Raw genomic sequence first — 144,179 nt, 5'->3', positions numbered from 1 at the left:
GGTGAAGGGTATCATATAGTCGGCCCCGTCCGACTTTACTACTTTCCTTACTGGTTTAATTAATATTTTCATAATTATACCCTACACAACTATGTTGTCAGGGTATTATAGCTGCCGATCGATACAGGCCACAGTTGTTCACCAACCTTCACGATTGGGTTCTGTGCAATGAAGACTCTTATTGTTTTTTGGAAAGATCGGTTAATATTTATGGGATGAAATGGACCAAATACTTAATTTTTTTCGGGTTTTCTGGCCACTCCAGAGGTCGCAATTATGGCTAGAAGATCGATAAATTTTACATGGAGAAGGGGATGGAAGAAGAATAAGCATGACTGTTTTGATAAAAATCGGTTAACATTTAGCGGCTTTAATAGACCCTGACTTTTGTTTGAAAAATGACAAAATTTTTATTCTATGGCGTGTATATTTGCTCTTAAAGGACATAGACCCGACCTTTGGTTGACATTTAAATTGATACCAATTATATTGTCGTATATGTTCGGATGTGGTAGTTACACTTAAATATTTACAGGTGCTTACGGATTCAGATATTATTCTGTGATCCATTACCACACTAAAGGGCGGAAATATAGCGCTGATCGCTGTGAAATTTTCCGACTATACTGATCCGCTCAATGGTTTTATAATGACATCCTGAACTTTTTATTTCAATATTGTAGACTTAAATCGCTTAGAATATAAAGAACAAATTCTTATAATCATGAGAAAGCCACTATTTTGTAAAAAAAATGTAAATTTTTCATTAACATCAATATTATTTTCCTGCTTTGATATACTTTAGATATAGAGAAATAGAAATGTATTTCTCCCAAGAAAAAAAAACACAACCACTCATTGTTCGGCAGTGTTTTGTTTTGGTATCGTCCTCAGACTCTGCCCTCACTTGGTGGCTGTTAGTTTTGCTACGGTTTGACTACTGTTTCATTTGCCATATACCCACTCACTTGATTGTGTGGTTAGTTATGCATTCCATTGTTTCTTAGTTTTATACATTATTACTGGACTCTTTATATTATTATACGAGTAAAATTCGCATATGTATTTTCAAATTATTTTGATATAAATGTCAAATACAATAAGTGAAACAAATGTTGATACGAGCGAGCCTAACCTAATGTTTAACATTGTATATTATTGTTCAATGATGCAAGACAAGGACATGTAAAGAAACGAGACGAGAATTACCGAAGAAGAAATCATAAAACCAAAATAGAAAAAAATTCAAACGACAAAGCGTTTTTCTGTGTAATAGAAAACAGGCCACCACTACCAAACATACTCCAAAATTGTTTTTCACCCTCTCTCTGACAAGAAATCAGTTTTTTAAGTTTTATGAATTGCATTCATAAAATGCAGAAATGCGTACATTGGCAACACTTTGTGAACACTATTCATATAATATGTGAATTACTTTTTATGTCTTTGTGCATATGTTTGCAAAAGGCAACAGGAAACGAGATAGACACATCGTTCCTTTTGCGAATATGCATAGAATCACTTTCTAAGTCGATTTATGAATGTCCGTCTGTCTGTCCATGTTAAATTGTAAACAAAGTACAGGTCGCATTTATTATTCGAATTGGATGAAATTTGGCACAGCTCATTCATTTAGCCTAAGGCGAACCCTATTGAAATTGGGAAAAATCGGTTCAGATTTAGATATAGCTCCCATATATATTTTCGTCCGATTTAAGGTAAATGGTGCATCAAAGTCCCTAAATAGCTTTCGATTTTAACGAAATTTGGCACGGCGTACTGAATTAAGCATAGAATGATGTGTGCTAAGTTTCGTGAAAATCGGTTCAGATTTAGATATAGCTCCCATATATATTTTCGTCCGATTTAAGGTAAATCGTCCACCAAAGTCCGAAATTCGGCATAATGTACTGAATTAAGTCTAGAACGTTGTGTGTAAAATTTCTTGAAAATCGGTTCAGATTTAGATATAGCTCCCATATGTATATATTTTCGACCGATTTTATGCAAATGGTGCACCAAAGTCCCTATATATCATTCGATTTGCACGAAATTTGGCATATCGTACTGCTTTAGGTCTACAATGATGTGTGTTAAGTTTCCTGAAAATCGATTCAGATTTAGATATAGCTCCCATATATATTTTCGTCCGATTTAAAGAAAATGGTGTACCAAAGTCCCTATATATCTTTCGATTTTCACGAAATTTGGCAATGCGTACTGAATTAGGTCTAAAATGATTTGTGTTAAGTTTCCAAAAAACCGGTTCAGATTTAGATATAGCTCCCATATAAAGTTTCGTCCGATTAAATGCAAATCCTTCGATTTGCAAGAATTTTGCATAGCGTATTGAATTGAGTTTAGAATGGTGTGTCTTAAGTTTCGGGAAAATCGGTTCAGATTTAAATATAGCTCTCATATATGTTTTCCTTTGATTTAAACAAATTAAATCTAGAATAACCTATATTGGATTAATGTGTGCATATGTTGATATATATGCTTTAATATTATCGAGTGAGTTCGTGCAAATGTTGCACCAAATAGTAGCCGTTTTTCCGATTATACCCTACACAACTATGTTGTCAGGGTATTATAGCGTTGTGCAGCCCCAAATGTTTGTAACGCCGCGAAATATTGGTCCTAGACCCACCTTTAAGTATACCGATCGTCATATCTCGACTAGCTGAGTCGATCTAGACATGTGTGTCCGTCCGTCTGTCCATTATAAATTGTAAACACGATACAGGTCACAGTTATGGACCAATCTTCACGAAATTTTGCATGTAGGATGGGTTCTGGCCAATGAAGACCCCTATTGTTTTTGGTAAAAATCAGTTAATATTTAGGGGATGAAATGGACCAAATACTAAATTTTTATCGGTTTTTCTGGTCGCTCCAGAGGCCACAATTATGGCGCGAACATCGCGAAATTTTACATGGAGAAGGGGATCGGGCCAAAAAATAAGCATGCCTGTTTTGATAAGGTTCAGTCAATATTTAGCGGGTCAAATGGACCCCGACTTTTGTGTGAAAAATTACAAATTTTGTATTCTATTGCCTATATATTTGCCCCTGAAGGACATAGACCCGAGAAGTTAACTGTATATCCAAGAGGAGTGGTTGACCTTTAAATTGATACCAATTATATGGTCGTACGTACTCAGATGTGGGAGTTACACTTAAATATTTACATGTGCTTACGTAATGAGATATTATTTAGTAACCCATTACCACACTAGAGGACGGAAATATGGCGCTGGTCGCTCTGAAATTTTCCAGTTGTGGTAAAGGACAACGCCTAGTACTTTCGGCGATGATCAGATAATAATTTTGGGATGTAGTGGACCGAAGACTTAATTTTTTTGTGTTTTTTTCGAGTCGATCTATAGGTCACAATTATAAGCCGAACAGCACAACACAACCCACGGTGAAGGGAATCTGGACAAGTAATTAGAAGGGATGTACTGAATATTATTAATATTCGAAACATATGTCAGTGTAAGGTAGAGGTGCTGTTGACCTCTAATCGGGCAAAAGGGTGCAAATATCACGAAATATTGCCCAGGCTCAAAATAAACATCCGAAGAAAGTTAGAGTTCCGTGGAAGTTGTGTAGGGTATCGTATGGTCGGCCCCGTCCGACTATACTGCTCCGCTCACTGGTTAGTTTCCTTTCCTTTGCAGCTCTTCAGGCTCCTGTCTACATATAATTTCTATTCCATATATTTCATGCCAATATCAATCGACTCGAGAGTATGTACAAATTACAAATCACCTTGAAAATTTAACAACATTATGAACAAGTGATTACGAAATTGACTTTCCAGCTAATTGTTATTCATCAATTGTACGGAATTACTTGGTCTATGCACTGTCTGTGCAATTATCATATTTGTTTCTTTATTTTCATTCTTAGGCTTCTGCCTCTGGTGGTGTAATCACAAGTCTTCGATATTACTGCGGTACTAAATTTTTGAAATGATAATTCATTACAATTACCATGTCGGATTTTATTGGTTTTGAAAGCGCATCAAAAACCTACCTCAACATGTCATCACTTAACATGAACCACAATAATAATAACAACAAGAAGCAGAGGAAAATATCCAACAATTGTTGCTCATCTATGACAGGTTGTTTGACTGACTGTCTGTCTGTCTGTAGGTTTGCCGATACATCTGTTGGGTGTGTAATTATGTACTTATGCCAACTACAATTGCAAAACCGATTGCAATAACAAAAGCTCTGTAGTTACTGGTTAGTGGTGCGGTATATTGAATTGTAGTCTCCATTCTACACTTCAAAGGTATTAAAAATTTGGCGGTTGGCAATGTTAATCATTTAATTTGTTCCAAGTAGATTTGTTTACATCAATTTTTGAATATGATATCTCTCAAATGGCCGCCTCTGGCGTTGATGACGTATTGTGCCCTTTTTGCTGCATTTTCCATCGTTTTTGCCAACATTTCGGCCGGAATAGCGGCTATTTCTTCACGAATGTTGTCCTTGAGCTCTTCTACGGTCCTTGGCTTGTTAACGTAAACCTTTGACTTCAAATATCCCCACAAGAAGAAGTCAGGCGGCGTCAAATCGGGCGAACGCGGTGGCCAGTCCAAATCACCACTTTTCGACATCAAACGGCCCGGAAACAAATTCTTCAGAAAATCGATTGTTATGCGACTTGTGTGCGGTGGAGCGCCGTCTTGTTGAAACCAGAACTGCCTCATACGCTTTCGACGAATAATTGGCATCACAAAATTGGTCATCATGTCGCGATAACGCTCCTGATTGATGGTAACAGCATGGCCATTTTCATTTTGGAAGAAAAACGGCCCAATGACCGTTTTCGCACTAACGCCGCACCAAACTGTGACTTTTTCGTCATGAAGAGGCACTTCTTGAATCTCCTGAGGATTTTCAGTGGCGTAAAAACGGCAATTTTGCTTATTTACGGTCCCATTCAATGTGAAATGGGCTTCATCGGACATGATAATTTTGTTCCAAAATTGCTCGTCATCTTCGGCCATTTCGATGACTCTTTGGGCCCATTCCAATCGACGAGGCTTGTCCGCAGGCAACATTCTTTGCGTCAATTGAATTTTGTACGGGAACAAATGCAAATCAATGCGAATAATCCGTTGTAAAGTGGACCGAGCCATGCCCAACTGCTGAGAACGGCGTTTTTGGGATGTTCTTGGGGACCTCTCAACACTGGCTCGTACGGCAGCGATATTCTCGGCCGATCGCCTTGGTCGACTTTTATATGGCCTCTTCGGATTAGAAAGAGCCTTACCAGTCGAAAATTTTTCGTATAAACGCTTAATGGTGTTCTTAGAAGGCGCACTTCTCACATTTTTTAATGTTTTAAAAGCACGTTGAGTTTTCACAATTGACTTCTTCTGTTGAATGTAAATTTCAACTATTTCAGAGCGCTCGCGTGGCGTGTATTGGTTCATGGTAAAAATCTGCTTGGACTGACGCTTCAAACGCGGTATGTCATTAAGCGATGTGACATCTCTGTCAAAAGTTATGCATAAACGTTATTTTACTCACTATATAAAAACCATAAGGTCCGCCCAAGATGCCTATACAGCTAAAGATCATAGGTCCTTTATAGATCTTCCATTTGAAAAATTCTTGTGGATTTTCTTCTATTTCCTGAAGATCTTTATCTAGAGAAGAAGTCCAATCGATGGTATTTATTTCTAGAAAACCTACAGAAGATCTTCAAACAACACCGGACGTCCGAAGGTTTTCTATCTGTAAAAGTTAAATCGAGTTATTCTATCTTAAATATCTTTATGGGGACCTTCCCCATTCTCGATTTAAAATTTTCAAGATTTTCATTGGGCTGTTAAATGAATACCAATGCATGTTAAGGTCTGGAGTTAAATGAAGTTTAAACTTGAATGAACGTTGTTATGTTCGGCCAGGCTAACCTTCTTATAGCCTCAACCACGAGTTGCACATTAAAAATACCAACAAGTAAAATATTCGTAAAATTAGACCGACCCGATCTTTTTATGCTCTCCAACACTTGGTGTGCATTAAAAACGGTTAAAATTGGTCGGGGACTTTTGTGTGGACTATAAACGCCGGGAATCCGCTATGCCAAATTATAGCAATTTCGATGAAAATTTTGGTTAAAAACTTTAAAATATCGAAAGTGGTGTGGAAATATGTTTTTTTCACTCTTCAAGAACCTGGATTACCAAATTACTGCAACTTTAGTGGAAATTTCGGTTAAAGACTTCAAAAAAACCGAGATATTTCTATGGAGGTTATGTCATCACTGGAAACTATTTCGAAAATTCTATGGGAATTTTTGTGCTGAAAACCTACAAAAAATTAAAAATGGGGCAGGGCATTTATGTGGAGGACTATATCAAAACTTGGAAAAATATCAAGAAATTTTCGCTAAAGTGTGTGTTTATCCTCCAATATTCCGGAATGCCAAATTACAACCAATACAATGGGGAAATGTGGCAAACACACTGAAAATGGGGTGCTATGCTAACACAAGAGCCTATTTTGTTCATTTTATGTATATATGCCTAGTATTTAGACTTTATACCAAATTACGGCCTCATCGATGCGAAAATGCGTCTAAACCCTTCAAAATACCGAAAATGGTTCGGTACCAATGGGAAAATTATGCGAAACCCTTCAAACTACTGACAATGAGGCCTATGGGGCCAATGTCAAACCTTGACCTAATTTTCTAAACTCGTATATGTCTGTCAGCCTTCAAGAATTGTTTATATCAAATTACAGACATATAGGTGCGAAAAGCCCTCAAATTACCGAAAATGCTTCGGTACCAAAACATAAATCAGACTGATAATTTTTGGCAGGAACATTTTCACCCCAATGAGAATCTGAAAAATTAAAATCATTTCGTTTGAAAATCGTGTTCAAGCTCCCCAATATACCGAATTATTCGAAGGTACTATTATATGGGAGCTATCCGGAAAATTGAGCCAATTTTGAAAAATTTTTGGTAGGACGATTTTCTACTCAATGAGTATCAAAAATATAAAATATATAAATATAAAATAGCAGCCAAAATACCGACATTTGGGAAATTTCGTTATACCTAATTACCTCTGATTTCCCAATATCCTCAAAATACCGAAATTTGGGAGGTACTGTTGTATGGGGGCAACCCTAAAAAGTGGATAATTTTTTATAATTTTTAGAAGGAAGGTTTTGTACTCAAAAAGCATCCAAAATACCAAATTACAATCATAGGAGTAATACCAATATCTGTGCAAAATTTCAGAGCACTATCTTAAATATTGCGATCTCTATAGAGATTTCAACAGACTGGAATGCAAAATCGACATAGAATTTTATTCTGATCTATAATATACATTCCTTATGAAGTCTCTGTCGAATCATTCAAAGTACTTCAAACGAATTGACAAATTTAATATACACTCCAACTTGTGGTGTAGGCTATAAAAAACTACTGGCGGGATATTTATGAAGGGACTATGATAAAAGCTCTGAGTAATATGCATAACCCTCCAAAAACCCGCAATTACAAATTACAACTCTTGCTTACGAAAAATTAAGAATATTTGCCCATTTTTATTTCTATATAAAGTACCGGTATATAACCCCATTTATATACCTCATGATGGAGGGTATAAAAACCTCGCACAGAAAAAAATTTATGAATGCTTTCATAATTTCATTCATAGCTACACAGAAAAAATTTTTAATGAATATTTTCATAATTTAATTCATAGTTTATTTTTTCCATATTGGAATACAAGTAAACATTTTTATAACTATGAGAAAGCCAATATTTTTCCTACTCCGCTCTACTTTACCACTATTGCGTTTGTTACTGTTTGTGTTACTGTTTCTGTTGATAACAACCGATAACTTTTTTGATAAAAACGAATGTATTCTTAAAAAAAAAAAAACACCACAACCATTCATTGTTCGGCTGTGTTTTGTTTTGGTATTGTCCTCCCTCCACCACACTTGAAAGAGTTTCTCTCTCTGTGTCATATAAAAAACCCACCACCACCACCAAACACAAAATTTTTTTTTCTTTCTCAATTTCTTTGATAAGATACCAGTATTTAATGTTTTATGAATTGCGTTCATAAAATGCAAAAATCTCGACATTGACAACACTTTCTGAACACTATTGATAAAATATACGAAATATTTTTTTCTGTGTAATGTTTTTCATAGTTTACATGCACCTCGCTTTGAATAAATATTCTTATAATCATGAGAAAGCCATTATTTTTTTTCAAAAAATGTAAACATTTCATTAATATCACAACTATTTTCCTACTTCGCTCTACTTTACCACGATTTCCGTTCATATTTTCCTCTCTCTCTCTCTTTTTTGTTTAGAAAAAAAAAAAACAGATGTATTCCTCCCAAGTTCTGATATCGCCCTCCACCTCTCCCTTACTTGGTTTTTATTATTTTTCCAACTGTTTATTTGATTACTATTTCTGTTGCTAAAATCCCCCGACTTTCCACTCACTCGATTGTGACTAGTTTATCAATCCATTGTTTATTTATTTCAGACACTCTTACCGACCTCTTCACTGGTGTTACAAAATTCGCATATGGATTTTCCAAATTATTTCGATATAAATGCTAAATACAATATATCAAACAAGTGTTGATACGAACCACAAGTCCAACCGAATGTCTAACATTGTATATAGTTGTTCAAATGACGCAGAACATGAGCATGTTAGTAAATAAGAAAAAACAGGTAAGAAAAGTAGTAAAGTCGGACTGGGCCGACTACTTTGGGTATATTCTACATAAGTCTCCTAACAAACTCCGCCTTTTCGAAAGAACATTGACATGATATAATATATCCAAATCTGAACCGATACCCAGTAGAAAATACTCTCTTGCGTGACAATTTCGTTAACGAATCGTTGACGAAATATATGGAATTGTCATTCATGACTAAACACATGATATGTCGTCGAAAATGTCGTTCTTCTCGAAAAATGAAAACATAACAAAAATAGTCTGAATCGAGTGTACTATGAAATATTTACAGAAACGAAGAGAAAAATGTTTCTGAATATATATATATATATAAGAAGTTTGAGATAAAGAAGACTGAAAAATATATATAAAAGAATATATAACTATTTGTATCATTATTTAAATGCATTGTTTTACTCTTAAAGGCAATTGGTGAAATATTGTAAGTAATATCTGAAAGATGTTTCATATTCCAATGCATATTAATTTTGTTGTTTCTTTACAGATGTTGTTAAAAAGGAGATAATCATTACGCCAAGTAATATAAGTACTCAAAAATTCATACTTCTAGCTTCAGCCGTTTCGTCTGGACGATGATCCTTTATATATTAAGGTTATATACGGCATTCTCGAATTAATTTATTACCGAGCAATGACCCTTAAACCGGGGTCAATGACCTTTAATCCGGATTAAGCCTTAATCCCCTCAGTGACCCTTAATCCGGGTTAAGCCTTAATCCGGATTAAGCCTTAATCCCCCTCAATGACCCTTAATCCGGATTAAGCCTTAATCACCTCAGTGACCCTTAATCCGGGGCCAATGACCTTTAATCCGGGTTCAATGACCCTTAATCCCCTCCGTGACCCTTAATACGGGGTCAATTACCCTTAATCGGGATTAAGCCTTAATCCCCTCAATGACTTTTAATCCGGAGTCAATGACCCTTAATCCCCTCAGTGACCCTTAATCCGGATTAAGTCATAATCCCCTCAATGACCTTAATCCGGGTTCAATGACCCTTAATCCGGATTAAGCCATAATCCCCTCAATGACCTTAATCCGGGGTCAATTACCCTTAATCCGGATTAAACCTTAATCCCCTCAATGACCCTTAATCCTGAGTCAATAACCTTTAATCCGGGGTTAATAACCCTTAATCCCCTCAGTGACCCTTAATCCGGGTTAAGCCTTAATCCGGATTAAGCCTTAATCCCCCTCAATGACCTTTAACCCGTGTCAATGACACTTAATCCGGATTAAGCCTTAATCACCTCAGTGACCCTTAATCCCTTAATCCGGCTTAAGCTTTAATCTCCTCAGGGGTCATTGACCCCGGATTAAGGTCATTGAGGGGATTATGGCTTAATCCGGATTAAGTGTCATTGACCCCGGATTAAGGTCATTGAGGGGATTATGACTTAATCCGGATTAAGGGTCACTAAGGGGATTAAGGTCATTGACCCCGGATTAAGGGTCACTGAGGGGATTAAGGATTAAAAGTCATTGACCCCGGATTAAGGGTCACTGACCCCGGATTAAGGGTCACTGACGGGATTAAGGTCAATGACCCTTAATCCCATTAGTAACCCTTAATCCGGGACAATAACCCCTAATCCGGATTAAGGGTGACTAATGGGATTAAGGGTCATTGACCCCGGATTAAAGGTCACTGACCCCGGACTATGGGTCACTGAGTGGATTAAGGCTTAATCCGGATTAAGGGTCATTGACCCCGGATTAAGGGTCACTGAGGAGATTAAAGCTTAATCCGGATTAAGGGTCATTGACCCCGGATTAAAGTCATTGAGGGGATTATGGCTTAATCCGGATTAAGGGTCATTGACCCCGGATTAAGGTCATTGAGGGGATTATGACTTAATCCGGATTAAGGGTCACTAAGGGGATTAAGGTCATTGACCCCGGATTAAGGGACACTGAGGGGATTAAGGTCATTGACCTCGGATTAAAAGTCATTGAACCCGGATTAAGGGTCACTGAGGGGATTAAGGGTCACTCATCCCGGATTAAGGGTCACTGAGAGGATTAAGGGTCACTGAGGGGATTAAGGGTCACTGAGGGGATTAAGGGTCACTGAGGGGATTAAGGTCATTGATCCCGGATTAAGGTCATTAAGGGGATTATGGCTTAATTCGGATTAAGGGTCACTAAGGGGATTAAGGTCATTGACCCCGGATTAAAGGACACTGAGGGGATTAAGGTCATTGACCTCGGATTAAAAGTCATTGAACCCGGATTAAGGGTCACTGAGGGGATTAAGGGTCACTCATCCCGGATTAAGGGTAACTGAGAGGATTAAGGGTCACTGAGGGGATTAAGGGTCACTGAGGGGATTAAGGTCATTGATCCCGGATTAAGGTCATTAAGGGGATTATGGCTTAATTCGGATTAAGGGTCACTAAGGGGATTAAGGGCCATTGACCCCGGATTAAGGGTCACTGAGGGGATTAAGGTTTAATCCGGATTAAAGGTCATTGACCCCGGATTAAGGTCATTGAGGGGATTAAGGCTTAAGCGGGATTAAGGGTCACTGAGGGGATTAAGGGTTATTAACCCTGGATTAAAGGTCATTGACTCAGGATTAAGGGTCATTGAGGGGATTAAGGCTTAATCCGGATTAAACGTCATAGACCCCGGATTAAGGGTCATCTACTGGAAGGGTATGATTGATGACAATGGGTATTCAGTCGTCAACGACTGTGTAAACGACATAGTCGATGATAGTCGTCAACGAAAAGTAGGGAGTTTTGTCGCCAAAGTTGTCGTCAACGACAACTTCGCTTACCTTGTCGCCCAAGTTGTCTTGCATGAATACTGCGACACTTGTGTGAAAATTTCTTCAAGGATCTCACATTGTTGTCTGCAAAGCGTCTTCACGGAATTGCCATTGTCTTGCACGATTCGTTAATGTTGTCTGCAAGACACTTTCTACTGGGTATTCACGAAGCATAGCAAGTATCATTCTAGACTCAATTCAGTACGCTATGCCAAATTTCATGCAAATCGATAGATATGTAGGAACTTTATGCTCCATTTACATAAAATCGGACAAAACTATATATGGCAGTTATATCTAAATCTGAAACGATTTTCACGAAACTAAACACACATCATTCTAGGCTCAATTCAGAACGCTATGCCATATTTCGGGACTTTGGTGCAACATTTACAACATTTACAATAAATCGGCCAAAACTATATATATCTAAATCTGAGCCGATTTTCACGAAACTCAGCACACATCATTCTAGACCTAATTAAGTACGCTAAGTCAAATTTCGTACAAATCGGAAGATATATAGGGACTTTGGTACACCTTTTACATAAAATCGGACGAAACTATATATGAGAGCTATATCTAAATCGGAACCGATTTTCACGAAACTAAACACACATAATTCTAGGCAAAATTAAGTGCGCTATGCCAAATTTCGTGTAAATCGCTAGATATATAGGGACTTTGGTGCAGGCATGCTATTCTTTGGACCGATCCCCTTGTCTTCGTAAAAATACGCGATGTTTGGACCATAATTGCGGCCTCTGAAGCTACCAGGAAAACCGACAAAGTATTTGGTCCATTTCATCCCTTAAAAATTAACCGATCTTTACTGAAAACTATAGGGGTCTTCATTGGGCAGCACCCATCCCCCATGGCAAATTACGTGAAGATTGGTCCAAAATTGTGGCCTGTATCGTGTTTACAAATTATAATGTACACACCGACGGACGGACACACGTGTCTAGGACCCACGGACCAATATTTCCCGGTGTTAAAAACTCTTGGGGCTGCACAAAGCTTTAATATCCTGACAACATAGTTGTGTAGGATATAATAAAACGACGAAAAGTTTCTGGGCCATAGAAAACACTCTTCAAAGTAGTTGTTCACTCACTCTCTCTCTCTCTCTCTCTCTCTGAGAGAAGTTTTATGAATTACATTCCTAAAATGCAGAAATCTCGAAATTGGCAACATTTTCAGAACACTATCCATATTATATACGAATTATTGTTTTGTGTGTCGGAATAAAAATATAAGTAATATTTTATATCTACCGAAATTCACTTATCCGTGAAAACGATATTTTCATATTGACTTATAAAACCCATCGAATATTGTTGAGAAATATCCCTCTCAGAAAACATCATATAATTTTACAATGACCACTGGTTAGCAAACTGATGAATTCATTTTACAATAATGACAGACAATGGTGCTGGCGATGATCGTTTCGATTTGATTCGAATCAATCTTGAATTACAATTTACAGAGAAAAAAAGAGAAATTTGCTACCTGAAGAAATTACCGAGATGGGTTTGATGGGATGGGATTTTTTACTGCTGATGGAATATCCAACCAACATGAACTGATTCGCTGGTTGGCTGGCAATTGCAAACATATTATTATTTATTTGTTGTTTCTTATGACCATTGTGTGCACTTGTTGCCAGAACAGAAACCTTTTGTAAATAATGGGCGATTGAGTTAATGCTTCACTGCCATTAAATTATCCAACTGATTATAGAGCATCCGAAGAAACTAAAAGAAACATTCCAGTTCAATTCAAATTCAATGATTGCCAACAATTCAATTGATATTGTAAAGCAATGCAATGTCGATGAGCAAGCAAATGCACGTTTCAAAGTTGAATATAGGATTTTAAGGGTTCCGCGGCAATACAAAGCTCCAAAACAAATGGGATGAAGATATTAAACGAATATCGAACGGAATGGAAATTTATGAATACAAAATGAAAATGTAAAACTGCTATTTGCAGAACTACAAAAAAATATCATAGAGGGTAGTTGTTATGATTTTTATGCACGAATATCGCTGCTACGTGAAACTTGACTTGATCAAGATCGTGAACATGAATTGAGACATAAAATTATAAAAATGAACAATTTACAATTAGGTGAGTGGAGAGAAAAACATTGGAGTTGAAGAGGAGTGGAAGTTTCGGGAAAGTTGTAAAGTTGAAAAAGACAAGTTAATTTCAATAAAGTTACAATTGTTTTCGTATGAGGTCGGATAAAAAAAATCCATTAAGACCTAGTCAAAATGAAACGTTTATTTTTTAGTCAATTATTTCAGCGTTTTATCCAATCCCCGAAACACTAATAGCTCCTATTTCGACCCTTCTTTTATCTTCTCAATTAGTCATGGGCAATCTCGTACAGTGATCGAACGAACTAGGTCATTTTTAAATTTGAACTAGGTCGTTCACCTCGTTCAGTTGCCTTATATCGTTCAAATGGTCCCTCAGTTCAATTGGTATTGCACTTAAGCTGCCAGTTCCATCACCCGCAAATAATGGTGAACTTTCCCAATCATTCGAAGAACTTGACTATCTATGTTCTGCACTCCGTTATATTCGGCTGCACATTTGTTTGCACGACAGTTGTAGCTCCAGACACCTGTGCCACTTCTTCCGGGGTTTCCAGCTCCCCTTCTACCGGCTGTCTTTGGGAGTCAATTAAAGCAAATGGGTGCTATACTTTAAAATGTAGCTTCAGCTATGCTTAAAACACTACTGTAGTATTTGCATTTGATCTTTTGAACACCGCAATTGACTAGCAATGGACTAATTTTCCGAGTGTCTTTTCTCAATTTATCAGATTTTACATGAATTTTATCTTGTTTGACGGCATTCAGTTGGTCAAAGCCAGAGCACCCCTGAACGACACTGAATGTGTATAATAAAATTCTGCGTCGTTCAGTGACCGACGACGTTTGGTAAACAAAATCGTTCAATGAACGACCATAATAAATATTAAACTATATCGTTCACTCGTTCAGGGGACTGACTCGTTCAATTGAACTAGGTCGTTCTCGAACGACACAAGACTATTCTCAATCGTAGCAAAACGCTTTATTTTTTATCGGTGTATTCAGTTTGGGGAGAAGCCAAGTCCGGTGAATGCGGTGGTTGAGAATGATAACGGTTTTATTTTTGCAAAAAACTGTCAACAAATTGGTTATACCGAAATTGAACTTGTCAACATTTTAAATTTCATCGCGCATTTTATTTCCTACATGTGTGGATATTTTAGCATCCTTAGTCGAGGATATCGCTACAAGCATACATCTAACGTTTAAAAATGGATCTGAGTATAAGAAACACAGGGGATGAACATTCTCGATCCCACCTTCCGAGACAGGCGGGGACTCAAACTGAAATTTCGAGTCTAAACACGAGGGTAAGACTAACATAATCGTCCTAGAACGCCGAAGAAGCGAAGAGGCTGATAAGACGGTATAGGAAGGGAGTAAGGATATCGATAAGCTCACAACAAGAAGGAAGTAGTTATCTGGGGGCGAAAAGAGTCCGCACTTCGGTCAAAATCAAAGTAGAAACAAGTGCGACTAGCAAACTGATGCTCGGCGAATTGTATTAAATGGATAAAAAAAAAGAAAAGATACAAAGAGAAAGCTTAACCAACCCAAAATATAAAGGAGACTGTCACAAAAATCCATCGAATGAAGACGCCGGTGTAAGCTTTAATATCAAGAACATGAGAGCTACTTTGGATTCTTGGTCTTTACGCAAGAGCCGCCATCTTATGCGTATGTTGCCAGGAGGCGCCATAGAGACGAGCTCTACTGTGCAGTGATCGACGAGAATAGTGCCCCCGGAAAACTAAAAAAGGATACCCATAAGGAGGTGATGCAAAGGGACCCCATCGACCTGGACAGCTGTGGATTGTCTAATGTTAGAATTTGTATCATCAAATAGCAAGTAAGCATTGTCTCCACAAGCAAGACACTCAAACTCAATCTGGTGAAGATAATAGACATTCCTCAACTCCAAAAGGCAATGGTTTTTGTCAGAGGTAAAGCCAGCGAGTTCATGACAAAATGTATGCTTTGCCTGCAGACCAAGACAATGCTGGTGAAGAAGTGGGACAATGCTGGTGAAGAAGAAATTATTCTTGTGGTAGGTTTGGACAGACAATTCTGGCCAAGACTCTACTCCAAAGATATTTTAACATAAACGACCTAAACCTCAATGTATGAAAAAGCAAGTGGTTCGTATATTATATGAACAGTGTTCAGAAAGTGTTGCCAATGTCGGGATTTCTGCATTTTATGAATGCAATACATAACACCTTAAATACTGGTTTCTTATCAGAAAATTTTATGTTTTCTTCTTCGTTAAATCTTTTTTCTCGTTTCTCCTTATTTACATGTATGTTCATGTTGTGCCTCATTAGAACAGCCATAAAAATTCGGTTCCTATCAACATTTGTTTGATATATTGTATTTGACATTTATATCGAAATAATTTGGAAAATACATATGGGAATTTTTAGCACCAATGCAGAGGTCGGTAAGAGTGTCTGAAATAATGAAACAATGGAATGCAAAACTAGTTGCAACAGAATCAGTTGTCAAACAAACAGTGGCAAAAATAACAAACACCAAGTAAGGGTAGATGCGGATAACGATACCAAAACAAAACCCAGCCGAGCAATGAATAGTAGTTGCGGTGTCGTTTAATTCCACCCCTCATCCGAACTAAATTCGGTCGGACTTTTAGGAACGAAATACCAGAATAACCAAATCGATACCCAGACCAACCAACAATAGCATTGTAGCCAGTTTGGTTAAAATCCTGCCCAAAATATCGGAATTTGGGAGGTACTGTTGTGGGGTTCCATACCTAAACGTTGTATAAATATGTCGATTTAGTAATATCTGTCTGTTGGAATGACGATAATATAGCAATATTTTCCATATTTTTGTGTTATTTTGATTATTATTTTATTCGGTTTTTGTGCAGAATATTCAGGTCTGACAGGGCTTGTTTATTAAGGAATATTTTTCATAGAGCTTGGGATATATTTTTTGACAGGGCTTGAGATTTTAGGGAATATTTTTGGGTTTTATGGACAAAGCGGCGTAACAAAACCTTGATTTTTTAATTGAGCCTAGATTTATGATTAATGTTTCGTAAAAATATTTTTCAGACTTAGCAGAATATTCTTTAGTCATGATTTAAACTAATGTTTTGCAGAGGTCTGACATGGCTTGGTTTTTAAGGAAACATTTTCAGGTAATATTTCGTAAAAATATTTTTAATAGAATTTTTCACAGTTCTGACCTAGTATTATATTCTATAGAAGTATGATTATGACCTAACGGAATATTTTTCTGGTCTGACACATCATAGATTATTTTTTAAATCATTTTTCCCCATTGTTCTGCAGGACCTTATATTTTTTAACAAATGTTTTTAGGAGGTCTGACAAGGCTGAATATTCTTCTCTATGAGACCTCGTTTTTGATGTGAGTTTGTTTCAGGGAAATGGCAGAGCTTGATTTTGTAATGACTAGTTTTCAGGGGTCTTGCAGAACGTGTATTTTTTATAATGGCCATAGAAGAACCGTATTGTTTTTGGTAATGATCGGTGAATATTTTCAAGGGAAGAAATAGATCAAGAACTTTATTTTTTTGTGTGTTTTCTGGTCGCTCTAGAGGCTAAAATTATGGCTCGAACACCACGAAATTATACATAAGGAGGGGAAATTGCCAAAGCATGACTGATTAGATGAAGATCGATCAATATTTATTGGGTCAAAAGTGTGAAAAGTTATGGAATGTATATTCTATGGCGTATATATTTACTCTTGAAGAACATAGACACTAGAAGTTGATGGTATATCTATGACGAGTGGTTGAACTTTATTATGTATTAGTGTCCGGTTTTCTAGTCGCTCTAGACGCCACAATTATAAGCCAAAGATCAGACATTCTCTATGGGAAATGGAATCTGGAAAACAAAACAAAAAAGTATGGTTTCATAAAGACCGATCAATATTCAGGGGTCAAATGTACCACTTTTCTGTGTAAAATTCAAACAAGTGAAAAAGTTCGGCCGGGCCGAACTTTGGATACCCTCCAGCATAGATATACTGACAGATACTTGAAATGAAAATATAGGGAACGGTCAACTCCTTCTGGTACTTCCAACACAGGTCTTAGACCTAAATCCGGGCTATAGTTCATATATAATTCATTACCGAACCTTACGTTCTAGTTTTTTATATCGATATCCTCCGCAGGTGAAATGATTAAAGCAGAGTCTTAGAACCAATCCCAAAACGCGGAACAAATCAGATAACTATTTTAATATAAACCAGTAAGGAAAGTAGTAAAGTCGGACTGGGCCGACTATATGATACCCTTCACCACTTTGGGGATATACTACATATGTATCTTTACAGATATCGTCTTTTCGAAGGAACATTCACATGAAATTGAACGTACTTAAAAATGCGATCTTTATCTATAAGTAAACCGACTAACATCAATCCTTACACATTCTGCAATTTATTCCATACATTTTAAATTGACTTTAAGCTAACTTTACGCACGCTATTTGGTATGTTTCACTGTTTAAAATGTAATATCAATCAAGCACCAATCGATTTTTTTGTTTTACAATCAACATGAATAGGTCCAAAATATATATGGAAGCTATGCTATATCTAAATCTGAACCGATTTCAAGGAAAATTGCAGAGATTAATTTATACCAATTTCAGTACGTTTTGCCAATCGACCTAGCTATGGGTCTTTAGTACGCCATCCACTTAAAATCGGACGAAAGTATATAAGAGGTGTATGTAAATCTGAACCAATTTCAAGAAAACTTGACACACACAAGGTTATAGTAACTTCAGTACATTGTACAAAATTGTATGCGGGTCGGCCAATCTTTTGTTCTTTAGTACGCAATTTACATTAAATCGGACGAAAATATATATTGGAGCTATATCTAAATCTGAACCGATTTTCACGAAACTTAGCACACATCATTCTGGACCCAATTCAGTGCCCTATGCCAAATTTCGTGCAAATCGAAAGATATATAGGGACTTTGGAGACCCATTTACCTTAAATCGGACGAAAATATTATACGGGAGCTATATCTAAATCTGGACCGATTTTCGCGAAACTCAGCACACATTATTCTAGACTTAATTCAGTACTCTGTGCCAAATTTCATGCAAATCGAAAGATATATAGGGACTTTCGTGCACCATTTACTTTAAATCGGACGGAACTATATATGGGAGCTATATCTAAATCTTAACCGATTTTCTCGAAACTTGGCACACATCATTCTGCTCTTAATTCAGTGCTCTATGCCAAATTTCATGCAAATCGAACGATATATAGGGACTTTGGTGCACCATTTACCTTAAATCGGACGAAACTATATATGGGAGCTATATCTAAATCTGAACCGGTTTTCCTGAAACTTGGCACAGATCATTTTGGACCTAATTCAGTACTCTGTGCCAAATTTCATGCAAATCGAAAGATATATAGGGAGTTTGGTGCCCCATTTACCTTAAATCGGACGAAAATATATATGGGAGCTATATCTAAATCTGAACCGATTTTTCCAAATTTCATAGGGTTCGTCCTTAGGCCAAATAAGTGACTTGTGCCAAATTTCATCAAAATCGGTTGATAAATGCCACCTGTACTTTGTTTACAATTTAACATCTACAGACGGACAGGCGGACGGACATGCATAAATCGACTCTATGCATATTCTCAAAAGGAGGCATGTGCCTATCTCGTTTACTTTTGCCTATTACAAACATATGTACAAAGACATAATACTCTGTACCACTGTGTGGTGAAGGGTATAAAAGGAGTTATATGAGGACTACGCCAAAAAAGGGGGCGAATATTATTAATTTTTGGTAGGTAGATTTGTTACCACATACGACTATAAAATACCAAATTGCAGCGAATTCGATTGGGGGTACCCTTATATGGGGGCTACTCAAAAAAATGGACCTATATTCATAATTTTTTGTGGAGAGATTTGGAACCTATTAAGAACTCAAAATACTAAATTACAGCCAATTCGGTGGAAAAATGCGATGAAAACTCCCAAAATATATGGGGGATATATGGGGGCTACCAGAAAAAGTGGACCTATATTTATAATTTTTTTGTGGAGACATTTAGTATAAGAACGCAATGTACCACATTTCGAATTCGGTTGAAAAATGCGCTCAAGAACCTCAAAACACTGAAAATTGAGGGCTAACTTGATATGGGAGCTATGCTTAAAAGGGGACCGATATATCCCATCTTGACCTGCCTGCAGAAAAAGACAACCCTTTACAAAATTTCAGCACCCTATCTCAATTCCTTCAGAAGATAGCGTGATTACAACAGACGGACGGACATGGCTAGATCGTCTTAGAAATTTACCCTGATCAAGCATATATATAGTTTATAGGGTCGGAAATGAATATTTCGATGAGTTGCAAACGGAATGGTAAAATTAATATACCCTCCATACTATGGTGGATGGTATAAAAAAATTTCATGTTATGTAAATATTATTCACCGGGAATACGAAGTTTCGAATATAAGAAATTGTAGCTGTTGATTCTAATCGGCCAAGAGCTTGCAAATATCGCGGAATATTTTCCAGGCTCTGAATATATATCCGCAGAGAGTTCCGTGATATGGCATCATATGGACAGCCCCGTTCGACTATACAGCTCCGCTCACTGGTTTATATTATATTATTCTTCATTATACCCTACACAACTATGTTGTCAGGGTATTATAGCTTTGTGCAGCCCCAAAAGTTAATTAATTAATTAATTATACCGATCGTCATATCTCGACTAGCTGAGTCGATCTAGACATGTGTGTCCGTCCGTCCGTCCGTCCGTCTGTCCATTATAATTTGTAAACACGATACAGGCCACAGTTATGGACCAATCTTCACGAAATTTTGCATGTAGGATGGGTTCTGGCAAATGAAGACCCCTATTGTTTTTTGAAAAGATCGGTTAATATTTAGGGGATGAAATGGACCAAAAACTTTATTTTTGTCGGTTTTTCTGGTCGTTCCAGAGGCCGCAATTATGGCCCAAACACCGCGAATTTTTGCATGGAGAAGAGGGTCGGGTCAAAGAATAAGCATGCCTGTTTTGATAAAGATCGGTCAATATTCAGCGGGTCAAATGGTCTCTTACTTTTGTGTGAAAAATTACAAAATTTGTATTCTATAGCGTTTATATTTACCACTGAAGGACATAGATCCGAGAAGTTGATAGTATATCCAAGAGGAGTGGTTGACCTTTAAATTGATACCAATTATATTGTCGTAGGTACTCGGATGCGGGAGTTACACTTAAATATTTACAGGTGCTTTCGTATTCATATATTAATTAGTAACCTATCATCACTCTGGAGGACGGAAATATAGCTGATCGCTTTGAAATTTTCCATGAGGTTCCAGTTATGGTGAAGGACAACGCCTAAAATTTTAGGTGATGATCAGATAATAATTTTTCGGATGAAGTAGACCGAAAACTTAATTATTTGTACTTTTCGAGTCGAAAGCCGAACATCACAACACAACCCACGGTGAAGAGAATCTGGACAAGTAATTAGAGAGGCTGTACTAATTATTAGTAACATTTGCTGACCTCTAGCCAGTCAAAAGTATGCAAATATCGCGAAATATTGCCTAATCTCAGAATATAGAACCACAGAAAGTTAGATTTTCATGGAAGTTGTGTAGGGTATCGTATGGTCGGCCCCGTCCGACTATACTGCTCCGCTCACTGGTTTAAAATGTGAATATTTATTTAGAACAAATCTTTATTTTTATTTTTCTGTTGCCCTTTGTAATTTGTTTTCTTTGTCATTATTAATATAACATTTAACCTTACTGAAAAAAATACCAAAAGGCTTGGTTATTGTTGATTGAATCAATTCCCTATACCAGCGCATAAACAATTATAAATACCACAATAAAAACTGCAAAAATTATCTACTACTGCAACGAGTCTACTTCATGCTTAACTCCTTCAAGCTTATCAGGTAATGCATACTCTTCTCCACCATAATAAAAACAAAATCCCATTTTAGGAACAGCAATCAGCTACGTAGCTGGACCATGATGGTATTTGGAGGATATGTTCGTTAATAAAGTTCTCTTGCTGTGGTCTTAGCATGGCTAAGACAGCCGTAAACAACAAACATGGCTTAAAATCAACAATAACAACAACAAAGAGTAGAATAACAATATAAACTGCAGCCAAGTCATGTCTATGACACACAGGTATACAAACATAAGTATACATCCGACTATGATGATGGTGAGGATGTTGTTTTATTTTTGTTTTTGCTGTTATCCTCCCAATATGGTTAGATTGGCAGCGGCAGCCGCATATGCGCATTTTATTATTTGTTGTTGTTGTTGTTATCATCAGCATGCAGTGCACAAACAAAAGCCCTGAAGGACTTTTAAACGTAGAGAGAAATAAAATGGCAGTTCCATCAGAAAACCACAACAATGAAGAAACAGAATGGAAAAATGCATTTCTGCCAACAGTCTGTAAAGATGTCGTCGTCATCTTCATCATCATTCGCGCAGTTCATCTTCATTGCCATGGTCTTCTGCTGTGGCATCTTTTTTCCCTCAATTTTGATGCACTTCAAGCTCATCATTATTGGAGTCCATGTTTGCAAAGTTTGTTGTTGTGGTTTCATATTTTTTTATTTTGTCGTGTGTGTGTTTTTTTATTCTTTTGTCAAACTTGATATTTGTTTTTGTTGTCTGTCGTTTTGTTGTTAAATTTGCGCGAAAGTATTAGAGTTAAATGCCAGAAAAAACATTGTATGGTGGAGGGTACTGTAGATTTTGGGGTTATTTTTTTGGAGATTTACAATATAATCAGTAGGGTTATTTGGTATACCATTTGTATTTTGTTTTTGCAAAAATAGTCAGGCTTAATCCTAAAAAAAACCAAAATTATGTCTTCACAGGGAATGTCTTCTTGACACAAAAGGCAAGTGGATCTCCTTTTTATTAAAGAACATAACGTATTCTTATTATGAAAAATTGGAAAACCATTCAGAGAAAATAAAAACTTTAGAAAACCATTCAGAGAAAATAAGAAAGTCTTCTATTAAAGATCTCCTACGCATTTATGCAGAAGACAATTAGAACTTGTTTAAATAAAATACCAGCTTATTTTCATCTGCCAGGTATGTGTAGCCTTTTATAGAATACAAAATGTTGAATATCCGCGGAAAGCTTGTTTCAATCGAAGAACCGAAGTATTCCTGGCTCGACAGGCCCCTCTAAATATATTGTTTACATTTTATAATAATAAAAATTTAAAAATCCAGGCTTGTAGTTCTAACGGGATTTGAAAAATTCCACGCTTGTAGTTCTGAAGGTTTGTAAAAAACATATTAACAATATTGAAGGTTCTTGAAAAACTATTTCTGAAGGATGTTAAAAAAATCAAGTGAAAAGCGTTAAGTTCGGCCGGCTGAACTAACAGATACATGCAATGAAAATATAGGGGACATACCAAAACGTGGGCACATACCGATAATTCTACAAGTGGGCATGTACCGATATGTAAACCATTATGTGTTATGTATTTAATGGGGATTTTTCCTAAAATCTGTAAGATCCAAAAAGTGGACTGATACATAGTGTAGGAAATACTGAATATTTGGGGATATCATTATATGAGGGCTATGCATAATTAATGACCGGTATATGCCAATGTTGAACCCAATATTTTAATTGTGTATCTCAATTCTTTCCGTCATGAGGTATAACTATATTGAGGAGATGCCTAAATGTCTGCCGATATATTTCATTATCGTCATGTTTGATTTTTTTATCACAATATCTTTAGAAGGCGGAATGCTTACTAAATAGTCTTTGTAGGGTAAAAATTGACTATTCCTCGCAACGACAACGACCAACCGCAACACACAGAACAAATCAAATAACTATTTTAAAATAATATACGACTACTAAATACCGAATTCGGTTGAAAAACGCGCTCAAGAACCTCAAAATATCGAAAATTGGAGGTACCCTCATATGGTACAGATCTATCTCAATTCGTTTGGACGCTAGAGTGATTACAACAGACAGACAGACGGATATGGCTATATCGTCATAGAATTTTACGTTGATCAAGAATATATATACTTTATAGAAACGGAAATGATTATTTCAATGAGTTACAAACGGAAAAACAAAATTAATATACCCTCCATACTATGGTGGAGGTATAAAAATGTAAAGGGTTTTGAAAACAAAAATAAGCCCTTTCCTAAAAAAAACACGGTTATAGTTCTTGAAAAATTAATGCCTGTCTATGAAAAAATCAAGATACCGGTGTTGAAAAAATGGACGCCTATAATATCCAGGTTCATGAGAAAATCTATGAAAATAGTTCTGCAGATCCTTGAAAAAGCCGATCCTATAGTTCTGAAGGTCATTCAAAAATCTACGGTTATAGTTCTGCTTGCCCTTGACAAATTAAAAACCCGCCCAAGTATTTTTGAAAGAATATTTTTCAAAAATCCCCTGGTTCTGAAAGAATCAACGTCGGCTCTGGAAAAAATTACTTATATAGTTCTAAGGATTGTTGAAAAATAATGTTTAAACCAGTAAGGAAAGTTCAAAAGTCGGACGGGGCCGACTATATGATACCCTTCACCACTATGGGTACATGCAAGGCATGTTAATGTCTACAATAGCCTGTAGTTGTAGAAATTTCGCATATATCAGTCGGGACCTAATTCAGCACTCTGTGCAAAATTTTGTCTCAATCGTACGCAGGGGGGCGGCCACAGTGGGCCCCCCCGAAATGATTTTTTCACAGTAAATTTATGTTTGCAACGGCGAATTTTTTCATTTTGTACTACCGGGCCTCCCCCGAATGAAATCCTGTGTACGTTGCTGCAGCTATAACTAAATCTGAACCGATCTGAACCGACGGACATGCATAAATCGACTCAGAAAGATTCTATGCATATTCTCAAAAGGAACCATGGGTCTATTTCGATTTTTTCCTGTTACAAACATATGCACAAAGACACAATACCCTGTACCACAGTGTGGTGAAGGGTATAAAAAATGGGGGTTATATGTGGACTACCCTTAAAAGGGGACGAATATTAATAATTTTTGGGAGGGAGGCTTGTTACCATATACGACTACAAAAAACCTAATTACAAAGAATTTGGTTGAAAAACGCGCTTAAGAACCCCAAAATACCGAAAATTTGGGGTGTTCTTATATGGGGACTATCCGAAAAAATGGACCTATATTTATAATTTTTAGTAGGAAGATTTGCTACCCAATAAGAGCTTAAAGTACCAAATTTCAGCGAATTCAGTTAAAAAAACGCGCTAAATAACCTCAAAATACCGAAAATTGGGGGTACCCTTATATGAGAGCTATGCCTAAACGTAGATCGATTTTCTCCAATTTCAATAGGGTTCGTCCTTGGGCCAATTAAGTGACCTGTGCCAAATTTCATTCAAATCGGATCATAAATGCGACCTGTACTTTGTTAACAAAAATATATGGACGGACGAACAGACGGACATGCATAAATGGACTCAGAAAGTGATTCTATGCATATTCTCAAAAGGAACCATGGGTCTACCTCGATTATTTTTGCCTGTTACAAACATATGCACAAAGATATAATACCATGTACCACAGTGTGGTGAAGGGTATAAAAATCCACGCCTTGCGGTTTGGTCCTTGAAAAATACTGTTTAAAAATCCAAGCCTTGTTGGTTGGTTCTTGAAAGAAATCTGTGCCTTGTTGGTTAAGCCTTTATCCTTGGTCCTGGAAAAAAAATATTATTTAACAAGTAAAAACGATGTTAAGTCCGGCCGGTCGCACTTTTTATACTTTCCACCACGAGGATGACAATCAAAATATCTAAAATTAATGCTTGCTCCTAGGAGAAAACTTATGTTATGATAGGACCTTGAATTTAGCAAAAAATCTTGAGAAAAATATTATTGAAATTCTAAAAATATCTAATAGTGCGGCTACCGTTATATTTGGCTATAACAAAACGGTGATAATGAGATTTGACGGCCAATGAGAATACAAAATATCAAATTACAGCCAAATTCGATTAATAGTCGTGTCAAAAATTCTCCAAATACCGACGGGTGAATATAAATGCGGAGATGTGGTGATACCTTTATGAGAACCCAAAATACCAAAATACTGTCATTGATTCAAAAACGTGTCAAAAATTCCCATATTGGAGGAACCATATTATGGAGGCTAACCTTAAACGTGAGTCAAAATTTGCTATATAATCAGAACCAAAAATACAAAATTATAGCCATGTTGGTTGGAAAACGTATCCAAAATACCGAAAATACCGAAATCTGTGGGGGCTACCCTGAAACTTGTGCCAATATTAATAATTTTTGGTACGGATATGTGTTAACCCAAAATACCAAATTACACCAATTCGATGGAAAAACGTGTCCATAATTTACAAAATACTGTATATTGGGGGTTGGGGTTATATTGGGTTGGGGTTATATTGGTCAATATTATTATTCTATTTGCAATAGCAAATACCATAGGAGTCCTAGCAATGTCTGTGCAAAATTTCAGAGCTCTATCTTAAATATTGCGATCTCTGTCGTGATTTCAACAGACTATATACAGTCAAGTACGCTAATAACGAACTTTTAGAATTTGATAAGTTTAGTGTCTTTTTTGATAATTGTTCAGAAGCATCTTAAGAATTATCAAAAAATACACAAAACTTACCAATTTCTAACTGAATATATATTTTTATACCCTCCACCATAGTATGGAGGGTATATTAATTTTGTCATTCGGTTTGTAACTCGTCAAAATAGTCATTTCCGACCCTATAAAGTATATATATTCTTGATCAGGGTAAAATTCTAAAACGATGTAGCCATGTCCGTCCGTCCGTCTGTTGTAATCACGCTATCTTCTTAAGGAATTGAGATAGGGTGCTGAAATTGTGCATAAGGTTGTCTTTTGTCTGCAGGCAGGTCATGTTCGAAGATGGGATATATCGGTCCACGTTAACGCATAACTCCCATATAACAATATGGGAGTTATGCGTATTTTTTCACCGAATTGGCTGTAATTTAGTATTTCGGGTTCTTAATAGGTACCAAATCTCTTCACATAAAATTATAAATATAGGTAAATTTTTTCGGATATCCCCCATATAAGGGTACCCTTCCCCCCAATTTCCGGTATTTTGGGATTCTTGAGCGCGTTTTTCAACCGAATACGCTGAAATTTAATACATTAGGTTCTTAATAGGTACCAAATCTCTCAACAAAAATTATAAATATAGGTCAATTTTTTCGGATATCCCCCAAATAAGGGTACCCCCAATTTTCGGTATTTTGGGGTTCTTGAGCGCGTTTTCCGACCGAATTTGCTGCAATTTGGTATTTTGAAGTCAGATAACTATTTTATATTAAAATAGTTATCTGATTTGTTCCGCGTTTTGAGTTTGGTTCTAAGACACTTTTGTTATCATTTCACCTGCGGAGGATAGAGAGATAAAAAGTTAGAACGTAAGGTTCGATAAAGAACTATATATAGAACCAGCCCCTGATTGGAGGTTCCAGAAGGAGTTTAACGATATTCCCCATCTTCGAATTTGAACTAAGCTTGGAAGAAATAATAAGATGGGCAATGTTCGAATGAAATCTAAATTTTCTGAAACGGATTTGGTCCAAAGAAACATGGGGTCTAGAACCAATATTTCGATGAGGCACATTTTCACCGTGTTAAAGTGTATACACCCTCTTTAGCTATAAGGTTGAGAATATAATTATCCTTTAAAAATTTTTACATAATCCGTTTTTAGAAATGTCGGTATATGTCACCTTTTTGGTATGTTCCCTATATTTTCATTTCTAGTACCTGTCAATATATTTATGTTTTTTCTCTTGTTTCTACTAAGCCTTTATTTTGCTTGGTCCCTACGAGTTCGCTATAACCGTACTCGACAGTATATATACTTTGTGAGGTCTCCGGTGAATATTTCAAGGTGTTGCAAACGGAATGACAAATTTCATATACGGTGGAGGATATAAAAAAGCCTCTCCTTTTTCGATGATCATTGAATAATATTATTTATCAATGTTGAATTTAGCGGGTATTTTTGGCATTTTAAACCCCCCTAAAGAAATACACATTTTATAAAATCGGTAAAAATATATACTTTAAAAATTTCACGCCCTATTAATCACTGTCTCAACTATAGTTGGTCAATTGAGATGGATACTGTCGGATGTTGGTGTACATGTAATACATGTACACACGTACGTACATGTTTATAAATGTGTTCAGCATCGAAGGCAACAGCCTTTTTTTTTAACAATTTCATTTTCGGACTGAGGATCATCAGAACGTTACAAGACACACACACACATACATATATACAAGTAGAATTATGTATACAACACACAAATGAAATACACTGACTATTAAGCGCATGTGTAAACGTTAAAAACAGCAACAATGTCATGAAACCAACAACAACATACTCGTAACCTCTCTGTATATAGTAAAGTTGTTAAGTTTAAAGCTCGTTGAAAATCACATCAAGTAACGACGACGAACATGAACACCATGGACAACGTCAACTAACAACTCGACAACAACAACAACAACGTCACTGGACGCTTTAAAGCATCATCGAAAATAAATGCAATTTTTTGGTTGAATTAACATTGAATTGCAATTCGGAATTGATTATTCTGACCATGAGTATTCAATGCAGGCATGAGTGAAATTTCAATATCCCTTGAATATACAATTTGTAAATATACAAATATAACCGTTCTCAAAATATGGAGATTTTCAAAATCCCTTAAACAAACAAACAATTTCAAAAACCATCCGTACAAAATGAATTTTTCAGGCCTGGACTGTTTTTTATGGGTACATCCAGTAAAAAATCTTTGAGTTCATCGTATCGTGTCGCCGTGAGGTGTATATTCAAAATATCTATAATCGGTCTGCAAACATATATAAGGGGCAATGGCTAGAGAAATACCCAATATCGGTAAATAACGATTGAATACACATTTGTTGGTATTTAATATATTGAATCGCACAATAACCCAGAACATACACAAATATTGGGTATAAACTGTTTATCTGCCGAACCACATGACATAGGCTACCAAAATTTGGTTCAAATTGACTTTTATATCAAAACTAATACTAGTATGAAAAATTGCGTCTCTGGGTCCATGCTTTGATATAGACCCCATATAACATTTCCTTCCGTTTTAAGGTTTTTTTATCCTGTAGCCGCATTTTTCAATAAAATGTTTGACATAGCTTACGTCAGAAATGGACATACCTTGAAAATTGTGTACTTAGAGGACTTCTTCTCCACACACACACACACATATGTTTAAAATTATATCCACTTAAGATGTACACAATTTGCCTACATTGAAAATTTCTGTGATGATGTCTTTTAAACACTATTTGGGATTACGTTCAGAGAAATCTGAATACCTAAAGTTGAACAGAACCTGTATACTATAAATTTTCGGCAAATATATTTTTTCACAGATACCAGAAACGCAGCCTCATGACCGATTTTAGGTCAGCAGCTCCACTTTCTAACACTGGCTCATTTTCCAAATCTTGTTTTCCAGAGGCAAATATTTTCGCCATAAAATAAAAATTTGGTTACTTTAGGTTTTGGTTGATTTGACCCCTGGATTTTTGACGGACCATCACTTAAACATCCGTTCTAAGTATTTGGTCAGGTACTCTTCTTTTTAGTGGATCTTTTCCAGGATCTGGCGCAGGGTAAAAATGTGGTCAATGGTGGATTTGCCAGCCCTGAAGCCGCTTTTGTATGGTCCAATAATGCCATTAGCTTCAGTCGTTCACACAACACGCTGGATAGCAATTTATATGCGTTGGGAATGAGACTAATTCCTCTATAGTTGCTATATATCGCCTTTTTTGTGCACGGGACACAGGATGCTGAGGTTTTTGACGGATCATCATTTAAACATCCGTTCTAAGTATTTGGTAAAATACCCTTCTATTTCGTGGATCTTATCCAGGATCTGGCGCCGGGTCAAAATGTGGTCAATGGTGGATTCGCCAGCCCTGAAGCCGCATTTGTATGGTCCAATAATGTCATTAGCTTCAGTCGTTCACACAACACACTGGATAGCAATTTATATGCTATGGAAAGGAGACTTATTCCTCTATAGTTGGCACATATCGTCTTTTTTTGTGCACGGGACACAGGATGCTGAGGTTCCAGTCATTGGGCATGCACTCCTCTAGCCAAGTTGTATTAATCAGATGCTGGTCAGGATCGCTTGGTCGACTGATCACCAATCTTGCATCTGCTGGTCTATTATTCTTCAGCCGATTGATTGCTATTCTGACCTCATGTTGATTAGGTGGTATACACTCGTTATCGTCATCTCTTATTGGTTCTGGGATATCTTCTTCATCGCTACTATTTGATACCAGAAGCTTTTCAATGCTCCTTCCACGCTGTCTGTATCTGTCACCAGGTTTCTTTTTCCATCGGTTTGTGTGTTTTACTCTCTTCAGGGTTGCATTATACGCTGCGTTATTCATATTAGTAGCATTAGGCCCCTCCTGATCGTACCATTGTTTTTGTTTTTGCTGCAGTTTGTAGAAAGTGGGCAATTCTTTGTCATTGTACTTCAATATTATTATTTAGATCGCAGCTTTACTGCTACATTTAGACGGGTGCGAACCTTGGCTGCCACAAGGTAATGGTCCGAATCGATATTCGCTCCTCGTATCGATCGAACGTCTAAAACACCGGATGAATGCCTTCCGTCACATGATCGATTTTGATTTCTCGTTGCTTGATCAGGAGAAATCCGGGGGCCTTGTGTATATCGAGATGCTTGAATCTGGTGCTGCTAAGTACCATGTTTTTTGCCGCCGCGAAGTCAATCAACCTTATGCCGAATTTTAATGTCATGTCCAGGTCTGTTCATTTTTGTCTTTCGTCGGACCATGGGCGCAAATAATACTGATGTAAAAGAACTTCGCTTTTATACTGGAGTGAACCTGCACACGAGGTATTTTACTCTGTGCAAGCGCAGATTCGCAGATTGTGCTCCTTTATACGATTGAGGGGGTCGTCAACATTTGTTTTCTTTTTCGTTGCCTTTTCATAGTATTAGTTTTTTTCCGTCACCCACAGATCCCCTTCATCCTGTGATGTTATGCATATATATAAAAATGACCTCTAGAGCGACTAGAAAATCTAATTAAAATATATTTTTCGGTTCACCTCTATATCATCTCATAATAACCTATATATCATGATCACAACCGGAACTTCATGTAAAAGTTCAAACGATCAGCGCGTCATTTCCGCCCTAGACATTTCCGCCTAGATATCAAAACACATAGACACCTTTAACAACTCCCACATTCCAAATACAACAATATGGTATCAATTCAAAGGTCAACTACTCCTCTTGGAGATACTTTCAACTTCTCGGTTCCTTTATGAGTAAATATATAGATCACAGAATAAAAATTTTGGAATTTTTCACACGAAAGTCTGGGTCCAAATAAATATTGACCGATCATCATCACAATAGTCATGCCTATTTTTTGGTCAAATAGATCGAATCAGCTAGTCGAGATATGATCGGTTTATTAAATATGGGTCTAGCACTAATATGTCGCGGGGTTACAAACTCTTGGGGCTATACAAAGCTATAATACCCTGACAACATTGTTGTGTAGGATATAATTACCAAAAGAAAATGTTCACGAGGTTATTACATTTTTTGTTTGGTATATTGAATGCCAAGGCCAGAATTATAATTACTAGCCCTCGTATTATAAACAAACATCAAAATAAACGAAGAAGTCCTCCTCCTTGTAATGCTTCCACATCCCCTGCTTTCTGCCCTTCCAAAACTGAACAAATCAACCAATTTTCTCTTGGCCAAACTACGATCATGTCAAAGAAGACATTTTGCTCAACACTTTTAAAGCGTGCAATAGTTAAGTATCAGCCCGTGTAGCCCTCAACATGCCTGCCATTTGTTCAACAAAAAAAAAGGTGTTTCCTTCAACAACTTCGAAATTTTAGCCAACCCTTTTCTGTGGAATTCATTTTCGTTTTTTGAAATTCTACATTCACTGACATCATCGTACCATTGTTGTTCGAACTGAAACCGAATGTCTGACCACCATCAGTGCCATAGGCAATAGTCTTGCTCCAATTTAAGTGCCATAGCATCTTAGAGTGAGGCGCATGATGACTATGTTCCACATGAAATGGACTTGAGATGCCAAACAAATGAAAAAATAAGCAACAAGTGTCAGACACCAAATGAAGGAATGAATGACTGACTGCCTGTCTGACTGATGGTTATGTCTTGTATTATTTTGTAATTTTTAGCCTTTTTCAACTTTGTTGCGAAAATAGAGGCGTATTTTTTAATGTCTTATTGCAATGTGAAAGGATGATAGGTGGTTAAGTTCTCGGGTTCGTGTTGTTTGAAAAGAAGAAATAATTACAAAATACATTGTAATAAAAATGAAGATTTGGAGATTTGCGATTTATAATTGGTTAGCCTTTGGTTTAATTGCAAAAAAGATAATTAAGTTATTTATCCTATCCATAGAGGACAAATAAATATTTTTAGTTTTTTTTGATATGAGAGATATGGTTGCGATTATAACGGTTGTATTTTTTATCCAAAAGTCTCACACAATCATTGATGTGTGAGCTGATGCGTTATCATGGTGATGATTGGTTTTTCCGCAGGTCTGTGCGTTGCTGACAATTGAAGGCTTGGGGTTTATTGCAGACGATGTAGGTGCAGGTTTTGAAATTGCCATCAACATCTAATTGTATTTGGACCGCCGCGAGATCAGCAATGAAGAAGCCGGTGGATGTAGTTGATCTCCCCACAACCCGTCATAATGTGCAAAAATCACCTACATATGTAGAGGAAGGTACCGCTAGGAACAGAAAAAAAATGTATTGAGTTCTTTAATCATATAGGAAGATCAACTGTGGCTAAATCTTCACAGAGAGGTGAGAATCCATAATTCAAATGAGATAGAAAATTCCAAGGCATACTTAAGACTAAAAATAATCAGCTTTCTGAGAATTCAAGTTATCAAGCATGAACAAGAAAATCGCAAACGCACAACCTGCGGATGTCCGTAAGGATGCTAAGCCTGCCTTGCATAACTGGGAGACATTTGTTCATCCTGGACATTTCATCATACCTGAAAAAATAGAAAAAAAAAACGGAAAAGGAATTGTATAAGTTTAAAGAGTGTATAGTTGTTGGTTATTTTAGCCATGTCAAGATTTTAACAAGTCTAAAGATATACTTCGGAAAAAACGAGTGTCAATTTTATATTTTACAAACAGTCGATATCTTCTGCTACATAACAATGGATATCTACAGAGTATATATAGTCCATTTCGTTAATGTCTCATTTGGATGGGAGCGATATAATCCTGCAGTACTCTGCAAAATTTGGCCGCTTCCTTTACTCCTTCGATTGACCCACTAAAGCAGACCCACGACTTACGCTTAGCCTTCTTGATTTCATTTAATTGTTCTCTATAAATGACCCAATCTGTACTATGTTTCGTCTTACTAGCTTTTTTATACGATATTCAAGCAGCAATGAATCAGGGAATTTGGCTGCGGATTTATGGTTAACAGGAGAATAAAAGACCTCGTCTCCAGATTCTCTCCAGTAGATGAGCGAATTGGTATAATCCGTATAAAAGCGAAGTTTTTCTACATCAGTCTCATTTGCGCCCATGCTCCGACCGAATATAAAGATGAGCTGACCAAAGACATATTTTACGAGCGCCTAGAAACAGCATATGACCGTTGCCCTGGCCATAACATTAAAATTCTGCTAGGAGATTTTAATGCAAAAATCGGAAAATTCAGCCTTCATGAAGAAACATCCGACAACGGCACGAGGTTGTTTGACTTCGCCGCAGCAAAAAACATGGTGGTTAGCAGCACCAGATTCCAGCATCTCGATATACACAAGGTCACCTGGATCTCTCCTGATCAAGCAACGAGAAATCAAATTGATCATGTTGTGATAGACGGAAGGCATTCATCCAGTGTCTTAGACGTTCGATGGATTCGGGGAGTGAATATCGATTCGGACCATTACCTTGTGGCAGCTAAGGTACGAACCCGTATTAATGTAGGATCAAAGGTGCGATCTAACACAACACGGAAACTCGACGTCGAAAAGCTGCAAACACAACAGGTAACCGAGACCTACTCCGCTCAACTTACCCATCTGCTTGTCCCGATAATAGTATAGAAGCACAATGGCAAAGAATTGTCCACTCCCTACGAACTGCAGCAAAAGCAACACTTGGGTACCAAAAAAGCACCACCAAGAAACCCATGGTACGATCAGGAGTGTCGTAATGCCACTGATGTGAAAAACGCAGCGTATAGGGCAACCCTATAGACAGTAGCAACACGTAACGTGATGGAGAATTATCGCGAGAAAAGGAGAGAGGAGAAACGTGTTTTCAGAAAAAAGAAGAAAGAACAAGAAAAACGTGAGTGTGGGCAAATCGAGATGTACAGGAGACAGAATAAAGTCCAGAAATTTTACCAACGAGTAAAACACCAAACCGAAGGCTTTGATGCCGGCACATCCTCCTGTAGAGATGAAAAAGGAAACCTGGTGACAGATACAGACAGCGTGTTGAGGATCTGGAAGGAGCATTTTGACAAGCTTCTGGTATCAAATAGTGCCGTTGAAGAAAATACCCCAGAACCAATAAGAGATGATGGTATAGAGTGTATACCACCTAGCCAAGATGAGGTCATAAAAGCAATTAATCGGCTCAAGAACAATAAAGCAGCAGGAGCCGACGGGTTACCAGCCGAACTATTCAAGACTGTTGGCCAGATGCTGGTCAGGAGCAGGCACCAGCTGATTAGTGCAATTTGGTTAGAGGAATGCATGCCCAATTATTGGAACCTCAGCATCCTGTGTTCCGTGCACAAAAAAAGGAGACAAGACGATATGTGCCAACTATAGAGGAATTAGCCTCCTTCCCATCGCATATAAAGTGCTATCCAGTGTACTGTGTGAACGACTGAAGCCAATGGTCAATGACATTATTGGACCATACCAATGCGGCTTTAGACCTGGCAAATCCACCATTGACCAGATTTTCACTCTGCGCCAAATCCTGGAAAAGACCCACGAAAAACACATCGAAACATATCACCTATTTGTCGACTATAAAGCCGCATTCGACAGCCCTATCTGCTCAGAGGTGTTTATAGTCATGTCTGCGTTCGGCATTCCTGCGAAATTAATACGGTTATGCAGGATAACTTTAAGTGGCACAAGGTCGGCAGTTAATCTAGGAAAGGACCTATCGGAGCCCTTCAATACCGAACGAGGATTCAGACAAGGTGACAGTTTGTCGTGTGATCTTCTTAAAATCCTGTTGGATAAGGTCATACGAGACGCAAAGGTGAACAGAAATGGCATTCTGTACACCAAACAACACATGTTACTCGCCTACGCGATGACATCGGCATAATGGGTCGAACATTGCGAAGGGTTACATCCACCTTTGAACAAATTGAAAAGGAGTCTGCCAAAGTGGGTCTGGCAGTAAACGGCGAGAAGACCAACCTGATGGTATCAACGCGCAAGACGTCTAGTAGACTCGGACCAACTGTGGAACTTGAGAACTACAGCTGATACTACCCGTGCTATTATATGGATCTGAAGCATGGGTACTTGCGCAAGCAGATGAGGCAGCTCTTGGGGTGTTTGAAAGAAAAATTCTCCGAAAGATCTACGGACCGATCTGCGTCGATGGTGAATATCGGCGTCGAATGAACCAAGAGGTTTACAATTTATACGCGGACATCGACATAGTCGTATTGAGCTGCAGCGACTACGGTGGTTAGGCCATGTTGTGCCAACGAATGAGAATGCCCCAGCTCAAAAGGCATATAAAAGCGAGCCTACTGATGGTTTCCGTAGTAGGAGGAGGCCACGAATTAGATGGACAGACCAAGTAGAAAACAACATCTTGGAACGTGGTCTTCCAATTTGGTGGATTTGCGCACAAGACCGACGCGCTAGGAAATCTTTTTTAAGCTCGGCCGTTCTGTAAGAAGCCAGCTAAGTAAGTAAGTAATGAATCAGGGATACATTTGTATCAACATTAGTTTGAGAAAATTTGTATTCGGTTGTAAAATGTGCGCACTATAACCAGGGAACTGATTTGGTCCACAAGGCAACCGATTTGGAAAACAATTGCATATTACAATTCCATATTCTTTCAAACTTGTGGAGACTGCCGGTACCCTCCATCTGGTTTACTATTACATTTTACCAAACCTTTATCAGGTGCGAATTAAAGTTTAGTTGGAAAAATCTTCTTTATGACCGCGGTGTGAGTATTGCTTACAATGTATGTACAACTCCTTGATTCTCCCTTCCGAATCATACCCCATACATCTTCGTCGATAATCCAATTATAATGCGTTAATCTAACAACGCAACACAATTGCATTGTGTGCGAACATTTAAGCGTGCTTACAGCTTTTTAGCCCGTATTTAATTACCACAAATTATAAATTACACACGATGTATTTCTTAATAAGCGGCCATTCTTCATTTCAAATTACCAACGAACATAAATTCATTTGTGCGAGGCGGCGGTTAAACAACAAACTCAAACGCGCCGAACAAACGAGAGCAGCGAAGACGGTTTGCAATAGGCCCGGAAAAGTCTTGGCGTTGAAAATTGCAATGAAAAGCCGTCATTGTCGTGACGTAGTGGTGGTGGTAATAACAAAGAAAGAAATATTTACACTTTTTAGCACAACTTAAACTCTGTTAATTACAGAGGTACGAACGAATTGTTGGCTGGTTGGTTCAACCCGAACACACATCCCCATGTGAGCTCTCTCAGTAATTATGTGAGCTGTCGGAATGCATCAAGTTGTGAATTATTTGTAGAAAATGAAATTATATACATGATGAGAAATAGGCTTAAAACGTTGGTAGGTGCATGCGTGAGGAGGTTGATGTGTTCAAGTTATTTCTTTAATTGTTTTGGAAAAGAGTGTAATGTTAGGGCGTACATACAAGCAGACGTATAAAAGTGGATTTTTAAAAGAATATATTTAAAGAAGCAGTCGTGGAGTTTTTAAGATCAGTCAGATCATTTTTGAAGGACCAGGACTTAAAGTCCTTAAATTTCCTTAAAAAGGCAGTAAGTTCTATAGACATGGATTTATTTAAAGGACTCAGTTATAGGCGTGGATTTAGTTAAAGGTCTGTCAGAGTTATAGGCGTGGATTTATTTAAAGGACTCACAGAGCTATAGGTCTGGATTTATATAAATTCTCGGATTTATTTAAAGGACTCACATAGCTATAGGCGTGGATTTATTACAATTCTCGGTTTTATTTAAAGTCTGTCAGAGCTATAGGCCTGGATTTATTTAAAGGACTACTCTCAGACATGTAGGCATGGATTTATTTAAAGGACTACTCTCAGACCTATATGCGTGGATTTATTTAAAGGACTACTCTCAGACCTATAGGCGTGGATTTATTTAAAGGACTACTCTCAGACCTATAGGCCTGGATTTATTTAAAGGACTACTCTCAGATCTATATACCTGGATTTATTTAAAGGACTACTCTCAGATCTATAGGCCTGGATTTATTTAAAGGACTACTCTCAGATCTATATACCTGGATTTATTTAAAGGACTACTCTCAGATCTATAGGCCTGGATTTATTTAAAGGACTACTCTCAGATCTATAGGACTGGATTTATTTAAAGGACTACTCTCAGATCTATAGACCTGGATTTATTTAAAGGACTACTCTCAGATCTATAGGCCTGGATTTATTTAAAGGACTACTCTCAGATCTATAGGCCTGGATTTATTTAAAGGACTACTCTCAGATCTATAGGCATGGATTTATTTAAAGAACTACTCTCAGATCTATAGGCGTGGATTTATTTAAAGGACTATCTTTCTATTGGCTTGGATTTATTTAAAGGACTACTCTCAGATCTTCCTGGATTTATTTAAAGGACTTCTCATTATAGGCCTATTTAAAGGACTACTCTCAATCTATAGGCCTTTTATTTAAAGGACTACTCTCAGATATATAGGCCGGGATTTATTTAAAGAACTACTCTCAGATCTATAGGCCTGGATTTATTTAAAGGATATCTTAAATATCTGAAAAGAGTCTGGCATTTCAAATTCATTATACCCTACACAACTATGTTGTCAGGGTATTATAGCTTTGTGCAGTCCCAAGAGTTTGTAACGCCGCGAAATATTGGTCCTAGACCCACCTTTAAGTATACCGATCGTCATATCTCGACAAGATGAGTCAATCCGTCCGTCCGTCTATTATAATTTGTAAACACGATATAGGCCACAGTTATGGATCAATCTTCACGAAATTTTGCATGTAGGATGTGTTCAGCCCAATGAAGACCCCTGTTGTTTTTGGTAAAGATCGGTAAATATTAAGGGGATGAAATGGACCAAATACTAAATTTTTGTCTGTTTTTCTGGTCGCTCCAGAGGCCGCAATTATGGCCCAAACATCATTTTACATGGAGAAGGGAATCGGGCCAAAGAAAAAGCATGCTTGTTTTGATAAAGATCGGTCAATATTTAGCGGGTCAAATGGACCCTGACTTTTGAAAAATTCTATAGCGTAAATATTTACTATAGCGTATATATTTACTCCTGAAGGACATAGAGCCGAGAAGTTGATAGTATATCGAAAATGAATTGTTGACCTTTAAATTGATGCCAATTATATTGTCGTATGTACTCGGATGTGGGAGTTACACTTAAATATTTGCGGGTGCTTACACATTTAGATATTATTTAGTAACCCATTACCCCACTAGAGGGCGGAAATATAGCGCTGATCGCTTTGAAATGTTCCATGAGGTTCTAGTTATGGTCAAGGACTATGCCTATAATTTTCGGTGATGATCAGATAATAATATTGGAATGAAGATAACCTAAAATTTAATATTATTTGTGTTTTTTTTCCAAGTCTATCTACAGGCCACAATTTAAAGCTCAACATCACAACATAACCCACGGTAAAGAGAATCTGGACAAGTACAGCCCTCGTCTACTGAATATTAGAAATATTTGTTGACATCTAGTCGGTCTAGAGGGGGCAAATATCTCGAAATATTGCCCAAGCTCTGATTATAGAACCATAGAAAGTTAGATTTTCGTCCAAGCTGTGTAGGGTATCATATGGTCGGCCCCGTCCGACTATACTGCTCCGCTCACTGGTTTTAGTATAATTATTTGAATATTTTGTCTAATTTCTTCTCAAGTGGTTTCTGAAATTCAATTATGAATACCACAAAACATTCAAACACTCAAACCATTTGCAATAATATCCCACGTTATCACATCATTTTCCTCGGAAAATAACAGATCCATCCATCCATCGTTATGTTTGCTTCATTTACCAAATTGACGCATAAAAATGTGTCTATTGCATTCACAGAAATCCTTCCCATCACTCTATGACAATCTCTGGTAATATCTTTGTACTCTGTGATTGTATCGTGCAAGCAAGGCAAAAAAAAAAAGACCCCGACGATAATTATACCTTTTAGAGTAGCACACCTTAATGTTGCAATCAGTGGGGCAAGTTAAAATGGATAAAGTTGTTGCTAATTACTGAAGTCTTTAAATGAGTTTTTCTGCTCGTTTGAAAGGAGTCGCGTCTTGGTTTGGCCAATCAAGCAGACAGTCAGCCAATCAGCCATTGAGGACTGCCTGTTTGGAGAGATTTCAAAGTAAAACTTTTTGTTTTAAGTTTCCACTCGCGCTCACTTCGAAACAATTAAAAATCATTCAACAGAAACTAAATTATTTCGTTTGTGTATGTGTGTGTGTTTTGTGGCCAACAACAACATGTTGAATTGATTCTTTTCCATGGGCCTCCTTTGGCTCATAAAAAAGTTGTTCGTTACTTCTCGGTTCTCCGCTGTGTTGTTAAAATGGCCAATAAACGCACAATTATAAATCATTTGGGCCAGCAGCCATGATGGTGATTATTATTTTGCCATCAATGTGGTTGTTATTGTTGTTGCTGCTGCGTTGCTGTCAGTTATTACAGCTACAATTGTTCGATTACAGAAAGACATGTCTATATAAAAATACCAATGTAAGTAGAGCTGTCCATATGCCAGCAAATAATATTTTAGACATGGGAACAAAATATGTTCGAAAGTGTATATGTAATGGTGTTTCATATATAAATGCACTGACAATTACAAGATGTGCCTAAGCTGTAGCCAGTGGCGTAGTGGTAATGGGTAGTTATTGTCAAATATCTGAAGATATTGTTCCCAGTCGAACCTATGTTCACAATTGTAAAAATCTCTGTGCAATTTTTGGAAAGTGTCCCATGGAGGATTCTCATGAGCCCTTCCTACGTCCATGCCTTTAAAATAACTTCAACAACAATTCGTCTATCTTGATGAACATTGATTGTAATGAAGATAGTTAGTGGCGTTGTTACTCACATATCGTGTCAATAACTTGGGACTTGGGGACAAACATGCAGTTGTCTCAGCATGTCTGATTGCCTGCCTGCACTCAACCTATAAAGGAGCGAACACGCACAATTGAATGTTTTTCATAGGAAATGTACACATAGTATGTGAGAAATATAAGATGGTGTAACATCCATCTCTGGTATTTGCTATGGTGACCAAGGAATGCTGCTAACGTGTTGGAATTATTAAAAATAGTATTTTTACCCTATAGATGACTTCTAAGAGCCTTGGGTGGTTTTATTTAAAGGACTGTCAGGGTTATAGACATGGATTTCTGTAAAGGACTATCAAAGGACCATACAGACCTAGATTTCGGCGTGATTTTCATTAAGGACTGTCAGGTCATTTATTTGGCCCAAGGTCGAACCCTATTTAAATTGGAAAAAATCGGCTCACATATATAGTTTCGTCCGATTTTACGTAAATGGTGCACCAAACTCCCAATATTTATCCGATTGAGATAAAATTTTGCACAGCGTACTGAATTAGGTCCAGATTGACGTACGCGAATTCTTCTTGAAATCGATCCAGATTTAGATATAGCTCACATATATGGATTCGTCCGATTTTATGTATTTATCCGATTGAGACAAAATTATGCACAGCGTACTGAATTAGGTCCAGATTTATGAATCTGAAGTATTGTTGAAATCTATTCAGATGTAGGTGTAGCTCCCATATATAGTTTCGTCCGATTTTATGTAAATGGAGCATCATACTGTCAATGTTTATCCGATTGAGACAAAATTATGCACAGCGCACTGATTTATATCCAGATTGATGCATGAAATTTTTTGAAATCGATTCAGATTTAGGTATAACTCCCATATATCTATATTGTACATATACATACATACATATGTACATATAACCAGTGAGCGGAGCAGTATAGTCGGACGGGGCCGACCATACGATACCCTACACAACTACCACGGAACCTCTTGCCCGATTAGAGGTAAACAGCACCTCTTCCTCACACTGACATATTTTCCGAATATTACGAGTATTCAGTACATTAATTCTCCAGATTCCCTTCACCGTGGGTTGTGTTGTGATGTTCGGCTTTCATTTGTGGTCTATAGGTCAACATGAAAATAACACAAAAATTAAGTCTTCGGTCCACTTCGTCCCAGAATTATTATCTGATCATCACCGAAAATTATAGGCGTTGTCCTTGACCATAACTGGAACCTCATGGAACATTTCAAAGCGATCAGCGCTATAGTTCCGCTCTCCAGAGTGATAATGGGTTAATAAATAATATACGAATACGGAGATACCTGTAAATATTTAGGTGTAACTCCCACATACGAGCACATACAACAAATATAATTGGTCTTAATTTAAAGGTCAACCACTCCTCTTGGATATAATATCAACTTCTCGGGTCTATGTCCTTCAGGGGTAAATATATACGCTATCGAATACAAATTTTGTCATTTTTCACACAAAAGTCAGTGTCCATTTGACCCGCTAAATATTGACCGATCTTTATGAAAACAGGCATGCTTATTCCTTGGCCCAATCCCCTTCTCCATGGAAAATTTCACGATGTTCGGGCCATTATTGCGGCCTCTGGAGCGACCAGAAAACCCGACAAAAATTTAGTATTTGGTCCATTTCATCCCCTAAATATTAACCGATCTTTCCCAAAAACAATAGGGGTCTTCATTGGTCAGAACCCACCCTACATGCAAAATTTCGTGAAGATTGGTCCATAACTGTGGCCTGTATCGTGTTTACAAATCATAATGGACAGACGGACACACAGGTCTAGATCGACTCAGCTAGTCGAGATATGACGATTGGTATACTTAAAGGTGGGTCTAGGACCAATATTTCGCGGCGTTACAAACATTTGGGGCTGCACAAAGCTATAATACCCTGACAACATAGTTGTGTAGGGCATAAAAATGAATTGCTGTTCGTTAGTCTCGCTAAAACTCGGGAACGGCTGAACGGATTTATATAATCTTAGTCTTGAAATGTTCGTGGTGGTCTAGGGAAGGTTTAAAAGGTGAGAAATAATCGAAAACCGCCAAAATTTTGCAAAAAATATTTTGCAGCCTATTTGCATTTCCACGAATTTAGTATCGAGCTATTTTGATAGCACCACGTCGTAGTTGTTATTTTGAGATATTTTGGGCCAAAATTCATTCCCTTAAGCCTACATTTGTCAATTATTGAAAATTTTTAAAATATTAATTTATTTTTTTCAATTGACATTTATTGCAGCATTTTTGGGAGAATACAAAAAATAATAATAATAATTTGAAAATAATAATAATAGAAAAATGTTTTTCCTTAAAGTACCTGAAATGTTGATATGCCACGGGAAATATCAAACCAGGTGGTTATATGCCTAATCGTTTTTCAATATCTTCAAACATATAAACAGAACACCTCGCATATAACTAATATAAGAGATATTTTCTTTGCAAAAATCTATCATTAACCTCAGCTGAAAAGAGAACAAATAACCAAAAACCAGCAATATTAGACAAAATAACCAGCACTTAATATCTAATTGAATGGTTATGTCAAAACCTCCGTCCGATGTTACCTATTCTTATTGAACATGCCAACTACCGATAACACTCAGGTTGAAAAACGGGGGCCAGAACTTCAACAAACCGAAGGGCATAATTTCTGGGATGATGTTTTTATTCACAGGAATCCGTTATGCCAAATTATAGCCTACTCTATGAGAAAATTCGGTCAATGTCTTTATAATATCGAAAATTCCGCGAGACCTGTATATATTGCTAAATCAAAACTGGGATCTAAATAGATAATTTTTCGCAAAAATTTGTCTCACCCGCTATATCCCGGAATGACATATTTTAGCTACTACAATAGGAATGGAGATGGAGAGAATTATATGTAGGAAGATTTTACACCACATGACAAATTATGGGAAATACCATTATATGGGTTGTACCTGGAAACTTAGACCAATATTGATAATTCTTTGTAAGGAAATTTTGTACTCACTGATCATCTAAAATATAAAATTAATGCCAATTTGGTTGAAACACGTGACCAAACCCCCAAAATACAGAAAAACGTGCCCAAATCCCCAAAGGATCGTATAATGTGAAGTGTCATTATATGGAGGCTTTTCAGGGCAGATTAGGAACATTTTCTACTCAATGATCCCAAATATAAAATTACAGCCAAATACCGAATATTAGGGGGTTACCCGGATACTTGGGTCGATATTGATAATTTTGAGTAGAGAGAATAAATAGTGAACTAATTTTGAACGTGTTCAATACCCAATATCCTAGGAGTAGTAGCAATGTATGTGCAAGATTTAAAGAGCACTATCTTTAATCGTGGAGGTTAGAAAAAACTAATTTAATATTGGGTTATCGTTTTATGAATTATACATCAACAATATTGTCTTGCATAGCAATATTGTTTGCCGGGGCCGCTAGTAGTTTATATATAAATAGTGGATGCCACGGTTGCTCAAACTTCACAATGGTATATGTATGTGTTGTTTTAATTTAGTTCAAATATCGATCCACTTCGTACAGTTAATTTCGTCCGATTCCATTTCAATGGTCCATAACTTCCAAAGATGCTATGTCTATTCTATCTACAGGATATTGTACATATGAGTATCTCTTGTATGTAACCAAAGTGGGTAACATATAGTCAACCCCGTCCGATTTTTGAACTTTCTTTACTTTTTTTGTTTTGTTTTATGGATATCTAAAATACATTTTTGAAAGTTTGCACATACATTTCTACTTCTTCTGGACTATTGGGTGTTGAAAATCAGATGTATACATACACGGCTTGGAATAACCCCATGGAACGGTATTTTCAAAAACAGAGATTGTAATTTAGCGTGCCGGTCTCCCAGTTGTTGATGTCATGATATTTGATAGTATTACCTTAATTTTCAAATCGAGGAATTTTCAGTTCACAAATGACTCCTCGCCGTGATGATGGGATGGGGGTGATCAACTAATTAACTCAAGGAAGAAGGGGGATATGTACGACAACAAGAGCTCCCAAGCAGTTAATGGTGTTACACGCGCGTAGGTGTAAATAGAATGAAAAGAGAAGGAATTATAAGAAAATAAAAAGCAAGTCATTAATATAATATTTAAAGTTTCTTGGCTTTATTGGTGATTCTTCTTTCTTTTCTTATAACAACAAATAAATTATCTTTTGTAATTTTGTGTGTTGGCGTCAGAGGCCTGTTAGTACTAAAACGTAGATGTTAGCTCGACAGGTTCACGGTGATCGCAGAGGACCTTAGTGATCGCAGAGGATCGTTGGGATCTTAATGATCTTCGTATTGGTGCAGCTACAACTACATACACATATTCCAGTGAGAGAGTGTCAAGCAAGGGGATCAAACCAACAACAACCGTTGCCCTTTGGCATATACGTTCTGCGGTGTCCGAAGAGGGAACGTGCAGAGGCAATACCCGAGATGTCAATCAGCATCCGTGATCGACTGAGCTCAGGAAGTTGTAGGCCAATGTATCAAACTTAAACAACCTCTATGAAGCTTATCATTTTATAGAAGAATCAAGATTATTATAACGGTGTTAATTTTAATATAAAAGATTGCCAAAAAATTTTATATTCTAGGTTAGCGAGAATCATTATGAGGACTCATAGATTTTATATTTGTTTCACAAATGATTCTATACAAAATCCCTATGGTATTTTTTCTTGTATGGAAGGTTTATTTATTAAGCATGATGGACCAACTCGTATAAATTCAATTATAAAAGACATAAACCGCATAAATTAATGGCAGGTTTTGGTTCATTTTTTTTAAATACCCACTTTGTTTTCCATAGTAAACAAGACATTAATCATGATCAGATATATACTCCTACGTATTCTCCTACTTCTACGTTTAAAGATCACTAACGATGTCTTTGTTCGAAATTTATTAGCAAAATATATTTTTTAGGCTTACGAAGACATTCCGTTTATCGAAATTTTGAATTACATTAAAATGCTGGCTAGTTTGTCGATCGATGGGTGAATTGGCGGATTGTTGAATATTTATAAGTCTCTTCAGACACTGGTTGATTGTCGCCTCGTTTTTTGTTTTTATTTTTCAGAGAAGAAATCAAAATGTCTGTCAATGATGGCGACAACGATTCGCAGTATCGATACAAAAAAAACGCCATCCAAATTCATAGACTGATTGAGGTGCCTTTTCATGTCTTAACATTTAATAATGACATTTAGTATGTTTTCGTTGTCTTTGTGTGTGTTAATTTTTTTTTATAGCAAATTAACAAGACATTAGTAACAAAGTTTTTTTTTGTTGTTCTAATAATTTAAACAAAAACTCAACAAAAATTGTTTTTTTTCAAGAAATAAAAAAACAAAGTTGAAAATATCAACACCAATTCAGTGACAATTAAATAAATCATCGAACAAACAAGATTTTATTTGAAATATTTTATTTTTTTTAAATATCTTTGTTTGTTTGTATATTTGTCTATTTGATACTGAATGTTTTGCTGGTTTTTATTGCCAGTGTGGACACCGATACCTTTTGCCAATCAATTAATTTTGTGTATTAATGACAAAATCTGTTTTCGTTTCATTTTTTGCTTTGTTATTTTCTTTCACTCTTAAATAAATTGGTATTTATACAATTAATTGATATTTAATTCAAATTTAATTTGCATTTCAAAACCAGGTGTTAATTAACACCCCAAACAAAAATTAAGATACAACGTAAGCAACAAAAAATCAAAAATAAATTAAATAACAATAATTGGAATATTATGACGTTGTTATTTGCAAATTGACCTTAACATTGAAATAAAATATCCAAAATACAGGGCTTGTCCAGGGAAGCAGCAGGACGTGGTAAAAGCGCCTGATTTCTCATTCAAAAACCACTTTGGGTATATACTAGAGATGCTCATATGTACAGTATCCTTTAGATAGAATATTGAAATGGAATCGGGTGAAATTACTCGGCGTGAAGTACATAGATATTTGAACTAAATTAAAGCAACCCATACACGTACCAATCTGAATTTTATCAAAATTAAATGTTAATCATTTGTATGAAATCGAGCAACCGTGGCATCCCCCATTTGGTATGGAGCAACACAGTGCGCTCTCCAATTGCAACATCATTCCGATTTCAGCATCAAAATATCGTGCAAATAGAACAGAATCTATGGCGCACCATTTACATAAAATCGGCCTAAAGTATATATGTATGTGATCTATATTTTAAATCTGAACCGATTAAATACTTACCACAAACATTCTAGATTAAATTCCAGACCCGCTGCTAAATTTGGTGAATATAGAAAAATCATAGACTCCTTCTCCTATTTCAACAAAACTTCACGGATGTCAACCTGTGGTTACTACAATACGCTATGTAAAATTTTGTCTCAATCGGAAAATATTGACAGTATTGTGCTTCATTTACATAAAATCGGACGAAACTATATATGCGAGTTGTATTTAAATCTGAAGCGATTCCAACAAAACTTCGCATACTTAAATCAAGAACTAATTTAGTAAGCTGTGCAAAATGTTGTCTCAATCGGAACATAAAATCGAACGAAAATGTATATGAGAGCTATATCTAAATCTGAACTGATTTGCACAAAACTTGACATATGTCAATCTAGACCTAATTCAGTACCCTGTGTAAAATTTTGTATCAATAGGACCAATATTAGGAGTTAGGTGCACCATTTAGATAAAATCGGAGGAAACTATATATGGGAGCTATATCTAAATCTGAACCGATTTCAACAAAACTTCGCATACATATATATGGACCCGATTCGGTGCGCTGTGCAAAATTTTGTCCCAATCGGACCAATATTGGGAGTTTGGTGCACCATTTACATAAAATCGGACGAAACTATATATGGGAGCTATATCTAAATCTGAACCGATTTCAACCAAACTTCGCATACACAAATTTGGACCTAATTCAGTACTCTGTGTAAAATTTTGTATCAATCGGATCAATATTGGGAGTTTGGTGCACCATTTAGATTAAATCGGAGGAAACTATATATGGGAGCTATATCTAAATCTGAACCGATTTCAACCAAACATCGCATACACAAATTTGGACCTAATTCAGTACTCTGTGTAAAATATTGTATCAATCGGACCAATATTGGGAGTTTGGTGCTCCATTTACATAAAATCGGAGGAAACTGTTTATCGGAGCTATATCTAAATCTGAACCGATTCCAAAAAAACTTCGCATACATCAATTTAGAACTAATTTAGTACCCTGTGTAAAATTTTGTATCAATCGGACCAATATTGGGAGTTTGGTGTACCATTTGGGTAAAATCGGAGGAAACTATATATGGGAGCTATATCTAAATCTGAACCGATTTCAACCAAACTTCGCATACACAAATTTGGACCTAATTCAGTACTCTGTGTAAAATTTTGTATCAATCGGATCAATATTGGGAGTTTGGTGCACCATTTAGATTAAATCGGAGGAAACTATATATGGGAGCTATATCTAAATCTGAACCGATTTCAACCAAACATCGCATACACAAATTTGGACCTAATTCAGTACCCTGTGTAAAATTTTGTATCAATCGGACCAATATTGGGAGTTTGGTGCTCCATTTACATAAAATCGGAGGAAACTGTTTATCGGAGCTATATCTAAATCTGAACCGATCCAAAAAAAACTTCGCATACACAAATTTGGACCTAATTCAGTACTCTGTGTAAAATTTTGTATCAATCGGACCAATATTGGGAGTTTGATGCACCATTTAGATAAAATCAGAGGAAACTATATATGGGAGCTATATCTAAATCTGAACCGATTTCAACCAAACTTCGCATACACAAATTTGGACCTAATTCAGTACTCTGTGTAAAATTTTGTATCAATCGGATCAATATTGGGAGTTTGGTGCACCATTTACATAAAATCGAAGGAAATTAAATATGGGAGCTATATCTCAATCTAAACCGATTTCAACAAAACTTCATAAAATACCAAACAGGGCCTATTTTAGTGGGATGTGCTAAATTTTGTCTCAATCGGACGAGTATTGTCAGTATGTGCTCCATTTACATAAAATCGACGGAAACTAAATATGGGAGCTATATCTAAATCGGAATCGATTTTCTACAATTGCAACAGGGTTCATCCTTGGGCCCAACAAGTGACCTGTGTCAAATTTCATCCAAATCCTAAATGCGACCTCTACTTTGCTCACAAAAATACATGGACGGACATACGGACATGCATAATTCGACTCAGAAAGTGATTCTATCCCTTTGCTTGTTACAAACATATGCACAACTACATAATACCCTGTACCACAGTGTGGTGAATGATATAGTAATAGACCAGTGAGCGGAGCAGTATAGTCGGAAAGGGCCGACCATACGATACCCTACACAATTACCACGGAACTCTAACTTTCTGCGGAGTTTATTCCGAGTGGGCAATCGTGATATTTGCCCCGACTTGCCCGATTAGAGGTCAACAGCACATCTTCCTTACATGTTCCGAATATTACAAATATTCAGTACAGCCCTTCTACTTGCTTGTTCAGATTCCCTTCACGGTGGGTTGAGTTATGATGTTCGGCTTATATTCGACTAGAAAACACACAAAGAAATTAAGTTTTCGGTCCACTTCATCCAAAAAAATTATTCTGATTATCACCGAAAATTATAGGCATTGTCCTTGACCATAATTGGAACTTCATGGAAAATTTCAAAGCGATCAGCGCTATATTTCCGCCCTCTAATTTGGTAATGGGTTACTAAATAATATCTGAATACGTAAGCACCTGTAAATATTTAATATATTTTGTATCAATTTAAAAGTCAATCACTCCTCTTGGATATACTGTCAACTTCTCGGGTCTATATCCTTCAGATTAAATATATAAGCCATAGAATTCAAATTTTGTAATTTTTCACACAAAAGTCAGAGTCCATTTGACCCGCTAAATAATGACCTATCTTTATCAAAGCGGACATGCTTATTCTTTGGCCCGATCCCATTCTCCATGTAAAATTTCGCGATGTTCGGACTGTAATTGTGGCCTCTGGAGCGACCACAAAAACCGACAAAAACTAAGTATTTGGTCCATTTCATCGCCTAAATATTAACCGATCTTAACAAAAAACAATAGGGGTCTTTATTGGCCAGAACCCATCCTACGTGCGATTTCGTGAAGATTGGTCCATAACTGTGGCCTGTATCGTGTTTACAAATTATAATGGACGGACGGACACACATGTCTAGATCGGCTCAGCTAGTCGAGATATGACGATCGGTATACTTAAAGGTGGGTCTAGGACCAATATTTTGCGGCGTTACAAACTCTTGGGGCTGCACAAAGCTATAATACCCAGACAACATAGTTGTGTAGGGTATAACAACTTTCATATAATCTGTAGAATCTATGAATTTCTGTCGGGATATAATATAAAATAGGAGACGTCTTTGTGATCTTATATATTTTAAATTTCTTTAAATCCAGAAATTGTACCTCCAACACGATAAATCCATCAATTCAATATCATCACCATATGTTCACGACACATCATTTTACCCATCGTTATTTGTATGTAAGTGTGTATTTTCTTAACACATTGACAGTTGACTAATAAATGAATTAGAAATTCATATTTATGGCTTCATATTCAATTTGCTGACTAGAAGTTTTGTATTTCGATGTGTTCGGTGTTGTGTTAGTCTGTTATTGTTTTTCTTGGCAACTCGTTTGAGGTTTTCTTTTTCTTGTGCGGAATTAAAGACATTTTGTTCAATTGTCTTTTATACCTAGCTGCTGCTATCGATCCCTTTCTCCTGCAATGGCCATGTGCATGTCTGAGGCCCCTTCACACGTTAAAGGTATGTTATGATATCTATCAATACAGAATATTGTTGTAGCATTATGGTAGGTTTTTTTTTTCCAAAAAAATACAAGAAAACGTGTATATGTACGAGTATAAAGACAATTGTTTGTTTATTTCATGTTCACAAGTTGGTAAAAGACAGAAACTGCAATAAAGTTATGGTAACATTAATAATAAATACGAGGTATAGATTTCAAATGTGGTTTGGGCAATATTTTTAAGGGAAACGTTAGAAATAAAACATGTAAAAGCGTCGTCAAGTTCGGTCAGATCGAATTTTGTAAACCGTCCACCACGAACTGGACATTTAATATACCAGTAATCGTTCGGGACCATCATAAATGGCGGAATGTGTCATGGTAAATTTTTGGTAGAACGATTTGAGACCCAATGATGATACCGAATAATGTTAGGAAAATATGCCCAGACACCCTAAAATAGAATAATTAAAAGTGTCGTTTTATGGACCTATCTTAAAAATTGGTTATCGATAATATCGATAATATCTGAAAAGAAGATTTGCTACCCAACGGGAACTAAAATCTCCCAAAATATCGAATAATGGGGGAACAGTTATATGGGGGCTAAAAATCTCTTTTAATATGGCGGCTATCTTCAAACGTGAACATATATAAATCATATTTGGTAAATAAGTTTACTATCAGACACCACAAAATACCGAATAATGAAAAGTGACGTTTTACGGACCTATCTTAAAAAGTGGTCCGATATCGATAATATCTGAAAAGAAGATTTGCTACCCAATGGGAACTCGAAGTACCAAATTACAGTCAATTTGGTTGAAACACATACCAAAATCTCCCAAAATATCGAATAATGGGGGGAACTCTTATATGGGGGCAAAAAATCTCCCAAATATCGAATAATGGTGGAACTTTAATATGGGGTCTATCCTCAAACGTGGACATATATCAATCATATTTGGTAAATAGGTTTACTATCAACTTAAAATTCAAAATACCAAATTATAGCCTATTTGGTTAAATAACTTGTCCAAAATCCTCAAAATATCGAATAATGGAAAGTAAAGATATATGGGAGCTATCATAAAAAGTAGACCGATATAGATTACATTTGGTAGGGAGATTTTTTTACCCAATGAGAAAAACATGAAATAATGTGAATGGTGTGCCTGGTTGGCCTGAGAAAAACTAAATTTGCCTGAGAAAAACTAAATTTGGCATAAATGTATGTGAGTTTAATAACCACCGGGGAAGAGCAATCCCGACCAAACATTTCGTGACAGGCGAGGACTCAAACTCAAATTCCGAGTAAGACGGAACTTAACAAAAGAGGGAGCCGTCTTCTAATGCAAAGTATTGTCCAACATGATTTATACTTTTTTTGGAGACACCTTCAATACATGGCGTTTGAAGGCTTCAATAGAATCTTCTGGCAAAGAATAGTGTTGACCCTCTTTTATTGCCATTATGACGGCAAGTCAGGGTTTTCGGGGATATGGTCAATCAAAATAGCTATGGTATGCTAGTATATATTTTATTCCTCTTAGTCCAATTTTGGCATTTATTTCGACCAGTGCTCTCCATTACGTTATGATTCGCAGCATCTTTGAAGAAGTACGGTCTAATGATGTCACCAGTCCATAAACCGCACCAAACTGGATGCAGTGCTTCTTGCTGACCTTCTCCGACTAACTTTTTAAGACAACTTTAAATTATAGAGTTCAGGTCGGAACTTAGCACTTTGCCATTGTTATACATAAGCCACATCCGGAATATAAGTGGCTTATGCTTAGGATCATTACCCTGATAAAATTTAAAATTTGGCATGATGTCCCTGATGAACCCATAGTACAAAGCATTGGTTACCCAATTTTTTTCTAAAAAGTCTAAATATTGCTGTGCGTCATATGCTTGCCATGCCCCCTCAAATCAATATTGACTTTTTCGCAAATTTGACTGTTGGGATGATTTTCTGTTTTTATAGTGCCTTTAAAGACTTGCGCTAGTGCCGTTAAAGGTTTTCATGGTCCATCGTTATAGTATAACATCATTTTGGTTTCATCGCAAAATTTAAAGTGGTCCCAATATTCTGTTGGATGTGACGTGATCATATTGGTGAATAAAAACTTCTCGACTACAATTGTTACAGATAATAAGATTTTCATGCGAGCTGATCTTGATGAGTACATGTTTTATACCCTCCACCATAGTATGGAGGGTATATTAATTTTGTCTTTCCGTTTGTAACTCATCGAAATAATTATATACGACCCTAAAAAGCATATATATTCTTGATCAGCGTAAAATTCTATGACGATTTAGCCATGTCCGTCTGTCTCTTGTAATCACTCTAGAGTCTTAACGAATTGAGATAGATCGCCAAAATTTTGCATAGAGTCGACTTTTGTCTGCAGGCAGGTTCGAAGATGGACCTTATCGGTCCACATTTAGGCATAGCTCCCAACTGAATTCGCTGAAATTTGGTACATTGAGTTCTTATTGGGTAGCAAATCTCTCCACTAGAAATTATAAATATGGGTACATATTTTCGGATAGCCCCCATATAAGGGTACCCCTAATTTTGCGGTATTTTTGGGGGTTTGATCGCATTTTTCGACCGAATTCGCTGAAATTCGGTACTTTGAGTTCTTATTGGGTAGCAAATCTCTATACTAAAAATTATAAATATAGGTTATTTTCGAGTAGCCCCCATATAGGGGTACCCCCAATTTTCGGTATTTTAGGGTTCTTGAGCGCGGTTTTCAACCGAATTCGCTGAAATGGTGTTCTTATTGGGTACTAAATTTCCCCACTAAAAATTATAAATATAGGTCCATTTTTTCTGGCAGCCCCCATACAAAGTTATCACCCAATTTCCAGTTTTTGGGGGGTTTTGACCGGATTTTTTCACCGAATTGGCTGTAATTTAGTAATTTGAGTTTTTATTGAGTAGCAAATCTTTCCACAAAAAATATAAATATAGGTCAATTTTTTCGGGTAGCCCCCATATAAGGGTACCCCCAATTTTCGATATTTTGAGGTTCTTGAGCGCGTTTTTCAACCGAATTCCCTGAAATTTGGTATTTTGTAGTCGTATATGGTAACAAATCTCCCCACCAGAAATGATTAATATTCCCCCCTTTTTAGGGGTAGTCCCAATATAACCCCCTTTTTATATTAAAATAGTTATCTGATTTATTCCGTGTGTTGCGGTTGGGTAGTCGTTACGGGGAATAGTCAATTTTCACCCTACAAAGATTATTTAGCTGTTGTAAGCATTCCGCCTTCTAAAGATAGTGTGATAAAAAAAACTCAAACATGACTAAAATTAAATATATCGGCAGACATTTAGGCATCTCCTCAATATAGTGTTACCTCCTGAAGGCAAGAATTGAGATAAACAATTAAAATATTGGGTTGGCATATACCGGTCATAATCCCCAAATATTTACTATTTCCTACACTGTGTAAACAATATTGTTCCCCCTTTAGCCATACCCTCGTATAACGTTGTTATTACAGTAGTTTGAGGATTTTATTTACTGTGGTAAACATTTTTTGATCAGCCCTCGATTCGTTTGAAGTATTTTTGAAAATTTTTTAATTCAGAACACTTCGATATACTGCACTTAAGAGATTTAGTGTGGAAATGGAAAATTATTTCATGCAATTTTTCCATAAATAACGGTTTTTATGAAAATACATCGACTTTGAAGTGGCCATATAATTAAAACATTGTGTAATTTTTTACTTTACTGCATTTTTTTTTTAATATTTTTTAAAAAAGCTCTTTAATTTAGTTAAATTATGTAAACTAAGCACCGATAAAATCATTTACTGATAAAAATTTTTGAAAAAAATCTGTAAAATCTATCAAAATTGCCAACAATTTGTACAGTACACCTAACATTCAGAAAATAACCCTTATTATAGAAAATAAAGGTCCGAATGCACCAGAAATTGCTAGAATTAGTAAAAAACAATAAATAATTCTCAAAATAAATAAATATTTGAAATAAAAACTTAAAAAATGGGAATTAACCTAAAGGAACGATTCAATTTCAATAGCCTTTATTGAAGAAGGCCGGAATATTTTTGCAGTATGTGAGGAAATATCGATTGATATTGGCATTTATTACATCAAATCGATTGTTCGAGTAGTACAGAATATATTTTATCAAAAAATATACCAGTCACAACAGAAAGAACAGAGATCAATGCCTATGTTGACGAGTAAAAGATTCCGCCACACAGCAGCATTTTTGATGCTCAACACAAGACTTTAAATATTTGTCAAATTGTAAAATTTTTCTTTCTTTTAGGCTAAAATAGATTAAATGGGCATTATTCTCTCCAAAAAATATTATTTTGGAAAAATATTGTCATGTTCAATAGATTTGAAGGGTCAAGAGTTAACCATCAAACATGCTGCTGTGTACCAGAAACGTTTTCTCGTCAACATAGGTGTTGATCTCTGTTCGTTCTGTTGTGACTGATAAATTTTTTGATTAAATATATTCTGTACTACTCGAACAATCGATTTGATATAATAAATACCAATATCAATCGATATTTTCTCACATACTGCAAAAATATTCCGGCCTTCTTCAGTAAAGGCTATTGAAATTGAATCGTTCCTTTAGGTTAATTCCCATTTTTTGAGTTTTTATTTCAAATATTTATTTATTTTGAGAATTATTTATTGTTTTTTACTAATTCTAGCAATTTCTGGTGCATTCGGACCTTTATTTTCTATAATAAAGGTGATTTTCTGAATGTTAGGTGTACTGTACAAATTGTTGGCAATTTTGATAGATTTTACAGATTTTTTTCAAAAATTTTTATCAGTAAATGATTTTATCGGTGCTTAGTTTACATAATTTAACTAAATTAAAGAGCTTTTTTAAAAAATATTAAAAAAAAAAATGCAGTAAAGTAAAAAATTACACAATGTTTTAATTATATGGCCACTTCAAAGTCGATGTATTTTCATAAAAACCGTTATTTATGGAAAAATTGCATGAAATAATTTTCCATTTCCACACTAAATCTCTTAAGTGCAGTATATCGAAGTGTTCTGAATTAAAAAATTTTCAAAAATACTTCAAACGAATCGAGGGCTGATCAAAAAATGTTTACCACAGTAAATGTTTTAATTCTGTGGCCACCACTGTAGCTTTTATATATATTTAATGTAAATGGTGCACCAAAGTCCCTATATATCCTCCGATTTGCACGAAATTTGGCACGGCGTGCTGAATTGAATCTAGAATGATGTGTGCTAAGATTCGTGGAAATTAGGAGCTGCAGATATTCTGTTTCCTGTAGGAGAGCTGGAAGTACTCTTCCTCCTATAGCAGAACAGCTTCTTGTGGAGAATTTTTTTCACAGTTTCCTATAGGAAATTTGGAAGTCGTATAGGAGAATTGTATGTATTCCTCTTCCTCTGGAAGAGTTGCAGGTATTCTTCTTCCTGTGGAAGAGCTGCAGATATTCTTCTTCCTGTGGAAGAGCTGCAGATATTCTTCTTCCTGTGAAAGAGCTGCAACTATTATTCTTCCTGGGGAAGACCTGGAGGTATTCTTCTTCCTATAGGGTTGCTGCATGTATTTTTTTGCATATGAGAGTTAGAGGTATTTTTCTTCCTATAGGAGTGTTGTATGTGTTACTCTTTCTGTGGAAGAGTTGCAGGCTCAGGGACGTACGCCCCCGGGGAAAAATGAATTTTTGGAAGAGTTGCAGGTTTCACAGTAAATTTATGTTTGCAACAGCGAATTTTTTAATTTTGTACTAATCTTTCATAGACACAATACAGGAACTTTTAGATATTTAATACAATGGTTCCATCGCCCTTCCATAAATTGGGATAAATATGTTTTACCTTTTCTATAAATAGATATCGGATTTTTTTTACCTTTTCTTAAAACTCCTACCTCATACATTATGAAAAATTCATATGTTTGCTTTCGACATCCTATAGCCCTAGCCTACCATTTGTCCTATGTTTTCCTCCTTGTTGCTGTTGTTGTTGGTATAAAAAATTCATACTTCGCTGCCATACATAAATATATGTCATTTATTAGTTGTTGGTATGGCTCCATTGTATTTTGGGGCTAAATGTATCTTTGTTAATATTGATCGATGTTGTTGTAGTTGTAGTTGCTGTTATTGTTATAACATGTAAGCATAAATGTTGCCAATTAAATACCATTATTAGGTAAACAGTTTTATGTTCGGTGTTTTTATACATTGGTCGAAGTCATTTGGGTTCATATATGACGGAAAATTGGTTACCCTCTCCATAACCATAATTTGGCATTTGGGGGAGGTTATGTTTTTTTGTGGCATCGCGTTTTGTTTTTTTTGCTTTGAACTTATAAATCAAAAATACAAAAAAAAAGATTAATCGAATATTGCCAAAATTGCTTGTCCAAAAATGGTAATAAACAATAAAACCATAAATGAGTAGCATAGTCAAAAGGGAGGAAGGTGAACTGGATTAGGATGGGCATACGGGGGACTAACATAGAATAAGGAATAGGGAACATACAAAATTAGTTTTTGTTTTTCTGCTACCCACGCCGATTGTAGGGCTAGTTTGTCTACTTCCTATCAATAAATTGTTATTACAGGAAAGAAATAAATGTTTTTCGTTGTGTTAATTTTATAACACAACTGCTGTTTTTTGTTTTTGTTTTTTTTTTGTTGGCTGATATGTTTGCCTTTTGTTAAGCTTCCAAATGACATTTCCTCCCGCCAAAAAAGAAAATGTTTGTATTGTTTATTTTGTATTTGCGACCGAATCGATGTTTGTTAAAAGGTTTTGTGTCTTTTAGCTGATTTGCTATTTCATGTTGTTGGAGTTTCCTTTTTTGGGCAAACTTTTGATTGTCTTTTTGGTATTGAAAAAATGCAGTGTTAAATAATGATTTACGACGACATTATATTTTTGACATACATGTGATATTGTGCAAAATGCCATAGGAAATTGTTAGGATTGTTTTTCTTTCATTTTTGTTTTTCGCATTAAAAGATTACATAAAAAATGGACGGAAATAGTTTTAATATAAAATTTGCGGAATTTGTGTAGCTGTCTGTTATGAAGCCAATCAATTTTTTGAAAACTGGGAAATTGTCATAAAAATGTAAACACTGAGACATTTTTTCCAGAATGATTATTTTGGTTTTAATAAACATTGACTAATGACATAATTATACATGGTAGTCTCACAAAATTCAGCTTTCAAAATATAAATGAGAATTTCGTTCTTTGAAATGGTCCTGTGATATCTATACACCAGATATTTACATGTCATATGTGGTAAAAATTGCCAAATCATTAATATTATTTAATATTATGAAGTTCCCTGGCTCTATAATCTATAAATATAAGTTGTAAACCCCATATGTACACAATGTGCATGGCTTATATTTTGACTTATAAGCGTATAAAAATCACTTGTTTTTAGGAACGAATTAAAAAGCACGTCCGATCAGTATGACAGTTGCAGCCTATATAAAACCCAGATTAAAATATATGTATGTATGTATATGCCATTTTATAAAAAGTTTTCCATCAAAATATAAACAAAACTTTAGAAACAAATATGCTCTTCGACATACATAAAATGTTGCGGATTTTTGTTCATATTATAATTAAAATAATATGCCCGCTACTTCGTTTGCTAATGTGAAAATTATGTAAAAATCAATACCGACCGTAATTAAAATTGTAGTATGTTCTCTTATATTATGTATTTTCAAAATTAACGCCTCTATCTGAACTATACACACCAATTATCACCACAACAGAATTCTAGCTCTCTATTAAATAGGTGTCATACATTACCCTTTGTACTTTTGTAATACTTACTTCGAAAAAAATTCCAAATTTCAAATGCTGGTTCACTCAAATCAAATTTAGTACCAGTTAGTACATTTAGTACCAGTTCCATAACTACCTACCTTAAAAATTAGAAGTACGAATATCTAAGACACAATAATCTTAATACCAATGTTCATGATTACAGCTCTATTGATTCACACAAATCCAAATTATATCAACATAGCGGACCCGGCGAACTTCGTGTCGCCCCAATAAAATTCATAGATATAAACCCCAAAATATAATTAAATAATTAATTGTTAAATGTTAAATTTCAATGCAAAATACTTAAATGTAATCCAAATCAATAAAGATCAATATTATAATCGATATTTTTTTATTTGTTTTCCGGTGCAAAAATAAATAACTATACAGCTAACTGTGCGAAAAACAGGGAATTTCGAGATTAATGTAATCCATGAGTACTCTGATCTTTTGTTTGAATATTTGTGCAGTAATGTCATGCCGATCACTGGGAGTTGGCCTGTCTGCAAAAGATTTAAAATTTCGGATTGCAAGTGAAAGTGATAAATAAATCCGGGCGCCCGTAATTCCGTACGTATGTCATCGCGTCTTCAGCATAGTCATGCATTTGACGTGGGCTTCGAATATAAGTAATTGGGAGGATTGCTAAACAGCCGATGATGGATGCATTTCCTTCTGTAGCGATAGTGGGAGCATTATACTGTCTTGCATGCCCCCCAGAGGGTTTTTTCTTCTCCAATAATGAGTTTGTGGTCGCTCATGCAGACATTTTTGAAATTGTTAGATTATTTCACGTTTAGTAGCAGTGAAAATGGCACAACGTTGATCCAATTCAATTATAGACTCACTAACGAAATATATTTGAAAAAAATTATCTTGGTTTAGTGGGGGTAACATAGAGCGGGTGCTATGGAGAATTTGCCCTTGAATCAAAATGTTTTGGGGATTGAAGTAATTGGTAATTTTGAAAATAAAGAGGCGCCATTACCTAATAACTCAGATTGTAGCCGGGTTGATCGACAAATTCGGCTCCAAATGACGTCATTTGAAAACATTCATTCTTCTTCTGTAAATATTCGGTCGGATTTGATCTGGTGATTGCGCAGCATGAACCCTTGCAATATTGGCACGTCTCCAATGATTTCTTTCTGCAAGTTCCTTACGATTGAGAGTTACGGATATTTTGACTGACTATTGTATGACGTGAACGTAGTCCAAGATTTGACCGGCTAATAGGAGGCATTATCCCAACAAATAACTCTCCTAAAACCTACAAATGCAGCATAATTTATGATATCCAAACGAAAATATTCAAGAAATACATTCTACGGTATTAATGAGCGGAACCGAAGTGAATAATTTAAATTTGTACTTGTTTTAATTTTTTCCTCAATATAAAATGACAATAAAGAAGGAACATGACATGACAAATTTATCACAGGCAAAGACAACGTACAACTTAAAGCAATATATTAAGTTATGGCATCCATTCAGCATAGAACCATCAGCTAACTTCTACTATCACGATTTTCATAATTCTTCGGAATATTCCGCGATGTTCAGTTACATTTTAAATTTTTCCAGTTCGCGACTTTTTCAGTTTCGCGACTTTTCCGCGGATTTTTTTCTATCATAAAAACCTTCCCATTTCAATTACTGATAACCTAAAGAAAGTTTGTGTCAAATCGGCCCAGCCGTTCTCAATTGATGCGTTACTACAGATTTTCAAACTAAATCGTGATTTTATTGAATACTTGAGCAAATAATGGTAGCGATTAATAATTTTTGCAAGATTTTCGCAGATTTTTCCAAAAATTTTCTTTCATAAAAACCTTCCCACTGTATTTACCGACAACTGAAAGAAATTTTGAGTCAAATCGGTCCAGCCATTCTCAATTGATGAGTTAGTATACATTTTGTTGGCTCCATTTTTATATATATATATATATATATAGATAGATTTATTACCATTTAGTACACATAGGTACAAATTTTCATTACTACCTACATCATTCAATCCAATGGAAATCTTATTACCCAATGTCGGGATTCCAGCTCTATTTAGTATACATTAGTAGACATTCATAAAAACTTCCTACATACCCCAATCCAACACCCCTACAGCGATCCTTACTCCAAATGTCAAGATTCCAGCTCTATCGGTTCACCCACTTAGTACAATTTAGAACCAATAAGTATACATTTCCCAAACTACATCAATATCCCAATCCTACTCTTCAACAGTAACCCTATTTCCAAATTTCAGCGTTACAGCTCTATCGGTTCACCCAAATCCACATTCGGTACCATTTTGAACAACTTTTAAAAACTTTCTACATATACCAACCCTACACCTCAACAGTGTCCCTAACACCAAATTTCAGTATTCCAGCTCTATTGGTTTACCCAAAATTTTTAATGTACCAAATCTAGTACACGTTAGTACGAATTTCCAGAACTCTATACAAAGCCCTATCCTACACCCCAACAGCGATCCCAATGTCAAATTTCGAGATTTCAATTCTATTGGTTCACCCAAATCCAAAATGTACGAATTATAGTACGATTTATTACTTTTCGTACACTCCGACGGTAATGTTAATTTCAAATTTCAGGATTCCAGCTGCATTCGTTTCTCTAAATACAAATTGTACCAAATTTAGTACAGTTTAGTACTTTTCGTATACATGAGAACATGCTTTCAAACCTACCTCCTTATATCGATCCTACTTCTCAACCTTATCTCGCATTCCATTCACATGCTCAAATTTAGTACATTTTGGATACTTATAGTTCGAATTTCCAAAAACCCTATGGTACATCTATCCTATACTCCATCTATAACCTCCAATCAAATGGTACCGTATTTAGAACTTTTCGTGCCGTTCTAGTACGAATTTCCAAAAATCAGCCTTACCTGACACCTTTGGATCAAGAGTGACCCTCACCCCAAATTTCAAGATTATAGTTTCAGCCGTTCCGTCTGGGCGTTGATGAATCGTTAACTCAGTCAGTTAGTGAATCAGCCAGTCAGTAAGTCAGTCAATCACTTTACTCTTCCGTAGATAGACAAATTTCCCGAAGACTTTTATAATTAATTTTATTTAAATAATTCGGGATGATGAATGAAGCAGGCCTTTATGTGGGACATGGAGTTTTTATAATCGAATTAGTCTGCAGAGAAACTATAATATAGGTCTGTATAAAGACCAATTAGTTAGTATAGAGTAAGCAGGGTTTCATAAATACCAATTGGTCTTTATAAAGATCTGTGGTCTCTATACTGACCAATTGGTCCTTATAATCCTCTCTGTTCTCAAATCAAACCAATTGGTTTTTATAAACACCTATTTTCTCTATAGAGACTAATTGGTCTATGGTCTCTTAGTAGACCTTTGATATCTATACACTTCCAATCGCTCTGTTAATATACCAATTGATCTTTATAAAGGCCTATGGTCTCTATGCAGACCAATTTGACTATATAAATCCCTGTTTCTCTGCAGACCTCTATACACTTTCAATCGGCATCTATACAGACCAATTGGCCTTTATATAGACCAATGGGTCTTTATATGTCTCACTGCAGACATATTGGTTTGTAAGAAATATTAGAAGTGCTATTCTTGTTCTGAGATTGTTTTCATTTCTCTATTCAGCCTTTTCTAATATATTTTGCTATTTTTCGGACAAGCAAAAACAGATATTGCAATTCCACTTTCCTTTCCGACAAATCTATAACTTTGTTTGCCTTTTCCTACATTTACGTTCAATAATAAAGTAACAAAATTTCATTACTTCATAAACCTCATTAACAACAACTGCAACAACAAAACATTATGACTGCAACGTGATAATTTTTAGGTATTACTTGCAACACCACACCTGAGTTGAGACTGGATCGACTCCATCAATTTTAGTTAACCAACAAAATGGCAACATGCATTCAAGCACTATCAACTACACAACATCAACAACAAATGAAAAAGAAAAAATACTAAAAGATACCCTAAACTGCAACATAATTTTTGCAGGCCAATAGCGAAAAGCACTTTGTTGCGTCCAGACAACGTCTTGGACACTGTGCATCCATAAATTGGAAAGAAAACAAAACACGCCATTTAACAATTTTTCATGTCGAGCCATCACATCGTTTTAATTTTGCTCACTTTGCGAAAGGCTTAATTACGCTTGGTATTCTCTATTAATAGCTGGACACATGGAAACAGGATCCGGTTAAGGGAAGAATTACCATTGAAGATGGAGGATAATTTAATAGTTTGTTGCAAACAGAAGCGACAAAAGAATTATAAGGTGCTACAATGAAGAACAATATATATAAAAAAGTTTCCCTTTCACATCCGGTTATAAAGAACATATTTGAAGACGACACAAATGGCGAAGAGGAATGAAAACAATTATATATTTTTATAAGTATATAAGGAACAAGTAAAAACTTCGTTCAGTTCTGTCGGGTGCTATGTAATGGTAAATTGATGCCAAGAGAAAATTAGATATCAAACTAAGGACTCGTAGGTTAAAAGTTTGGTTAGGAGCTTAAACATACAGAAATCCTCAAAATACAAATAAAAATTTAGGACAGTAATAAAAACGAGGACAGTTATTGCCCATTTTCGGCAATATATAGGAAGACCTCCAGCTCTTCTACATGAGAAGACCTCCAGCTCTTCTAAATGAGAAGACCTCCAGCTCTTCTATATAAGAAGACCTCCAGTTCTTCTATGAGAATACCTCCAGTTCTTCTATGAGAATACCAGCTCTTCTATGAGAAGACCTCCAGCTCTTCTATGAGAAGACCCACAGCTCTTCTATGAGAAGACCCACAGCTCTTCTATGAGAAGACCCACAGCTCTTCTATGAGAAGACCTACAGGTCTTCTTCTCATAGAAGACCTCCAGCTCTTCTATGAGAAGAAGACCTCCAGCTCTTCTATGAGAAGAAGACCTCCAGCTCTTCTATGAGAAGAAGACCTCCAACTCTTCTATGAGAAGAAGACCTACAGCTCTTCTATGAGAAGAAGACCTACAGCTCTTCTATTAGAAGACCTCCAGCTCTTCTATGAGAAGAAGACCTCCTGCTCTTCTATGAGAAGAAGACCTCCAGCTCTTCTATTAGAAGACCTCCAGCTCTTCTATTAGAAGACCTCCAGCTCTTCTATGAGAAGAAGACCTCCTGCTCTTCTATGAGAAGAAGACCTCCAGCTCTTCTATGAGAAGAAGACCTCCAGCTCTTCTATGAGAAGAAGACCTCCAGCTCTTCTATATGAGAAGACCTCCAGCTCTTCTATATGAGAAGACCTCCAGCTCTTATATAAGAAGATTGTCTTATGCGCATTTTCCAATCGAAGTGCCTATATTTTAGAATTAAGAAGTTGGCGTAATTTTAGATTCCGGATCTTCGTGGGAAAAAACCTCTTCCATGGTTCTACATGACCCCCTACAAAGGTCACGTTTAGTATTGGTATGTTTGAGGTGCATGACATAGCGTTCATGTAAAAGACCAGATTAATTTTAGGTATTTTGAACATATCGATATTTTTACTTGTTCTAAAATGTCGACCCCAATTTATTTTAGCTTTTACAAATATTCTTGTCGGTGGCCTCACAACTCACCATACTACCGATTATTCTGCTACTTGAATTACTCATTCAGAACTCTATATAAGAGTTTATACCTATTTCTATAGGTTAATGCGGTCAAGACGCTTAACAAACTTATGCAAAACCCTGACTGAAAATGGCTCTTCCATAAGAAAAAATGCGACGAAGACCTTCGAAATCCATTCCACCTGAGTAAAACCATAGAAATACCGAAAATGGAACAATATGTGGGAGATATTCCAAAATATGGACCAATTTGTCCCCTCTCCCACATTTTCTAATCCCTGTTGGTATTATTTTTCATTTTGGGTAGGCAATTTCTTTCAAAATTAAAAAATTCTCACATTGGTGGTCTTAATACCCACCATTCTTTAATTTTTATTCTGTGTGGCCGGGAAGTTAATAAAATCCCCATAACATAAAGACCTGAGGTTTGTGTGATGATAATGATGTGAAAGGATTTAACGAAACCTTTTAACAGTTTATTATCTCTATTATCCTGGTGTAGCGTATGCTGCCCCCCTCTCCCACACACTTCTCCCTAACATTTCAACAAATGATGAGAATTTATTTAGGTTGCATTGTCTCTTTTCAGAATTAAATTCACTCCCTTTTGCGACAATAAACTAATAAACCCATAAATGAGAGAATCGCAAATCTGACTTCCTCACACGCCACCAAAGATGTACGTGGTTAAATTCAAAATTCAAATCCTTCCTCTTGTTTTGTTTTTATTTTGTGGTTTGATTTTGGTCTTTAATAAAATGTTTTACAATCTTCGCAAACGAAATGCGGGTGGTCTTAAATTCGTTTTTCCGCACAAAAGTCACGCTCTTGTTTTTTATAGTAGACATACGTTTGAAATGCCAACTATGTTCGGCTGAAGCAGCTCTGTTCAGTACTTGGGGCTCGGCCAAATATTCTCACGCTAACATTTTCGTTTTTTGACAAGTCATTATGGTATCATAAAAATCAGGGAAATGCCAAAGCAAAGCAAGATAACGATGCTGCTGCTGTGTCGGATGATACCGATGATGATGGCTAATGGTTACAACGATAGATCACGAAGTCGTCTACGTCGGCATTCGTTTGTTTATGTCCGCTTTGAAGATCAACGAATTCGAATACTCTACCACCTGAATGGCCTACTTAATCCTTGGCTCGCACACACAATGGAAGTGTCATCCACTGCTCGCTCATAAATAAGGATTGAAATGATATTTATGACAAAACATTGTGTCACCAAAACAAAACAAAGAGCTAGCAATAAAATCTTTTAAGAAAATCCTTTCTTTCCTACCTTGGGCAGGAGAGAGAAAAGTCAAACACACACGCTTAGGCAGGGATTTCCATCTCATCCCTTCCCATCAAATTTTGTCAAAGTCATCTTTAAGATCATTCCCGATGACTGCACATTATGACATTGACAAATGTTTATCTCTACTGCTATTGTGTTCACCCAAAAGAAGATCATTACAATTGTCCTGCTGATCCTTATAAATCCTTATTGGCCCATTTTGATCTTGTTGTGTGTTCCCTTCCACTTCTTCTGTTGTGTCTTTGTGGGTTGTCTCTTGGCTATTGAGTGCCAAAAGGCAATTTGTGAGTTGACAAAATATTGTGTGTTTTCCTTTCGTGTTGTCCTTTGATGCAACCGCTCTACACCGAGTCCTGTGGCCTCCTGTGGCTTTTTATTACCATTTATTGTCTAATAGACTTTTTTAAAATATTATAATGGTAACTGATCCATTTAGAGTTTTAGCTATTAAAAGGATTTGGGAAAAATGTGGAAGAATGGTTTATTGAAGTGAATTGTAAGAAATCATAAATTTTAAATATCATCATTCGATCATTAATATTTTTTTATTGGCTGAGAAAAGTATAAAAATTTTTAGGTATATATCATGAAATATTGTTTAGGTATTACCGAGAGGGGTTTTTTAAGGTCCAAAGAAGTTTTTGTTAATTAAGAACAGACCAAATGACATACTAAGTGGTTGGGGAAATTTTTATTTCAAAAATTCATATATGATACAAATACCAAAATAGACCACTTAAATTTATGTAATGCAACAAAAACCTGAGTTAAAAGTTCTAATATTAATTGTTCATTGTTGTTTCTCTTTTTGCAATTTTTCTTATAAACTCATTTTCATGTTCAGATTTTACACTATGTCAACTCCCCAGTCATACAAATTATATACAGAATTTCTAATAAATTTATTTCGGACTTTATTGCCATTTAATTCAATTGAAAAATCTGTTTATACCGCACGCATACCATCGAGGTTACAACCGAAATATTGACCTACATATAACCGAAATGTTGACCTGCATTTATTTGAGTCATTTATGGACCTACATGCACCTATATGTATTTGAGTTATTTAGAATAAAAATACAGAATTATAACATTTTGTAAAAAATGTCGATATATGCCCAAAGTATAGGAAACACTCGTGTCAATATATTCAATTTTTGATGCATGTGTCAGGAGGCTGCTTTGCCTTAAAATTAAGCTTTACCTTAAAGTTAAAATTCAAACTTGTTGTTGTGAAACAGCGTATTTATGAAATTTGAGAAAACAGGTTCAGATTTAGATATAGCTCCCATATATAGTTTCGCCCGGTTTAATGTAAATGGTGCACCAAACTCCCAATGTTGTCCGATTGAGACAACATTTTGCGCAGCGTGCTAAGTTAGGTCCAGATAGACGTACGCGAAGTTTTGTTGAAATCGGTTCAGCGTATTGAATTAAGTCCAGTTTGAAGTCTGTGAAGTTTTGTGGAAATGGCTTCAGATTTAGATGTGGCTCACATATATAGTTTCGTCCTAATTCAAGTAAATGATGCACCAAACTTCATTTTTTTTGTCCGATTGAGACACAATTTTGCGCAGCGTTGAACAAGGTTCAGATTTAGATATAGTTATACCCTACACAACTATGTTGTCAGGGTATTATAGCTTTGTGCAGCCCCAAGAGTTTGTAACGCCGCGAAATATTGGTCCTTTTAAGTATACCGATCGTCATATCTCGACTAGCTGAGTCATCTACCATGTGTGTTCCGTCCGTCCGTCTGTCCATTATAATTTGTAAAAATACAGGCCACAGTTATAACAATCTTCACGAAATTTTGCATGTATGATGGGTTGTGGCCAATGAAGACCCCTATTGTTTTTGGGAAAGATCGGTTAATATTTAGGGGATGAAATGGACCAAATACTAATTTTTTATCGGTTTTTCTGGTCGATCCAGAGGCCGCAGTTATGCTCCGAATATCGTGAAATTTTGCATGGAGAAGGGGATCGGGCCAAAGAATAAGCATGCCTGTTTTGATAAAGATCGGTCAATATTTAGCGGGTCAAATGGACCCTGACTTTTGTGTGAAAAATGACAAAATTTGTATTCTATAGCGTATATATTTACCCCTGAAGGACATAGACTCGAGAAGTTGATATTATATCCAAAAGGTTGATCTTTAAATTAATACCTATTATATTGTTGTATGTGCTCTGGGGTTGGAGTTACACCTAAATATTTACAGTTATCTCCGTATTCGTATATTATTTAGTAACCCATTATCACTCTGGAGAGCGGAACTATAGCGCTGATCGATTTGAAATGTTTTTAATTTTTGGTGATGATCATATACTACTTTTGGGATGAATTGGACCGAAAACTTAATTTTTTGTGTTATTTTCGAGTCGACCTATAGACCACAAATGAAAGCCGAACATCACAATACAACCCACGGTGAAGGGAATCTGTACAATAGCTATACTGAATACTCTTAATATTCGGAAGGTATGTCAGTGTGAGGAAGAGATGCTGTTTACCTCTAGCGAGGGTTGAACAAGAAAATTTGAGTCAGATTTGTAGGGTATCGTATGGTCGGCCCCGTCCGACTATACTGCTCCGCTCACTGGTTCCATATATAGGTTCGTCCAAATTTATTTAAATGGTGCACCAAACTCCATTGAAATACATTTTTGCACAGCCTAGTTTCATGTCTGAAATGAATTTTTGTTTAAATCGGTTTTTGTTTAAATCGGTTCTAAAAAAGATTTCCAAGCGCGTCGCTCTTGTGCGCAAATCCACCAATTTGGAAGACCACGTTCCAATATGTTATTTTCTACTTGGTCTTTCCACCTAATTCGTGGCCTTCCCCTTTTACGGGAACCATCAGTAGGCTCGTTTTTATATGCCTTTGGAGCTGGGGCATTCTCATTCATCCGCACAACATGGCCTAGCCACCGTAGTCGCTACAGCTCAATACGACTGACTATGTCGATGTTCGCGTATAAATTGTAGAGCTCGTGGTTCATTCGACGCCGATATTCACCGTCGACGCAGATCGGCCCGTAGATCTGTCGGAGAATTTTTCTTTCAAACACCCCAAGAGCTGCCTCATCTGCTTGCGCAAGTACCCATGCTTCTGATCCATATAATAGCACGGGTAATATCAGCGTCTTGTAAAGTGGCGGGAGAAGGCCTTTCTTTTGAGTTATTTGCTCAGACCATAGTAGCATCGGTTGGCCATCACAATCCTTTCCGAATTTCAAAACTGATGTCATTTGTTTTATTTATGGCGGTACCAAAGTATATAAAGTCTTTAACTACTTCGAAGCTGTAGTTCTCAAGTTTCACAGTTGGTCTGGACGTCTTGCGCGTTGATACCATCAGTTTGGTCTTCTCGCCAGACCCACTTTGGCAGACTCCTTTTCAATTTGTTCAAAGGTGGCTCTTACCGCTCCCAATGTTCGATGTCATTGGCATAGACGAGTAACATGTGTTGTTTGGTGTACAGAGTGCCATTTCTGTTCATCTTTGCGTCTCGTATGACCTTTTCCAGTAGGATGTTAAAAAGATTACACGACAAACTGTCACCTTGTCTGAATCCTCGTTCGGTATTGAAGAGCTCCGATAGGTCCTTTCATACTTTAACTGCTGATCTTGTTCCACTTAAAGTTATCCTGCATAGCCGTATTAATTTTGCAGAAATGCCGAACGTAGACATGGCTTTAAACATCTCTGAACGGATAGGGCAGTCGAATGCGGCTTTATAGTCGACAAATAGGTGGTATGTGTCGATGTGTTTTCCGTGGGTCTTTTCCAGGATTTGGCGCAGAGTGAAAATCTGGTCAATTGGGGATTTGCTAGGCCTGAAACCGCACACTGGATAGCACAGCACACTGGATAGCACTTTATATGTGATGGGAGGGAGACTTATTTCTCTATAGTTGGCACATATCGTATTGTCTCCTTTTTTGTACACGGGACACAGGATGCTGAGGTTCCAATCACTGGGCATGCATTCATCTAGCCAAATTGTACTAATCAGCTTGTGCATGCTCCTGACCAGCATCTGGCCACCAGTCTTGAACAGTTCGGCTGGTAACCTATCGGCTCCTGCTGCTTTGTTGTTCTTGAGCCGATTAATTGTTTTTATGACCTCAACTTGGCTAGGTGGTATACACTCTATACCATCATCTCTTATTGGTTCTGGGGTATCCTCTTCATCGCCATTATTTGATACTAGAAGCTTTTCGAAATGCTCCTTCCAGATCCTCAGCACGCTGCCTGTATCTGTCACCAGATTTCCTTCTTCATCTCTACAACAGGATGTGCCTGAACCAAAGCCTTCGGTTTGGTGTTTTACTCCTTGGTAAAATTTCCGGACTTCATTCTGACTCCTGTACATCTCGATTTGCTGAAGCTCATGTTTTTCTTGTTCTTTCTTCTTTTTTCTGAAAACACGTTTCTCCTCTCTCCATTTCTCATGATCGTACCATGGGTTTCTTGGTGGTGGTTTTGGTACCCAAGTGTTGCTTTTACTGCAGTTTGTAGGGCAATTCTTTGCCATTGTGCTTCTATACTATTATCGGGACAAGAAGTGTTCTCTTCAAGCAGATGGGCAAGTTTAGCGGAGTAGGCCTCGGCTACCTGTTGTGTTTGCAGCTTTTCGACGTCGAGTTTCCGTGTTGTGTTAGATCGCACCTTTGCTGCTACATTAGGACGGGTGCGTACCTTGGCTGCCACAAGGTAATGGTCCGAATCGATAATCGCTCCTCGGATCGATCGGACGTCTAAAACACTGGATGAATGCCTTCCGTCTATCATAACATGATCAATATGATTTCTCGTTGCTTGATCAGGAGAAATCCAGGTGGCCTTGTGTATATCGAGATGATTGAATCTGGTGCTGCTAGCAGAATTTTAATGTCATGGCCAGTTCAACGGTCTTATGCTGTTTCTAGGCGCTCGTAAAATATGTCTTTGGTCTGTTCATCTTTATCTTCGGTCGGAGCATGGGCGCAAATTAGACTGATGTAAAAGAACTTCGCTTTTATACGGATTATAGCAATTCGCTCATCTACTGGAGTGAATCTGGAGATGAGGTCTTTTATTCTCCTCTTAACCATAAATCCGCAGCCAAATTTATGTCTCGTTTCATGGCAGCTATAATACGGGCGTCATCATCTGATTTACTTACGCATGTCCTTTCCATCGCATTTCCTGTAAGGCAATAATATCGGTTTTGTACTTCTTGAGTACATCCGCCAAAGCGAACCCTGCGCCTGTTCTGTACAACGTGCGCACATTCCTAGTGCAGATTCGCAGATCGTGGTCCTTTATACGTTTGCGGGGGTCGTCAACATTAGGGGGTTTGGTTTTATTTTTCTTAGCTTTTTCATAGTAGGTTGGGTTTTCCGAGAATGGGCAACTAACCCGACGCCTCACCACTTTTTTATAGTTCTTATGGGTGAACTCGCGTCACATAGTAGCTCACTATTTCATCGTGGGTGATGAGAATAGCTCCCCAGGTGGCACCGCGGGGAGGTCAGTGTCCACAAATGAGATGAAAGAGTGACCAAGATAAGCCTGGACTTCGCCATGTTAAAGCCAATCAGAGCCGTTGCTTGATATCTATCATGCCACCCGTGCAATCGATTCTGAAGGGTACAATTTGTTTGCCAGAATTCTTCATAGAAAAGTAAGAATAGAAAGCGGATATCTTCTACCATCACAATGCTAACACTCACACTTCGACTAAAATCACCGTGCAATCGATTCTGAAGGGTACAATTTGTTTGCCAGAATTCTTCATAGAAAAGTAAGAATAGAAAGCGGATATCTTCTACCATCACAATGCTAACACTCACACTTCGACTAAAATCATCGTATTTGTTGACCAACGAAACGTGGCGTTGATGGATCATGCATCCGTCGAACATCTCTGACTTTGGATTGCAAATAGTTTATTTTAGTCCCGCATATTATTTTAGTCCCGCAAGGTGTGTATAAAATACATTATGCTCGAGAATATAATATTCGTCTTCATTCAATCTTCGTCTTCATTATTAGAGCAGAAATATCGTTGTATCCCTCGTATATAGGTTAAATAGATTCATTCTTAAATTGTCACTAATGTTTAAAGGTTCGACAAAACATATTGGCTTCCTCCCACTATAATCCAATATCACCCACACTCCTTAAATATGGACATCATCAGTATCTAATAACCTTTTTACATACAAACATATGCCAAGAGTTTATTACATACAATACATACACTCATACCCCCCTCTCCAAGTGATTACCCAAGTCGATCCATAAAATTGCAACGCTTAATTGAAATTTTACAAACTGAAATCTGATAATTCTTGACTGTGGCTTATGTGACCATCGAATTATTATTGCCCGAACATCATCAACCATATCGAATAGTTTATCTTGGCTGTCGCTGCTGTTCTTTTATTATTTGTTGTTCTTGTTGTTGTTGTTGTCTCGCCCGTAAAATGCGTACTGTTGTCCACAACTGCCTACCATGTCGACATGTCTTGCATGTTGCACATGTTGGAACAAGTTGTTATGTCTCCGTCTAACTGGCCATATATGGCCAGTTGAGTAAAAAAAACAGAGATATATCATAGACAATAATTGGGTTTGTTGGCAAAAAAAAGACTCACACATACATATATAATACGTATAACTCCAAGGAGTAAGCGTCTCAAGAAGTGGAGGAAGTTAAAAAGTAAGTACATGGCGGTAAATATGCGCTTTATTTTTTATTAGCCTTGTTTGTATTATTATGGTCAACCGATATGGCTAGCAACTACTTTGTGAAGTTATCTAACATGGCTAACAGCATTGAGACAGGATCGCCGAGGGTAATAATATCGTATAACCGGCATTAGAATATAAAGAAATTTTTGGAGTGGACATTTATTATGAAGAGTGGAGGGAAAAAATGAACAACAACAACAAAAAGGAAATGCAAAAATTGGAAGCGAGTATATTGGGGAAGGTGCACCAATGCAAATGTACAAAGGGTGAGGGATTTTTGATCAGGAGAGTTCTGTAGAGAGGCAAATATAGCAATATGGCATAGGGATGGTATTATGTTTCCAGAGTACTTTAGAAGCTTACACAATTCTCTATATAGAGGTTCTGAGGATGACGTTTTTATCCATACATGGTCAGATTATAGAGGATCTATGGTAGGCCTTCTTGCTATAGAAGATCTGCAGACGGCATTCTGTATGTAAAATACTTGAGATCTTTTGTCTATAGAAGATCTGAAAAGGCCATCTATGTAGTCCTGGGGAGGGTTGTTTGACTAAAGAATGTTTGTATGCCGTAGAAGAACCGAATAAGATTCCCTTTATTTGACATATTTTTGAAGATGATCTCAGGTAGGACTTTAGTCTATAGAAGGTCTGACAAGTGATTTCATATAACTAAGAAACTCATCTAAGATGTTCTGTCTATAGGAAATCTGAGTAAGGTATTTTATCTCTAGAATTTCGAAGAACGGTTATAAAAATCCTCAGAAAGATTTTCTGTTTATAGAGACGAAGGACTAATGTTTGTTAAAAATCTTATTAAGGTATCTATATCGAAGACGAGGTACCTATATCGAAGACGAGGTATCTATATCAAAGACCTTAATACGATTTTTAACAAACATTAGTCATTCGTCTCTGTAAACAGAAAATATTTCTGAGGATTTTTATAACCATTATTCGGAATTCTAGAGATAAAATACCTTATTCAGATTTCATATAGACAGAACATATGTCATTATCTGAAAGGGTATTTTGGGTAGACCTGGGGAAGTGTTTTTTTCTGCCTACAGAAATCAGTTTGTCCTCTCCTATGTTTGGCTACAGATGATCCCAAGAAATGCGTTAGTCTATAGAAGTCCTGAGAATTGACTTCATGAGGTCGAAGTTCTGTCTACAAAATATCTGAATAAGTCCTGCTTATAGAAGGTCGGCTTTCTTTCTATATAAGCTCTGATAAAGCTTTTATGTCTATAGAAGTTTTGAGGTAGGATATTTTTCTAAAGATACTGAAAGGACTTCAGTCTATGAAGAAGCCCAGAAGAAGGTCTATAGGATGCCTAGAAAATCCGAGTAAGGTATTTTATCTATAGATGTCTGAAGTAAGGTATTTTGATATATAAGCCATGACGAATATTTTCGCCCTATAGAAGGCTGAGGATGTACTTCATCCTGTGAATGGACTTCAGCCTATAGAAGTTGAGGGAAAGATCGATGGAATTCCTGAGGAAGATTTTTTTTCTATGGGCAAAATCTTATTTCTATAGAAGGCCAGAGGAAGTTATTTTATCTACAGATGATTTCAGGGAGAAATTTTGTGTAGAAGGCTCTGAGAAAATGGTTCTTAGGAGACCTGAGGAATGTATTCTGCCTGTGGATTATGGGTATTGGTATTTTATTTATGGTTGACTTGTGGGAAATTGTCTGGCTTTAGAAATGTTGAGGGAGATTTTCTGTTTAAAACAATATTTGAAGAAAGATGGCCTGAGGAAGGTCTTGTATTTATAGAAGAACTGATACATCTATTATTTATATTAAAGACCTGAAAAAGGACTTCTCTCTGGAAAGTCCTTAGTCTGTAGAAGGTCTGAGGAAGGTCTTCTGGTTGTAGACAACTTGTAAAATTTTGTATAAATATTTTTTTCATATAAGGTCTGAAGTAGGACTTTAGGCTATAGAGGTCTATAGATAGCCTTTGAATGGACTTCAAACTATAGAAGTCCGGAGGAAGACCTATAGAATGCCTGATGAAGGTCTTCTTTCTAAAGATGGCCTGCATTTTAATCTATAGAGGATCGCAGAGAGAAAGGCATCTGAGAAAGGCCTTCTTTATATAGGGGTCTATGAGTATTGGTGTTTTATTTATGGGTGACTTGAGGGGAGTAGCCTGTCTTTAGAATTCTAAAATCAGATCTTATATTTATAAACGATGTGAAGAAAATTTTTTCTACAGAAGATCAGAGAAAGTCTATATATTGCCTGAGGAGGGTCTTGTGCGTATATAGTATCTGTACTGTATATAAAAGACCTAAAGAAGGGCAGCTGTCTATAGAAGAACCATAGAAATTCCTTAATCTGTAGAAGTTTTGAGAAAAAACCTCTGGTTATACACAACCTGAGAAAATTTTTAAAAGACATGAAAAATATTTTGGCCCCTATAGCCCTGAGGTATGACTGCAATTTATAAGGGACTTCAACATATAAAGAGGAAGGTCTATAAAATGTCTGAGAATTGTTTTCATTCTGTAGATGACCTAGGGAAAAGCTGCTGTCTATAAAAGGCCAGATGAAATTTATTTATCTGTAGAGGATCTGAGTAAGAAGTTTAACATAGAAGGCTCTGAGAAAAGGCTTATATCTGCAAGAGAGCTGAGGAAGGTTTTCTGCCTATGGTTTATATGTATTTGAGTTTTCCGGAAAAAGTATTCTATCTATAGAAGATCTGACACAGTCTATAGATGGTCTGAGATAGGTCTTCTGCCTATAGAAGACCTGATAAATAGATCCTGTGTATAAAAGCTCCGAAGAAAGTCTTCTGTCTATAGAAAAGCATTGGAAAGTGCTTAGTCTGTAAAAGTCCTGAGGAAAGACTTTTGGTTATGGACAAATTGTGAATGTTTCCTGTCCTAAGGACGAAGCTGATGAAGTCTTTGTCTATGGAAGATATGATGATTTTTTATCTAGAGAGTACCAGAGGAAGGTCCTTTGTCTGTCAGTAAATAACCTGAAGAAGATTTTTATCATGATATGAAGAAATTTTATGTCTATAGAAAATATGAATATGAATAAGTCCTTTATTTATAGAATTTCTGAAGAAGAATGGATTTCTTAAAAAACTTACTTCTGTTTATATGATACCTATAACAGAAGGCCTGAAAATTATGGTCTGAAGAAGGTTCATCTGTTTGTGGAAGTTCAGAAAAACAAATGTATATTCTTCCTGTGAAAGCCCTTCTATCAAAGAAATATAAATCATATGGAATTTCATCTATTTTCTTTGTAGAAGACCTAAAGGCGGTCTATGGTAGCCCTTGGTATTATTTTTTATAGCAGATATGTATGTATGGAATCGGATCACGGTTTGAAAATATCTTAAATCTTAATATCTTAAAAAAATATGGAAGTTCCAATGAATGTGTTCCAAAAAAGAGATCATTTTCTTTCCATGCGAGAAATCACTAAGGGTAAACGTTTTATGGCAGCCGTTTTCTGTCGGTAAAATGCCTGAAGAAAGTCTTCTATTCATATAATACCTAAGTAAAATGTTCGCCCCATAAAATAACTGTAAAATGTTCTATATGTCAGACAAGCCTTAAATATTGTATTTTGTAAGGTTTTTTTGAATACAATCTCTCTATTAAATACCCGCATTGGTCTCCTTTCTATAAAAGATCTGAAAGACCCCAATATTTTGAAAAATATCCAAGCACCTCCCCATTTAGGCATACATTCCCCACCACCTAAACCTCCCATAAATATAGATATTGTATGTAAAATTTGAACATCATCATGGTGGGGATATACGCGCATGCGTATATTGCTTTTAACAAAGCTATTTGAAAACGACCGCCGAACACAGCAACAACCACAATTTTATTAACATGCAGATCAAACAGTAACAACAAAATTATCAACAAAAAAAACCGTTGTCCATGCAATCCATATAACCAGAATAGGATACAAAGCACATCTATTTTTTTTTTGGTTGGTGCTAGTCTTACGGGTTTGGTTCGGTTCGAAGTTGTCTGGCTGACTCCGGAGGCAAATTGCAATGGACCTTTGTAGCTCTAGCATATCGTATAAGGTAATATTTTCCATTTAGAAAATCACTTGATAATGGTCAACACCAGCACACCACACCATCATACATGCTGCGAGGAGGACAACAACGACGACGACGTAGTGGAAGATACTGTTGCAAGGCGTTTAGTTTGTTGGATGTACTCACAGAAATGCATAAATAATATCCAGTTATAGTGGAATGAAGTTAATTGCAAGGCTATTGGTCTGGTCTTGTTGGTTGGCTGGCTGTTAAGATATTACCATCAGAAGATAAATCTATTTCATATTTTTTGAGGGGATTGGAGATTCTTTTTTTTAAAGAGGGATGACTCAAGCAATTCATCTTCTTTTTGGTAAGATGATAAACCTCCAGGTGCAAATTTTTTTAGAGATTTTCTTTTTGTAGTGAAGGAACATTCATTAATATGGTATTTCGAAAGAATTTTTTGCAATCGTATATGTGGAAGGTTTTAGGCAATTTTTATTCGAAAAAAATGTTTCCAGATGTATTTAAAATTGCTCAATAAATGTACAACTTTTTTGGGGATTAATGGAGTAATGTTGCCATTAACGAGGGATTTATAGAAGAATTGAAATGATAAAAGTCTAAAGACCTGGTGAAGGTCTTGTTGCATTGAAGACCTGTTAAATGTATTTGTCCATATAGGACAAGAAAAAAATTCTGTGCATACAAATCCTGAAGAAGATTATCTGTCTAAAGAAGATAGTTTTTTCTGGCTCTTGATGCTCTGATGAAGGACATTGTATACAGAAGACTTCCGTCTAGAGTCTTCTGTCTGTAAATAGCCTGAAGACGGGATTTTTTTCCATGAAATATCTGAAGAAATTGTATGTCTATAGAGAACCTGAGGTAATCTATGGAAGTCCATTATTATATTCTGCTAATAAAAATATGCGGGATTTTTAGAAAATACCTAATGCAAGAGCTTCTATGGCTTTGAAGTTTATTTTCTGCTTATAGAAGGTATGTGGAAGTTAATTTTCTCATATACAATATGCAATCGGTACACGGTCAAAAAATACCTTCTTCGGGCGCCTTGTCTTAAAAAAAATATGAAGGTTCCAAAGAAGGTATCCCATAGAGAGTCTGAAGACAATATTCTTCCCATGCGAGACCTAGGAAGGGATTGCCATGTAAGTATTGAAGTACTGTTCTGTCTGTAGAAGGCCTGAAGAAAGTATTCTGTTCTAAGAAGACCTAAATAAAATATTCTACCCCCCATTAGAGAACTGAGGAAGGTTCTATGTATCATAGAAACCTTGAAGAATGTGTTCTGTTTGTGAAATGCCCATTTAAGGTCTTTTGTAATACAATGTTTCTAAAAAATACTTGCATTGGCCTCTTGTCTATAAAATATCTGCAAACCCCCAATAATGCGAAAAATATCCAAGAAGACTTCCGTCTATACAAAACCTGAAGAAATTCGTCGTTAGATCGGAGAGATCTCTGCCTACAGAAAACCTGAGGATGAAATATGTTCTTTCTATAAAAGACACGACGAATATCTTTTGGGCTATAGAAGACTTGTCTGGAGAATACTTTCGGCCTTCTCCCTATAGGATTTAGATTTACTGCTAATAGCAGACCCATGAATGATTGTATTTCTATAGCAGATCTTAGGAGTAGCATCTGCCTGTACGTGATCTGAGGAAAGTTTTCTACCTATAGAACACCTGAAAAATACTTAAACCAAAAACGAAGTCATGACGAAAGATTTCCATCTATAGAAGGTGTTGGTGTTTTTTTATGTATGACTTGAGATAAATATTCTTTATATAAAGACTTGAGGAAGGTTTTCCGTTTATATCGAATCCGAAATCCAGAGGAAGTACTTTTTGTTATAGATAACCTGTGAATGTTTCCTATCCTAAGAACGAAGCTGATGGAGGAGTATCTGTATATGGAAGATGTAATGATTTTTTTTATATAGAGAGTACCATATGAAAGTCCTTTGTCTAGATACGTCTGTCTGTAAATAACCTGAATACGGTCTTTATGATGAAATAAGAAAAGTTTTCTACCTATAGAAGACCTGAAAAATTACTTTAACCAATAAATGTCCTGAGGAAAGTTTTCCGTCTATAGGAGGTCTAAGGAAGGTCTTTAACTAGAATTCAAGATGAAGGACTTCTGCTATATATCTATGGAAGTTATACAGATGAGGAGAAGGTTTTCTGTCTACAGAAGGATAATAGAGGGTCTCATATCAATAGAATTCCGAGGTAACGTGTTGTGCGTCTTCTAATATTACTAATATTTTCATCAAGCCTGTATATTGTTGGAAGCTGGGACTTATCGGCCAATTCCTTCTACTTGAAAAACATTTTTTATTAAATTAATCCACACCTACTTCAAAAAATATTTTTTATTAAATCCACGCTATCACGGTACTTGGAAAAATATTTGTTTAATAAATCCACCCCTTCAGGGTACTTTAAAAGATATTTTTTAATAAATCCACACCTTCTGGGTACATGAAAAAAATATTTGTTATTAAATCCACGCCATCAAGGTACTTGAAAAAATATTTTTAATAAATCCACGCCTTGTGGGTACTTGAAAAAATATTTTTTTTAATAAATCAAATAAATTTTTAATGAATATTTTCAACTTCTATAAGTCGCGTATTTCAGATAATTTAGGCCTGATTTTTGTATTTCACTTTTTTTCAAATGCTCTCAATGTGTGTTTATACCCTTCACCACACTGTGGTACAGGGTATTATGTCTTTGTGTATATGTTTGTAACAGACAAAAGGAAACGATATAGACACATGGTTCCTTTTGAGAATATTCATAGAATCACTTTCTGAGTCGATTTATGCATGTCCGTCCGTCTGTCGATGTTTAATTGTAAGCAAAGTACAGATCGCATTTAAATCCGAATTGGATGAAATTTGGCATAGGTCACTTATTTGGCACAAGGACGACCCCTATTAAAATTGGGAAAAATCGGTTCAGATTTAGCTCCCATATATATTTTCGTCCGATTTAATGTAAACGGTCCCTATATATCTTTCGATTTGCACGAAATTTGGTACAGCGTAATGAATTAGGCCTAGAATGATGTGTATCAAGTTCCCTGAAAATGGTTCGGATTGGGATATAGCTCCCATATATATATTTTTGTCCGATTTAAGGTTAATGGTGTACCAAAGTCTTTTGATTTGCACGAAATTTGGCACCGCGCAATGAATTAGGCCTAGAATGATGTGTGTTAATTTCGTGAAAATCGATTTAGATTTGGATATAGCTCCCATATATATTTTCGTCCGATTTAAGGTAAATGTTTTACCAAAGTCTTAATATATCTTTCGATTTGGCACAGCGTAATGAATTAGGTCTAGAATGATGTGTGTCAAGTTTCCTGAAAATCGGTTCAGATTTGCATATAGCTCCCATATATATATATATATATATATACATATATATATTTTTATCCGTTTTAAGATAAATGGTGTACCAAAGAAAATAGATGGGTGGTGAGGTTCGAAAAAATCGGTTTAGATTTCGACATATCTCTCATATATATTTTCGTCCGATTTTATGTAAATGGTGCACCAAGGTCCCTATATATATCCTTCGATTTGCACAAAATTTGGCATAGCGTACTGAATTAAGTCTAGAAAGATGTTTGTTAATTTTCGTGAAAATCGGTTCAGATTTAGATATAGCTCCCACATATAAATTATATTTTTAACAACGCGGCACACCGAATATCGTGTATCAACTTTGCTAAAAACCATTCGCGGCATGGATGGGTGGATGGATGGAGTCAAGTCTTTGCAGTTCGACAAGCCAACCATTGTACCGGCTAGCCGCTTTTGCAGCAGATAGAATCGTTTACTTTGCTGTTATTGGCAACGTTTTTTTTTCTTTTATAAAAATATAATGAACCTCAGTGCACCTCAACATCAGAAGGAGGGACGGCTTCACTAAACTTAGTCTACAACAGACAGGCGGACGGACGGCCGTACAAAACGACTAAAAGGCATCAAAACCGATAAGTTTGATTTACAACACGCCAGTTATTATTTATAACTTACTTAGTTTGCGGTCGTGAAACCTGCACATTTAACAGAATAACAGCAACAACAACAGCACTGTGGGCGAAATGGACGATCTAGCGTCGTTTAATTCAATTTTCAAAGTGTTTAATTGGGCCAAAATTGTGTCTCTATCGATTACTACTATCCCACTGATCTGATATATCGATTCTATTCTGATTGATATGATCTAGTTGAATAGCTGTGAGCTGTCAAACACAACATATGTTTCAGCCTATGTATAACTAAGCTTCAACACGTGTTTTCTTTGCATTGCCAAATTTTCTCTAAAGTAGCATTTGTCTCAATTAAGTGAATGAAAAGTTGATTTATTTATTATTAGAGGTATGTATTAACTAAAAAAAATTTTGTTTGTGACCTGTGCTTAAGTGTTGTAGAAAAAATATAGTTCAAGTGTACTATACCACTCATCTGCTTGAAAAAAATCCAAAGTAAGACTTCCATAGACCGGAACTTCTGATATTCGTGTGTATTCGCGCTAGAATGTGTTTTTTTAAATTACTACGTCATCTTGTGATTATAAAATGCCCAAATGATCTGCAGCCACCTGCAACTTTACAAGATATTGCATTTTTTTAGGAAAAATGTCGATGCTCAGACGAGAAGTTTATTTACTATGGCGCAACGAGCCTGTGTGTACTAAAAAAATTTCTGTCATTGAAACTCATATATTTAATAATATTATTAATATCAACATGTGCAATGCTAATAAATATCTTCTAATAAACAAAAAAAAAAAAAAAATAGAAAATTTGTAGCAAAATTGGCTGAGAAATGGAAATTCGACCATAGAAGCCGCCACAAATTTGAAGAAAACAACAAGGAGTGGTTAGACGGATAACATTTATAAGTTAATCCACTGACTAATCGTGGAACACCCAATAAGAAGTTTGACGAATGCTCCAACAAAACGAAACTAAAATGTTATCCAAATGGAGTCCAATTTACGAACTATTCAGCTCAAGTGCCTTTACAAGATATGGTAGATCATATTGTTACGCACCTCGAAGAAGCTCATTTTTCTATCAGAATTTAATGTTGCTGAACGGAGTGTGCAGAATCTCATTTCTTGCGGGCTCAAAATCGATATTGAATCTTAGAACTTTTTATCATACTGTATCCTTGGTTTTATATGCCGTGTTCCATACATAAAATCTTAATACGGCTCCATGTATTAAAGTATCAACAATATCAGTATCCATATAATTAAAGTATCAACACTTCAATTAGGAAAAATGTCGGAAATGGAATAAAATGATATTTTACAACTTTTGTCAGAACATTGTGTATCCAAATCGGAATAACAAACTATTATTACAATAGTAATAATAGTTTCTTATTTCGATTTGTATTTTTTCCTGTTTTTATTTATAATTAAATTTTTGTTATGAAAACAACTGAAATATGTGAAGTCTTAATAAGGCCAAAAATATTATTAAAAAAATAATAAATAAATGTTTAAAAAAATGTTTTTATTATTAAAGTTTAATATATTCTTGGCCCCAAAGAATGAGAAACATTAAATATACTAACCTTATCATGTTTTCCTGAATGAAATAAACAAAGTCTAAAAAATGAAAAAAATTGCAACTTTCAAAAAAAAAAAAAAAAAAAAAAAAAAAAAATATTAAAATATAAAAATACATTATTTTTTTTTGTTTTACTCTGTAGCTTAATCTATTTTCATCTAAAAAAAATATTACAAAAAATAAAATACAAAATCCCTAAGCGCTATTAATTAAACGCCGCTAGATGAGCCTTTTCGCCCACTGTGTACAGGTCGCATTTATGATTCGAATTCGATGAAATTTGGCACAGCTTATTTATTTGGCCCAAGGACGAACCCTATTGAATTCGGGAAAAATCCGTTTATATTTAGATATAGCTCCCATATATATTTTCGTCCGATTTAGGGTAAATGGTGCACCAAAGTCCCTATATAACTTACGATTTGCCCGACATTTGGTACAACGTACTGAATAAGGGCCATAATGATGTGTGCTAATTTTCGTGAAAATCGGTTCAGATTTAGATATAGCTTCCATAATATTTTCGTCCGATTTTATGTTTGCCCGATTTAAGATAAGTGGCGTACCAAAGTCCCTCTTTATCTTTGGATTTGCACGAAATAAGTCTAGACTGGATTAAGTCTAGGAAGGTGAGTGTTAAGATTCGTGAAAATCGGTTCAAATTTAGATATAGCTCAAATATATATTTTCGTCCGATTTTATGTAAAGGGCGTACCAAAGTCCCTATATATCTTTCGATTTGCACGAAATTTGGCAAAGCGTTTTGAACAAAGTCTAGGAATATGTGTGTTAAATTTCGTGAAAATCGGTTCAGATTTAGATATAGCTCCCATACATATTTTCGTCCGATTTTAGGTAAATAGTGCACCATAGTGCCCATATATCCTTCGATTTGCACGAAATTTGGCGCAGCGTACTGAACTAAGTCTAGGAATATGTGTGTTAAATTTCGTGAAAATCGGTTCAGATTTAGATATAGCTCCCATATATATTTACGTCCGATTTTATGCAAATGGTCCACCAAAGTCCCTATATATCTTTCGATTTGCACGAAATTTGGTACAGCCTAATCATTTAGGTCTAGAATGATATCTGCCAAGTTTCGTGAAAATCGGCCCAGATTTCGATTGAGACTTGGATGACATTATTTCGTTTTTTTGAAATTGGTGCAGATGTAGCCATAGCTTCCATATGTATTTCGAACGTGTGTCTAATTGAGATTAAATTTTTAACAGTGCGACGTACCGAATAGCGCGTATCAATTTTGCTATAAATTGTTTTCCATAAATTTACCCCATGGTACGCAGACGACTCTAAATCTGCCCGAATGAAATTAAATTTAGCCTAGGTTGCAGAAAGGCATGAGTATGCTCCTTCGGGGGAACATTGACATGCAATTGTAAGGATACATATGTACAATATACCCAAAGTGGTGAAGGCTATCATATATTCGACCCAGTCCTTACTGGGTGATCATGATTTTAGACCTCGAACAAAGGCTTCCCAACCGTAGACTTTTCAATTTTTAAGGCTTCCTAAAGCCTGGATTTTTTAAAAGGCTTGCGAAAATAAAAAAAGTGGACCTATATCGACATTTCTACAAACCGATTTTCAGAAACTTTTAATGGTTAATATACCATCAGCTTTATGGCTAAGGAGGGTGTATACACTTTGACACAGTTAAATGGTTCTAGACCCAATGTTTCTTTGGACCAAATTTGTTTCAGAAAATATTATTTCTTCCAAACTTAGTTCAAGTTCGAAGATGGGAATATCGGTTCACTTCTTCTGGTACCTCCCACACAGGAGCTAGGCCTAAATGCGGGTTATAGTTCATATATAGTTCATTATCGAACCTTACGTTCTATTTTTTGATGTCGATATACTCCGCAGGAGAAATGATTATTATTAGAACCAAACCCAAAACGCGGAACAAATCAGATACCTATTTTAATATAAAAAAGGGGACTACCCCAAAAAGGGGGCGAATATTAATAATTTTTGGTGGGGAGATTTCTTACCACATACGACTACAAAATACCAAATTGCAGCGAATTTGATAGAAAAACGCGCTCAAGAACCCCAAAATTGGGGGTACCCTTATATGGGGGCTATCCGAAAAAATGGACCTACATTTATAATTTTTAGTGGAGTAATTTGCTACCCAATAAGAACTCAAAGTACTAAATCACAGCCAATTCGATGAAAAAATGCGACCAAAACCCTCAAAATACGGAAATTTGGGCGTACTGTTATATGGGGGCTACCAGAAAAAGTGGACCGATATTTATAATTTTTAGTTTAGATATTTGGGACCAAATAAGAACCCAATGTTCCAAATTTCAGAGAATTCGGTTGAAAAACGCGCTCAAGAACCTCAAAATACCGAAAATTGGGGGTACCCTTATATGGGGACTATCCGAAAAAATGGACCTATAATTATAATTTTTTGTGGAGAGATTTGGTACCTATTAGGAACTCAAAATACTAAATTACAGCCAATTCGGTGGAAAAATACGATGAAAACCCCCAAAATACTGAAAATTAGGAGGTACCGTTATATGGGGGCTACCAGAAAAAGTGAACCTATATTTATAATTTTTTTTAAATAAGAACTCAATGTAACAAATTTCAGCGTATTCGGTTGAAATACCGAAAATTGGGAGGTACTGTTATATGGGAGCTATGCCTAAACGTGGACCGATAATGCCCATCTTCGAACTTGACCTGCCTGCAGACAAAAGACGACTCTATGCAAAATTTCAGCACTCTATCTCAATTCCTTCAGAAGATAGCGTGATTACCACAGACGGACGGACAGACAGACGGACATAGCTAGATCGTCTTAGAATTTTACCCTGATCAAGAATATATATACTTAATAGGGTCGGAAATGAATATTTCGATGAGTTACAAACGGAATGACAAAATTAATATACCCTCTATACTATGGGGGAGGGTATAAAATATTTTATATATGGGGCCAACACAAGGCGTCGATTTTTTAAAAATATTTTTTCTAGGCTTCCCAAGTCGTGGTTTTTTAATGAATATTTCTTCAAGGCTTTCCAAGACGCGGATTTTTTAATGAATATTTTTTCAAGGCTTTCCAAGGCGCGGATTTTTTAAAGAATATTTTTCAGGGACCACCAAAAGCCGTGGATTTTTTAAAGAATATTTTTTCAAGGACCAACACGAGTTGTGGATTTTTTTAAATATTTATTAATTATACTTACAAAATTCTATATTTTCTATCCATTTTAATTTGCGTGTTTTGTTACTGTTTTCGAATATTTCCTCCATAAAAATTACTTACATATTGGGTGCTAATATTTCCGTTTATCATATCTCATTCGAAATAGACCTCACAAGTCAAAAAACACATTTGGCGACGGCAAAATGAAACGACAGTAGAAAAACAAACTTCTAAAAGTAGAAGATAATAAATATGGTTGGGTAGATAGAGAGGAAGAAGGAGGAATACAACAACAATAACTACTACTACAAATTTATATACAACAAATATACTTCCGCCATTAAGGTTTAAGACGCAAAAATATCCTTACGAGAACTAAAAGAATGTCGAAGTAAAGAAAGGAAGGAAGTATGTAAGAAAGGAATATTACACGAAGTAACCGATGTTTATGAGAACGCATAAAACAGCCGTTAAACACCATTAAACACATGGTCGGCCAATATAAAAAAATACATATATCTAACTAAGGGATGAACATGAATGAAGGACAATAAAGTCCTTTGGCCAACAACAACAATGGAGGACATTATTATCCATGGCACATCCACAACAACAATGGCAACAGCTACAATGCTTCGATGTCAGAAGTGGCTATGGTTGTGTCATTGTGGCTGGCTGATGGTATAGCAATTTATCAGTCACACACAGGCACACTAAAACACACAAGGATACACAAGGGAGTGGCCAATTTGTAAGGGAACAGAAAAATTGTAATAAAACGAAACAAGCTGTCTGTACACATAAAACGAAACTGGGCAAACAAGCAACACGAGAGATGATAATGATGACGATGATGGCTGTGGTGATTATTCTTCAACGCATGCACACAAGCGAAGTCCTACAACCCTGCCGATTACGAGAAGGACATTTGGTTGCTTTTTTCCACCCCATCTTAATGGTCATGTTTGAGTGTTTGTGTGCCCACCAAAAATGGGGTGCTTTTTGGGAAGATAGTATGAGTAATAAATAAACAAAGACTGCGTGTTTATAGACCGTATCCAAATGTAAAAAGAAAAAAAAAAACGAAAAAGGAAAGGCATCCAAGAAAACTGAAAACAGTCATATAAACATACGCTTTCTTCGAAGAAAGTAAATTGGGGTGGAGATTTGTTTGTGTACGTTTAATGAATTACCATCCCATCGGGTAGAGACAGATGCCGGAGATCAAGTTTAAACACGCAGACTGCCATTGTATTGTTGAAAATTGAATTGAATCGTGAATTGAATTAAGTTAACGCAATTTTATGGCAGTAAACGGAAATCGTTTTATTACCAAATGCCATCAGGGACTAACAACATCCTTGTAAATGTGGAAATGGCTATTTAAAATACATGACAGTGGTACTGGGGAATTCAAATAATTAAAAACAAATACTTTAAGTTTTTGCTTTAAAAAATTAAATACCAAATTTTTTAATTAAAAAATATATTTTTTCAATGATTCCCAAGGCATGGATTTTAAAATAAAATATTTTTTTATGACTTCCCAAGGCATGTTTTTTGCAAGAATATTTGTACAAGGCTTCCCAAGTTGTGGATTTTGTAAAAAAAATATTTTTCAGGATTTTTTTCCAGAATTCACAAATGTAGATTTTTAAAAAAATATTATTTCTATAGCATATTTTCAACGCTTCCCAAAGCCTAGATTTTTTAAACAATATTTTTTTCAACGCTTTCCAAGGGGTGAATTTGTTATACCCTACACAACTATGTTGTCAGGGTATTATAGCTTTGTGCAGCCCCAGAAGTTTGTAACGCCGCGAAATATTGGTCACCCACCTTCAAGTATACCGATCGTCATATCTCGACTAGCTGAGTCGATCTAGACATGTGTCTCCGTCCGTCCGTCTGTCCATTATAATTTGTAAATACGATAGAGGACACAGTCATGGACCAATCTTCACGAAATTTTGCATGTAGGATGGGTTCTGGCCAATGAAGACCTATTGTTTTTGATAAAGATCCGTTAATATTTAGGGTATGAAATGTCAAATGGACCTTGCTTTGAAATTTTCCATGAGGTTCCAGTTATGGTCAAGGACAACGCCTATAACTTTCGGTGATGATTATTAGATTATAATTATGGGATGAAATGGACCGAATACTATTTTTTGTGTTTTTCGAGTCGATGCCAATAATAGGCCGAAAATCACAACACAACCCACGGTGAGGGGAATCTGTACTGAATATGAATAGTAATATTCGGAAAATATGTCAGATGCTGTTGACCTCTAATCTGGTTAGAGGGAGCAAATATCACGAAATATTGCCCATATTGCCCATCCACAGAATGATAGAGTTCCGTAGTAGTAGTACTGCTCCGCTCACTGGTTTAATAATATTTTTTCAAGGCACTTCATGGCGTGGATTAAAAAAAAAACTATTTTTTTCAAAGCTTCCCAAAGCGTGGATTTTCTAAAAAATATTTTTTCATTGCTTCCCAAGGTGTGATTGATTATTAACTTTTTTCAAGGCTTCCCAAGGCGTGGATTTTTTAAAACAATATTTTTTTCAAGGACCAACACAATGCGTGGATTTTTTAAAACAATATTTTTTCAAGGCTTCCCAAGGCCTGGATTTTTAAAAGAATATTTTTCCCAAGACGATGATTTTTTAAAAGAATATTTTTGGAACTTCATGGAAAATTTCAAAGCGATCAGCGCTATTTTTCCGCCCGCTAACCGCTAAATTATTACCGATCATTATCAAAACTGGTATGTTTATTCTTTGGCCCGATCCCCTTCTCTATGTAAAATTTCTCGATGTTCGGGTCATAATTGCGGTCTCTGGAGCGACCCGAAAAACCGACAAAAATTAAGTATTTGGTCCACTTCATCCCCCAAATATTAGCCGATTCCAAGGCGTGGACTTAAAAAAAATATATTTTTTCACCACGGTGCAATCATCCCTCCCCCACCCAAATCCCGTCAATTCATAACAATTACCCTAAACACTTAAGCTTACACTTGTTTGCCAACAGATACGGCGAGTCATAGAATATGTTCTCTCTAATAAGCTTGTGAAGAAGCCACGGCAAGGATGCGTGTGTACGTACGAGTGGGTGGAAATGACAATTGGTGGAGAATTTATTATCCTGAGGTTATAGCAATGGGGAAGATTCGATTTATAATCATACAAGATTGTGTGCGTGTCTTTACATGTGTTAATGCGTAAAAGTGTGTGGGTGGATTCAATTTGTTATTGCTTTGTCAGTGGTGTGGGGAGATGGAATGGGATTCTAAATTGTTGGGGTGTATTGCGATGCAATTGAAATGCTTTCATGTTGTTATTGTTATTCTAAGGATAACAAACAACACAATTTTGAAAGGAAAGTGTGTGTGGGTGGATGGGTGTGTGAGTGTTTCTTTGTTTGTGTACTTAAGTGATTATACTAAATAAACTTTTCGAAGAAAATTGTTTAACGTCAAAAGGGAGATGGGAAGGACTCAAACCAAAAATTCCGATTTACAAATATACAGCCACCCAACACTCCCAGCAATCACAGTTTCACAAGATCAACAACACCACAAACATTTTGCCTGAAATCACAATGATGGTGGCAGCACTGACACTGATAATAAACAATGAAAGCGGTAGCTATTAAACTTTTCCATGTAGAAACGGGATGTTAACACCAAGTTATGATACTGGCAAAATAAACACAAATTACAATTGGTGGCGATGGACGAGGAGGAGGAGGAGGAGGTGGATGTTCGGGGGAGTTGGGAACACAACAATGGCACAAAAAGTAAAACATACACACACTGCCATGGGTGAACAACATTCTGTAACGATGTTGAAATTATGCCGGGGATTGTAAGTACTTACCTCAGTGTTTACTTTCCCAAAAAATAATTGCTTCCCTTCTCCACAAATAGGCCAAAGTATGACGACGACGACGATGATGACGAGTCATGGCAAAAGTGGGTGTGGGGAGTTAGTCCATTGTATTCCTGGTACATGAACAAGCGTACAAAATAACAACAACAACAACCAAAACAGAACAAATTAGTTATAAAAACTTGTTAAAAGAGATTTACACGATAAGGTGTATTGTTTGGACTAATCAAATTATGCGCTATTTTATTGCGCCCATGGCGAATGGCGGCTAACTTTGTCATGAATCACAGTATCAGAGGGTTGTGGTGGTTGGCTGTGGCTTTTTAATAGAGGCCGACGTTGTTTACCTCTCACTCTCGCCCGCGAGGTGGAAATTGTGGGTGCGTCCAAAGTTTTTAAGTTAATTAAAAACAATCTCCTCGGTGATATCAAATTAAAAACCAGAATCTTCTCTGTGAGCCATAAAAACGTGCCATAAAATAAATTAATCATTGTGATTGAATAATTAATTTAGTTGAGGCAGGCAGGCAGGGTGTTGTTGTTCTAATTAATTCCACTTGAAATCCAGTTGACACAATGAAATCTGATATCATTTAATTAACTAATCTACTTTCACGTACATGATTCACCCGATGATGTATCAGTGGCAGATGGAATGTAATAAAAATTAATATCTGCACCTTAGAAAGGTTTGAAAAAAATACTCCTTACAAAATCCACGCCTTGGAAAGGCTTCTTTTAAAAAATCGCAGTCTTGGAAAGCTTTGGAAAAATATTCTTTTAAAAAATCGGCGTCTTGGAAAGCCTTAAAAAATATTCTTTTAAAAAATCGCCGTATTGGAAAGCCTTGAGAAAAAATTTCTTAAAAAATCCGCGACTTGAAAAATCCACGCATTGGAAAGAATAAAAAACTATTCTTTAAAAAATAAAGGCCTTGAACAAATATTCTTTAAAAAATCCATGAATAAGGAAGTCTTGAAAAAATATTGTTTAAAAAATTCACGCCTTGGGAAACCTTAAAAAAAATTCTTTAAAAAATCCGCGACTTTGAAAGCCTTGGAATGAATGAAAAAATTTTTTTTTTAAAAATAAAGGCTTTGGATAGCCTGAAAAAATATTTTTTAAAAAAAGGCTTTGATAGCCTTGAACAAATATTCTTTAAAAAATCCATGAATAAGGAAGTCTTGAAAAAATATTCTCTTCCATGAATAAGGTCCTAAAAAATATTCTTTAAAAATCCACGCCTGGTGTTGGTCCAAAAAAAATATTCTTTAAAAATCCACGCCTGGTGTTGGTCCAAAAAAAATATTCTTTAAAAAATCCACGCCTTGTGTTGGTCCTAAAAAAATATTTTTAAAAAATCCACGCCTTGTGTTGGTCCTAAAAAAATATTCTTTAAAAAATCCACGCCTTGTGTTGGTCTTTAAAAAATATTTTTAAAAAATCCACGCCTTGTGTTGGTCCTAAAAAAATATTCTTTAAAAAATCCACGTCTTGTGTTGGTCCTAAAAAAATATTCTTTAAAAAATCCACGCCTTGTGTTGGTCCTAAAAAAATATTGGAAAAAAATATTGGAAAAATCCACGTCTTGTGTTGGTCCTAAAAAAATATTCTTTAAAAAATCCACGCCTTGTGTTGGTCCTAAAAAAATATTCTTTAAAAAATCCACGCCTTGTGTTGGTCCTAAAAAAACATTCTTTAAAAAATCCACGCCTTGTGTTGGTCCTAAAAAAATATTCTTTAAAAAATCCACGCCTTGTGTTGGTCCTAAAAAATATTCTTTAAAAAATCCACGCCTTGTGTTGGTCCTAAAAAAATATTCTTTAAAAAATATACGCTTTGTGTTTGTCTTAAAAAATATTTTTTTAAAAAATCCACGCCTTGGGAAGCCTTGAAAAAGTATTCTTTAAAAAATCCAGGCCTTGTGGCGGCCCTAAATTTTTTTCTAAAAAAGTCCACGCTATATTTTTTTTTTTGGAATTGCCAATATAATATTATTTTTTTATAAGGTCATTAAACACATTCCCAACTATGAATAGAGTTGTTTAAATGAGAGTCATAAAATAATAAATTTATAGCATTTTTATGTATTTTTAAATACATACATGTATTTATTTTTAATTTCTATAGACATAGAAACAAAAATCGATATTATTGTTTTTTTTTTCTAATATTTTAATTATTAACATATTAATTTTACACGCGATTTCGAACTTTTGGAATATAGTAAATTAAATAATTTCCATGATAATTTATGGCAACAACAAAATTTATATCATTTTAATGAAGTTAATTTGCAAATGAGTTCATAAAAAAATGTTGTTCAATAATAAAACATCATTATAATCTCAAAATTGAAATTTGCATAACTAGATATTTGGTCACGCAAACAAATTAGCGCCTTATTGTGTATTATTAGATCGGTGATTATCCTAAAAATGGCTAACAACATTATTTCGATCATATTATAAATTATTGATAAACAATTTTGAAAATAACAAAAAGAGATACAATGAAATATGCATATATTTTGTGAAGTTAACATAATAACACGTTTTTTGGAAACCGATTAAAATTCTTCTGTTTTTGTATAGAGACGGTTGTGGAGATGTTCGGTTTTTGTTTTTAACTTTTATTGGTGTAGAAAATAAAAATAAATAACTACAGGACTTAATTTTTCAATAAGTCTTGTTAGCGGGTCCAGTTCTGAGATTTGAAAAATGGCCTTGGGAAGCCTCGAAAAAATTTTTTTTTTTTAAAATCTATCTCTTGAGAAGCCTAAAAAAAACAATTTTTTTTTAAATCTACGCCTTGGGAAATTCGATTTTTTTATCTAAGCCTAATTAAGCGGTGAATTATTTTTTTAAATCTATGCCGTGGGAAATCTCGAAATATATATTTTTTAAATCCTTGCCGTGAAAGGTTTCTTAAAGTATTAAAAAAATCCTGGCCGTGGAAGGCATGATAAAAATGTTTTTTTTTTTTATAAAACCCAGGCCGTGGAAGTCTTGAAATCATATTTTTAAAAAGACCAGGCTTTGGAAGGCTTGCAAAAATATTTTTTAAAAAATCCTTGGAAAGCCTTTAAAAAATATTTTTTAAAAAATCCACACCTTGAAAAAATATTGTTTTAAAAAACCCACGCCTTGGGAAGCCTTGAAAATATATTGTTTTAAAAAATCTACTCCTTGGGAAGCCTTGAAAAAATATTGTTTTAAAAAGACCACGCCTTGGTAAGCCTTAAAAATATTGGAAGCCTCGAAATATTTTTTACAAACTCCACCCCTTGGTAAGCCTTGGACAATATTCTTTAAATAACCATGCCTGGGGAAGCCTTGAACAATATTCTTTAAATATCCACGCCTTGTGAAGCCTTGGGATGGTTATTTTTTTTTTTTTAATCTACTCCTTAGGAAGCCTCATGTTTTTTTTAATCTACGCCTTGGGAAGCCTCGAAAAATATTAAAAAAACTACGCTTTCGAAGCCTCGTATTTTTTTTTTCAATAATCTAGGCTTTGGGAAGCCTCGAAAAAATATTATTTTTAAAAAAAATACGCCTTGGGAAGTCTGGAAAGGTTCAAAAATTTTTTATTCTACGATGGAAGTCTCCATTTTTTAAATCTACGCCTTAGGAAGCCTCGATTTTTTAAATCTACGACTTGAGAAGCCTCAAAAAATATTAAAAAAAACTACGCTTTGGGTGACTCTATTTTTTTCAAAAATTTACGCATCCGGAAGCAATAAATTATATATATATTATAAATCTAAGCCTTTAGAAGGCTTGAAAAAATACTTTTTAAAATTTTTAAAAATCCTTGGAAACAAATTAAAAAAAAAAACATTGACAAAATATTCTTAAAAAATACATGCCTTGGTGCGCCTTGAAAATATGTTTTTTTTTAAATCCACGCTTTCGGAAGACTATAAAAATATTTTGTAAAAAGTCCACGCTTTGAGAAGACATCAAAAAATATTCTTTAAACGTCCACGTTTTGAGATCATCAAAAAATATTCTATAAACCAGTAAGGAAAGTAGTAAAGTCGGACGGGGCCGACTATATGATACCCTTCATCACTTTGTGTATATTCAACAGATGGAATCCTAACAGACGTCGCATTTTTGAAGGACCATTAACATGAAATTAAACATGTCATTCTACAACCTATACTAATCTTTGATCAGATGATCATCATAGAGTTGCTTCTTACAATGGGACAAAATTATGTAAATAAATTTAAAGCAAAATATCGAAATCTAAACCGATTTCATCGAAACTTGTCACATGTTAGGTTACACTTATTTCAGTATGTTTTTTTTGCATTCGGCCACATTTTGAGTTCTTCATTTACTTATAAATCCAAATTTCGTGCAAATGGAAGAATATATAAGGACGTTGGTGCACTATTTACATAAAATCGGACGAAAATATATATGGGAGCTATATTTAAATCTGAACCGATTTTAAAGAAATTTAAAACACATCTTTCTAGACTCAGTTCAGTACGCTGTGCCAAATTTGGTGCACCATTTACATAAAATCGGCCGAAAATATAAATGGGAGCTATGTCAAAATCTGAACCAATTTTCACGAAATTTAACACACATCATTCTAGACTTCATTTAGTACGCTATACCAAATTTCGTGCAAATCGAACGATATATAAGGACTTTGGTGCACAATTTACATAAAATCGGACGGAAATATATATGAAAGCTTTATCTACATCTGAACCGATTTTCACGAAATTTAACACACCTCTTTCTAGACTTAATTCAGTACGCTGTGCCAAATTTCGTGCAAATCGAAGGATATATAGGGACTTTGGTGCACCATTTACATGAAATCGGACGAAACTATATATGGGAGCTATATCTAAATCTGGACCAATTTTCACGAAACTTGGCAGGCATCATTCTAGGCCCAATTCAGTACGTTATGCAAAATTTCGTGCAAATCGAAATATATATAGGGACTTTGGGGCACCATTTACATGAAATCGGACGAAACTATATATAGGAGCTATATCTAAATCTGGACCGATTTTCACGAAACTTGACAGACATCATTCTAGGCTCAATTCAGTACGTTATGCCAAATTTCGGGCAAATCGAAAGATATATTGGGGCTTTGGGGCACCATTTACATGAAATCGGACGAAACTATATATGGGAGCTATATCTAAATCTGGACCGATTTTCTCGAAACTTGACAGACATCACTCTAGGCCTTATTCAATACGTTGTGCCAAATTTCGTGCTAATCGAAAAATATATAGGGACTTTGGGGCACCATTTACATGAAATCGGACGAAACTATATATGGGAGCTATATCTAAATCTGGACCGATTTTCACGAAACTTGGCAGACAGACATCATTCTAGACCTAAATGATTAGGCTGTACCAAATTTCGTGCAAATCGAAAGATATATAGGGACAGTTTACATTAAATCGGTTAAATATATATATGTGAGCTATATCTAAATCTGAACCGATTTTTCCCAATTTCAATAGGGTTCGTCCTTGGGCCGAATAAGTGACCTGTGCCAAATTTCATGCAATTCGGATCATAAATGCGACCTGTACTTTGTTTACAATTTAACATGCACAGACAGACAGACGGACGGACGGACATGCATAAATCGACTTAAAAAGTGATTCTATGCATATTCTCAAAAGGAACCATGTGTCTATCTCGTTTCCTTTTGCCTGTTACAAACATATGCACAAAGACATAATACCCTGCACCGCAGTGTGGTGAAGGGTATAAAAATACAAGCCTTAGAAGGCCTTAAAAAATACGTAAAAAATCACCGATTTAATAGGTATTGAAAAATATTACTTTAAAAATCCACGGCTTGGTGAGCCTTGCTTTAAAAATCCACGCCTTGAAAACCCTTTGAAAAAATCGGCTCCGAATGGGCTCCAATTTGGTTTTTTTTATGTTCTCTTCCTACCAAAAATGATCAACATCGGTGCCGCCTGTAATTTGACATTCCGGGATTTTGGAGGGTAAAACACATTTATGCGGAAAATAGTCTATATAGGACCAAGATTTCATATAACCCACACATAAATGTTTGGCTTCATTTTCGGTGTTATTAAAGTGTTAAACGAATTATTTTATCGAAGTGGCAATGATTTGGCATATCGGATTACTGGTGAATAAAAAACATCGCTTCAGAATATTTTAAATTTTTTAAATATAATTCGTGTCCTTACCCCATTTTTACAACCTGAGTGTCAAGCCAGTAATTTTTGTAATTTTCACAGCATGAATAACCTACTATCTAATGAATTCTGAATGCACACCAAGTGGTGGAGGGTATAAAAGTTCGGTCCAGTCGAGCTTAACGACGAGTTTATTAATCACAAAATCCTTTATTTTTGGTCGAAATTCTGGAATTATGTTCTCCATTTATAAGTATTTCATACACGTGCTTCGCCCCTAGAATGTCACTTTAACACTGCCTCGGTACAAATCAGAGTATACCTAATTAAATACAACGCTCATCTGCAATTATAGGTAATTATGTGTAATTGAAATGACCACCCAGCAAGACCTTACAATTGACATAGATTTTGAAGGAACCCACTCCCGCATAAACCCACACCACTTCTACTAACCACCCCAATAAACAAATTAATAGTACTTCAATTAATTACAGCAATAAGACTAATATGGAAAAAATTCTCATTCAAATTCAAATTAATGACAATTTAACGGAAACGATATGAACTTGGGCCAATTGTCCTTCGAAAGGATATCATCAATGGCATACAGCTATGGCGTCTAGTGTTGTTTTTTCTCCACAATCAAATAAATATTTCAGTTCATTCACATGAAAGGTGTTCAGCAGTAAAATACGTATGTACACATGTATTCAACGCCATATGTACAGTGTATATGGTATGTAACTACCAAAAAAATACTAATTTAATTTTCTTGTCATTATGGAAAAGAACAACAAAAACAACAGCAAATATAAAAGAAATTGTGTTATGTATATTTGAAACACGCACATCCAACGAACGCACTGAGGAAATTACAGCCTATTTAAGGTAATAACTGAATTAATTAGTATACAATAACAACAACATGAAAAAACTATAACACATTTACAAAAGCAACAACAAAAACTATAATAATAATCTAAGTTAAAAACCTCGAAATCTAATTAAGTGAAATGAATGAAATGAATTATTTTCAGTAGGGAGTGGATAGGAAACGGAAATGTAGAACAACAGCAACAACACCATAGCCATTTTGAACTTATGAAAAAATGGTGCAGAAGAAGTTATATTAATATGTGTACGTTTGTGAGTGTGTGTGAGTTTGATTAATTAATAGAACCCTTGTATTAAGCCTAATACTACCACAATCAACCAACCAACCAAGATATTAACATTAATATGAAGCCATTGTTGTTCTCTTCAGCCATATTGTATGTAAGTGGGTGTGTAGTACTCTCTGAGGAGGAAATAATTAGAAAATATGTTTCAATATCATGTCAAAGACTAATTTAGTTCAAATAACCAAAAAAAAAAAAAAACACATAATTTGAAAAGAAAGTGTAATACTAGTCATTAGTTTTATAGAAGAAAATTTGGACATCATTGAAACTAATTAGTTCATTAATTAGTAATTAAGAAAGTTTGGAGAGAATTAGAACTCGGAAATATCTTCCGGTAATATTATGTGGGTAGGGATTTTTATATCCTACACCATACAGTAGTGCAAAGTAATACATAATACTTTGCATCACTGCATACTTTGCATTACATAGGTTTTTAGCATGAAACAAAATGGACCCATATTTTCTTTATATCAATCTATTGGCCCAAGTACGAATCACAATTCCTTTTAAAAATCCAAAAAGGCTTTCTTTTTGTTTCATACAATCCAGACTTTAAAAATTATTACTTTAAACAAGTTGAAACCATAATAAGTTCGGCCCGATCAAAGTTTTTATACCCTCCACCATGAGGATGAGGAAAAATATGAAAAACCAGCGAGCGGAGCAGTATAGTCGGACGGGCCGACCATATGATACCCTACACAACTACCACTGAACTCTAACATTCTGCGGTTCTATATTCTGAAACTGGACAATATTTCGTGATATTTGCACCCTCGACAGCTCAACTTTCTAACCCTGGCATATTTTCCATTCTTTTTCTTGAAGTGAATTTTTACGCCATAAAATAAAAAAATGGTCACTAGGTTTTGGTGATTTGACCCTCGGAATATTGACGGAACATCATCTAAACAGCCGCTCTAAGTATTTGGTCAGATCCTATTCACCTTGTAAACTATGTGATGTTCTGCATATAATAATTGCCTCTAGAGCGACTAGAAAATCTGACAAAATTCATTGCACCCCCTGAATTGCACCCCTAAATGAAATCTCAACTTCACCGAAAACTATAGGCGTCGTCCTTGACCATAGTCGGAACATCCTTTACAATTTCAAAGCGATCAGCGCGACATTTCCTTCCTCTAATGGAGTAATAGTAATACTATGCACATAGTCTCAATTACCTTATTATGTATAACTCCCATATCTGAGCACATCCGACAATAGAATTGGTATCATTTAAAGGTCAACCACTCCTCTAGGATATACTATCAACTTCTCGGGTCTATGTCCTTCAGGAGTAAATATATACGCTATAGAATACAAATTTTGTCATTTCTCACACAAAAGTCAAGGCCCATTTGACACGCTAAATATTGACCGATCTTTATCAAAACAGGCATGCTTATTCTTTGGCCCGATCCCCTTCTCCATGCAATAATTCGCGATGTTTGGGCCATAATTGCGACCTCTGGAGCGACCAGAAAAACCGACAAACATAAAGTATTTGGTCCATTACATCCCCTAAATATTAACCGATCTTTACCAAAAACAATAGGGGTCGTCATTGGCAGGAACCCATCCTACATGCAAAAGATTGGTCCATAACTGTGGCCTGTATCGTGTTTACAAATTATAATGGACAGACGGACGGACGGACACATATGTCTAGATCGATTCAGCTAGTCGATGTATGAAGATCGGTATACTTAAAGGTGGGTCTAGGATCAATATTTCGCAGCGTTACAATCTCTTGGGGCTGCACAAAGCTATAATACCCTGACAACATAGTTGTGTAGGGTATAATAAATGGGTTATCCTAAAAGAAAACTCATATTATTATGGGATCATGTATATACCGAAAAAGAGGCGAGAAAAAGATGATAACCTAATAGGGGGATAGGGTTTTATGAAGCTATACCAAAGCGGTGATCAATATTGATCATTTTGGGTGGTGCAATTTGAAAGCCAATGAGAAAACAAATTACAGCCAATTCAATTGGAAAACTTTTCAAACATTTCTAAAATGTCGATTTGGGTCAATAGCAATAAGTTTTTGTACAAGGATGTGCTATACAATGAAAATCCAAAATACAGAATAACAGCCAATTTTATTCAAAATCCTGTTTAAAATCCCAAAAATTGCCGAGTATGGGGGCTATCCTAAAACTTGGGTCATATTAATAAGTTTTGGTACGCGACATTTGCACCATCTTGACCGATTAGAGTTCAACAGCTACTCTCTCTCTTACCCTGGCATATTTTCCAAAATTTTGTCTTCCCGGAGTGAACATTTACGCCATAATATGCATTTTTTATTTTGCACAAAAGTCATGGTTGATTTGACCGGCTGAATATTGGCCGATACGTATCTAATGGTCAAAATCCCATGGAAAATTTGTTATGATCAGGTTATAATTGTGGTGTAGAGGAACTAGAAAACCAGACCATATAATCCCCGATTATATTCCATATAATACAATTTGTTTAATTTTTCACACTGTCTGGGTCATATGACCCGTCAACTATTTACCGATAATTATCGTGGTCATATCCCTTCGCCATGTAAAATTTCGTGCTGTTCGGGTCATACTTGGTCCATTTTATCCCCCAAAATATTTAAGGATCATTTCCAAAAACAATAGGTGCCTATGGCCAGTATAGTGTTTACAAATAATCGTAATGGACTGACGGACACACTATTGACAATCAGTATACGTGGGACTGGCACCAATATTTCGCGGCGTTGCAAACTCTTGATGCCACACAAAGCTATAACACCCTGACAATATAGGGTATAAAAAAACATGATTCTAGAAATTCTGCAATAAATGTCGGGAATAATACTATGTTTCTGTCGTACAACAACTTCCGTTTAAACATGTGACTAAAATCTTCGAAGATAACATGCATGCGATTGAACCGATTTATGGGGGTTATGCCAAAGCTTGGAGAATTGAGCTGCATTTGTATAATGAGGGCAATGTAAAAACATGAAAACATAATTAAAAATTTCTACGAATATTTTTATACCCTACACAACTATGTTGTCAGGGTATTATAGCTTTGTGCAGCCCCAAGAGTTTGTAACGCCGCGAAATATTGGTCCTAGACCCACCTTTAAGTATACCGATCGTCATATCTCGACTAGCTGAGTCGATCTAGACATGTGTGTCCGTCCGTCTGTCCGTCTGTCCATTATAAATTGTAAACACGATACAGGCCACAATTATGGACCAATCTTCACGAAATTTTACATATAGGATGGCTTCTGGTCAACGAAGACCCCTATTGTTTTTGGTAAAGATCGGTTAATATTTAGGGGATGAAATGGACCAAATACTTAATTTTTGTCGGTTTTTCTGGTCGCTCTAGAGGCCGCAATTATGACCCAAACATCGCGAATTTTTGCATGGTGAAGGGGATTGGACCAAAGAATAAGCATGCCTGTTTTGATAAAGATCGGTCAATATTTAGCGGGTCAAATGGATTGGGTTAAAAATTACAAAAATTGTATTCTATAGCGTATATATTTACTCCTGATGGACATAGGCCCGAGTAGTTAATAGTATATCCAAGAGGAGTGGTTGACCTTAAAATATTTCTCGGATGTGGGAGTTACACGAAGAATATTTGTAAAAATCCAGCTTAAAAAATTCTTATAGGCAATTCTCAAATAAATAACAATTTTTCAAGCTGAGTACGGCAAGGATTCGAACCTAGGTCCCAAGCCGAACATAAATGTTATCAGTCCACTTAGCAATCTGATCCATGGCAATTTAAGTAATCAATATTGAAATAATAACAACACAATCGATTCGATTTTTTTATACCCTACACAACTATGTTGTCAGGGTATTATAGCTTTGTGCAGCCCAAGAGTTTGTAACGCTGCCAAGTGTTTGTAACCCACCAATAGTTTGTAACCCACCTTCAAGTATACCGATCGTCATATCTCGACTAGCTGAGTCGATCTAGTCCGTCCGTCTGTCCATTATAACTTGTAAACACTACACAGGCCACAGTTATGGACCAATCTTCACGAAATTTTGCATGTAGGAAGGGTTTGGCCCAATGAAGACCCCTATTGTTTTTGGTAAAGATCGGTTAATATTTAGGGGATAAAATGGACCAAATACTAAATTTTTTCGGGTTTTCTGGTCGCCCCAGAGGCCGCAATTATGGCCCGAACATAGTGAAATTTTACATGGAGAAGGGGATCGCGCCATAGAATAAGCATGCCTGTTCTGATAAAGATCGGTCAATATTTAGCGGGTCAAATGGACCCTGACTTTTGTGTGAAAAATGACAACATATGGATTCTATGACGTATAAATTCACTTCTGAGGGACATAGACTAGAGAAATTGATAGTATATCTAAGAGGAGTGGATGGCCTTTAAATTGATACCAATTACATTGTAGTATGTACTCGGATGCGGGAATTACACTTAAATAATTACAGGTAATTACGTACTCAGATATTATTTAGTAACACATTACCACACTAGAGGCGGAAATATAGCACGGATCGGTTTGAAATTTTCCATGAGGTGGGGTCAAGGATAACGCCAACAATTTTCGGTGATGATAATATTGGGATGGAGTGGACCGAAAACTTAATTTTTTGTGTTTTTTTTCGAGTCGATCTATAGGCCACAATTGAAAGCCGAACATCACAACACAACATACGGTGAAGTGAATCTGGACAAGTAATTAGACGAGCTGTGCTGGATATTAGTAACATTGGCTGACCTCTAGTCGGTCAAGAGGTTGCAAATATCGCGAAATATTGCTCAAGCTCAGAATAAAGAACAACACAAAGTTAGATTTCCGTGGATGTTCGTCCGACTATACAGCTACGCTCACTGGTTTAAAAATAATCCTTGTATAACCGTTCGAAAAACATTACAAATCCAAGCTTCTATCGGGCCTATATAAAATATTATTAATAAAATAAACGCTAATAGAGTTTTTTTTTCTAAATCGACACTTCTGTTGATGCTTTAGAATCATCATTTAAAAAATTCCAGAAGTGTGGGTTTTTTTTTTAATTATGCTTTGTGTTCATTTGAGAATATATCTTTTAAAATCAATGCTTCTGTTCATTAAAAAATATATTTTTAAAACACCCACACCTTTGTTGGTCTTTGGAAATATAACAGCCCTTTCAAATATAGGAGAGGAGCAGTATAGTAGGACTCACCGACCATATTATGCCCTACACGACTACCACCAACTTTCAACTTTCAGTTGATCTTAATCTCGATGCTGGGCAAATTTTCGTAACATTGGTCCATATATAATACTAAACTATTTTAGAATATATAAAAACATTATCAATATATCAATATATCCGACCACACATATTAAGATATTTGAAATTAAAAACTCTTGAGGCCACAAAATCTTACAATACCCTAAAAATAGTTGTGTAGGTTTTAAAAGCCCTTGATTATGACTCTGGCAGGCATTTTAAAAATATTCTATGAAAACATGAAATATATCCAGAATATGGTAAGGAGATTTAAATGTTCCTAAAATCTACCTTTGTAGTTCCTGAATGCAAAAGTTCGGAAAACATTTCTCAAATCAGAATTGTTAATTTCCAAATATATGGCCGTCATTACTTTCATACAGCATCATATTTCACTAAATTTTTTGTCCTTACAAGGAAAAATTCAAATAACAAATCTTTTTTATTTGTTTTTTTTTTACATTTTAACAGTAACGATCACAAATCACAATCAATCCAGTACACATACACTCACACACACACACATCCTCAAACATTATACAAAATTAAAACATATAATTTATGAAAACAACTTTATTATAATTTATTGATTTGGAAACTGGTTTAATGCCTTAAGCAAAACCCAATTATAGCCAGAAAGTCAGTCAGGCAGCCATGATAATCGCTACACCAATACCAAATATAAATGATTATGAACCAAAATAACAACAACACCAACAAAAACAAAACGAAAAATCACAACCACGAGAGAGAAAAAAATGAAATTCGTTAATCGAAATAAAGAAATAAACGCAACGCCGGAAAAAAATCGGAATGGATTTAAATTCAAGTAATAAATATCAGCAACTGTCAATTTCAGTAATTTTATGAGCCGATTTAATGCAAATGTTAATTTCACGTTTTTGGTGTTCGGTTTGTTGTGGTTTTTTTTTTCATTGATTTTGTATTCAGTTGTGGTTTAGTTGGAACGTGGTTGTTGTGCTGTGGTAACTGATATTGTTGGTGTTGAATACAAAAAACCCAAAATAACAGCAACAACAACAATGAAAAATGCTTCACAACATGGCTGCTCTTAATTAAGCCCAGACTACACCCCATACACCACAATCTTGGTTAAATGATCGGCCATAAACATGAACGCCATACTAACGTGTCCAAGCGACGTCCAGCCACAAAACAACAACACACACCCAAAGCAACTGACCAACCAAGCCAACCACTGGCCATCGAATGAACCAATCAACCCACCACCAACAGAGGCACTGAAAAAATAAAGATTTAAATCTGTAATCATAGCCTTGCATTTTTTTAATGTCCTTTCTTCTGTAGCACCCCACCCACCGCAGGCAGCTTATTGTCCTCCTCCTCCACCTATAAGTATTTCAGTCGATCCACCATGTATGTCACGTATGCGCAGTACAGAGGCATTTGTATCTTTGATCAGTTTTTTATTTCGTTTGATCGTCTTTATTGCATTAACTTGTGAATTCTGCTCCTGCTTATGGAACAGCTTGCATTACTTTCATTTGCTTGAAATCCCAATCATCGTTGTTTTTTTTTCTCAATTCTTGTTTGAACATAAAAATGTTTAAATGATGTCTTCGTTGTTACAGCTTAAATGCAAAGATATGTTTTTTTGTTGTGGTTGTTTTTGGTTTTCGTCCAAAAAAAAAAAAAAAAAAAAAAAAAAAAAAAAAAAAACGATTGTCCTCCCCGTTGCTGCTGATGCTGTGGCCGTTGTCCGCAATGGAGGTTAAGAATTATTTTTCTTTGGTGATTTTTCATGAGCTTAAAGGCAAAGTCAATTCAAGTTTCATTGCTGCATAATTATAATACTCCATTAAATTGGTTCAACTTAAGAGCTTTTAACCCATTGTGGAATGTAAGCAATTAGTGGAGTTAAAGAGGGACTTTGGATACATTTTTCAAAAAGCGATTTCAGGGTCTATTAAGACGTGGATTTTTTTAAATAATTTTTTCAAGTCTTCCCAAGGCGTGGATTTTTTTAAATAATTTTTTTCAAGTCGTCCCAAGGCGTGGATTTCTTAAAATAATTTTTTAAAGTCTTCCCAAAGCGTGGATTGTTTAAAAAGATATTTTTCAACGCTTCCAAAGGCGTGGATTTTTTAAAAAGATATTTTTCAAAGCCAAACAAGGCTTGGATTTTTTAAACGAAAATTTTTTCAAAGCCACCCAAGGCGTAGATTTTTTAAACGAAAATTTTTTCAAAGCCACCCAAGGCTTGGATTTTTTAAACGAAAATTTTTTCAAAGCCACCCAAGGCGTGGATTTTTTAAGGAATATTTTTTCAAAGCCACCCAAGGCGTGGATTTTATAAAAAGATTTTTTCAAGGCCTCCCAAGGCCTGGATTTTTTAAACGAAAATTTTTTTAAAGCCACCCAAGGCGTGGATTTTTTAAAAAGATTTTTTAAAACCACCCAAGGCGTGGATTTTTTAAAAAGATTTTTTTAAAGCCATCCAAGGCGTGGATTTTTTAAAAAGATTTTTTTAAAGCCACCCAAGGCGTGGATTTTTTAAAAAGATTTTTTTAAAGCCACCAAGGCGTGGATTTTTTAAAAAGATTTTTTTAAAACCACCCAAGGCGTGGATTTTTTAAAAAAAATTTTTTTAAAGCCACCCAAGGCGTGGATTTTTTAAAACGATTTTTAAGGCCACCCAAGGCGTGGATTATTTAAAAAGATTTTTTTAAAGCCACCCAAGGCGTGGATTTTTTAAAAAGATTTTTTTAAAGCCACCCAAGGCGTGGATTTTTTAAAAAGATTTTTTTAAAGCCACCCAAGGCGTGGATTTTTTAAAAAGATTTTTTTAAAGCCACCCAAGGCGTGGATTTTTTAAAAAGATTTTTTTAAAGCCACCCAAGGCGTGGATTTTTTAAAAAGATTTTTTTAAAGCCACCCAAGGCGTGGATTTTTTAAACAGATTTTTTCAAGGCGTATCAGAGGCGTGGATTTTTTAAAAAGATTTTTTAAAGGCGTATAAGAGGCGTGGATTTTTTAAAAAGATTTTTTAAAGCCACCCAAGGCGTGGATTTTTTAAAAAGATTTTTTTAAAGCCACCCAAGGCGTGGATTTTTTAAAAAGATTTTTTTAAAGCCACCCAAGGCGTGGATTTTTTGAAAAGATTTTTTTAAAGCTTGGATTTTTTAAAATTTTTTTTTCAAGCCACCAAAGTTTTTCAAGACCTATTTAGGCTTAGATTGACAGACAGTTTTTCAAGGCATATTAAAGACTTCGATTTTTTGAAGGATATAACGTGGATTTTTTGAAAGAATATGTTTCAGATCCTAATTAAGCTGATATTTTGTGTTGTCCGGCCAAAAGGGTTAATACAATTCCATCCTTGCTAAATTGGTTATTTTTTTTCTCATTTGCTCGGCTTTAACTATGGCTGACGCTGTTATAAGTACAACCTTATAATTGCTACAACAGGATAAAAATGAGCCATACCACACCAAAACAAGAATACTGACAACAGAAAAACAATAACAGCAACAACATGCCGTGCAACACGGCATGATTAAGCGAAAATAAGAGGACAACCATGCCACTCGGCGGGATTGGTACATTTATTTGTACTTTTGCCAAGATCGTAAAAAAGCGACTAAAATTCAATCCATGGTCACAAAAAATGAAAAAAAGAACGCAAAGAAGAAGAAATAATGATGCTATTTATTGTTGGTGTTATTGTAAGGCATGAGGCATGCGATGCGAACCGGCAGAGGAATACAAGGAATACAGCACCACAAATACTCTGCGGTTGCTGTTACTGCAAATGAGGCAAAAAATTAAATAATTTAATCTTGTTATTGCTGGAAAATCAAGTTGTTGACTTAAAAATCGAGTCGTGTGAAGATCGTTTTACTTGAATGCCCGACTAATGTTTAACTTTGGGCCAGCATCACCAACCCGACAACCAACCAAACGGCCAACGTACGAACGAACACACATCTCATGCTTATGGTCATGGTAGATGGTTGACTGCTTGGTTGGTAGACTATTTGTGGTTCCTGCCAATGATGATGCTGATCATTACAAGAAAAGTAGCCAACGTTGCCGCTGCTGCCGCTGTTGATGATGATTATGGCGACAATGGTATTTTGTGTGGTGTGGCATGAACTTGTAGTTGGTAGCAAGTTGGATGCTATTGCTCCTGCTCCGGTTGATGATGACGATGATACTGATGTTCGCTGTTCCTGTTCGCCGTGTAAGCACATCACTTGCATATGCGTGGCGTGTCGCTGGTGCAACATATTCACACAACAATTTCTTGCTAGATCAACAGCACCAGCAACAACAAAAATAGCTATTGCAGTAGCATTATCAAGCACCAAACAAGCCTTTAAATTCTTAGAGCAAATAGAAAAAAAATTGTAAAATAGAAATCTTTACTTTGAAACAAGGTGAGAAGCAGTAGTAAATGAATTCTCCAAATTTAATTCGAGAAACAGTGGTGAATCATAGTTGGAATTTTGTAAAGGACACTTTTTCAACACTAATCAAGGCGTGGATTTTTTAATAGAATATTTTTTCAAGCCTATCCAAGGCGTCGATTTTTTAAAAGAATATTTTTTTCAAGCCCCTTGGATAGGCTTGAAAAAAAATTTTTTAAAAGAATATTTTTTCAAGCCTATCTAAGGCGTGGATTTTTTAAAATAATATTTTTTTCAAGCCTATCCAAGGCGTCGATTTTTTTTAAAAGAATATTTTTTCAAGCCTATCTAAGGCGTGGATTTTTTAAAATAATATTTTTTCAAGCCTATCCAAGGCGTCGATGTTTTTAAAGAATATTTTTTCAAGCCTATCCAAGGCGTCGATGTTTTTAAAGAATATTTTTTCAAGCCTTTCCAAGGCGTGGATTTTTTAAAAAAATATTTTTTCAAGCCTATCCAATGCGTGGATTTTTTAAAAGAATATTTTTAAAGCCTATCCAATGCGAGGATTTTTTTAAAAGAATATTTTTTCAAGCCTATCCAAGGCGCCGATGTTTTTAAAGAATATTTTTTCAAGCGTGGATTTCTTAAAAGAATATTTTTTAAGCCTATCCAAGGCGTCGATTCTTTAAAAGAATATTTTTTCAAGCGTCGGTTTTTAAAAATAATATTTTTTTAAGCCTATCCAGGCCTCGATATTTTAAAGAATATTTTTTCAAGTCTATCCAAGGCGTCGATTCTTAAAAAGAATATTTTTTCAAGCCTATCCAAGGCATGGATTTTTTAAAAGAATATTTTTTCAATCCTATCCAAGGCGTGGATTTTTTAAAAGAATATTTTTTCAAGCCTATCCAAGGCGTGGATTTTTTAAAAGAATATTTTTTCAAGCCTATCCAAGGCGTCGATTTTTTTAAAGAATATTTTTTCAAGCCTATCCAAGGCGTGGATTTATTAAATAATTTTTCTCTGAAGCCTATCCAAGGCGTGGATCAAGCCTATCCAAGGCGTCGATGTTTTTAAAGAATATTTTTTCAAGCCTATCCAAGGCGTCGATTCTTAAAAAGAATATTTTTTCAAGCGTCGATTTTTTAAAAGAATATTTTTTTAAGCCTATCCAAGGCGTGGATTTTTTAAAAGAATATTTTTTCAAGCCTATCCAAGGCGTGGATTTTTTAAAAAAATATTTTTTCAAGCCTATCCAAGGCGTGGATTTTTCAAAAGAATATTTTTTCAAGCCTATCCAAGGCGTGGATTTTTTAAAAGAATATTTTTTCAAGCCTATCCAAGGCGTGGATTTTTTAAAAGAATATTTTTTCAAGCCTATCCAAGGCGTGGATTTTTTAAAGAAGACTTTTTGAGAAGCCCTCAGCCTATCCAAGGCGTGGATTTTTTAAAATAATATTTTTTCAAGCCTATCCAAGGCGTGGATTTTTTAAAAAAAATATTTTTTCAAGCCTATACAAGGCGTGGATTTTTTAAAAGAATATTTTTTTAAGCCTATCCAAGGCGTGGATTTTTGAAAAGAATATTTTTTCAAGCCAATCCAAGGCGTGGATTTTTTTAAAGAATATTTTTTCAAGCCTATCCAAGGCGTGGATTTTTTAAAAGAATATTTTTTCAAGCCTATCCAATGCGTGGATTTTTAAAAAGAATATTTTTTCAAGCCTATCCAATGCGTGGATTTTTTAAAAGAATATTTTTTCAAGCCTATCCAATGCGTGGATTTTTTAAAAGAATATTTTTTCAAGCCTATCCAATGCGTGGATTTTTTAAAAGAATATTTTTTCAAGCCTATCCAATGCGTGGATTTTTTAAAAAAATATATAAATGGCAACTTTTAATTTATTATATGTCCATTTGACCACTGTATCTCACATGACTGGAATTTGTTGATTGGTCGAAATTAAAAAAAAACTAGTTAATTTCTTGAGTTCTAGGGCTAAAACCAATAGCATGCAATAGAATATGCTGTTACAAACCAGAACCCCAGCAACCGAATACTTGATAATAAAGTCTGCTGTTGTTGATCCTACTCCCGTAATGATCAGTTGCATGCATGGCTTCTTGCTTGGACATCGTCACATGGCACTACCACACAATCAATGCCAATATTCTGGTGACCATTAAATATTTTAAGATGATGAGGCAACGGCGACGACCAACGAGCGAACGAAGAAGATGACGACGACAACAACGACATGGAGACGTTCTTATGACTTCATAATCTTAATTAACGATTTTTTTTCTGGTTTTTGTTGTTGTGGTAGAGATGTGATGGTGTTTTTATGTCCCTTGCAGGAAAAATGTTCTTATTTCTCACGGCAGGCAATCAGCAGCATTTACTGGCTGACTGCTTGGTTGGTGTTATGTTGTCTTGCGTTGGATCCTTCTCCTCACTTTTGCCCCCCTTGTCACTTTTGGGGATTCTGAACCAAATGAAGATCGTTTTACGCCATTACCGCAATGGGTACCTCTCGAATGGATGTGTTTGCGGTTGCTCCAAAATGTCTCGTGTATGTGTTAGGGGACATTAAGCCATGACAAGGAAATGCTAAAATTATTTTCAACGATTCCTATGTTTTTTGTTGTTGTCCTTTTTGCGATATCGTGTTGTATTTCTAAGGAAACCCCGACTGAAACTTTAAAATTCAGGTTGTGGTTAATTGAGCTCTCGTTCTGCTTCGGGGCCACAATGAGACATCGAGGTCAGCGCGGAGAGTGAGTAGGGGTTCGTCTCGCTTTTAGTTGAATTTTGGATCCCAATCAAGTCGTCGAAGTCTTCGTTGTCGTTGCTGCGTTTACCATTACCTTATTGACGTCGAATGTTAATGGGTGAATTGTTATAATCTTTAGGACGATGTTCTCCCGAAAAAAAGAAGACGCAGACTAAGAGGAAACAACAAACAATTTTGACCGTAGCTCTTAAACTTTGTATTTTCGTTTTGGCACACAGGTAAAAATATCTTCTTTATTCATCTGCACCCAAGGTACCTTCTGAGTGCTACGGCATGGCATCATGGTGATCACCATGTTGATGTTTGAATTAATGACGATTTTGGGTTTTCGAACAAAAAACCGGGCTACTCAATGAATGCAACGGGTGTAAATATATATTTCACAAAAACATGTTGTTTTCCTTTGCCCTGTGTTTGTTGTTGGTGGTGTTTGTTGTTTGACCAAGGATCCTGGGCCTGTGTTTGGTGTTCGCTGTGGTTGCATGCCTCCTTCGGTCGTTTACTTCATTTTCGTTTTTATATCTTTTTAAGAACTTTAGGAATCCAGCATGGCCGGCAGTTGGGTTGTTTTTGATAATTGGTTGGATTGGTTGGTTGGGTTAAGTTATGCCGGATGCTTCTGCCGCTTTATGTGGCTGCCGTTCGTTATTTCTTCCTTCCACCAAACCTACTCCAGCCTTTCGGGCTGTTACCCTTTTCTGAAACGGCCGTATTTCATTTCAAATGTGGCCATGGTATGTTTTTTTTTCATTTTTTCCAATTCAATTTAAAACATTTTTAACATTGATCAGGTTTCACTGGAAATAAGTTGAAAATAAAAAAAGAAAACGAAAACCCCCCTTCGGCAAAAGAGTGAGTGTGCGTGGCGTGTCTGTGTTTCACCTTCGGTCTTCTTTTTTTCTGCAGTTTTCTGCATGGCATTTGAGACAACAAAATTTCTTAATATATGTGTCGTCTTGGACATAATAATTGTGGTGCTTTAAGTAGTTTTTGTTGCTGGCTTTTCAAACATTTCGCCATAATCAAGTTTTTCGTTTTTTTTTTGTTTTTGTTGTGTTTTTTAGAAATTGTCAGTGTTGCGAATTGAAGATGATGGAGAAACCCTTTTTTGGATTGACCAATAAATTCCATTATGACATCTAAATTCTTAAAAACCAAAATTAAATTGACAAAGAAAAATACAAAAGTAGACATTTTGCGGGTCCAACAATTCGAAAATTTAAAAAAAATATTGTATGGGCCAATCAAAGGTTGGATTTTTTTAAAGAATATTGTTTTCTTGCAAATCATTCGCTGAATTTTTAATGAATATATTTTTAAGTCACGCTTTTAAGTATATTAAGAACACTCTGTTAAAAATCTATATATATATTTTTAAATACCATTGAAAGAGTGGATTTTTTCAAATGTCATCCAGAGCAAGAATTGTTTTGAAATAATATTTCCTAGGCCATTAAAGCTGTAGTTCTCAAGTTCCACAGTTGGTCCGAGTCTACTGTCGTTTTGTGTGTTGATTCATCAGCATGGTCTTCTCGCTATTTATTGACCCACCCACTTTAGCAGACACTTTAGCATTATATCGATGTCATCGACGTAGACGAGTAATATGTGTCGTTTTGTGTACAGAGTGCCATTTCTGTTTACCTTTGCCTCTCGTATGACCTTTTCCAGCTGGATGATAAAAAGATCACACAACAAACTGTTACCTTGCCTGAATCCTCGTTAGGTATTAGAGGGCTCCGAGAGGTCCTGCCAAACCCAGACATGGCGTTAAATACGTCTGAACGGATGGGGCTGTCGAATGCGAATTCATTTACAGTAGGCGCACATCGCCTTGTCTCCTTTTTTTGTTCACGGGACACAGGATGCTGAAGTTCCAATCATTGGGCATGTATTCCACTAGCCAAATTGAGGTAATTAGCTGGTGCATGCTACTGACCACCATAGTCTTGAATAGTTCGGATGGCAACCCATTGGCACATCCTGCTTTAGTGTTCTTCAGTCGATTAATTTTACTCTGGCCCCATCTTGGTTACCGTCAACTCTTATTGGTTCTAGGGAATCTTCTTCACCGCCACTATTTGAGACCAGAACACACCATCTGTATCTGTCACCAGGTTTCCTTTTTCATCTCTACAGGAGGATGTGGTGTTTTACTCGTTAGTAAAATTTCTGGATTTTGTTTTTACTCCTGTTCTTTCTTCTCTTGTCTGAAAATACGTTTCTCCTCTTTCCTTTTCTCCCGATAATTCTCCATCGCATTACGTGTTTCTACTGTCTGCAGGGTGGCCCTATACGTTGCGTTTTTCGCATCAATAGCATTACGACACTCCTGATCGTACCATGGGTTTCTTGATGGTGGTCGTTGGTACCCAAGTGTTGCTTTTGCTGCAGTTTGTAGGGAGTGGGCAATTCTTTGCCATTGTGCTACTATATTCATATCGGGACAAGAAGTGGTTTCGTCAAGCAGATGGGTAAGTTAAGCGGAGTAGGCCTCTGCTACACGTTGTGTTTGCAGCTTTTCGACGTCGAGTTTTCGTGTTGCGTTAGATCGCACCTTTGCTGCTACATTATGATGGGTACGAACCTTGGGTGCCACAAGGAAATGGTCCGAATCGATAATCGCTCCTCGTATCGATCGAACGTATAAAACATTGGATGAATTGCTGCCGCGAAGTCAATCAACTTCATGCCTTTGTCGGATGTTTCTTCATGGAGGCTGATTTTTCCGACGGTAGGACCAAAAATATTTTCCCTTCCGAATTTTGCATTAAAATCTCATAGCAGAATTTTAATGTCATGACCAGGGCTGCGGTTATATGCGGTTTCTAGGCGCTCATAAAAAATGTCTTTGGTCTGTTCATCTTTGTCATTCGTCGGAGCATGGGCGCAAATAAAACTGATGTAAAAGAATTTCGTTTTATACGGATTATAGCAATTTGGGGCTAATCTGGAGACGAGATCTTTTAAACATACATCCGCAGCAAAATTCACGTCTCGTTTCATGGGGGTAATCATCTGATTTACTTACGCCAGTCCCTTTCCATCACATTTTCTATAAGGCAATAATATCGGCTTTGTTCTTCTTGAGAACATACACCAAAGCGAAAACTGCGCACGTTCTGTACAATGTTTGCATATTCCAAGTGCAGATTCGCGGATCGTGGTCCTTCATTCGTTTGCGGGATCGTCAACATTAGGCGGTTTGGTTTTCTTTTTCTTTACTTTTTCATAGTACGGGGGTTTTCCGAGTGTAGGCCTCAACCCAGTTTTTTATAGTTCTCATGAGTGAACTCGCGGCACATTTCATATTGTTTTATAAAATTCGCGTCGTAATAGGCCTCGAAAAATATTCTATCTAGGATCCACGCCTTAATAGTCTTTGAGAAATATTCATTCTGGAATATACGCCTTAACAGGCCTTGAAGATTGTTCTTTCTAAAATCCATGCCTTAATAGGCCTTGAAAAACTTTCTTTTAAAAAACATGCCTTAATGGACTTTAAAACAGTAAGGAAAGGGCCGACTATATGATACCCTTCACTACTTTGGATACATGCAAGACATGTTAATATCTACAATATCCTGTAGATAGAACGGTCATAGAATCTTTGGAGGACCATTGAGATGGAACGGGTGAAATTAAATGTGCTACCTTGATATATATTTGAACCAATTGAAAAACCCCATACACATACCATTCTGAAATCAATGAAAAATTTCATGTCAAATGGACAGACTTTGATTCTTTGGTGTACCATTTGTATGAAATCGAGTCAAATTGTGTATGGGAGCTATATATAAAAACATGGACGTAATTGAGTATCCGTTGCATACACCATTTGTTTTTTGTAATCACTATATTCAATTTAATACCCTCTGCCAAATTTCGTGTAACTACCATTTATATAAAATCGAACGAAAATATATATAAGACCTATATCAAAATCTGAACCGATTTCAACAAACCTTATCACACATCATTTTTTCTCAGTAGCATTCGCTATGTAAAATTTTACACAATCAGACAAATATTAGGAGTTTGGTGTATCATTCACAAACAATCGGACGAAACTATATATGGGAGCTATATATAAAACTGAACAGATTTTAACAAAACTTCGCAGACATCTAAAATATTGTCTTCGGACAAATATTGGGAGTTTGATGCATCATTCACATAAAATCGATCTATATGGGAGCTATATCTAAATCTGAACCGATTTTAACAAAACTTCGCAGACATCAGCCTGGACCCGATTCAGTACTCTGTGCAAAATTTTGTCCCAATCGGACAAATATTGGGTGTTTGATGCATCATTCACATAAAATCGGAGACTCTATATATGGGAGCTATACATATTAATCTGAACCGATTCCAACAAAACTCCGCAAACATAAGCATGGACCTGATTCAATGCGCTGTGCAAAATTTTGTCCCAATCGGACAAATATTGGGAGTTTGGTGCACCATTTACATAAAATTGGACGAAACTATATATGGGAGCTATATCTAAATCTGAATCGATTTTCTCCAATTTCAATAGGGTTCTTCCTTGGGCCGAATAAGTGAACTGTGCCAAATTTTATCCAAATCGGATCATAAATACGTTCTGTACTTTGTTAACAAAAATACATGGACGGACGGACGGACAGAGAGACAGACGGACATGCGTAAATCGACTTAGAAAGTGATTCTATGCATATTCGCAAAAGGAACCATGGGTCTATCTTGATTCCATTTTACTGCTACAAACATATGCACAAGGACATAATACCCTGTACCACAGTGTGATGAAGGGTATAAACACGTTCTTTAAAAAACATGCCTTTATGAGCCTTGACAAACATTATTTGAGAAACCACGCCTTAATGGGTCTTCAAAAAAATTCGTTGAAAAACCACGACTTAATGGGCCTTGAAAAAATAGTCTGCAAAAATCCAAGCCTTAATAGGCATTTGAAAAATATTCTGTAAAAATCCACGACTTAATAGGCATTGAAAACAATAGTTAAAACCCAGTGAGCGGAGCAGTATAGTCGGACGAGCCCGACCATACGATACCCTACACAACTATCACGGAACTCGGATGTTTATTCCGATTCCCTTCACGGTGGGTTGTGTTGTGATGTTCGCCTATATTCGACTAGAAAACACACAAAAAATTAAGTTTTCGGTCCACTTAATCCCAAAATTTTAACCAGATCATCATCGAAAATCATAGGCGTTGTCTTTAACCATATTTGGAACTTCATGGACATTTTTTAAAGGAATCAGCGATATATTTCCGCCCTCTAATGAGGTAATGGGTTACTAAATAATATCTGAATACGTAAGCACCTGTAAATATTTGTGTGTAACTCCCACATCCGAGTACATACGACAATGTAATTGGAGTCATTTTGAAGGTCAACCATTCCTCTTGGATACACTATCAACTTCGCGGATCTATATACTTCACGAGTAAATATATACGCCATAGAATACAAAGCTTGTCATTTTTCAAACAAAAGTCAGGGTTCATTTGACCCGCTAAATAATGACCGATCTTTATCAAAGCAGGCGTGCATATTCTCTGTCCCAATCCTCTTCTCCATGTAAAATTTCGATATGTTCGGGTCATATTTGCGGCCTCTAAAGCGACCAGAAAAACCGACAAAAATTAAATATTTGGTCCATATCATCCCCTAAATATTAACCGATCTCTTCCGAAAAACAATAGGGGTCTTCACTGGCCAAAACCCTTCATACATGCAAAATTTCATGAAGATTGGTCCATAACTGTGGGCTGTATCGTGTTTACAAATTATGATGGACAGACGGACGGACACACATGTCTAGATCGACTCAGCTAGTCGAGATAATACGATCGGTATACTTAATGGTGGGTCTAGGACCAATATTTCGCGGCGTTACAAACATTTGGGGCTGCACAAAGCTATAATACCCTGACAACATAGTTGTGTAAGGTATAAAAATATTATTTGAGAAACCACGCCTTAATAGGTCTTGAAAAAAATCTTTGAAAATCCACGACTTTATGGGCCTTGAAAAAATATTCTGCAAAAATCCAAGCCTTAATAGTCATTGAAAAAATATTCTGTAAAAATCCACGCCTTAATAGGCATTGAAAACAATATTTTTTAAAAAACCACGCTTTAATAGAAATTAAAAAAAATAATATTCTTTAAAGAAAGCACTCCTTAATAGGATTTGAAAACATATTCTTTTAAAACCCCACGCCTTGAAAACATAATAAGAATGTTCTCTTAAAAATCCAAGCCCTGAAATCCCATGAAAAAATATTCCTTTAAAAAAATTAAAATAGTATTTCTTTGTACATATTCATTAGTATCCTCCCTTTCCTCCCAGTGGCATTTACACACATTTCTCTTACGATATTTTAAGCAAAAATTGCATTTATCTACATTTTATTTGTGGTTTCCAATCATATTTTATCGTTTTTCATTAGTCATTTGATAGAAATATTTATTCAATAAAAGAACAACGTGTAAACGCCCATCTGTCATTTGATTCAATATCCATGACACACACGCACACTGTCATAAAACTTTTACATATATCTCATTAACAAAAAAAAAAACTTTTTTACAACTTTGTTCAGATGTTACGTTCTTCTCAGTTCTCCCCTAGGAAACTATGAATGTGTTATATAAAATAAATTCATTTGGAATAGACGAATCATTACATACACACGGTTCGGGGAGAAGGAGGAACCAGATACATACGTGTCTAACATCCATTTATTATGTTTGGGATGGCATCTTACACCATTGGAAAAAAGATCAAGCTTTTCATTCTTCTTGGTTTATTTGAAGTGGTAACATTTGTATTGAATTACTTTTGCCAAACAACCAACCAACCAACCAAAAAAAAAAAAGAACCAACAACAACTACATTGAACACAAAATTCGTTTCATCTCTAATGATTTCTAATATTACAAGGAATGGACATTCAGACCTAACACATGTCCACATATATGTAGTATGTGAAAATATACATGTGTAGCTGTATAGCCATTGGAATATGTGCTGATGCTGCCATTCGGATGGCATTTCTTTTTTATTATTAAAAACATTTATCATATATCTATTCTATTCAATGTATGTGGTATGTAAGTATGTCGCCAATAATAAACACCATTTGTGGTTGGTTGGTTGGCTGATTCTCTACACATTGATATTTGTCTGTCTGTATAAATTGTCTCTTCGTTGTGTGCTTGTGGCACATAAATCTCGATATGTGGGCATATACCTCTAATCCCACAAAATATTTTTATGTAATCTGCTTGTAAGACCTCTCCCTCCTCCTTATTTTGTTGTCATTGTTGTAATACATTTGTTTTCAAACTAATATCATGCTAACCTCTAACATTGCCATTCGGAAAGGAGGCCGTGACCACCACCCTCATGTAGCCGCCACATAATAAAAAAGGTTACATGAAATAAAAAACGGTAAAATTGCAAAAAAAAAACTAACATCGGCCTGGGCAATGCTGGGCTTCTTTAGAACTATGTAATAAAAACAAATGTTGGCATTTGGAAATAGACGGGAGAAAACATGAAGTTCAAATCACATCGAAAATGTAATACTGAACAGACAAAAGACCCTAAATCAACTTCAACATCGATCTATCATGGCCTCTTTAGCTCTAAAGTTGAAATCGTGTAATGAAGTTCTGTATAGAATGTGGGTACAGTAGTTTAAAGGGATTTGTCATGAGAATTGTTATATATTCTTACTAAGGATGAGGTCGAAATGTGTGAAATGTGAAACATAAACCCTTTGGGCCAACATTTTCATTTTGAAGAAAAACATAGGTCCTCTTGGCCAATTTTTCTTCGCATACACAAAAATTCATTAAATCTTTGGTCCAATGTTTTCGTATAGAAAAACATTAATTAGCCAACTTGGCGTGAATCATTTCTCGTATAAAAAAAACAGAATTAGTTCCAATAAAAGCTTATTGTTTACAACGAGGATATCAAACACATATATTATATGTGAATGATAAAACCGCAGTCACGGTTTCTGATATTCTGTTTCCAGCACTTACACATCTGTATCCAAGGGTTTTTATCGTACCGAATTTGGTTGTATTTTAAAATTTCGAGTTCTTGAATAATAAAAAACATCGCTGTAGAAAAAGTTAGATCTCTGTAGAAAATGTTCGACCATGCTTAGTTATAGTCCTGTAGTAACTGTAATGTGGCATTTCGAGTTTTAGAAGGATGAAAAATATATTTGCAGAACATTGTATATATAGCTTTTGACATAGCCTACATATAACCCTGTGATACAAAATTGGACGGAAAGGACATATAAGAAATTGAGTTAGGGCGAAATGTCGTACAAAAAAATCTCATTCGATTTTACTGCAGAAATGTAAACTAAAACCAGTAAAGAAAGTATTAAAGTCGGACTGGGCCGACTATATGATACCCTTCACCACTTTGGGTATATTGTACATACGTATCCTAACAATTGCATGTCTCTCTTTCTCCAACCTATCCTAACTTTAATTTCATTCGAGCAGATTTAGAGCCGCCTGCGTAACATGGGGAAAATTTATGGAATACGATTTATAACAAAATTGATAAACGCTATTCGATACGCCGCGTTGTTAAAAATATAATCTATATGTGGGAGCTATATTTAAATCTGAACCGATTTTCACGAAAATTAACACCAATTCCTCTAGACCTTATTCAGTACGATATGCCAAATTTTGTGCAAATCGACGGATATATATATAGGGACTTTGGTGCACTATTTACCGAAAATCGGACGAAAATATATATGAGAGCTATATCTAAATCTGAACCGATTTCCACGAAATTTAACACACATCGTTTTAGAATTAACTCAGTACGCTGTGCCAAATTGCGTGCAAATCGAAGGATATATATGGACGTTGGTGCATCATTTACATAAAATCGGACGAACCTATATATCGAAATCTCGACAGATTTTCCCGAAACTCACCCCTTATCTTCTAGACTCAATTTAGTACGCTAAGCCAAATTTTGTGCAAATCGAAGCATATAAAGGGACTTTGGTACACCATTTACCTTCAATCGGACGAAAATATATATGCGAGCTATATCTAAATCTGAACCGATTTTCACAAAATTTAACACACATCGTTCTAGACTTAATTCAGTACGCTATGCAAAATTTCGTTCAAATCGTAGTATATATAGGGGCTTTGGTACACCATTTAACTTAAATCGGACGAAAATATATATGGGAGCTATATCCAAATCTAAACCGATTTTCACGAAACTTTGCATACATTATTCTAGACCTAATTCATTACGCTGTACCAAATTTCGTGGAAATCGAAGGATATATATATATATATACATTAAATCGGAGGAAAATATATATGGGAGCTATATCTTCAATAGGGTTCGTCCTTGGACCAAATAAGTGACCTATGCCAAATTTCATTCAATTCGGATTATAAATGCGACATATACTTTGTTTACAATTTAACATCGACAGACAGACGGACGGACGGACGGACATGCATAAATCGACTCAGAAAGTGATTCTATGCATATTCTCAAAAGGAACCATGTGCCTATCTCGTTTCCTTTTGCCTGTGACAAACATATGCACATAGACATAATACCCAGTACCACAGAGTGGTGAAGGGTATAAAAATACATACAATAGCTACAAATCGAGATGTGAAGCAATATCTTCATGTATAATAGTGTCGCCAGCTCACAATATCTTCAAAATTTTACCTATAGCCAATTTTTCCTTCCGGAGTTTTCATATACTCTACCAGGTCTTTCATCGCTAATAGGAATTTCCACCTTGTTGCACAGTGCAATAGATCCGCCCCATGTTCAGTAGACGCATTTTTCTGCCGAAGTGGCATTTCAGATATTTGGTGAATAACAAATAACAGAGCGTTGCGTCCCGAAAGATTTATGGAATATTGATTACAACAGAATTGATTCTATAAGTTTTGGGATAGCCCATTCAATGAGGGTACCATTATATATTATTTTCCACCTTTCCTACTAAACAAATTTTCAATATGGGCCTATTTTTGTAGCTTAGCCCAAATATAACGCTACAACCCTTTTTTGTATTTTGGTGAGTTTGGACACGTGTTTCAACATATTTAGTTCAAATTACTCTCGGATCCCTTCCAAAAATGTTCAATGTTGGCTCAAGTTTCCGCATTGCGTCCATATAATGGAACCTGGACACATTTTTCAACCGAATTAGCCGTAATTTTTACCAAAAATTAATAATATCGATTCATGTCTTGGTATAGCTCCCATATAACGGTACCGATCTATTTTCGGAATTTTAAAGGTTTTCGTAAGACTGTATTTTCCCACCGATGTGACTGCATGTTGATATAATGGATTAGTAAAGGCATAGTGATATATTGAGTGAGTGATTGACAGATCATCGCCCAGACGAACCGGCTGAACCTAGAAGTGTGTATTGTTCTTGGTGTGTTCTTGGCCGTGAGATAAGGCTGAGTTTTTGGATATTCGAACTAGAGGGATACGAAAAGTACTGAAATGTACAAAATATGGTACTCTTTGTATTAGGCAAACGGGAAGAGCTAGAATTCTGAAATTTGGAATGTGGAATGTGTTGATGAAAATTTAGAAAGATGTACTAAAGGGTTTTTGGAAATTCGACCTGTTTAGAAATTCGTACTTATGTCTATGAAAAGAACTAAATGGTACTAAATTTGGTACTATTTGCATCTGGAAATATTGAAGTACAGGATTGATGGTACTAAATTTGGTACAAATTGGATTTAGGGTCAACCTGAAATTTGGAATTAATATTACTGTTGAGCTATAGAGGCACTACATTTGGTATAATTTGGTGGACGGAGAAAGGTGGAAACCTAAAATTTGGTTGCTGTTGGAGTATAGAATGCAACAAATTATACATTATTCACGATTCCATATAAAATTGTATTTATTTGTTTTGTATTGCATTTCCGCATATGAAGTATCGGACACTTCGCTAGTACATATATAACATAACCAATATAGGTCTATGTTTTGACATGGCGCCCATGTTGCTGTAGCACCCCAATGGCAGTGTTTTGATAACCGAATTTTCTCATCGAAATTGCTATAATTTGGAATTCAGGGGTAAAACATATGTTTGCTGGCAATTATCTATATTGGTTCACGTTAAAATATAACCCCTCATAAATTTCCCACCCATTTTTGAAAATTTTCGGTTATAGCACTATTTTCATACAGAAATTTCGAAGGTTCCTGTGCTGACATAGACTCCATTCCCGAGATTTTGAAGTTTTTCGCAGAAATTTCCATTGAAGTTGCGAAATCTTGGAGAGCGAAAAAATCTTTTTAGACATCAGTGGATGTTTAGAAAAAGCCCCTCGCCCTTAAGATTTTAACTTAATTTTCCCATCGAAGGGGCTATAATTTCGCATATCAGATTCCTTGAGAAGAAACCAAGTTCTAGAAATTTTTCAATATTTGCTTATTTTTCTAAGCATGAAGAACCTGAACAATAACAATATCTGCATAAACGCGAAAGACCTTCAACTCTTGAGCACATTCCTCAAGTTATGGCTGAGATACCGCTCAATCTGTGTTTAAAATTGGTTGAAAATTACCTCTAAAGAGTGTTTCACACATAATGTCAAAATTCAAGCTTTATGGTAAAAGAGATATATCATGAAAATATTATTTTATAAGTGCTTTATTATACCCTACACACTATGTCTATTATACCCTATAACTATGTTGTAAGGGATTATAGCTTTGTGCAGCCCTAAGAGTTTGTAACGCCGCGAAATATTGTTCCTAGACCAAACTTTAAGTATACCGATCGTCATATCTCAACTAGCTGAGTCGAGCTAGACATGTGTGTCCGGCCGCAATGAAGGCCCAAACATTAAGATATTTTACATAAAGAAGGAGATCGGGCCAAAGAATACGCATGCCTGTCTTGATGAAGATCGGTTAATATGGACCCTGAATTTTGTGTGAAAAATTACAAAATTTGTATTCTAGGCGTATATATTTACTCCTGAAGGACAGGAAGCCGAAATGTAGATGATTGGTATATCCAAGAGGAGTGGTTGACCTTTTAATTGATACCAATTTTATTGTCGTATGTACTCGTATGTGGGAGTTACACTTAAATATTTACAGGTGCTTGCGTATTCAGACCCACTTTGATGCTGAGTTTCCAATCATTCGGCAAGCATAATTTTGCTCAATTGCATTGCATTTGTTCATGGATTTCAGAATGGAATGTGTATGGCATTTATATTGGTTTAAATATATATGTAGACAACAAATTTAATTTCACCCGATTCCATTTCAATGGTCTTCCAAAAAATGCAATGTCTGTAATACCTACAGGATTTTATACATATGAGCATACCTTTATGTTCCCAAAGTGGTGATGGGTATCATGGTTCGTTCGATTTTTGAACTTTCCTTACTGGTTTATATAGGTCCACATTTTGACAAGGCTCCAATAAGAAAATGATCCCAGGTTATTTATGGTCCTTGAAATATGAAAAAACATTGAAAAACATTCCGGAAGAAAGAAAGAAGAAGAAAGTTCGATTTTCGTGGTAATTGTGTGGGGTATCATATGGTCGGCCCCGTCCGACTATACTGCTCTGCTCACAGGTTTACGTTTACTTTGAAACCAATGAATGGATAACAATGTAATGAAAATGTATATATACTTTACTTAGAAAGCGAAAGAAAGTGTAAACCACAGTACCTAAAACAAATATGTTAACTAAGCATTTATAATATTCTCCTATGCAGGCAGACTATAAAACAAAGAACTCAATACTTTCAACAATAGAATTGCAAGAGGTGCTTATGAGTTCGTTTTGTCTATTTTCTAAATTTCATTTCTACTTTATACAGCGACTGCAAAAAAAAAGCAATCCAAAAAATTGCCTCGTTTTGCACAACATATGAGTTGATTCCGTCCGCAAGTATGGTGAAAGCATTATTTCCTTTATCATCCTGCTGTTGCGCAGGATTATCTATTTTACTGCTGTCATCGTTCATGGTAACTCGTCCCAACATAGAGTATACACCAACCAACCAACAAACCACCACCACCATCATCACCTCCTTTAGCCATCACTGTGTTGTTGTTGTTTTTTGCGGTTAGATAGACTATATCGGGTTTTGTACTCACTTCATTATTAATGCTGTTGTTCTTGTTGTTGTTTAAATACAAAATGGCCAAAAAATATTGATATGTCGTTACAAAACGTTAACATAAATGCAACATATGTACAATTTTCCACAGTCTTGTATGTACAGTGTTTTAGGAGAGGAAAATTGGGATTTTTGATTTTGGCTATGATGATAATAGTATAGGTCAAATGTTGGGCCGAATCAAACCTTTTACAACCTCCATCATAATACTTACATCGACCGTGTCCCTAATAAGGGGGCCATATATTTGTAAATTGACTACCAGGAGGTTATTTATCCTCTGAAAAGCGCAACACCAAACTACATACCCTCTGTTTAGAGATTATAGTAAGATCCTCTGAATAAATGGGCTCCATGTCATTGCAAAGTTTCTGCGGAGGAGGTGTTTGATCTTCGCAGAAAACGAAATACTAAATTACAGACACTTAGGTTGCCAAATTTTACGAAGATCTTCAGCATATCGAAAAGAGGACTTTTAAATGGGTCCCATGGATTTATATTGAGAACTTTTTGCGAAGAAATTTTGGACCCACCAAAAGCAGGAATGTCACTTCTGTTGTAAAAATGAAGATAATCCTTAAATCCTCAAGAGCCTTTACAGTCTTTTTCGGTTGGAAAATCTGCTATGGGGAATATGTCAATATATGGCTCTATATTCAAAATAGTCTGCAAAAAAGTGCACAAAACATCGATCTGTGTCGAACATTTTTTCCAAAAAGGTTTTTACAAGTTTTTACTAAGAACCCATTGGAAAATACTTATGGTTATCAAGATACCTAATAAGGTGCAGGACAATGTCGCAACATAGAACATATTGGATCATTTCTACAAATACTTTTTTAAGAACCCGTAATGGCAGACTACCCCTAATTCCATTTGGAAACCAGTGAGGAAATTCCAAATGTCGGACGGGGCCACCTATATGACACCCTTCACCACTTTGGGAATATACAAGAGATCCTGTAGATTTTTGGAGGACCATTGAAATGGAATAGGGCGAATTTAAATTTGTTATCTAATAAATATTTGAGCCAATAAGAACATAAGTACATTTCATGTCAATCTGCCAAACTTCGATTCTTGGGTGTATCTTTTGTATGAAATCGAACTAAATTATGTATGGGAGCTATATGTAAATCTGGACCCAATTGGGCAACCGTGCCATACACAGCACAGTACGGTGTCCACAATTTTATCTCGCTAGGAGAAATCTTTATTATTTTAGCTTCAATTTGGTACGTTGTACACAAATTCGTTCCAGTCGAAAAAATTAGTTATTTGGTACACCATTTACAAGAAATCGGACAAAGATATACATAGAAGCTATATGTAAATCTGCATCGATTTCATCAAAACTTCACAGACATTAAAGTGGACCTAATCCAGTACGCTGTGCAAAATTGTGTCTCAATCGGACAAATAGTGGGAGTTTGGTGCACCATTTATATAAAATCGGACGAAACTATATATGGGAGCCATATCTGCATCAGATCCGATTTCAATGAAACCTAACACACTCTATTCTTGTCACAATTCCGTACGTTATGTCAAATTTTGTCTCAATCCGATGAAAATTAGGAGTTTGGTGTACCATGTACCTGAAATCGGACGAAAATATATGTGGGAGCTATATGAAAATCTGAACCAATTTTCTCCAATTTTGGCATAGCCTGCCTCTGTATAAATGTCCCACCCCATTTCACGTTTTCGAGGATAATCTAATAATCATACTCTTTTTTCGCATTTAATGTCCTAGACGCACTTTTTAAACGAATCGATGGTTCAATTCGATTGAACCTGCATTGAAAATCTTCTGCGTAGAAGTTTTTATTTGTTCTTCTGTAACCCACTGTGCCAAAATACAAATGTGTTAATATATGATAAAATGTTCAGAACACATTCGTTACCCTTCTTCAGAATTCGTTCATGGTCTTTGGCGAACGCCAATACTTTAGCGGGGAACTCAAACTCAAACATGTGGAAGTCTATTGAGATAATGGTGGATTTATTTCATCTACTTCCTTGCACTCCATGTGGTGTTGATTAAGCCTTGCAATACTTAGTCTCCATAGACTTGCTTCGAAGGGCGGGTGTAAATGTGGTTAAGGTTGTAATGCCAGTTATCCTTGTTATTGTTTTCCATTGTTGATGGTTTCTATTGTGGTGGTGGTGGTTGTGGTGGCGATGCGGTTCCGATGATGATAATGGTGGTGGTGGTGTTGGCCATTGTAAGGCTTCTGTGTGTTTTGCAATAGGAATATCTATTTTGTGGTTTCTTATGCGATTTGTGGCTTGTTGTTGTTTTTTTCTTCCTGGCTTCTGTGGTTTGTGTTGGGGTACCATTGTTGCAATCACCCCATCTGCAATTGTTAATATTGTTGTAGCAGTTGTTGTTGTTGTGGTGTTTGCTGTTTCATTTGTTGCCATTGTTTTGCTTCAAGTGTCCGGGAAATATTTTTATGTAAACAAAGTGTTAACGAGTAGTTGAAAGCATATCTAACATGCCACATGCATCCGTGGCAGCGTGCAAGTTGGCCATGTTGCTACTTAGTTACTTTGCCTCATCAACACCATTAGCAGCACCCATAGCAGAGCCAGAGCCACAGTTATCGTCACTGCCGTCCTCATCATCTGCATCATGACGTTATGGTTGTTGTTGCTGCTGCTGTTTTTGAGAAACCCCCCATGTAAGTGGCAAAAATCTGTTACGATTTGTTTTAGAAAGCTAACAATGCCTCTTTGGTAGCTTGATCACGGTTTTTGGATGGCATTTGTTGTGGTTTTCGTTTTGTTTTCTTTTTTGCAACAATTGCAACAAATGTTGGCAGATTGTACAATGAATAGAAATTAGAAAGAAAAAAAAAAAACAAATGTTGAATTATAATAAACTATGTGACAACTTCTTATAAAAAACGAACTTGAGGGGAGAAATTGATTTCTATTTTTTTTTTCATTCAGAGTTATTAGAAATAAATTGTGTTTGTATCACTTCCGTACAACTGATGGCACGTGTATAGATTTAATGGTCCATCAGGATGTTACAACAACACGATAATAAATATTTACTATTCCTTTCGGATGATAGATGATGTTTAATAAAAAATATTATTTGAACGTTTAGTATACCCTCCACCATATTCCATATGTATGCAGAATATTTTCATTACATGGTCATATACAGATCTCCTCCGAAATATTGTTCCAAAAACACATGTTTTAATCGAAATAACTGTGATTTGGCATTAGGGTTTTTGGTCGGTAAAAATTGGTTTCGCATTTCCGATTTTCAGAGGTTAAAATTACCATATGATACCCTACACAACTACCACGGAACTCTAACTTTCTGCAGATCTATACCTATTTGCACCCTCTTAACCGATTAGAGGTCAATATCACCTATTTCTTGCCATTACATCTTTTTCGAATTATGTTTTATATCATAATATCTATTTTTTCACTTTACACAGAAAGTGTTGGTTGACTTGACCCGCTGAATAGTGACAGATCATTACAAAAGCCCATCAAATTAGTTGGCCAGATTCATTCTCCAGTGCAACATTCTGCTTATAATTGTGGCATATAGATCTACATGATCATCACCGCAAATTATATGCGTTGTCCTTTACCATAACCGGAACCTCATGGAAACTTTAAAAGCGATCAGCGCTATATTTCCGCCTTCTAGTGTGGTAATGGGTTACTAAATAATATTTCAGTACGTAAGCACCTGTAAATATTTAAATGTAACTCCCACATCCGATACATAAGACAATATAATTGCGGTATTTGGAGCGACCAGAAAAACCGACAAAAATAAAATTTTTGGTCCATTTTATCCCCTAAACATTGGTCCTAGACCCACCTTTAAATATACCGATCGTCATGTCTCGACTAACTGAGTCGATCTAGACATGTGTGTACGTCCGTCCGTCTGTCTGTCCATTATAATATGTAAACACGATACAGGCCACAGTTATGAACCACTCTTCACGAAATTTTGCATGTAGGACGGGTTCTGGCCAATGACGACCCCTATTGTTTTTTGTAAAGTTTAATATTTAGGATGTAATGGACCATAAACATAATTTTTATCTGATTTTCTGGTCGCTCTAAAGGCCGTAAGTATGGTCAATATTTAGCGGGTCAAATGAACCCTGACTTTTGTGCGAAAAAATTTAAAAATTTGTATTCTATAGCGTATTAATTTACCCCTGAAGGGCATAGAACCGAGAAGTTGATAGTATATCCAAGAGGAGTGGTTGACCTTTAAATTGATGCCAATTATAAGGTCGTGTGTACTTGGATGTGGGAGTTATACTTAAATATTTACAGGTGCTTACGAATTCATATATAATTTTGTAACCCTTAATCACACTAGAGGGCAAAAATATAGCGCTGATCACTTTAAAATTTTCCATGAGAATCTAGGTATGGTCAAGGACAACGCCTACAATTTTCGATGATGATCAGATAATAATATTGGGATGAAGTGGCCCTAAAACTTAATTTTTTGTGTTTTTTTCGAGCCAATCTAAACCATACAATTGAAAGCCGAACATCACAACACAACCCACGGTGAAGAGAATCTGGCCAAGTAATTGGAAGGGCTGTACTCTAGACGGTCAAGAGGTGCAAATATCGCGAAATTTTGCCAAAACTCAGAATATAGAACCACTGAAAGTTATATTTTCGTGGAAGTTGTGTAGGGTATCATATGGTCGACCCCATCTGACTATACTGCTCCGCTCACTGGCTTTTACAAATATAGATTGTCATATTCATATTGTCACGAGTATTACGTTGAAATCAATTCATCGTTTGTAACTCATCGAAATATTCATTTCCAACCCTATAAAATATATATATTCTTGATCAGGGTAAAATTCTAAGACGATCTAGCCATGTCCGTTCGTCCGTCTGTGGTGCTGAAATTTTGCATAGGGTTGTCTTTTGTCTGCAGGCAGGTCAAGTTCGAAGATGGGATATATCGGTCCACGATTAGGCATAGCTCCCATATAACAGTACCCCCCAATTTTCGGTATTTTGGGGTTCTTGGCGCGTTTTTCAACTGAATACGCTGAAATTTGGTACATTGGGTTCTTATTGGGTACTACATGTCCCCACAAAAAATTATAAATATGGGTCCACTTTTTTTGGTAGCCCCCATATAACGGTACCTCCTAATTTTCAGCATTTTGGGGGTTTTGGTCGTATTTTTCCACCGAATTGGCTGTAATTTAGTATTTCGAGTTCTTAATAGGTACCAAATCTCTCCACAAAATATTATAAATATAGGTGAATTTTTTCGGATAGCACACATATAAGGGTACCCCCAATTTTCGGTATTTTGGGGTTCTTGAGCGCGTTTTTCAACCGAATGTGCTGCAATTTGGTATTTTGTAGTCGTATATGGTAAAAAATCTCCCTACCAATTGGTCCTCTTTTTGGGGTAGTCCCCATATAACCCCCTTTTTATATTAAAATAGTTGTCTGATTTGTTCCGCTTTTTGAGTTTGGTTCTAAGACTCTTTTGTAATCATTTCACCTGCGGAGGATAGAGAGATAACATATTAAAACGTAAGTTTCGATAATGAACTATAGTCGCATTTAGACCTAGCCCTGATTGGAAGTTCCAGAATTTGAACTGATGGCCAAAGTTCGGATGAAATTAAAATTTTCTGAAACAGATTTGGTTCAAAGAAACATGGGGTCTAGAACCAATATTTCGATGAGGCAAATTTTCATCGTGTTAAAGTGTATACACCCTCATCAGCCATAAGGCTGAGGGTATAATTATCCATTAAAAATTTCTGAAATTTGTATTATGGTTGACATAACCCGTTTTTAGAAATGTCGGTATAGGTCAACTTTTTGGTATGTTCCCTATATTTTCATTTCTAGTACCTGTCAGTATATCTATGGTGGAGGGTACCCTCCACTTGTGTTTATTAATGCCATCCCAAAATCTTGCCGCCTGACTATACACTTTGATATGGCGGAAATGTGCCTCATCGAAATTCGATTTTCTAAAAAGTGCAAATACCGATATTTGAGGTGGAATAATATATTTTTAGTAGGGAGATTTACTACCATACCGCAACTCAAAATAATAAATTAAAACCAAATAGGTAGAAATATGAGTCCAAACACCATAAAAATAATTTACATCCAATTCGGTTTAAAAACGTGTGAAAAATCCTCATAATATCGAGTATTTTTGAGGTTACCGTTATATGGGGGCCTATACCTAATTGTGGACCGATATACTCCATTTGCAATAACAACCATCCTAGGAGTAATATCAATAAATTGACATATCATTTTTAATGTATTGGGTCCATATTAAACATATCGTATACATGCATGTTCCGTCATATTTTCGGAAAACATCTTGGTTGAAATGTTCAATATAGGTAAAGGTTTTGATGTATTATCAAAATAAAGATCCGGACCCATTTTAATTATTTTATAGGTTTTAGTCGTTTTATTCAATCGAAGAGGCGATTTAGCATTTCGAAATATTCAAATACAATAAAAAAATAGTGAACGGAGCAGAATATTCGGACAGGGCCGACCATGTGATACCTTACACACAAATATCTAACTTTCTATGTATGGATAACGCGCTATGTTTATCAAACCTAGGTCAGGCCCGTAGTTTGATCCTCTGGGTCCATTAGTACGGTGCATTACTCTAAAACACTTAAATTGGAAATATTTAAAATAGGACCTTCAAATGTGTCAAAAACTGGACATATTAACTGCAATAGGTCCAGTATTTTGTGTCAAATTGTAGACACAAAATATTTTTGTATGGTTTCGAATAACATTTAAATTGTATTTATATTAAATTTTATTTTATTAGATATTTGGAATAATAAACTATTAACCATTCTAATTAGTTTTTATAAAATCTATACACACGTTTGGTTGGCGATTATCAAATGAACATAGAATATCCACCTCAACTAATATAAATTTCGATTTTCTTCTAGTTATTTAAATTTTTACAAGTTTATTGACATTCGTGTTTGAAAGACTTCTCATGCTAATTGAAAAAGTAATTGGACCACCCAATCAACAGCCCATTCCCAATGTTCATACAATTATTATCGTGTACATTTCTCTGCTGGTCATCCGCCAGCTCATTCGTCCGCTACGTCTCTGTCCATTTTGAAATAACCTCAAATGCCACTTTGGTAAAAAAGTGGGCATATCTATTTAATTAACTAAACATAGACCATAGAACTCCCCAGAATATGAATGCCACTAAACTTGTAATAAGGGTAATTAAGTTAAATTAAACGAAAAAAATAGAAAGAAAAAACAACACCAACAACGGTGCCAGCCATAATACAAACAGTTAATACTCACACATTTTTTGTTTAACCAATGGTCGGTCAATCGACGAACCTCAAAACGGAATGAAATTAGAAATCACAAAAAACTCAGTTTTTGCACGCAAGCTTTTATAATTTCCTCTTGGATAATGACCGCCCCGCAACCATACCGATAAAATGATATTACGGGGGTAAAGAAAAAACAAACAAATACGCCACCGCCTTTGACTTTGATATTTTTTTGGTAGCCCCTAATTACGTAGGTGATTTGCAAATTGAAACAGATGATGTGAAAAATATCGATGGCAAACACATTTAACCTTTTGGGGGAAAATATGGCATTGATGATATTTAAGGGATTGGAACAGAGTCTCTAGGGTTGAAAATTCAAGGGCCTAGGAATGTAGACTAATAGTAAAGAAAATATGTGGATATTAAATAAAATATAAAAGAACCATTAAGTTTGGCCGAGCCGAAAATGGTGTACTCTCGGCTATGAGGACCCGTCGGGACCCTTATACATGGGTTATGTCGAAATATGGATCAGACTGCAAATTGTTTAGCCAATTCACATATAATTCGTCTAGGTGGAAAATTCGACCATTCTTTCGAGATCTTTATATGCGAACTAGCTAAAAAATTTCAAATTATCTGCGAAGGAGTGTTTTAGACACAAAGAATTACAATTAGGCGGAACCTGTATATGAAAGTTATATAAAATATGAACATATATTTAACATTTTCTGCCAAATTACAGCCACTTTGGTGGAAAAAAAATACCGAAAGATTTGAAGGGGCTATGTCAAAACATGGACCTATTGGAAAATTTATGTACAGAATTTTTTACCCTCCTAGAACCCGGAATGCCAAATTAAATGTACTTCGGATGAAGAGGGATTTTCCATCCGAAGTGCATGTAATTTGGAACATATAAACAAGTAAATAAATAGTTATGGTAGGCCCGACCGAATTTTTATACTCTTCACTACGATCGGGACATCATGGCATTATGTGGTAATTGGTAGTTCATGTTCTGAAAAAAATAATGTCCAAATTGTAGACAATCATTTTGGAAACCTGGGGAAGGAATTTCAATATACCGAAAATTAAACGGGATATTTGTATGAGGGTTGCTTTAAAGTATTAGTTTATATTGAACCATTTCTCAAAAAAAAAACTGTAAGGAAAGTAGTAAAGTCGGACGGAGCCGACTATATGATACCCTTCACCACTATGGGTATATTAAACAGGGCTATTAACATGAAATTGGATGAAATAAAATATGTGATATTTATCTAAATGTGAATCTACCTAGATCTATCCATAAAGTATGTAAATCGACTTCAAACAAATATAAATCGGTCATCCGTTGGGCTATGTGTGTACTTCTAGAAAACGCAACTACGTAATTCTATGCTTAATTTTGTAAGTTGTGTAAAATATGATGTCAATCTGACTAACATGAGGAGTTTGATGCCCAATTTACTTGAAATCGGGCGAAAATATATATGGAAGCTCTATCCAAATATTAAGCGATTTCAAACAAACTTGTCACAGGTTAGGTTATACTAATTTCAGAACGTTTTGTTCCTATCAGCCTATTGGATCCTTGGTGCGTCAATTACTTATAATCAATCTATAATAAAAGGGAACTATATCTAAATCTGGACCGATTTTCAGTACGTTATGCCAAATTTCGTGCAAATCGAAAGATATATAGAGACTTTGGTGAACCATTTACATGAAATCGGACGAAACTATATATGGGAGCTATATAGAAATCTGGACCGATTTGCTCGAAACTTGGCAGACATCTTTCTAGGCTCAATTCAGTACGTTATGCCAAATTTCGTGCAAATCGAAAGATATATAGCGACTTTGGTGCACCATTTACATGAAATCGGACGAAACTATACATGGGAGCTATATCTAAATCTTGACCGATTTTCACGAAACTTGGCACACATCATTCTAGACCTAAATGATTAGGCTGTACCAAATTTCGTGCAAATCGAAAGATATATAGGGACCGTTTACATTAAATCGGTTAAATATATATATATATATATATATATATATATATATATATATATGTGGGAGCTATATCTAAATCTGAACCGATTTTTCCACATTTTCAATAGGGTTCGTCCTTGGGCCAAATACGCGACCTGTGCCAAATTTCATTCAAATCGGATCATAAATGCGACCTGTACTTTGTTTACAATTTAACATCTACAGACGGACGGACGGACATGCATAAATCGACTCAGAAAGTGATTCTATGCATATTCTCAAAAGGAACCATGTGTCTATCTCGTTTCCTTTTGCCTGTTACAAACATATGCACAAAGACATAATACCCTGTACCACAGAGTGGTGAAGGGTATAAAAAAAAGATTATTATACCCTACACAACTATATTGTCAAGGTATTATAGCTTTGTGCAGCCCCAAAAGTTTGTAACGTCGTGAAATATTGGTCCTAGGCCGACCTACCGATACTACCGATCGTCATATCTCGAATAGCTGAGTCGATCTAGACATGTGTGTCCGTCTGTCCATTATAATTTGTAAACACGATACAGGCCACAGTTATGGACCAATCCTCACGAAATTTTGCATGTAGGATGGGTTCTGGCCAATGAAGACCCCTTTTGTTTTTGGTAAAGATCGGTTAATATTTAGGGGATGAAATGGACCAAATACTAATTTTTTTGGTTTTTCTGGTCGCTCCAGAGGCCGCAGTTATGGTCCGAATATCGTGAAATTTTACATGGAGAAAGGGATCGAGCCTAAGAATAAGCATGCCTGTCAATAATAAAGATCGGTCAATATTTAGCGGGACAAATGGACTCTGACTTTTGTGTGAAAAATTAAAAAAAAATATTCTGGGGCGTATTCGCTTGCTCCTGAAGGACATATAACCGAGAAGTTGATAGTATATCAAAGAGGAGTTGTTGACCTTCAAATTGATACCAATTATATGACTTTATGTACTATGATGTGGGAGTTATACGTATACGGAAATGTCGCGCTGATCGCTTTGAAATTGTACATGAATTTCCGATTATGGTAAAGGACGACGCCTATAGTTTTCGGTGAAGTTGAGATTTCATTCAGGGGGTGCAATGAACCGAAAACTTTAATTTTGTCAGATTTTCTAGTCGCTCTAGAGGCAATTATTATATGCAGAACATCACATATTTTACAAGGTGAAGGTGATCTGACCAAATACTTAGAGCGGCTGTTTAGATGATGATCGGTCAATTTTCTGAGGGTCAAATCAACAAAAACCTTTGACCAAAAAAAACTTTTTGGAAAATATGCAAGACTTAGAAAGTGGAGTTGTTGATCTATAATCGGTAAACAGGGTGCAAATATCACGAAATATTGTCCAGGCTCAGAATATAGAACCGCCGAAATTTGCTTTTCGTGGTAGTTGTGTAGGGTATCATATGGTCGGCCCCGTCCGACTTTACAGCTCCGCTCACTGATTTCTCCAAGAATCCAATATAGTCACTTCGGGGGAGAAAATGTTGTTGAAAACTTATTAATACTAAAATTAGGGAGGGACTTTTATGTGGGGATGAATAAAAATTCAGAAATATATAGACAATTTTTTGTAAAAATATGTTTTGCCCTTCAATATCACTGAATGCCAAATTACAGTAACTACAATGAGAGAATTACGCTAATACTAACAAAAGGCGCTACCCATATATGTCAAAATATAAACATATATTTATTATTTTCTGTATTATATGAATGCCTGCCTTCTAAAACTTATTATAGCAAATTACACCCCTATCGGTGGGAAAATACAGCAAAAGCCTTTAAAATACCAAAAGCCTAACCCCGTATTGACAATTTTTGGTAGGAAGATTTGAAATGAATAAGAGCCAATTCGTTTGTAAGAAGATTTGAAATGAATTAGAGCCAATTCGTTTGTAGGAAGATTTGAAATGAATTGGAGCCACTTCGTTTGAAAACCAAGCCACCAAAATTCCAAAAAATTTTGGTAACACCTGGCTATCCGGAAAATTGGGCCACTATTGACAATTTTTGGGTATGGAGATTTTTTTACTTAATGAGTATTCGAAATATAAAATTATAGCCAATTTAGTTGAAACATGAGCCCATCTTCCTTGAAATACCGAAATTTGGGATATAGTGTTATATGGGAATACCCTAAAGGGGTTAATTCGAATGATAATTTTTAGTAGGAAGATTTTCCTCTAATGAAACCCCCAAACATAAATAATAATACAGCTGATTATGTTTAAATACTTGCCCAAAAGTCTCAAAATACCGAATATTTGGGGGTTATCGTCATATGGGAGATACATGGAAACATGGTCCAATATTGATAATTTTTAGCAGGAACAATGGAAACTCAAAATTCGAAATTAGAGCCAATTCGGTTGAAAAGCGTGTTCAAATGATTCAAATACCGAATATTGGGAGTTATCATTATATGAGGGCTACATCAAAACCTGGACCGATATCCCATCCCATTTTCAATACCAAACATCCAAGATATAACAACAAGATCTGTTCAATATTTTAAAGTCCTATCTTCAATATTGCGATCTCTATAGTTATTTCAACATATATCCTTGATCAGAATAAAATTCTATGTCGAGTTACGTATGTCCATCTGTCTGTCTCTCCTTCTGTTGAAATCTCGATAGAGATCGCATTATTTAAGATAAAGCTCTAAAATTTTGCACAGACAGGTATAGCAAACGGGATATATCCATATATTTGGCAATATTCCGTATTTTAGGTATTTTGAACTCGTTTTCCAACCGAATTCGATATTCTGGGTTCTCATTGTATAGCACATCACCGTACCACATTTCAGCGTTTTCCATCGGAATTGGCAGTAATTTCGTATTTTGGGTTCTAATTGAATAACTTATAGGCGTACAACAAATTATTAATATCGACCCAAGTTTTCCAACCACCTTGGATGTAATTTTGTATTTTGGGTTCTTATTGCATAGCACATTTCCGTATTGCATAGCAAATTCCCCCCAATATGGGAATTTCTGACATGTTTTTAATCAAAAGGACTGTTATTTGGTGTTTTGGGTTCTCATAACTGCTCCACTAGATCTCCACACTAAAAGTTATTAACATTGACAAATGGCTGTATTTGGCTGTCAAATCACACTACCAAAAATTTCAATATAGATCACCGTTTTATTATAGCCCCATATAACAGTAGCCCCACTATTAGATATTATGAGAATTTAAATCATAATTTTCTCACATATTTTTATGTAAGTTGAAAGCCCTATCATAACATGAGTTTCCTCCAAGTAGCCACGTTTTGGTTTACAGGGTGGGTTGCCCATATTCGACGGACCCATGTTTTTTTTTTTTTTTTTTTAAATCAAAGAAAAAAAAATTTGGTGGTTGGCAATGTTAGTCATTTAATTTGTTCCAAGTAGATTTGTTCACATCAATTTTTGAATATGATATCTCTCTAATGGCCGCCTCCGGTGTTGATGACGTATTGTGCCCTTTTTGCTGCATTTTCCATCGTTTTTGCCAACATTTCTCGCCGGAATAGCGGCTATTTCTTCACGAATGTTGTCCTTGAGCTCTTCTACGGTCCTTGGCTTGTTAACGTAAACCTTTGACTTTGAAATATCCCCACAAGAAGAAGTCAGGCGGCGTCAAATCGGGCGAACGCGGTGGCCAGTCCAAATCACAACCTTTCGACATCAAACGGCCCGGAAACAAATTCTTCAGAAAATCGATTTTTATGCGACTTGTGTGCGGTGGAACGCAGTCTTGTTGAAACCAGAACTGCCTCATACGCTTTCGACGAATAATTGGCATCACAAAATTGGCCATTATGTCGCGACAACGCTCCTGATTGATGGTAACAGCATGGCCATTTTCATTTTGGAAGAAAAACGGCCCAATGACCGTTTTCGCACTAACGCCGCACCAAACTGTGACTTTTTCGTCATGAAGAGGCACTTCTTGAATCTCCTGAGGATTTTTAGTGGCGTAAAAACGGCAATTTTGCTTATTTACGGTCCCATTCAATGTGAAATGGGCTTCATCGGATATGATAATTTTTGTTCCAAAATTGCTCGTCCTCTTCGGCCATTTCGATGGCTCTTTGGGTCCATTCCAATCGACGAGGCTTGTCCGCAGGCAACATTTTTTGCGTCAATTGAATTTTGTACGGTAACAAATGCAAATCAATGCGAATAATCCGTTGTAAAGTGGGCCGAGCCATGCCCAACTGCTGAGAACGGCGTTTTTGGGATGTTCTTGGGGACCTCTCAACACTGGCTCGTACGGCAGCGATATTCTCGGCCGATCGCCTTGGTCGACTTTTATTTATATGGCCTCTTCGGATTAGAAAGAGCCTTACCAGTCGAAAATTTTTCGTATAAACGCTTAATGGTGTTCTTAGAAGGCGCACTTCTCACATTTTTGATGTTTAAAAAGCACGTTGAGTTTTCACAATTGACTTTTTCTGTTGAATGTAAATTTTTACTATTTCAGAGGGCTCGCGTGGCGTGTATTGGTTCATGGTAAAAATCTGCTTGGACTGACGCTTCAAACGCGGTATGTCATTAAGCGATGTGACATCTCTGTCAAAAGTTATGGCGTTGCCAGATGGGTTCCTCGAATATGGGCAACCCTGTAGATATTTTTGCAAATATGTTTTTCACCGTCTAAGAACCCGAAAATGAAATATTGCTACAAAATTATGCAGTACTATACTTAAACATGCGCCGATATATCCCATTAGCAATACCAAACATTATATCATTATATGAAAAAGCTCTATCTTAAAAATTGTGGACAGTATTGTAATTTCAGTATATGGCTTCGATCTAGAATTTTATTCTGATCAAGTATATATACGTAGATTTTGGGAGAATATTTCGGCAAACGTAAAGACACTCCATCTTATACTCGATTTTTATAGATTTTGACCAAAACCCCAAAAAAGGCGGCCTAAGAAGTTGGCTAAGAAACAGTTTTCAAAAACTATAATCAACAAAAAAAAAAAAATACCACCATGTGTATTTTGCTGTCGTAATATTAATGAGCTTCCGGTTTGAATGAACTAACCATCAACTACGCCATATTGCCTTTCTTTCCTTTTCAAATAAAACACACAAACCTCTAGACGTAGTGGGCCTTTTGTAAAGAGAAAATAGTTAACGCCATTTGTTTTCATTTCTTGTAAAATCCACAAGTAATTTCAATTTTCCAAACTCATTAAACAAATTTTTAATGTCAAGAGTGGTGGTTGTGGTTGGTCGTTGCGATGCTGGTTTGCCAGAAATGAAAACAATAAAAACAACTTTTAATTAGTTCACCCTAAAACCCGGCATGTTACTGCCCGAAACATCGCAAAGCATTACAACATTAAAAAAAAAAAGAAGTAGACCTACATTCGGTAGCTGGTACTTCAAATGTACGCCATTATTGTTCGGTTTGATTTATTTTCTCTCATTGTAACCACCGCTTGAACTAATTAGCCAGTAGATGGTTATATGAGAATAAAAGCAAAAAATAACAATACTTTAATTTAATTAGTTTAATGTTGTGAGTAGTTACATGAAAATTAGGGATACCGGAACAGCACAAATGTTAGATTTCTGCGTAGATGAGGTTTTTTGTTTTCATAAAAAATTTGTGAGAATTGTGGAATTTTTTTAACTGAAGAATTTATATATGACACGATTTGATTTAGAAATAATATAAGATCTTTTAGTTTAATATTAGATTGGCATACACCATTTTATACTATATTCTGTAGCAAATTTTAGTGACTATTCTGGACCGTATTTACTAATTTCAAAAGATACATGAGCCCTGCTAAATTTTATCACAATTCAGACATCAGAAAATAATAACAAACAACTTAACCCGTATGTAAGTTCGACATTGCAGAAAATTATTCAAATTGGTCGTAGTTTGTTAATGAAATATTGAAATGTTCTATAAAGTGCGAAATGGGACAGAAACCTTTAAAATATCGAAATGTGGTGGTACCTTTATATGGAGGCTATGAAAAAACTAGAACCTTTATATAAGATCGTTTGCAAAAAAAAAAATATTCACCTTTTAAGAACACGAACAGACAAATTATAGGTGGGAATATGGGGTTAAAACCTTAAAAATATCGACATTGGGCGGAACCTCAATTGGGTGGTGTGTATAGTACAATTTGTCATTCCGCTTGCAATACTTCGAAAGATTCATCGAAGAGCCCATATATTCTTGATCAGAATAAAGTTCTATTCGATTCCTTCTGTATATCTGTCCGTTGAAATCACGGTAAAAATGGTGCCATGTTGTTGGTATACCCCCATATAAACTACCCGCTCAATTTTTTGTATTTTGAGTATTTTAGTCACATTTTAAACTAAACGGGCTCTAATATGGTAAATAGGTCCTTATAAAGGCCCCACTAAAATTTCGATATTTTGAGGTTTTGTAGCCGCATTTTCCGACAGTTTCTACTTTGATATTCCAAGATATTGGTAAACAAAATATTTTGCCCCGAAATTTGTTAATATAGGTCTATGTTTGTAAATACCTACAAAGGTCTCCATTAATTTTGGCTATGCTAAAGTTTCTAGCCTAGTTTTCCAACCTTAGTGCAATTTGGTACTTAATTAAAATGTACAACCTACTAGCTCATAAACCACATAAACTATATATGTTCTCGATCAGTATAAAATTCTATTTAGCCCTGTACGTTTCTCTGTTTTTGAATTAACGATAAATATCGCAATATTGAAGACATATAGACATAGACATATATACATATATATTTAATACTCCTTTGTTGTTGGGTATTGAAAGTGGGATATAACGCCCCACGTGGTGTAGCCACCATATAATATTCGGCATTTTAAAAGCCATTTCGACCGATTCCGTCCGTCTGTACAGGTCGCATTCATATTCCGATTTGGATGAAATTTGGCTCGGCTCATTTATTTCGCCCAAGGACGAACCCTATTGAAATATGTGAAAATCGTTTCAGATTAAGATATAGCTCCCATATATATTTTCGCCCGATTAAATGTAAATGGTGTACCAATGTCCCTGTATATATTTCGATTTGCATGAAATTTGGTATAGCTTACTGAATTAAGTCTAGAATGATGGGTGCTAAGTTTCGTGAAGATCAGTTCAGCTTTAGATATAGAACCCATAGACTAGAATGATGTGTGGTAAGCGTCATGAAAATCGGTTCAGATTTAGATATATCTCCCATATATATTTTCGTCCGATTTAAGGTAATTGGTGCACCAAAGTCCTTATAGATCTTTCGATTTGCACGAATTTTTGTATAGCGTACTGAACTAAGTCTAGAATGATGTGTACTCCTCCTATATATATTTTCGTCCGATTTTAAGTAAATGGTGCACTAAAGATCCGTAGCCAGGCCGATTGACACAACGTACTGAAGTTAATATAAATTAATCTCTGACAAGTTTCCTTGAAATCGGTTCAGATATAGATATAGCATAGCTTCCATATATAATTTCGACTTATTCATGTTTATTTTACACCAAACAATCAATGGGTGTCTGATTGAGATTAAATTTTAAAGAGTGCAGCATTCCGAATAGGGTATGTCAAGTTTGCTTTAAATCAATTTACAAAATTTAGCATTGGTTGCAGAATGACATGTGTAGGGATTTGTATTAGTCGGTTTAGATATAGATAAAAATCACAATTTCGTGTCAAAGTTCCTTCAAAGTGGTGAAGGGTATCATATAGCCGGCCCAGTCCGATTTTATTACTTTCCTTATTGGTTTATATAAAAATAGTTAACTGATCTTTACCGAATTTTGGGTTGTCTTCGTATATCCGAATTCCAAAATAGTATGGGGGATATTCTGTACAAGAAATTTTCCGTTTACACCCTACACAGTATGGGATTCTAAGAAGATTTAGTCGATTTAGATATCTGTTATAGTCATTTTACCTTCGGAGGATATCGAGATAAAAATCTAGAACGTCAGGTTGGAGAATACCACATTTCGGCCCGCATTTAGGCCTAGACTCTACATAAAAATAATTATTATGGTGAAGAAAGTTGTTGTGATACAAACGTTGCCCTGTAAATTGCAGTATTTTATACACCTTCTGAGATTTTATGAAAATTCATCATTAAAAATTTCTGAAATTTGTATTTGGCTTTAAAAAAATCGTTTGGGGGAATTGTCCTTATATGTCCGGGGTCGAACTTAACCACGTGTTAACTTCATACTTGTTTTATATTCAAGTCGGTACGCTGTGCCAATTTTCGTATCAACAGGACAAATATGTTGAGTTTGGTGTACAGAAATTTACAGAAAATCCTGAACCGATTTCTATATAACTTACACACTACATAGGGAATTACGTACACTGTGTAACTATAAAACTACATAGGGAATTACGTACACTGTGCAAAATGTCATCTTACTGAAAGTACGGCGAAACAACATAAAGCTAGATTAAAATAAAAATCGACTAAAAAAACTTAACATACTTTTTTATAACTAATTTTCATAAGTATTCTGCGTCCATCGGACATTTTTATCGTGGAATCGGATAAAAATGTACATGAGAGATTTTACTAAAGCTAAGACGATTTCCACCAATGAGGCTCATCCTTGGGCAAAATAAAAGAGGTGTGTAAAATTTCATCTCATTCGATCATAAATTCGACCTGTACAGTGCTTACAATAATACTTGGAGCGACAGGCGGACATACGGATATGTACATATCGACTCAGAATAGAATCGCTATGCCTAACATATTCTCAAAAGTAACCAGTAAGGAAAGTGTTAAAGTCGGACGGGGCCGACTATATGATACCCTTCACCACTTTGGGTAAATTCAACAGATGAATCTTAACAGACGTCTCATTTTTTATTTTCACGAAACTTAACACACATCAGTCTAGACTTTATTCAGTACGCTGTACCAAATTTCGTGGAAATCGAAAGGTATACAGAGACTTTGGTACACCATTTTCCTTAAATCGGACGAAAATATATATGGGAGTTATATCTAAATCTGAACCGATTTTCACGAAACTTGACACACATCATTATAAGCTTAATTCAGTACGCTGTGCCAAATTTCGTGCAACTCGAAAGATATTTAGGGATATTGGTGCACCATTTACCTTAAATCGAACGAAAATATATATGGGACCTATATATAAATCTGAACCGATTTTTATGAAACTTAGCACACATCATTCTAGGCTTAATTAAGTACGCTGTGCCAAATTTCGTGCAAAGATATATAGGGATTTGGTGCACCATTTACCTTAAATCGGACGAAAATATATATGGGAGCTATATCTAAATCTGAACCGATTTTTCCCAATTTCAATAGGGTTCGTCCTTGGGCCAAATAAGTGACGTACGCCAAATTTCATCCAATTCGGATAATAAATGCGACCTGTCCTTTGTTAACAATTTAATATAGACAGACGGACGGACATGCATAAATCGACTTAAAAAGTGATTATATGCATATTCTCAAAAGGAACCATGGGTCTATCTTGATTCCTTTTGCCTGTTACAAACATATGCACAAAGACATAATACCCTTAACCACAGTGTGGTGAAGGGTATAAAAACCAAATTACAGAGAATTCGGTTGAAAAACGCGCTCAAGAACCCCAAAATACCGAAAATGGTGGGGTACCCTTATATGGGGGTTACCCGAATAAATTGACCTATATTTATAATTTATAGTGGAGAGATTTGCTACCTAATAAGAACTCGACGTACTAAATAACAGTCAATTCGGTCGAAAAATACGATCAGAACCCCCAAAATACCAAAAATTTGGGGTACCGTTATATGGGGACTACCAGAAAAACTGGACTTATATTTATAATTTTTAGTGGAGCAATTTGGTACCCAATAAGAACCCAATTTAAAAAATTTCCGAGAATTCAGTTATAAAACGAGCTCAAGAACCCCAAAATACCGAAAATTGTGGGTACCCTTATATGGGGACTATCCGAAAAAATTGACCTATATTTATAATTTTTAGTAGGGAAATTTGCTACACAATTAGAACTCAAAGTACCAAATTTCAGCGAATTCGGTCCAAAAATGCGATCAAAACCCCCAAAATACCGAAAATTGGGGCTACCCTTATATGAGGACTATCCGAAAAAATGGACCTATATTTATAATTTTTAGTAGGGAGATTTGCTACCCAATAAGAACTCAAAGTACCAAATTTCAGCGAATTCAGTTAAAAAACGTGCTAAATAACCTCAAAATACCGAAATTGGGGGTACCCTTATATGGAAGCTATGCCTAAACATTGACTGATTTTCTCCAATTTCAATAGGGTTCGTCCTTGAGCCAATTAAGTGGCCAAAATGCGACCTGTACTTTGTTAACAAAAATACATGAACGGACGGACGGACGGACAGACGGACATGCATAAATCGACTCAGAAAGTGATTCTATGCATATTCTCAAAAGCAACTATGGGTCTATCTCGATTATTTTTGCCTGTTACAAACATATGCACAAAGACATAATACCTTGTACCACAGTGTGGTGAAGGGTATAACTATGAGTCTACATTGTACCACAGTGTAGTGGCTCCTGTCATTTTTCCGCGAAATCAACCTAATAATACCATCTGGTATTTTTTTGTAACATTGTGTAAACAAAAAATGCTGATATTTAGATAATAGCATACAAATTTCCACCACTTCATCGAACTTAGAGAACTTCATATTTACATAAATAATAAATATGTCAAAAGTTTAATTTCCCCTAACACATTCTCTCTTCCCATTTTAGTTTATCTCTATTCCCCACCATTTTCTGTTCATTTCGTAACATTAATAATTTTCCTTCCACTTCTCGCGCTTTGTATTTAATAATCTAGTAATGGTGGTTAATTGAATTTGCCACATGTGTGGAACTGTAAATTCTGTTCTCGCTCCATAATGTTCTTAGAAAATGGAGGGAAAAACTATTGTTTATGGTATTAAAATATTTGAAAATTTTCATAGAACAGAAATTTTCATTGCAAGAAAAAGGGGGAGGAAAAATTTGTTCTAATGGCTAAATGTCTATACAGTTAGTTGTCGTATATATATACGGGTAGTTTAATTATGGTTCTTACTAATTAAATGATATGTTTTGTTAGTTCAGTTCATTGTTTTCTGGTATTGGTAAATTATTAAACACTTTTAGTTAGTTTGTGCCGGTCATTAGATATTAGAAAATTTTATATGGAGTAGTTGAGGGAGTCGAGGGCGAGTTTATATTAATACATATGGCTGACATTAAATGAGTGACCGACCAACCATTGATTATCTCCAATAAAATGATTCATTTTTATTATGGTGGACATTTTAAAAGATGTTTGTTCACATGGACGGGTGGGACAATATGAGAATGAAGTTTTCTATTTGTCTAGTTGAACTAGTTAATTATAATGTCATTAGTTAGTTGACTGTTATTATTATGGGAAAATGGGAATTAAAAACTATCAAACTATTTAACCTATGAAAAGGAATGAATACCGTAAACTGGCATTTCAGGTGCTAGATATTTATATTGGTACTAGCAAAGTGCCCTCTACTTCGTATGCCGAAAGGGAATACAAAACCAGTAAGGAAAGTAGTAAAGTCGGACTGGGCCGACTATATGATACCCTTCACCACTATTGGAATATTCTACATATGTATCTTTAAAGATGTCGTCTTTTTGAAGGAACATTGACATGAAATTGAACGAACTTAAAAATGCGATCTTTATATAAAAGTAAACCGACTAACATCAATCCTTACACATGACATTCTGCAATCTATCCCATACTTTGTAAATAGACTTTAAGCAAACTTCACTGTTTAAAATGTAATATCAATCAAGCACCTATTGATTATTATACCCTACACAACTATTGTTTGCGCCAATGCGGGGTAAATGAAAAGAGGGGGAAGAAACCAATATCACCACAAAATAAATAAATAAAAACGCAATTAGTTTTGATGTATAAATATAAAGGCAGAAGCCGAGTTTTATTAATAATAATAGTATTGTGGATTTTGGTAAACAATATTACCTGTGTGCAACAATATGCGGGGAGCGCGAACTTAATGTCTACACGATACAAGAGCGGATCAATCAACAATAACAAAAAAAAAGGCAACGATCGGAATATGAAGTAAAGCGGCGGCTTTGGCGCAATTCGCCACTCGTTGAAATCTGTTGACATTTGACAGATTTCAACGATGCTCTAAATGAATAATTATGCGTTAACCCATTGTAACGTACGACAACAAAATATAATTTAATATCGAAATTATACATGCCGGCCACTTTACAACATATTGAGATGTTGTAACTAAATACAATATTTTTTTTTTTTTTTTAATTTTTTTTAATAATTCATTTTTTCCTTTTTCAAAACATTTTGTAACGCTACACGTTACATATGCCCGACAAAACCCAACCAAATATGGTATAATGGGCTATCGGTAACCCTGGCGTCGCTTGCACCCGATGTAGCTGATCATGACGAACAAAGATAAGATCATCAGTAGCAATTTCGCGTTCTGGAAATTTCCACTTATATCTCATGTGTAATTGTTTTAAATATTCCTCTTTCCACCTCAAACTAAATTGGTGGGCGAGGGCCTGAACTTTCCTAAACCGATTAACTAAACTTAATGGTTGCTCCGTGATGAGAGGTTCAGGGGGTGCTAACAAAGGGGCACCAATCAAAAAATGACCTGGCGTCAACGCGACTAAGTCATCTGGATTCTCCGACATAGGAGACAAGGGGCGAGAATTCAAACATGCCTCGATTCTGGCCAAAACTGTCGCTAATTCTTCAAACGTGAATTTTAGATTTCGAGCTTGCTTTTGAAAATGCATTTTGAAGCTTTTGACTCCAGCTTCCCATAACCCTCCCATGTGAGGGGCACCAGCAGGAATAAAATGCCACGATAGGCCCTGATGGGACAACGATGAGGAAACTGAATCGGCACTTTATCGTAAGAAATATTTGAAATTCCTTTGAATTTCCCGCGAAGCTCCAACAAAATTTGTTCCATTATCCGAAAAAATGGAATGGGGACAACCACGACGAGCAATAAATCTATGCAAGGCGGCCAAGAAATTAGCAGTCGATAAGTCCGACACTGCTTCCAAATGGATTGCTTTTGTAGCGAAACAAACAAAAACACATACGTAGCCTTTTGTAATGCGACAGGACCGACCCAGATAGGACTTTATATCAAATGGTCCTGCGAAATCCAC

The sequence above is a fragment of the Musca vetustissima genome, unplaced genomic scaffold (assembly GCF_032173495.1).
Source record: "Musca vetustissima isolate MV318-11 ecotype Yass unplaced genomic scaffold, APGP_CSIRO_Mvet_v1 utg8445, whole genome shotgun sequence".
Lineage (NCBI taxonomy): Eukaryota > Metazoa > Arthropoda > Insecta > Diptera > Muscidae > Musca > Musca vetustissima.
The sequence above is the reverse complement of the archived record's forward strand: the minus strand, read 5'-3'. Positions refer to the sequence as shown.